This window comes from Tenrec ecaudatus, chromosome 7, assembly GCF_050624435.1.
Source record: "Tenrec ecaudatus isolate mTenEca1 chromosome 7, mTenEca1.hap1, whole genome shotgun sequence".
NCBI lineage: Eukaryota > Metazoa > Chordata > Mammalia > Afrosoricida > Tenrecidae > Tenrec > Tenrec ecaudatus.
This window is the reverse complement of record NC_134536.1, coordinates 18,475,913-18,620,091: the sequence shown is the minus strand read 5'-3', so window position 1 is coordinate 18,620,091 and position 144,179 is coordinate 18,475,913. Positions and strand designations below refer to the sequence as shown.

The window sequence follows — 144,179 nt, the reverse complement described above, 5'->3', positions numbered from 1 at the left end:
CTCCAAGCCAGGGGCCTGGACGGGGATGAGAGAAAAACTTTTGAATGAGATATGAGATTGTTTAAACCAGACCCACTACATAGAAAAATCTTCCAAATGTATTAAATTTTATTTTAAAAGTATAGAGTATTACATAAGTGATCTATGAGAGGGTACCCCCCAAAAATCCCAGAATTGTGCTGGGCAGCACGGGGCTTCCATAGCACACATTGTTCCTGCTAGGCAAGCATCACGCAACTCACTCTGAGTTAATGCACCTAGTGGTATTGCCTGGGAAAGTTCTCCCTGGTCACAGTGGATTTTTTCGTAAAAGCACTTTCACTAGAACTTCATTTTTGTGATGACTGATTTAAGGGAACAACGGTGCTGTGAAATTTTGTTTCCTGCTTGGGAAAAATGCCACAGAAACTGTTGTGATGTTGAACACAGCTTACAAGGACAGCACTGTGGGAAAAACTCAAGTTTATGAGTAGTTTTCTCGTTTCAAAAAGATGAAATGTAGATTGGTGATAAACCTTGTTCTGGACATCCATCAGCTTCACAAACAGATGATGTTAACTTGTAGTGCATTTGGAGTTCTTTCCACCAGGTCAGACTGTTAATCAAGCTTTCTGCTTACAGGTTCTGAAAAGATTGCATAATGGTCTGATTTGTGGCAGACAGGTGACTGGTTTTGCCACCACGACAATGTATCTGCTCACATAGCCATCTCAGTGTGCCAGTTTTGGGCAAAAAAATAGCATGCTTCTCTTGCCCCACACACCTGACTCACCTGACTTCGTTCCATGCGACTTCCTTTTGTTTTCAAGAATGCAGAGGGACATGAAAGGACAGCAATTTGATGACATAGAAGAGGAAGAAAAAATGAGGGAGGTGCTGTCAGCCATCCAAACAGATGAGTTTGAAAAATATTTCCAAGAATGGAATCACAGATTTGACAAATGTATTGTGTATAATGGAGAGTACTTTGAATGTGATAAGGCTGTTTTGTTAAAAAAAAATTCCAGGAGATATATACATATGGTTTTCTGATGGTCTAATGTCTTGGAAAAATAAACCAAATATTATTAACAGTAATTAGCATGTCGGGGGTTAGAGGTGGGAACCAGGGGGGTAGGACCTAGACAAACTAGTGTTTTTGATGTTAGAACCCCCTACTTGTTTATTAAATGATAGAAACTTTTAAAATTTTTCTTTGTAAGAAACAAGGTGGCTGACTGCTTCAGAAGTCTCCTTCGGGAGCAAAGTATAAATGCGCCTGCCACGTAGAACACAAGTGATGCTCTCTACTTGCTTTAAAGGAGACCAAAAAGAAAAGTAAAGGCACGATATGTGCGGTTTTAGGATTTGCATAATATTCCTTCGCGAATGCTCTAAAGGTAGTGTGAGAGGTGTGATTCCTGATGTAGTTAGTCAGAATCCAACACTCCTCCAATGTACTTTAGTAGGAGAGCTACTCTAACAATATGATTTGAATTTTTGAGAACCATTGTTTCTCCCTCTGAGTTCCCCTGGCATTGGGTCCAACTCACAGTGAGTGTTACGTACAACAGAATCAGCCCCTGCCACCTTAACGGTCGTAGGCATGCTTAAGGCCTTCCGTGAGGTTCTTGGGCAGAGCCCTCCAACCTAGAGGATTAGCTCGTTTTTAGAAATCGGGCACTGCGCCTTTCTTCCTAGTTTATCTTAGAATGGAAAAGCAGCAGCACCAACCACAACCAAACACGGCCATTTGGTCAATTCCTACTCATAGCAACTCCATAGGACACAGTAGAACTGCTCCTTTGGGATTCTGAAATGGCAAATCTTTGCGGAAGCAGAGAGCCTCATCTTGCTCCCATGGAGCTGCGGGTGAGTTAGAACTATCAACTTTGTTGTTTACAGCCCAACGCCTAGCCCACAGTGGCACCCACACCGAAAACTGTCCACCTTGTGTGCCCCTGTTGAAGTAGACTTTGAATCTTAAAAAACAGAAAGCCAAACTCACTGCTATCAACGCATAGCAACCCTATAGGACAGGGCAGAACCACCCCTGTGAGGTTCTGAGACTGGAACTCTTGACAGGAGCAGAAAGCTCTGACTTTTTCCTATGAGCCTTAAAGCAACCACTAAAATAACAAAGTCGGGTTATAGCTAATAAGCCTACAAAGGACATAAAATGGAATCATAAAAATGTGATAATAATCATAAAAATTTGATTAATCCAAAAAGAAGAGAAGGACATAAAAAGCAGGCAGCAGAAACCTGATGGGGCAAATAGCAAATAATACACTTAAGCCTAACCTTCTCAGTCAGCACACACCCAGTCAGGCTGACTGTATCCACACTGTCTTCAACAGGTCACTTCCACCACCAGCCCTGCTCTGTGTTACTCTTCAATTGAGTTGGTGCCATTCTTCTACTTTGCAAATCCCCACGAATATTTCCATCACTATCCTTAACATAGAGTTAGAGGACATCCTGTGTCTAGTGCCCCATCACATGGGACTCATAGGAGCAGCAGCATGCCTATCTAACTTCAGGAGGAGTGCTGCAAATCCAAGGTCTACAGCCCAGCGCTGACCCCTGTGAGGTGGAGGGAGGACCTATCTCCTCTCTCCCATCTTTTTTTTTTTAATCCATTCGGACACCAGCTGTCCTTCCCACAGAACTCTCTACTTCTCTCCTGGGTGTGGTCATTCCATTGCAATGCCGTGCCGAACTCACAGCTCTTTTTTTTTTTTAATTAAGTGGCTGATTACAGAAGTAACAGAGCACAACAGAGATCAACAGTCTACAACCCAGGATCAGGATCAGGAACCAACTAGGCAAAGTCTCTCTTTTTCATTTCAGGACAGCTTCTCAGCTCCTCACACCCACGTGGGACTCAGCCCAGTCCTCTGAAGACAGACTCTGTCACGGCCAGCTCTGTCCTCTGCCCCTTCCGGCCTCTTGCTGCCTTCCGGATTCTGGCCCTTGGCCCACATGGCAGCTCTTCTAGGAGTTCCTTCCCTCCTTCCTCTACGCTTCTCCGCTCTTCTCCTTTCCTGCTGCTATTCCTCATGGCTTCTCTTTCTGCTTCTTTCTCTCCGGACACCCCTGTGAGGTGGGCTACTTAGGTGCACAAACCCCTGTCAGTTGCTGAATCTGCCATCAAGCCAGCAGTGCACTCCAGGCCCCCCACCCCTAATCTTTGCAGATGTTCCTGTCATCAGCAACCTGACAGAAGCTTCCCAAATCCAGGAGTCCAGAAAGAAAAAGATGTTTGCAAATGGATTGTGCTAATGATTGTACAATATTGTTTGACGTGATTGAACTATGGAATAATATATGTACTAACTCCCAAGGAATAATCTTTTTAAAAAAAAAGAAATGTTAAATGGGTAGAAATGAAAAGCTTCACCTGAACATACAATAAAGAGGGAATGTAAGTATAACAGGCAAACTTTGTTTGAGGCTTTTTTTTTTAAGGGTAATAGGAAATTGTGAGTCTCCAAGTGGAAAATGAATTCTGCTTCTCAGAAGCTGTAATGGTCCTTTCTTTTGATACAAGCTGCTGATGCGTGTGGTGACGTCAGAGCCCGCAGACAAAGCCCAGGGCCCTTTCTGCCTTGTACTCAGCTCCTTTCATTGGGATCCTGTGGCTACATTCATTTTCCCACGTGTGAGAATGAAGGCATTGTATGCACAGCATTCTTTGCTGGAGAGTGAGGTTCCGGAAAAGGCAGGTTTGTACAAAACACCTTCTGAAGTGGATTAGCAAAATAAGACCTGCGAGCCTATGGATTTGGAGGGAAACGTAGAAGGAGGCCTTGCGCATTAATCTCGGGTGGAACAGAGTTCCACTAAGCAGTTCTTCACTCCACAGAACTTGAGACCCTCATAAAAATGTGGACCATGTTTAAATTGGACTGTGACGGGATTGTCAAGGCAAAGGAAAACATGGTGTTTCATTGAAAGTGATGCTTCGTTTGAGAAGTGGGTTTCCTAAGGAGCCTTGGAAACTGGAGTCCCCAGCTTGGGACCTGAGCTTGAATCCTTTGAAAACTCCGCCTGAGAGTGCGCAGGCATCCTGTGTGGAGAGCCAGTCATAGCCAGGCAGACTTCAGTTTCCACCCCCTCCAGCCTCAGCTTCGGCCAGGCAGACATACTCTTGCAGGTTCCTCTGCAGAGATTTGCCCTCGGCTTAGCCTCATGCCGCCCCTTCCCTGGCCACCCGTGTGCCCTTTGTGCTCAGACTCTCTCTCCTCCCTCTTTGCTTTATTTCTCTCCATAGCAAACACCGCCATTAGATACATTTATTAATTTTCTGTAGTGTTTCCTGCCCTACTTCATTACCATATAAATGTCTCTGGCTGTTTTGCTTTTTTTTTTTTTTTAGCGTTTTATTGGTGTATAATTCACATGCCGCACCATTTAGTCATATTAAGGAGAGTTGGGCAATCATCACCACAATCAATTTCAGAACGTTTTCTTCTCATACTTAGAGTTGTTAGCTCCCCACTTCCCTCCAACCTCCTCTGCCATGCCCCAAGGTACTCAAGAATCCAGTCGCTGCTCTATAGATTTACCTCTCCTGTATTTACCTATCCAGAAAATCTTACAAGCAGGAAGCAAACAAGCAAAAAAAAACAACAATGACAAAACAAAACAGAGAAAACCCTCAATTAAAAAGAAAGCAAAAAATATTAGAAACTGGAACAACTTTAAAATGAGTCACAAGAGAGATCAAATGATAAAATATTACATTTCCACCAAAATTAACTTTACCATGATTGCCGTCTGGTAAGTAGGCTAGTCACATGCCTGGACTGTGGTCAGAGGGTCTTCTCCAGAGGCTGAATCCATGTGGGGAACCTGAAAATAGATTTGGGGCTTCCACTGTCATCCATAGCCTGCTGCAAACCATGTGTGCAGAATTTAAGCTCTGAGACCATTCCCTCCTTCAGAATTGGATTTTAATCCTTGGATCACACCGACTGGTGTTCTTCCTCCAAGTGGACTTAGTTGACACATCACTTAGACTGTTTCTTTGAAGACAAGCCTTTATGGCAGGGTGGGGGTGGGGATGTATGGCCCAGAGAAGGTAATTACACTTCTGTTGGTAGGTAAACTGGGAGAAGCGACCTCCCATCTGGGGGGGAAAGCACAGGGGGCTTAACAATACTTGCATAGAGCCCAAGGAGAGAATATGCCCAGTACTATAATTGGACACTTTGGACCTAGTTTCTATCCAGTTCTTATGCTCTAGACTCTGGGGCCTTAGACTCTGTCTGTCCTTTTGAGGTGCACAACATCCTTCATAGGCCACACCAGAAGGATTCCCTGTGGAAACCCCACTAAGAGAACTCCCTTGGCCTTCAGGCTGAAACACCCAGTGTAAGAAAAAGCAGATGATTGCTATCCAAGGTAATGGACTTTATGATCTTAGACTTTGGTTGACATCTTTTGCTTTGAAATGGTGGCCCCAAACTACTATATAGTTACTATTTTAATGTTCTACTTGCTTTCTTATGACATGTATTAGTCTGACAGGCATGATTATGCCTCTGTAAATAAGTGTTATTGAAAGTTTTGCCCTATCACTAACCCATTAATTCATTTAATTAATGCCCAATCACTTAAGCATTTACTCTGTACAAGTCAACAATACATGTACTTCAGTCTGAAAATCTGGCCTACTCATGTATAATTTTCTTTTCTCAGCAGTGACTTAAAATCTGTGCCATTGACTAAATTAATGACACTATCAGGAGAATCACCTTATGCCCCAAGGGGCTGATTTATAATGTTCTCATAATATGATAATGATGTCTTTAAAATGAACCGGAGACAAATGTAACCCATAGATAAATGAATGGATTTGGGGTAACAATTCTATCCCCAATCCAAGAACAATTAGTTCTTAGGACTCAATACTTGCCCTCATGAAGAGATCACTGAAGGCATGGTAACTAGAGAAAAATGTGGTGAAAAAAGCAGATGGTGCCTGGCTATTAGGAAGAGTCGCATCTGTTTTGCTTTCTAGTCTATCTCAGGAGCCTAGAACTGCGTGTGACTCATTGCCACGGGTATCTGATACCATGACAGCCACATGCACAACACAGCAAATGTTTGCCCAGTCCTGTGCCATCCCCATGATCAGCCACAAGCCAGACCATTGTCATCCATAAAGTTCCATTGCCTGATCTGCGGAAGGAGATGGGTAATCCTTTCTTCCTAGTCTGTATTAGTCTGGAAGCTCCCCTGAAACCTGTTCAGCAAGCAACACCCACGCCTCCACTGGCAGTTGGAGGACGCCTGAACTTAGGGTGCCTGCCATTGACCTGGCATGGAACCTGAGTCTCCTGCATCTCAAAAATTCAGAACTCCCTAACATCGTGCTGACTCATAGAAACCCCTGCAGGTTTCCAAGACGGTAACTGTTTACCAGCGGAGAAACTCCAGTCTTTCTCCCATGGAGCTGCTGGAGATTTTGGATTTCAGGTTGCAGCTCAACACCTAACCACCTACCCACTACACCACCAGGGGTCTCCTGCATGCAAGGGGAGAATTCAATCATTGAGACAACACTGCTTCTCGTGGTATTCCGTAGGTACTAGGTAAGCAGCTGTCAAATGGATGAATGATTTAAATTTTCCACTCCTCTTTACAGATGTAATATATTGGGGTGGGGGAGAGAGACACACCTTTTCCTACCTCAAACAAAACAGCTTCAATTTGGCCCCGTTTGACAGTCTCCCACAAAGTAAAAAATGAAGGGCCTGTGTTTGAAAGATGTTCTTACTGCATTAGCCTCGGTTCTCCAGAGAAGCAAACCAGTGGTACTTGCATGTGTATGTACATAGAGATTTCTATCCAGAAAGGGCGCACTCAAAGTGGGTAAGTCAGTCCAGTTCAAGTCCACGGGTCAGATGTAATCTAGAGCAGTGGTTCTCAACCTGTGGGCAGTGACCTTTTGGGGATCAAATGACCCTTTCACATGGGTTACCTAAGACCATTGGAAAACACATATTTCCATTGGTCTTAGGAACCAAGACACCACTCCTCTATCAGTCTGCAAGTGGGTCTGCCCACATCCAGATACACCCACAGATGAGTATCAGGCATGAAGACCGTTACCCATGCTACACCATGCTTCAAGACAAAGTTTCATTTATTTGTAATTAGAAGTAAATATTTTACAATATATAATTACATATTGCTTTGTGATTAACCTCTATGCTTTATGTTCAATTTGTAACAATGAAAATACATCCTGCCTATCAGATATTTACATGATTCATAACAGTAGCAAAATCAAAGTTATGAATTAGCAATGAAAATAATTTTATGTTTGGGGGAGTCACCACACATGAGGAACTGTATTACAGAGTCGTGGCATTAGGAAGGTTGAGAACCGCTGATCTAGAGTCTTCTCCTGACTCCTGTAGCTACAGGGGCTGATGAAGACAAAGCAGGAAGATCACAGGTTGGTGGATCCTGAGATGAATGAATCTGAGATTGGCAGATGAATCCAAGGTCAGTGATTCACTGATAGCTCCAGGGACGGGCAAGTAATATTGCAGGAGGTTGGCAAACCAGATGCAAGATTCAAGTTCAGCAGAAGTCAGCTAGCTTCCACACACTGTCAGTATATACTAGAGGAGGCCACGCGGGCCCTGAATGCAATGAAACCTCCCTCAATGATACCAAGGCTTTGACCAGGCTAAGGAAGTCTGTTCTCCCCACAATGGCTTTACGGAAGATCCCGTCGTGGAGTTAAGCACACTGTGTTAGATCATATCATGGAGAAACCCTGGCCCACCCACGTTGACATCAACCTAACTGTTCCCATTATCTTCGGGGCTTTGCTTTGTTAAAAATCAAGCACAATCTGTACGTTTCTGTATGTGGAACACCACATAGCAGAGGTCTGTGAACTCAGTTATTGGGAATACCAGGCTCTAGGATCTGAAAGTGAACACATACATATGAGTCAGAATCAACTCGATACTGGTGAGTTTGGTTTTAAATTTATTTAGGGAATGCCAAATCTCCAAGCAAAACAATAGAGGAAGACATAAATCTCAATTTAGCCTTCTTTGATCATTCAAAAGTCACTTCAGAATTTTGATGTCACTTGATGCTATCATGAATTTTTTTTCCCATCAAGTCAACTCTGATTCCTAGTGACCCTGTAGCGCAGAGCAGAACTGCTCCTATGAATTTCTAAGACTTGACTCTATAGGGGTAGAAAGCCTCATCTTTCTCCAGAAATGCAGCCAGTGGGGTTGAACTGAGCTTGTGTTAGCAGCCGAACTCATAACCCACTATGCCAACAGGGCTCCTGGATGCCATCCTTAAGCTTATTACCTGAGATTTTAAGGTGAATGAGTGGTGTTGTCCACAAAAACAATAGAAGATGCCAAGCCTGCCCTCAAGGGTCTGCAATCTAAGGATGAAGACGGATCATAGGGATTGAGTAACTAGAAAATAAATTATGAAGAGGTACATCAGTGAACGTTCATTTATATAAATTAAACAAATCAAGAGCATACTTGAAAAATACAAATGTATCACCTTAGATGCCTCCCAGAGGGAAGAGTTTGCAAGATGTTGGAAGAGCACAGTTCAAAGTAAGCAGGGGAAGCAGGATGACTCCCTAGGTACGTACATGGGGCTTCCGATGAGAACAATGCTCAACTAAATGAAAAAATAGAGAAAGGTCCTACTAAAGCTTTTACAGCAAAGACTGATCAGCCTCTTTCCTGTGTGTCGGATGCCATCGATTGAACTCCTACCAACATTGGCATCAGGAAACTGTTTCTTAACCCATGAAGGCTGAACAAGTCAAGATGAAAAGTGCAATTTTAGAATAAACAGTTGATATAACTGAAGCTATTATGAGGAAGGACTTGGCTATAAGGCAGCAAGTTTAAACAATGACACCATGCCAGGAAGCATTTCTAGACTTCTTTGCTTACTTTGAGAAAGAGCATAAAATAGACTTAATTCTGAACATTTTCAAGTAGACGAAAAGCTGATTATCAAATTTATTTTTGAAATTTATTGGCAGTGCTTCAATTGGTTAATAAAAAGACACAAATTATATATTAACATATATATTAAGAAACTCAGTATATTTTTATTCGAAACAAAATGACCTACAAAGCTCTATAACTTAATTAAGTAGCCATGACGTTTATTCCAAAGTTAGAATTGCGGATAGATAATCTTATGTCCTATTGCCTTAATGTTCTGAATCTCAGTGAAGTATCGTTGGGCACGTCTGCTGCAAACGTATCACAAGTAAAGCGGACTCTAACCAACTGGAAAACCTGGAGGAAATGAACAACCTTCCAGAAACGCACATCTACCTACACTACACACAACAAACCGAGATAGAAAAACTGAGTAGACTCCGCAAACAGAGACTTAAGAGGTAATAAATAAATAACTATCCCAGCAACAATTTTTTTAAAAAATCCCTGGCCCAGACAACTTCACTGGAGAATTCTGCTGAACATTCAGAAAAAGTGCCACACCAATCCCACTCAAACCATTTCAGAGCTTAGAAAGAACAAAATGCTCTCAAATTCGTTCTATGAAGCCATCAAAACCCGATACAAAAGCCAAGCAAAGACACCACACAAAGAGAGAAATTATAAATATAACTGCAAAAACTCTGAGCGAAACTCTCGCCAACAGAATTCAACAGCACATGAAAATATGAATACATCAAGATCAAGGAAGATTATTATCAGGTGTGCAAAAACGGTTTAACATTAGAAAGGCAATCAACATAATCCACAGTGAACATAAAGCAAAATATCTCTTGATCATCTCAGCTGATACAGGGAAGACTATTTGATAAAGACTATTTGATAAAAAAAACTTTCAGCAAAATAGGAATTGAAGAGAAACTCTTCAACACAATAAAGGGTTTTACAAAACCATTAACAACAATAACCAATAAAAACACAAACCAGTTGCCACTGAGTCTACTCTGATTCATAGCAACCCCAATTGGGTTTCTACGGCTTTAACTTCATGGGATCAGGATAGCCCCTTCCTCCCACAGAGCAGTTGATGGATTGGATCTCCCAACCTTGTGGAGGGGAGTCAAGGTGTACTCGACAGTACCCCCTGGGCTCCTGTTACAAACCACCTGCCAGCCTTAGTCCCAGTGGAGAGACACTGAAAACACTCCCCTTGATAACAGGCACCAGGCAAGGATGCCCTTTATAACCACTTTTATTTAACATTGTGCTGGAAGTTCCTAGCTAGAGCAATAATGGGGGAACAAAGGGGAAAAAAACACTCAAATTGATAAGGAAGAAGTAAAATTATCCCAATTCATAGGTTATATTATCTTAAACTTAAAAGACTCCAAAGATTCCACAGGAAAGCTACTCTAACTAATATAGAAGCATTGACCCAAGTAGCAGAATACAAGACCAGCACACAGAAGTTGCTAGGATTCCTGTACACCAACAAATAAAACTTCAAAAACAAAATCAGGAGAAAAAATACATTTTGCAATAGCTTCTAAAAAGATAAACTACTTAGGAATAAATCTAACGAGACACATAAAAGGATAACACAAAATACTACTTCGAGAAAACAAAGTACTATGGAAAAACATATTATTCTCATGGATAGGAAAACATAATGTTGTGAAAATGTCAATACTATTCAAGGTAATCTAGATATATAATGTGATTCCAACCCAAATATCAACAGCATTCTTTAACAAGATGGAAAAACTGATCACCAAGTTCAGATGGAATGGAAAGAGGTCCCAGCTAAGTAAAGCATTATTGAACCAGAATAAAGTGGAAGATCTCATGCTACCTGATCTCAGAGCCAATGATACAGGTAGTCAAAACAGCCTGGAACTGGTACAATGACAGACATATAAACCAATGGAGAAGAATGGAGAATCCAGATGTAAATTCATATACCTAAGGGCCACTGATCTTTGACAAAGGGTCAATGTCCACTGAACGGGAGCATAACCATCTCTTTAATAAATAATGGCTATCTATGCAGAAATGAAACAGGCCCCATGACTCATATCATACACAAAATTAACTCAAAATGGATCAAATACCTAAAAATAAAACTTAAACGTCTGATAATCATGGAAGAAATATTATGGACCATGTCGGGGGTCCTAATATATGGTATAAACAGAAGACCCCACATAACTAAAAATATACAAATAACATAAGATAAACTAGATGACTGGCACTGACTATAAATTAATTTTGCATGCTCACCCACAGACTTGTCCAAAAGAGAAAATGAGAACCTACATCTTGTGGGAAATTTTTTCCCTACAATATATCTAGTAGAGTTCTAATCTCTAAAATGTATACAAAGCTTCAACACCTCAGCAACTAAAAGACAAGTAATTCAATTTAAAAGACACAAAAGAAGACATTCACATAGTGAACAAACAATTGAATGTTTACCCATAAATGCCACCAAGACTTATTATTATTATTCAAAACTGCTATGAGATATCATCTCACCTGACAATAATGGCACTTAAAAAAAGACAGAAGATAACAAGTGTTTGCTAGGTTGTATCGAGACTGGAACTCACATGCTGCTGGTGAGAATGTAAAAACTCACTATGGAAAATCTTATGGTACTTCCGTAAAAGGCTAGAAATAGAAATACTGCATGATCCAGAAACACCACTCCTACGCATTCGCCCTAAAGAAATGAGTCATAACATAAATAGACATTTTCATACCCCTGTTCACTGCAGCATTATTCACAATAACAAAAATATGCAAACAATCTAAATGTCTATATGAATAAACTATTAAATTGTATTTGTGAATTAAAGGTCAATTAAAAATAAATTTAAAGCAATAACCTCCATGGCAGAAAATATACTTTGGGGAATTTTTGCTATTAATATACTTGTGTATATAGTCTCTGGCCAATTTACTTCATTGTTTGCATAAACTCACACATAATATAAATATTATGCTATCAAAAAGGGACAAGGGGGTAAAGATGTTACTTTGATAACTATGATGCGCCTGACCCAAGCCATGATCTTTTTGTCTCATACACATATGAAAGTTGACAGTGAAAATGAAAAATCAAAGATGAAATGCTCCACCTTAGTTATGATGTTGGCACAGAAGAATGAGTGTCCCGTCAACTGCCAGAAGAATGAAAAATCAGTAATTCAAGAAATGTTGTTGTTGCTGTTGTTGTTGTTGCCAGGTGCCATCAAGTCAGCTCCAACCCATACCGACCCTGTGTACAACAGAACGAAACACCGTACAGCCCTGGGCCATCCTCACAATTGTTTGTATACCTGAGTACACCTGAGTTCATTGATGCAGCTACTGTGTCAATCCATCTCAATGGTCTTGCTCTTTTTCACCACCCCTCCACTTTACCAAACATGATGTCCTTCTCCAAGGACTGGTCTTTCCTGACAATATATCCAAAATATGTAAGACGAAGCCTTGCCATCCTTGCCTCTAAGAGCGCTGTGGCCTTACGTCTTCAAAGACAGATCTGTTTGACCTTTTAGCGGTTCATAGTATAGCAGAACCCCGGTACTCAGCCACATCAGTACCCAACATAATCAGATTTCGACACGAAATGTCGAGCACATTTTGCATGAAGCTCCAACAAAACATGGGCGTCTGACCTGATGCACATGATTTTTGTAAACAAAAGCAGGTCATGTTTCAGTCACTCAGCATTAGTTGGTGTTGTTAGTATGCATTGTTTAAACCTTTTGAGACTGTGTTCCAAGCATTTTGCTATAATTTTCTTAGTTTTGTGGATTTCTGTTTTTAAATAAAAACATGGGTCCTAAGAAATCTTTTTAAAAGAATCACCATGATAAGGAACCGGTTAACCATGTTATCGATATTGTTGATGATGAGCGCAGACAAGCTCATCTTTCTCCCAGGAAGCAGTTCGAACCACCATCCTTGAGTTTACCAGTCCAAAGTTTTACCTGACAGCACCACCATTTCTCCTTACTTGCCACCCAAGCATCTAAGAAAAGCATATGATCATAACTAATTACACAAGTTTTTATTCATTGACTCACTCACTATATGAGCAGTAAATTAAAATATTTGATCAAACAAATAGATTAATTTTTCCAGACACTTAATGGCTCTTGTTTCCCCAAGTGATATGCTGGCTGGTTGGAAGTTTGCAACTGAGCTGTGCTTCCCACTGCCCACAGCCCTGTGAGTGCCAGAAACTGCCTTCTTAGCTAGGCTTGGAGAGTGAGGGCGTCCCGTTCAAGACCTCAGTGATGACAGTACAGCATTAGAAACGTTTTGAATGAATTTTCCCCTCTTAGTTTAGAAGGAGGGAGAAAGAGGGAAAGAGAGAAAGAGATTTCAGGTTGACATTTAAATGGATTTATCTTCTGTAGAAATATCATTGCGTATAAAATGTCCTGACATCTTTTCCTGTATGGAATGTACTCTGACTTTGTTTTCTATAAATCCACTCTCTCATTCAGCACGTTGACTCACCCACCACTGCTAATCCTCGCGAGAAGGCTGGAAGGGGCCATTGAGATTTCTTTCATTTTGAGTCATCTCCAGGAATCTGTCGTTAATTCACTTCTTATGGGTGTTGCTGTTGTTTATTTGCATGAGCTTTCTGGATTCAAAACAAAACTAGTCTTAGATGCAGCTGTCTTGGCCTGTTGGAGTCTGTGCACATTCCAATCACATTTTCCCCAGAATGTTGAATTCCATGAATGAAAGACCAGATGTGCCAGGTAGTCTGAATGGAGAAAGACAGATATGACAGACCCCAATGCATTTTCAAACCATTAATAAATTAGTATGCATGTCAACTCCTCAGAATGATTTCCCCGCAAGTAGGAGCCTAGCATGTTTCTGTAAAGGAGAAATTTGCTGTCTCTTTCAAAATGGTGTTAAACTGCCTCACAGACAGCTTAAGTTTATTTATATCATCTGGTACATAAGGAAAGTCATCGATGCCCACTTCCGTTGAGTGGATTCTGACTCATAGTAGCCTTAGAAGACGAAGTAGAATTGCCCTGCTGGGTTTTCAAGGCTCTACTCTTTGAAGAAGCAGACTGCCAGAGGTTCTCAGAGTCGCTGGTGGGTCCAAACTTCCTGTCTTCCTTTTACAGCCCATGGCTTAACCATTGCATCTCCATAGGTTAATTTTGCCACTCTGTCACCTTCATCAATACAATGCAATGTTATAAAAACAATTGTCATGACTGTGAAAAGGGGCAGTTAGGGACTCCAAACGCAATTGGCTGCCGTGGAGTCCATTCTGATTCAAGGGGCCTCTATGCAGGGTCTCTGCGGCTATAGATAGATCCTTAATGGGCAGGATAGCCTCATCTTTCTCCAGAGGAGCAGCTGGCATGTTCGAACCACCAACCTGGTGGTTATCATCCCACTTGCTCCAAAGAACTAACAGGGCTCCAGGGAGGGAGTAGACAGTGTCAAAAATTCAACACGTGTTATCTTCCCTGGACGAATAGAAAATTAACAGAAAGGATTTTTTTTAAGTTGTATTAGCATATAATTAATTCACTCCCCATACACGTCAATGGTCTAAATATATTAAAAATGAGTTGTGCAATCATCACCACGACCAATTTTAGAATATTTTCTTTATTCTTATACCCACTCATATGAGCTCCCCGTTTTCCTAATCGCTCCAGTTGCAAAGGTAAGGAACTATTAATCGAGTTACTGTCTCTGTGGAGATTACCTATCCGGGATTTCCTATTAAAAAATCATACCAAACAACAATAGTAAAATAAAACACAGAGAAACCTCCATCCAAAAGAAAGAAGAGACTGAAAGAAATGAAATTTTTTTTCAAAAGGGAAAACAAATGACACACAGGTTGCATTTTAACCTAACCAGATCTGCAGGAGTCCACTTTCCAATGCACCCTGTCTGAGAGCACGACTATGCACACCCCTAGTCAGTGGGCCGCAGGAAGTCCGTGAAGGGTTCATCCCAGTGGGGACTCTGCAAATGGATTCGGGGCTTTCCCTGTCAGCCACAGCCTAACAGAAAGGATTTGTACAACTGCAAGTGAAGGGCTATAGAACCCAAGCACCGCGGTCCGAATCCAGCATCTGGTCGCATCTGGCTTTTACTCAAAACTCATGGCCTTTATTTTCTTTTCGTCAGTCACACTACCAATGGTTTCTAACATATTCTGCGCACCTGCTATTTTGATAAGGCACGCTGGTGAAACAGCTGCATTGGTCACTTTATAGCTTTTCCTCCTACCTAATTCCAAGCTCGTGGGTGGTTGGGTATCGCTTTATAACCAACAGCACACCACAGAGGGTAAAGAAGGTTCCTGAATAAATGGACGGCTTTCTAAACAAATGTCACTGAAGTTTATGCCGCCGTAGAAATAGCTACAAACTGGCGAGGCTCTGGAAAAGCCTCTCACCAGGCTTGTGATTCGGCCTTTCTGGACCTTCGCTTCCTCGCAGGATTGTGATCATCAAATAAGATTACTGATGAGAGAGAGCATTGAAAACCCAGCAAGTGCTACCTACAAGGTGTTGTTAGATTCCTTCCAGTCGTTTCTGCCTCATAGAGACGCATGTGCAAGAGAGCGAAACGTTGCCTAGCCCTTTGTCATTCTCGCGCTTGCTTTTATGTCTGAGCCCAGTGTGGCTGCCACTGTGTCCATCTATCTTGTCCAAGGTCTTCCTCTTTTTCCCTGCCCCTCTGCATCGACCAAGCATGGGATCCTTAATAACTCAAGAGCAATTGGATGTTGTTTTTTAATTTTGGCACACGGTGGTGGTGCCGCTGACTTGAATCTGACCTATAGCGACCATAACAAAACACACCATCCTCAGAATTGTTCCTATGTTTGAGTCCTTTTTTTTTTTTAAGCAAAGGGGAAGAAATTTATTGGAGCCCATAGAGGAAACCCTAGAGGGGCCCAGCATACCCTACTGTGTAGGCATGCCCAGCAAAGGGTCACACCATTCACTGTACCCCCATATCCCAGAGGGACTCCCCTGGAGCCAAGCCCCAAAGCCCCGGGACTGGCCGGGGGTGGGGGCGTTGAATCCATTCTTTATGGCCATTGTGTCCATCCTTCTTGTCAAGGGTCTTCCTCTTTTTCATTGCCCCTCTCCCTTTCCAAGCATGCTGTCCATTTCCAGGGACTGGCGTCCTCTGATAGCATGTCCAAAGTGCATGACATGAAGTCTCGCCATCCTGGCTTCCAAAGCGCATCCTGGCTGGTACTTCTTCCAAGACAGATGTATTTGTCCTTTTTTCAATCCACAGTGTAATACCACTATAATTCTATTGCAGCAATTCTTCTTCAGTCTTGCTTATTTGTTCAACATTGAGCTTTCACATATATCTGAGGCGACTGAAAATACCCTGGCTGGGGACAGGTGCACCTTAGTCCTCAGTGTAACATCCTTCTTTTAACACTTTAAAGAGGTCTTTACAGCAGATTTACCCAATGCAATGCATTTTCTCTCGACTGCTGCTTCCATGGCCATTGGATTGTGGGTGCAATTTTTCAAACAGAACAAGGTCATACTGAATGGTTTTAAATCAGGAAAAGTGTGTATCGGGGTTGTATCCTCTCTCCATATTTATTCAATCTGTATGCTGAGCAAATAATCAGAGAAGCTGGATTGTATGAAGAAGAATTCAGCATAAGGATCGGAGGAAGGCTTATTAGCAATCTGCAATATGCATATTTTCTGACCTCGTTTGCTTGCTGAAACCTTGCTTCCCAAATGTGAGGAGGACCTGAGACACTTGCTGATGAAGATCAAGGATTGCAGCCTTCGGTGTGGATGACAACTCAATGGAAAGAAAACTGGAATCTTCACGGATGGACCAGTAGGTAAGTAACATCAGCTGTACAATTAGAAAGCATTTTTCGGACTTTTAGTGTGAATTCTTACACATATACAGAAAAGTGCACGATCATATCATCTACAATTGAGTTGTCTTTCTCTCTTTTTTCTAGTCATTACTTGTTGTTGTTTTTTCTTCTCGTCTTATTGTACTGCCAAACCTCTGGTGCAATGTTTAATAGACTTTTCATTGTAGGTGGGTGTTATGGTAGACTCTTAAAATAGACTGAACTCTCAATACGCGTTTGTGAAAATAGGATTGACTTCTCCTGTAAATGAAGGAGCCCTGGTGCCCTGTCAGATAACGGTTGGACTGCTCCTGGGAAAGCTAGTCAATCCAATTTGCCAGTTGTTCCTAGATAAACAATGAGGCCAGCTGCTTCCATGATGATACACTGTCTCAGACACTCCACGGAGGGGGGTTAAGAATTGGAATTGCATTGGGTCTATAAGTGTTTGGTAGAGTAAACAATGAATTCATCTGGGCCTTCAGATCGTCCCAATGTCTTTCCTTGGATGATTAAAAATTAAAGAGAGAATTCACTGCCATTAAGTTGAGTCCACCTCATAGCAAACCCTATAGTACAGGGCAGATCTGTGCCTGTGGGTTTATGAACTGTAACTGTCTACAGGAGTAAAACATCTTTCTTCCACGGAGTGGCTGATGGTTTTGAACTGCTGACCTTTAAGTTAGCAGCCAAAAGTGTAACCCACTACACTCCCAGGGCTCTGTCCTTGAAAGATAGTCTGTCTTTTTTTACCCCCTCTGCCTTTGAAACTTGTGTGTGTCTATGTAAATCAAGCACAACTAGTTTTCTATTGAGTCACGATAATGAGTGTGAGAGACCTTTGTTGTTTGCTTTGTTTTGTTTGTTGTTAAGCCTGGCTTGGAATTCATGGGGAACCTATATTCTGTGAATTAGTAGCTGTCACCAGTTGGAGGAATTCAGAGTCATTATCGCTTTGAATGCTGCTTTTCCACTTTTAACGCCCTCTCCTTCTGGAACTCCAATTAATCATCTTTCAGCTCTTCTCACGTGGTCCTCTACGTCTCAAATCCTCCTCCTTCTTTCTCTCTGGTGTCCTGGGGATCATTTCTTCTGACCTGTTACATAGTTCAGCAATTCTCTCCTCAGCTGCCTCTAATCTACCTTCAAAAGGAGCCACTACATATCACTGGTTTCAGTTATGTGTGTATTTATGTGTGTTGTTTCAAATCGTGTATGATTGCTCTTCACTGGTCTTTTTCCCTGGTTGGCTTTGACCATGTGCAGCACGCTGCATTTGCGAAAGTGTTTATAGAGATCGTTTGAAACGTACAATGAAGGCATTTCCGCCCATAGAACATTTATGCCTGCTTTTGCAAAGTGTGTCATATTCAAGCTTTGTTTCCTGAACATCTAAGAGAATGCAGGCTCTAGGAGATTGGAACAAAGGTAGTTGTTCTTTTTGCCGTTCACTTTACAGCTGTCACCCTTTGGGGTCTCGTCTTACTGTGGAAAGAGTCACCCACTCAATTGGCCAGTTTGAGTGACCCTGTCCTCCAGGTTTTCTAGCTTGTCACCAAGAAGGTTCTGGTTTCCAGGATCACACATCATGCCATAGAGCAAAAATGACTTCTTTTCTTGCTTTCCCTTCTGGCTCTTCACATTCCTTCACATTTGGCCTGAATTTTTTCCATTGTCTTATTTCTTTGACCTACTTGCTTTATCTCTCCCAAACAAACTGAAGTACATACATACATATATACTCCCCCAGTAGGAGAAATTAGGTCTTGAATGGGCTAGAATATAGAAAAAATCTAAAAGTATTATGCTGAGCAAAATAAGCATGTCACAAAAGGACAATTATTGTATGCCCAGGCTTTTTTTTTTTTTAAGTCAAGAACAGGGAAATAGATCAAATTTTATTAGTGGCTACCAGGGGCATGGCGTTGCATTCATCTTCTGAGAGGACCTTTCGAGATCGATCTTGAAGTACAATACTGTCTGTGATTGGATAATGTCTCTCGACACAGAAAGAAATCCAGTCAGTACACCGATTATTCACATTTACACACCAGCCATTAAAGCTAGTGATGAAGAAACTGAAGAATTCTACCAATGTCTTCAGTCTGATATTGATCAAAGGTGCAATGAAAATGCATTGATAGCAATTGGTGGTTGGAATGCAAAAGTTGGAAACAAAGAGGAAGGAAGAGTGGTCGGGAAATATGGACTAGGTGATGGAAAAGCAGCAGGAACTAGCATGATGGAATTTTGCAAGAACAATGACTTTTTCATTGCAGTTAGCTTTTCTCAACAACACAAATGGTTACTATACAAATAGACTTCTACAATGGAATATGCTAAAATCAAATTAACTACATCTATTAGAAGAGATGAGGGAGAAGCTAAAGCTCAGCTGCTAAATCCAGGCCTGGGGCCAACTCTGGAACAGACCATCAACTGTTCAGGTTGAAGCTGAAGAAAATAAAAACAAATCCACAGAAGTCAAATTTTGACCTTGAGTCTACCCCACCTGAAAAGAACATCTTGAGAAGCAATGTGATACATTGAACATGAATGACAGAAGACCTGATGAGCTGTGAGAGGACATCAAGAACATCATTCATGAAGAAAGCAAAAGGTCATTTAAAAAAACAGGAAAGAAAGAAAAGATGAAAGCGAATATCAGCAGAGACTCTGAAACTTACTCTTAATTTTAGAGTAGCTACTGCAAGTGGAAGAAATGATGAAAACACGGTATTAGAACATTTCAAAGGGCAGATCAAGAAGATAAACTAAAATATTTTAATGAAATGTGAAAAGATCGAGAGTTAGAAAACCAAAATGGAAGAACACACTCAGCATACCTTAAACTGAAAGATATCACGAAAAAAGTCAAGCCTCAAGTTGCAATATTAAAAGATTCTATAGGCAAAAATAATAATTATAATAAATAAAAATTTAAAAGATTCTATAGGCAAAATATTGAATGATGCAGGAAGCAGAAAAAATGGAAAGAATACACAGAATCATTGTACCAAAAAAAAAAAACAAACCACAAAAACATTCAACCACTACAAGAGGTAGTATATGAGGAAGAACCAATGTTGCTGAAGGGAGAAGTTCAAGCTTCAGTGAAAGCATTAGCCAAGACAAAACTCCGGGAATTGATGGAACACCAATTGAAATGCTCTGTCAAGCTGATGAAGCACTCACTCATCTAGGTGAAATTTGGAAGACAGTTGCTTGACCAACTGACTAGAAAGATACCTATTTGTACCTATTCCAAAGAAACGTGGCCCAATAGGATAATGTCACTAATACTGCATGCAAGTAAAATCCTCCAACACTGATTGCAGCAGTACATTGGCGGGGAGCCACCAGGGAGTCAGGCGGAATTCAGAAGTGGACATGGAACAAGGGATATCACTGCTGATGTCGGATGGAGCTTAGCTAACAGCAAGGGAGAGCAGAAAGATGTCTACCTGTGTTTTATTTACTATTCTAAGGCATTTGACTATGAGAATCATAACAAACTATAGAGAGTCTTAAGAATAGGAATCTCAGAGCACTACCTTGTGCTCATGTGTAACCAGTACATGGACCAGTAGGCAGCTGTACAAAGATAACAAGGGAATCTTGCATGGTGTCAAGTCAGGAAAGTTGTGTGTCACCACTAGACCAATAGGTAAAATCATGATAAATGGAGAAAAGATTAAAGTTGTCGAGAATCTTGTCTCGCATGCATCCACAATCAATGCTCATGGAAACCGAAGTCAAGGAATTTTTTTTAAAAAAGGAGTTGCATCGGATAAATCTGCTGCACAAGACCTCTTTAGAGTGTCGAAAAGCAAGGATGTTTCTGTGAGGACTAAGTTGTGGTATTTTCAATCATTTCATGTGCATGGGAAAGTTGGACATCGACAAGGTGCTATGTAGCACTGATGAAGAATACAGCTTTTCTCTGGTTCCTAAATGCTTCCTTCCCCCCGCCCAGCCCCCCGCCCCATTATCATGATCCGAATTCTACCTTGCAAGTCTGGCTAGACCAGAGGATGTACACTGGTGCAGATAGGAGCTGGAGGCACAGGGAATCCAGGGTGGATGATACCTTCAGGACCAGGGGTGTGAGTGACAATACTGGGAGGGTAGAGGGAGAGTGGGTTGGAAAGAGGGAACCGATTACAAGGATCTACATGTGACCTCCTCCCTGGGAGACGGATAATAGAAAAGTGGGTGAAGGGAGACATCGAACAGGGAAAGATATGACAAAATAATAATTTATAAATTATCTAGGGCTCATGAGGGAGGGGGTGCAGGGAGGGAGGGGAAAAAGAGGACCTGATGCCAAGGGCTTAAGTAGAGAGTAAATGCTTTGAAAATGATGAGGACAATGAATGTATAGATGTGCTTTGCACAATTGATATATGTATGGATTGTGATAAGAATTGTATGAGCCCCTAATAAAACGTTAAAAAAAATTTTAAAGAATGTTGGACATCGAATAAAGAAGACTTTGTTCGATGAATCAATGCATTTGAATTGTGATGCTGGCAAAGAATATTGGAAGTACCATGGGCTGCCAAAAGGACAAACAAGTCTATCTTAGAAAAAGTATGGCCAGAATGCTTCTTAGAAGCAAGGATGGCAAGACTTCATCTTACATACTTTGGACATGTTGCCAGGAGACACCAGTCCCTGGGGAAACCTCATGCTTGCTAAAGTTGAGGTGCAGCCAAGAAGAGGAAGGCCCTCAATGAGATGGATTGACACAGTGGCTGCAACAGTGGGCCAGGCATACGGGCAATGTCAGGATGATCCCGGAGCAGACTATGCTTCGGTCCCTTGTGCATAAGGTCACTGTAAGTCAGAGCCAACTCAATGGCATAAGAATGTGTCAGGCTTCTAGTCTCTTACTGTACTTATCCAATCAGTATTGTGAGCAAATACTCAGAAACACTGAATGATATGAAAGAGAATGGGGTATCAGGATTGAAGAAAAGCTTACTAACTAACAGCCTGTAGCAAGCAGATCCCACAGCCTTGCTGGCTGAAAGTGAGCAGCACTTGAAGCACTTGCTGATGAAGATCAAGGATGACAACTCAATGGAAGGAAGACCAACATCCTCAAAAACTGGACAAATAGTTGACATCGTGAAAACCAGAAAAGATTGAAGTTGTCAAGGACTTTGACCTGCTGGGATCCACAATCACTGCTCATGGAAGCAGTAGTCAAGAGATCAAAGACACATTGTCTTGGGTAAATCTGCTGCACAAGACCTCTTTCAAGTGTTTAAAAGCAAAAATGTGACTCTGAGGACTAAGGTGTGCCTGACTCAAGGCGTGGTATTTTCAATTGCCTCATATGCCTTTGAAAGTAGGACACTGAATAAGAGAGACAAAGAATCTATGCACTTGAATGACGGTGCTGGTGAAGACTTTTGAAAGTAACACAGACTTCCAAAAGAACCGACACATCTGTCTCGGAGGAAGTACAGCTGGAACACTCCTTAGAGGTAATGACAGCAAGACTTTGTCTAATGTACTTTGGACATGCTATCAGGAAAGACCAGTCCCTGGAGAAGAACCTCATGCTTGGTTAAAAAAAAAAAAAAAAGGTCATGAAAAAGAGGAAGACCTTCGACAAGATGGATTGACACAGTGGCTGTAACAATGGGCGCAAACATAAGAGCAGTTGAGAGGCTGGCACAGGACCAGGCAGTGTGTCATTCTGCTGTCCATAAACAGGGTCACTATGAGTTAGAACTAACTCAACAGCAACAACCAGGCACAAAGGCAAGGGGGAAGAGGGGTTATTGGTGATAGCAAAACCATATTAAGGGCAGAATTATAGAGCCAATTAATACAATTGTTGTCAATAAGTTGTAAAAAGTTGAATTGGCAAAAGTTGTGTAATAGGTGAACTTTCCTAAAAAGAAAGAGTGGACTGCTGGGGTTGCTTATGCATAACCAAACACTTCACAGGATGTGTTCCCTGAGTTTGGAAATTAGGTTCATGGGACAGCAGGTGCAGTAGTCGGATGATTTTATGTCAACTAGACAACTGGAGGTGGGGTCAAACTTATCAGTAGTAACTAGATAATGCCTTCGTGGGGCTGTGGACATTGGGAACTGCCTGCTTCTCTCTCTCTCTCTCTCTCTCTCTCTCTCTCTCTCTCTCTCTCTCTCTCTCTCTCTCTCTCTCTCTCCTTTTCTCCCTCTCTCCCTCTCTCCCTCTCTCTCTTCACCTTCCTCCTCACTGGGACTTCAGGGAGACTCTGTGGGCCTCTTGACCCTGAGATCTATAAGTGCCCCGCCATGCTTCCCCCAACCTTGGATCCAGGTGATTCTGCCCTCACTGGCTTGTGATCTCCCTGCTTCCAGCATCACCATTTGACATCACCTGGCCTGAGACTAGGTGAGTCTAAAGACTCTGAAGTCCACTGGCATTGGCCCTGTGGACTTGAGTTGGACTGTACTAGATTGCCTTCTTGATGTAAAATTGCTTCTTGATACAAAACTCTTTCTTGTACATACAGGAGTGTCACTGGTTTGTTTCTCCAGGCAACCAGCCTAAGACACTGTGGTAAAATGGACACATAACATGTAAAGCACTTCTGTTCTGCCTCTTGGATTGTTTGGATCATGATGAGGTCTGGTCTTAAAAGCTTGCAAATGTATATATAGATTGTGATGAGAGTTGTACGAGCCCCCAATAAAATGATTGAAAAAAATTTAAAAGCTTGCAAGACACAACAATTGGCTTCTACTCATTAGGAGCAACAGAGAAACAAGGAGAGTCATGAGTGTTGATGTTTGTCATAGTCTGGTGGCTGTGTGTTGCTCTGATGCTGAAAGCTATGTCACTGGTAATTCAAATGCCAGCAGGGTCACCCAAAGTGAACAGGTTCCCACGGAGCTGCCACACTAAGAGTGGACTGCAAAGAAGGAAGCAGTTGCCCACTCCAAAGGAAGAAACTGCTGGAAATATGCTTTGAAACATTGTCAGATACTGAAGAGTCAGGAATGGAAGGTGGATAAGCAATGTGTAGCTAATTGCCTCCATCAACAACTGCCCCCTTCCCCATGAGATCACAATAACTAGATGGGGCCTGCCTACCATCATGGAACAATTTGATAAAAGATCCCATGGAAGAGTCCTGATCAAAAGCGGGAAAATGCAGAATAGCATTTCAAATTATCATGGACCCTAGACTTTTTGGAACCCTGGAGGTTGGGGGTACCCCTGAAATTATTGCCCTGAGATCATCTTTAACCTTTAAATCAAAAACATCCCCTGAAGTTGTCATAAAACCGAATGATTGCTTAGCTTACCTAGGGAGAAAGATTTAACTTGAGCATTATGCTCTTTTGAGAGCTATCTACATACATGCCAGCAAATTGATACGCAATAGCATGAAGATTGGAAGGGTTTTCAGGAAAAAGACGAAGCTTCCTATTTCTGTAATAATTTCCAGTCTCAGAAACCCAGAGTGGAACTTTCACTTTGTCCTGTTGGGTCGCTATGAATCAGAGTGGACGCAATGATGGTGAGTTTGGTTTTGAGTCAGGGACTGTGCACTTCTGTTCATGAGGGAGGAGCAACTCAGAGATGGCGCGTGAGGATGACTCTGAGGTCCACACGTGCTCTGCCAGGCTGGCGCCAACCTTGGATCCATGTCCTTCTCGCTGATCATAAGGACGATCAGTCCCCAGAGAAGGACCTTATGCTTGGGAAGTGATTTAAATGGTATTTAAGTAATTTAAATGGTATACTCAGTTGTTTCATATGCATGTGAAAGTTGGCCATGGAATAAGGAAAACTGAAGAAGGATCAATGCGCTTGAATTGTGGTGCTAAAGAAGAATATTGAAATGCCCTGAAATGCTATAAGGACAAACCGATTTGTTTTGGATGCCATGTGGTCAGAATGCTCCTCAGAGGCAAGGATGGCAAGACTTCGTCTCACAGACTTTGGACATGTTGTCAGGAGAGACCAGTCCCAGGAGGAGGACACCATGCTTGGTAAAGTGAAGAGGCATGGAAAAAGAGGAAGGCCCTCTAGGAGATGGATGGACACAGTGGCTGCTACAATGGGCTCACCTTTGACATCACCTGGCCTGAGACGAGGTGAGTCTAAAAAGGGCCCAGTTGGCACTGGTCCTACGGAACAATTGGTCCTATGGAAAGGACTGGTACAGAACCAGGCAGCGTTTCGCTCTGTTGTGCATTGGATCGCCATGAATAAGAAACAAATCGGTGACACCTAACAGCCACAAATTACATATGCAGAAACTGTTGAATTTTTATATGCTTTGTTATATGTGTGCTCGGCAAAAGCAAAGTAAATAAAATTTAGGAAAAAGGTAATTAAATGTTGGCTACTCTTATAAAGGGGTAAACTTCGAGGGGGTTGGTATATAATATTGGCATCATCCATTGTCAAATTCTGCCCCATGAGTCCATAATGTTCCTTGGCTCACCACAAGCTTAAAATCCAACTACTGCAAAAACTTGTCCCTTTGAATCCATTTCCTTCTGCTAAGGGCCCTATCCCACTCCTGCAGGGCTGTTTAGACTCAGGAACCATTAAACCATAAAAGCCCCTCCCAACCGTTTCCTTATCTCAAACGCCCTGTCTGTTCTTTGCCATTAATAGATGGGGCTGTTAGAAACTAAGAAGTTCTGACACTAGCCTGTGGAAAGGAACATGGCACAAAGAAAAAAACAATGGAACACGAAGTTCCCCAGTGAAAGGTTGACTTCCAGTGCAGCGAGGACAAAGCGGTTGCTCATAAATCTGAGGTAACATTCTTTTACATTTTATTTAAAGAAATGCTATGGTAGCTGAAACTGGAGTCTGCAAGTTTTTCCTTAACATGTCATTTTTCCCCCCAATTCAGAGACTTAGACTTATTATTATAAAGTTCTTCAGAATTCATAAGGTTTTCCATTTTACAATAGCAAATGTCTCAACGTTTATTTTGGAGGGGGAAAATGTTCAGAAGATTCTGTGAATTTTTCTGCTAAGTAAACCAATAATTAGGCCTAGGAACATGAAGATTGACTTCCCTTACCCCTGCCCCCAAACACCACAACAGACAAAATTTGTTTTTCTTTTTCAATCCATAAGGGAATTTTGTGCTAAGATATAGGAGGCAGGCAGAGAAGCAGAGAGACGATTGTATTGAATTATAAAATGGAAAAGGAGCTCTGGTTCAGCGTTTGATGGCTAAGCATTGAAACCCACTCCGTGGCCCCTGGGGAAAGCAGCCAGGCAATCTGGTCCCGTACAAAGAGCCTCCGAGGAAACCCGCAGGGAAGGTCTACTCTGTGACCTAGGCTGAGATGAATCCGTATCCGCTGGCTGGCATCCAACAGCAGCATGCAATCTGGACTCAGGGGGCTTGAAAGAGCCTGTGGCAGTGTGGAGAGGTCGGCTGATAACAGGGACTGTGCTAGTCTGCTCAGTAAATATTCCAAAGCCAAGCCCTGCCCACTGCTTGGGAGTCAACTCTCTCTGATAAGCCCCCTGAGATGGCAAATCTTTCCAGGAGTGAACCGCCTCTTCTTCTGTGGAGTAACTGGTGGGGTGGAAACGCTCAACCTCATGGCCCAGTGGTCCTGGAAATCCAACGGGAGTGATTCTACTTTGTCCTACCGGGTCGCTAGGAATATGAATGGACGCGATGGTACCTAATAACAACACCTACTACTATTCAACAGCCATGGCACGTTTGTCTACGTAGCCTTCAGACCAGGCTTGGGACCTATAGGAAAAACAGTCACAGACTCCTTACTCAATGGCCCGGAGTCTCCAGAGCCTGCCCGCTCCCCAGGCCCTAGATCTGAGACTGGCGCCCTTCTCTTAAGTTCACAGGTGAGACCTCTTGCGCGTTACAGAGCAATACAGTTGCACACATGACAAGCATGAGACCCTGAGTCCCACAGGACAGCTTAGTGTGGGCAACTTTCAGTCACCCTTAGAACAATGGCTACAGAGCTGTTGTCGATGGGTGCCATCAAGTCCATTTCCATCCTCAGTGACACCATGGGACAGAAGAGATTGGCCCCTAGTTTGCTAGGCTGTGATGTTTCCAGGAGCAGGTGCATCAGGCCACTCTGTTAACAGTCAAGCGCTTAACCACTGGGCCACCAAGACTCCTGGAGTGCAGAACCAAGAGGACTGGACGTCCACAAAACACCGCAAATAAGATTTCACGAAGATGGAAGAAGAGCGACAGGGACAAGAGGGACAGCTCTCAAGCCCACTAAGCCTGGCAGGTTTGGAAACTTAATAACTTTTTTTTTCAATCATTTTACTGGGGGCTTGCATAGCTCTCACCACAAACCGCATCCACATCCACTGTGTCCAGCACATCTGTACAGATGCTGCCATCATCATCTTCAAGACAATTCTTTCTACCTGAGCCCTTGGCGTCAGTCCATCTCTCCCCCTTCCCTCCCCCCCCTCCCTGAACAGAACAGAAATTTCACAGGGGAAGAAATCTGAATGGCCAATAAACATATGAGAAAATGTTCCCTATCATTAGCGATAAGAGAAATGTAAATTAAAACAACTATGAGGTACCACCTAACACCCTCAAAGATAGCCCAACTCAAAAACTCAGAAAGCAACAAGTGTTGGAGGAGCTGTGGGGAGATAGGAACTCTCATCCACTGCTGGTGGACCTGTAGGTATGCGCAACCATTATGGAAATCAATCTAGTGATATCAGATGGAAATTGAGCTACCATACGACCCAGCAATCCCCCTACTGGGCACATACCCAAAAGAGGCAAGAAACAAACCACGACCAGACATCCGTGCTCCAATGTTCATTGTGGCACAGTTCACAATCACAAGGAGTTGGAAATAACCCAAATTTCCATCGACGGACCAGTGGATAAAAACTGTGGTACATACATACGATGGGGTACTGCACATCTCTAAAAAGCAGCGATGAATGCATGAAGCACATCACCACATGGGAAGAACTGGAGAAAGTTATGCTAAGCGAAATAAACCAAGCACAAAAGGACAAGTATGACCTGAGTCTGCTGAGGTGAGCTTAAAAATACAAAAGGGGCAGAGGGAAAAGCTACTTTATACATACATTCCTGGGGTGAGGTCTAGGTACTATGGCATTTAGGAACTTTAAGGAAGAAGACAGGATCTCTGACGTCACGGTGGGTTAGGCACTGAACTGCTAAGTACATGGTGGGTGGTTCAGACCCATAGTTGCCCCTCGAAGAGAAAGGTGATCTTGGAAGCCCCATGGAGGGTCACTTTGACAGAATCAATACAATGGCAATGGTTTCGGGGAGAGGAAGGCAGACTGACCAACTGAAGAAGAGTCAGACTCCGTGTGTCTCCTCCATCCCATCACGCCCAGCCTGTCACAGAACTCCCTACCTCAAAACACTACTCAGAGGGTCTGCTGTCCTGTCAAAGTTTCTTTCTCTTCCACTCTTTTAACTGTCATGGAAATGAGGTCAGTGCTTTGTGGTTGTCATTTTGTTCCAAATGGTTTCCCTACCAACTGAGAACCGAAAACTAAATCATGAGTTTACAAAACCTAAGAGTCCTGGTAATAAAAAAAATTCAATCATCTTGACGGTAGCTAAGTGAAGGCATTCCTAAAGAATTTTTCAAGAAAATATTTAAGCAAACAGGTTTTGAGTAGTTGTATGTGTTAATTTAATGAATAATAATAAAGTGTTTCTGGTGAAATATTCAACTCATGACAAGCTTCTATGTTACAGAGCGGAACAGCAGCATCGGATTCTGTTGGCTGTCATCATTATGGAAGCAGATCACCAGACCTTTAGTCCACGTGGCTGGTGCACGAGTTCGAACCACCAGTCTTGAGATAACGGAAGATGATAATAGTCTTTGGTAGATGAACACAAATGGATTGTGCAACGCAGGGAGCTTGTTGATGGAAGTAGAAGTAACGTGTGGTGGTGGTGGTTAGGTGTGAGGAATTGGGCTGCTAACTGCAAGGTCAGCTGTTCCACTGGACCAGTCTCTCCTCAGGAGAAAGGTGAGGTTTTCATTCCCACAAAACGTTTTAGTCTCATCAACCCGCAGGGACAATTCTTCCTTGTCCTATAGGGTTGCTATGAGTCAGAACTGACTCAATGGCAGTGAGTTTAGTTTGTCCCAATAATCAATTTTGTTGTTGTTAGGTGCCATCAAGTCAGCTTTGACCCACAGTGACCCTATGCACAAGTGAACAAAACACTGTACAGTCCTGTGCCAGCGTCACATTTTCCCCTATGATTGAGCCCAATGATACAATTATTGTGTCAACTCATCTTTTTCACCACCCCTCCACTTTAGCAAACATGACGTCCTTTTCCAGGGACTGGTCTCGCCTGAGTATGTGCATTGGAGGAGGCGCTGATAGTTCTGTTGGTGAGTGTGGTGGAGATCAGGTAGGGATGCTAAACAATGATTGTGAGGAATATGGGGGGACAGTGGGTCAGATTTTATGTTCCTGGGCAGAAACTACGAAAATGTTTCTCCACAACCATGGATGATCATGGAAACTGACCTTGCAGCTGGCATGGCATCACATAGGGGCTACATCGGAAAGAATTAATATAGAGGACCTGATGAATAAACTAAGTCCGGCACCCTTGGACTGAGGGCTAGGGTACTTGGATGGGAGAGGAAGCAGAGAGTGGCCGACTGGAACTGTGGAAGTGTCGGTCATTGGACTTTGGGGAGGACTCTCAACCCGGTGGGTGTTCCAAGAAAAGAGACCCAGAATCACCATATATTTAGTACCCCAATGCCCACCTCGCAGTGACATGACAGGTTTTGATCTGCTAGGCAGGGATCTGCACTTGGAAGAATTGATCCAGGAAGATTACTCCCTGTCACCAATCCCCATACTAGAGTCAACAGAGCACAATCAAGTGGAAGGACGATTCTGAGCTTCAGCTCAAGCTGGAAATGTACTTGCATAGACGCCTCACACCGACAGTGTCGGCAGGGCTGTGTCATTGGGAAAAGTGACAGTTACCGTGCAACCGCCTTATGCCCCAGGGAGATGATTGACAATGGCCTACTATTTTTGTTTGTGTGGGATTTTGTTTTCCTGCACTTAACGTGGGTGTTTTTTTGTTGTTGGTGTTGTTGTTGTTTTCTATTTGTTTGCTGGTTGGTTTGTTGCTGTTATTTGGTGTAGTTGGTCTTATGGGGTTTTGATTTTGTCATATTACAGCTGCCAAAGTAAACCTGAGTCGTGCATCTCCCATGGACAAGCAGATGGATTCTGGGATCCTACTTAACTCTCGCCCTAGTCTAAGAACAGTTAGTTCTGATAACACTGCCCTGCTCGATACTCACCTTCATGAAACGATTGCTGCAGGTAAGGATGCTACATCAAAGTATGGTAAAGAAAGCAGATGGTGCCCAGCTATCAATCATAACAGTGTCTGGGGTCTTAAGGAGTCAACTAAGTCCACATGGAAGAAGCACACCAGCTTGTGTGAACCAAAGATAACAACAACAAAATTCAAATATGGCAAAGGGAAAAAGAGCAGAGCTAAAATTTTGAACACCCAATTGGCAGAAAGTAATGGAGGACAATGGGAGCCCCAAACCCATCTTCAGAGTAACCAGTTAGATGAAGCCGCTGGTAGACCCCACTAGCCACAGTCAAGGGTCTCGAACAGCCTTACTATCAGACAGAGATCACTGTAATCTTGATTATGCTGGATCGAACTTGATACTTGGTCAACTGACCTCCCTATTGACCCAACCTGAATTTTTTTCTAGGTGCAAATACCTCTAGGGTGTTCCATGACAAATTTTCCCCCTGGCTTTTTCAATATTGATGATGATCTTTTTTCTTTCTTACTCAATGTTTGTATTTTTATCTTTATATTATTATTATTTTATCATTACCACTTTATTTCAAATTTGTCTTTTATTGTTTCTATTGGGTTTCCCAGTTTGTGATGCACAGAAGGAGTGGGTACATAAAGATAATAACTGATGCAAGGGTTTATAGAGGATGTAGGGGTGCGGGGTGGGAGATTGGGAGCATGGAGGGATTTCAGGAGTAAACAATGAAGGCAGGCGTAAGGAGGGAGTACTAGAACTGATTGTGATCACACAACTAGTTTTAAAGGCGATTTAACCATGGGTTGGGGGGGATGTTATAAAATTGATTATGGTAATGATTGTACAATTATTCTCGATATGATTGAACAATCTAACTATTTATTTGTATGATGTGTGGATTAGGTGCCCATAAAAACATTTTTTTAAGTATGTATGAGAAGTCTTGCCTTCTTCCAATACATACCTGGTTGTCCTTTCAGCAGTCCATGGGACTTTCAATATTCTTCTCTAGCACCACAATTCAAATGCCTTGATTTTTCAATGATCTTCCTTGATCAATATCCCACTTTCACATGCATATGATGCAATGGAGAATACCATGGCTTGGGTCAGGTACACCTTAGTAACAACAAGTAACATACTTGTTCTTTAATACTCTAAAGAGGTCTGATGCAGCAGATTTACCCAATACAATAAATCTTTTGATCTCTTGACTGCTGCTTCCAGAGTATTGATTATGGATCCAAATAACACAAAATCTTTGACCACTTCAACCTTTTCTCTATTTATCATGATATTACATATTGGCCCAGTTATGAGGATTTTGGTGTTCCTTCCATTGAGTTGTAATCCACACTGAAGGCTACTTCCTTCATCGTCGAGTGCCTCAATTCCTCCTCAATTTCAGCAATCAAGCTTATGTTATATGCATGCTGTAGGTTGTTAACAAGCTTTCCTCCAATCCTAAAGCTGCGCTCTGCATAAAATCGAGTTTCTCTGATGACTTGCTCAGCATAAAGATGGAACAAGCATGGTGAGAAGATACAGCCTTGACACACACTTTTCCTGATTTTAAAACCATGCAGTACTCCCTTGTTCCGTTTGTACAGCTGCCTCTGGATCCATGTACAAGTTCCCAATGAGCACAACGAAGTGTTCTGGAATTCTCTTTCTTCACAAAGTTATCCAGAGTTTATTATGGTCCACACAGTCGAAGGCCTTTACATAGTCAATGAAACACAAGTAAACATCTTTGTGGTATTCTCTGCTTTGAGCCAAGATTCATATGACATAAGCAAGGATACTCTTTGATCCATGTCTTCTTCTGAATCAGGCCTGAACTCTGGAAATTCCCTGTCAAGGTGCTGTTGCAATGACTGTCAAATGATCTTAAGTAAAATTTTACTTGTGTGCAATATCAGTGACATCGTTCTATAGTTTGAGCATTCTGTTGGGTCAACTTTCTTTGGAATGGGTACAAATATGGATTGCTTCCAGTCAATTAGCCAGGTAACTGTCTTCCAAATTTCCTGGCATAGCAAGTGAATCATTCTAGTACTTCAGCTAATCAGTTTTGATTTCTATATATTTGCCTGTTCTTGTATTTTTATATAAATGAGGTAAAAATATTTGTACTTTTGTGATAGGTTTATTCCATTTGGCATAACATCTTCAAGTTCCATCTGTCCTGTAGCATGTATCAAAACTTCATTGCTCTTACTGGCTGAGTAGTATCCCATTGCAGGTCTCTACAATTTGTTTATCTATTCATCTGTTGCTAGGCACTTAGACTGTTTCCACATCTGGGCTGTTGGGAAGAGTGTCAAAATGAACATTGGAGTACAAGTTTCTGCTTTCAGGTCTGTTGGATCCGTACCTATGCAGGGGATTGTGGAGTCACATGGTAGTTCTATCTTTGGACTTCTGAGGAACCGCTACAGTGGTTCCATAATGTTTGTTCCATTTGGCATCCATTCCAGCAGTGGATACAGCTTCCAAGGTCCCTACATCCTTGCCAACATTTGCTATTTTCCTTCTTTTGTTGTGCTTTTGCTTTAGCCACATTGTTAAGAGTGAAATAGTGCTTTTGATTTGAATCTCTGGTGGATAATGACATTGAGCATCCTCGTGTGAACTATACTAGGCATTGCACTAGAAACTATATGGCGATGAACAAGATGAACCCCAGCCTTATGGAGCTTATAGAAATTTAGGGTCAATATCCCTAAAATGCATTGAGTTTTTGAAAATGATAAGGAACAAAACCTCAGGGCCCTAGGGGGTGGGCAAAGTTTCAACAATTATTTTTAACGTATTGTAATCATCAACAAACGTAGCAAAATTAATTCGATTTCTGTAGTCAATTTTATGAAAATAGTTGAGTGGCTTCTTCGTGGTATTTGTGGAGATTTGAATGCCTTTGTTGATTAAATATGTTTCCAAGTGCTGTGTCCATTTTCATTAATTTTTGTCTTTTTGCTGTTAAGTCACCTCACATTTTTAATGACCATATCATATTCAACTATATAACTATATAGTTCATTACTCTATTAACAAGTATCAGAATTATTATATATATATTTTTAACAATTATAAAAAAATTAAGGAAAACAACCTTCTTGAGCATGCATCTTACTATATATGTCCAATTATTTCTCCAAAGGTAAATTCATACAAGTGGAATTGCAAAGTCAAACAATTTACATACTTAAAATTCTAATAAATGTAATTAAGCGGACATACAGAAAGTGTTTACTAATTATACTCCCACTCCCAACATATAAAAATGCCTCCATCTCCATCACGCCAACACTGGGGGTTGGCTTTTTGACTTTTTAAAATGTTTATAATTAATAAACAAAAAACTTAAAGCTCACTATTTTCGTTAGAGTAAATTTGACTCCTGACATTGAATTTATTTTCCTATCCTTGCTGTCTATTAGCAATAGTTTCCAAATAACTTTTAGGTAATCTTTGCCCATCCCCTATGGTCCTGTGTACTTGTTCCTTGTGATTTTTAACAACCTTTTGAATATTGGAGTCTTTAATCTTAATTTCTATAAACTTCACGAGGTTTATTTATTTTGTTTTTAAATATACAGGTTTTGAACTATTGACCTTGCAGCTATCAGCCCAATGCCACTACTCCACCAGGGTTCCTTAAAATATAATATAAAGGCGACACAGCTCTTACACATGTACTCACAGAATTTACCTTTCCTAAACCCAAATCCTATTCCTGCAGTCAACTCATTTTGTTTCACTTAATATATCTAGGTGCTCTTTAAAATCATTGTATACTTCTTACTGTGACTGATTAAACTTGGGGACAATTTTCATCTTCAATCTATTAGATCTATACTGGCAAAAATGGCACAACATTGTGATATGATTCAAATCACTGACTTGGACACTTAAAATGACGATATTTTACCATAATACAATTAAAATTTTTGTTTGTTTAAATCGTCCCACTCAAGAATTTATTTTTTAGGGTTTTTTCTAGTATTCATTATAGTTTTTCAGTAAAGTTTTTTGGGTTTCCCATCACAAGTCCTATATATTTAAGTATATTTGTAAATCACTTATGTCTTTTCAATCTTTCTCTAGCTAATAAACTGAAAAACATCTCCTTTGTTGTTTTAACTTGCATACACATTATTACCAATGAAGTTGAAGTCTTTCATTCACTTATCAGTTATTTGTATCATCTATAAATACAAATTAATAGCATATACATGAATAATGGAGAAGTTCCCCAGGATAATTAAAATCCTTGGGAAGACCTTCTTCAACATCCTAAAACTCGAATCCATCATTCCCTGTAGTGATGTAAAAACACCTGGAATGCCCCCTCTATCCATGGTCTTTATAAGGCTCATGCACTCACTGGGTGGGATCATGAAAATAAAGTGTGCAGGACTATAAATTGGGACTGGTCAGTTTTGCCATTCCACTGGGTATAAAAGTGAGCCGTCTCAGAAGCAAGAATGAAAAATTTCATGGCCATCAAAAAAGAGCTGTTCTTTAATGCTTCCTCCTCCCCACTATCATGACCCCAATTCTACCTTACAAATCCAGCTAGATCAGAGGATGTACACTGGTACAGATAAGAGCTCACAACACAGGGAATCCAGGACAAATAAACCCCTAAGGACCAGTAATGAGAGTAGCGATACCAGGAGGGTAGGGGAAGGAGGCAGGAGAAAGGGGAAACTGACCACAATGATCGACATATAACCCCCAGGGAAATAAACAACAGAAAAGTGGGTGAAGGGAGACAGCAGTCAAGAAAAAATAAAAATTTATAAATTATCAAGGGTTCATGAAGGAGGGAGGGTAAAAATGAGGAGCTAATACCAGGGCTCAAGTAGAAAGAACATGTTTTGAAAGGGATAATGGCAACATATGTACAAATGTGCTCGACACAAAGGATAGATGTATGGATTGTGATATGAGCTGTACGAGCCCCCAGTAAAATGTTTTGTTTGTTTTTAAGAAGAGCCAGGAAAGACCCTTGTCTGAAGGGGTGGAGGCAGCAGAGGATCCAGAGAAGAGCCACACAGAGACAAGGAGGCAGAGCAGAAGCGTGGGCCTTCTGCAGAGCGTGAGGCAGAGCGGTGGGATTCCCAGCCCATGCAACGTGTAAGCCCAAGTTCCTGTGGGCAGAAGGCTGGCTTGCAGTACGGGATACCCTTTGGGTATTTACCAGTGCTAAAGGGGATTTGTGACACTTGTCTGAGTCGGCCAGAGGCCAAGAGGTAGCATGGACTGAGACTAAGCAGAGACATAGCTGCTGGCATGACTGAGGAGAGGCACTACTTCGGACAAAAGGACTATTTCCCTCCTGTTTTCTGATCCTGGTTTGTGGCAGCTTATTCACGTCCCTCATCAACCCACATGATTGTGAGTACCGTCTGTGAGTTCTATTTGGCCATTGCAATGATTTATCAAACTCGGCAGAGAAACAGAGTGCCGTGGGAGAGATGATGTGTCAGACTAAGATACAGAAGGAGGCTGGGTGGAAGCACGTATGTCGGATTTGCGGCTTTATAGGAATCACCCTTGGGCAAATGTGGAGTTGGTCTCTCTTTTCAATGTGTGTAGCTAGAGGAGGTTAGACATAACTTACCGTTTCCTCCCTCTCACCAAAAGAGATTTTCCCACCTTATCTGTCTCTGTTAGCGGACTGACCGCTCCTTAAACTAACTCAAAAGGGTAGAGACTTCTTTGATCATTGTTTTCTTTCTCCTTCATCCTCTCCTTTCAACCACTTGCCTAAAGGGATCAAAGATCTACCATCCCAATGATGAATGTAATTCATGTCACTGAACTTATATGTGGCGATTGTTGAGATGACAAGTGTTTTCTCGCATATATATTTACCTTCATTTAAGAAGAATATCTTCCGTCAATTTTTGCCTGCTCTTATCTCTTCCTTTTCACTGCCATACGTTTTTTGAATTCTCCATCACTACTACCTTCTTATAGCACATGTTAAGGACTGCCATAATAAACTAGCACCTCGGCGATTTTGAAGGACGGACTATATTGTCATAGTTCTGAAGGTAGAAGTTCAAGTCAGGGCCAGCTTGATTTCTTCTGAGGAATGAGAAAGGATCTGTCCCATGCCTCTCTTCACACTTCCAGGTGCTCCAGGTGGTCCCGGGCTTTCAGCTGCAGCACCGCAGACTGTCCGTCTTGGTATGCCTTGATATGAGGGCACCAGTCCCATGGGATTAGGATCCACCCTCCTCCAGCATGGCTTCCTGTCAATCTAACTGATGTTGTTAGTGTTGGTAGATGTCTTAGAGTGGGTTCCTTTGTACAACACAACAAAGCATACCAGGTCCTGGGCCATCCTCACAGTTGTTCTTACATTTGCACCCATTGTTGACCGAGACACTGTGTCAATACGTCTCACTGAGAACCTCCCTCTTTTTCAGGGCCCCACCACCTCACCAAACATGAAATCCTTCTCCAGGGACTTGTCTCACCAGATACTCTAACTAAGAATGGCTTCAAAAGAATGGCCATTCTAGTTCCACGCAGGATCACAGTCCCACATTTTTTGGACTTCAACACCTTTGGGGGGAAAATATAATTCATCACATAACACTCCTATACCAAAATAGATAGCAGATGAATTACAGATACAATTATATTTTACTGCTCATAAGTTTTTAATGCCATGTAACTGCTTACCTAATGTAGTTTAGATTACTACCTTTTTCTGTCTTCTGTTTCACCAATGCCCTTTCTCTTCCCTGTAGCTCAGGAAAGCCAATCTGCCTAATGTTCCCAAAACATTCTCTATGCTTTTCTAACTCTATGCCTTTGCTACCACTAGTAATGTGTGTGCCTGAAATGCTCTCCCATTTTTCCCATCTTTTGCAATCCTATTCATGCGTCTTAAAGAAAAAACAAAAGCCTCACAACTGGGCCAATAAGCAACATCATGGTATGAAGAGAATGTTGAAGTCGGCAAGGATTTCGTTTTACTTGGATCCCCTGTCAACATTCAAAGCAGCAGTCAAGTAATCGATGGATGCATTGCATTGGGCAAATCTGCTCCAAAAGAACTCTTCAAAGTGTCACAAACAAATAAACAAATAAAAGCAAAGCTGTCCCTTTGAGGATTAGGGTGTGCCTGACACAAGCCAGGATCTTTTCACAGGTGTGAGAAAGCTAGACAATGAAAAGAGAAGGACACAGAAGTCTAAGTGCATTTGGATTATGTTTTAGGCAACGAATATCGAAAGGACCATAGACTTTTAGAAGAACTAATAAAACCAGCTTGTTCAAAGTACAGTCAGCATGTACCTTAGAAGAGAGGATGGTGAGACTTTCTTTGCATGCCTTGAACACGCTGCCAGGAGGGCCACGTCGCTGGAGAAGCATGTCAGACTTTGGAAAGAGGAGGGTCAGTAAAAAAGAGGATGATAAACAGGATGGATTGATACTATAACTGCAGCAATGGATTCGAGTCCAGCCGCATTTATGGGCTAGTGGGGATTAAACAACGTTTCAGTCTTACATTCCTAGGGCTGCTATGTGTGAGACCCAACGTGACAGCACTTCAAAACAACATCCCTTCCCCCAGGTTCCTGTGGAAACGTCGTCCTCAGTGTCTCCTGTGGTCTCCTTGTCTTACATCCCAGACAGAGTTTGTTTTTCTCCAATTGCCCACCATCTTCCTGCAGCCCACGCACTGGGTTAAAATGAGCAAAGGTGTACGTCCGGAGTATATCCTTGTCCTGCACTTGCTTGTTTTGTACTGAGCAATATTATGGGAAGATGGACTTTACGAAGGAGAACAGAGCACCGGGATGGGAGGAAGGCTTACGAGCAATCTGCAATGTGCAGCTAACACAGCCTTGCTTGGTGAAGCAAGAAGCATTTGAAGCACCTGCTGATGAAAACGAAAGACTACTGTCTTCACTATGGAATGCACCTCAGGGTAAAGAAAACAAAAATCATCATCAAGCTAGACCAATAGACAACATCATAATAAACAGAGAAAAAATTGAAATTGCTAAGGATTTCATCTTGCTTGGATCCACAATGAATGCTCGTGGACCATCCATCAAGAGACCAAAAGATGTGTTGCATTGGACAATCTGCTACACAAAACCTCTTCCAAGTGTTAAAAAGCAGGAATGTTGCTTTGAAGAATAAAGGGTGCCAGGCCCAAGCCTTGGTATTTTCAATCATTTCATCTGCATGTAGAAACTGAAGAAGGAATCAGGAAAACTGGAGAAGAATTGATGCATCTGAATGACGGTGTTGACAAAGAACATTGACAAGCATACCTGTCTTGGAAGAAGTACAGCCAGCATGCCCCTTCGAGGTGAGAATTGCAAGACTTCACCTCCTGTACTTTGGACATGTTATCAGAATAGGCCAGTCCCTGGAAAAGGACATTATGCTGGTAAAGCCGAGGATCAGGAGAAAAGGAGACCCGTTCAATGAGATGGATTCACCCAGTGGCTGCAACAATGGGCTCAAACCTATCCATTTTGAGGACGTGAAGGACCAGGCAGTGTTTTGTTCTGCTGCCCATAGGGTTGCTATGGGGGAAGCCATGTCCTGGCATCTCACAAAACCAACACCACCATTATACCATGAATGCTCATGGGTACCGTTTTAAAGCACAGAAATGCATATGTCTTGCATGGCAGTATAAGGAAAAGACCTGAGAGATGTAATCGGAGGATCTTATGGAACGAAGCTCCATAGTTGTAGATGTTTAAGTCATTTAACCTCTTGAACTTTAAGAACTTTAATAGGGAATTGATAGTGTAGTGATAATCGTGGTCATTGCAATAATGTATGCAGCAAAAGAACCTATGAAGACAGACAAAATACGTGAAAAAGTAGGTAAAGGGTAAAGTACTTAGAATAAAATTGTCAGCCTTTTTAATGTCCCAGTTGAACCATATCAGTATGCCAATATGCCACATTCCAGCATCAAAATGTAGCAGTGTTCTCAGATATATTCGTGTATCATAATCTAATCTCAATTACACCATTATGACTCAAAGATTCTACTATACTTTCAGCTATAAGAAAGGCGCCCTAGGGGCACTGTCTGGTAAGCGCTGGAGAGTTACCTTCCAGGAGAAGGATGAGGCTGTCCGTTCTCATAACGAAACCCTCTCTAGGGCACCATCCATTGGGACTGACTCAATGGTTTGGTGTTTTGTTTTGTTTTAAACTGAAATACATTTTAACAAACTGCGTTAGAGTTAAAAATTTTGAGCAACCAAGTCCTGCTTACAGCTAGATGACATCGTTGTAGGCTATAAGCAGTTGTTAAATGTTGTTAAATATACTGATGGAAACTGGACAGAGCAAAACTTATCTTTATCAAACAAGCTGAAACTGCGTGGCGAAAAGAAGAGACAACGTTGAAAAGATTCAGATTCCTTTCAGGTTCAAGTCTAGTACTGGGACAAAGAAGATGAAGCAGGCGGTTGATTTTTCATGGACCTCACTGTTGTTATTTTCTCCAGAAATAAAGTTTTTAATTATTCATAACAACGTCAACTTCTGGCTCACTTTCCCAGAATGGCACTGTGAAATATATATATATATATATATATATAATTTTGTACACATAGCATGTTAATTTAAATCACTTTATCCTGGAAAGAAATTAGACAAGAGCACATAAGTGTTCCAAGTATTCTGGAAAGGATCACCTTAAAAGATCCTAGATAAGAGTTGGAGAAAAAAGTTAAACAAAACTCAAAATAATTTTTTAAAAAGAAAGAAAGAACAGGTGTATTGGTGATATAGAGCCTGGTGAAACCCAGAGACACTGGCCCATAGTCAGCCGTCAAGCCTCAACCTGAACTTCCTGCTGTGGCTCAATTTTCAAATTAATAACAATAGATAGCTCTAAAAGGGGAGCAATACTATACTAGAGAGGTACACACACCCTAGAAAAATAAACCCTTTGAGATCAATACAGCAACCTTACCCAAGGGTAAATAATATTTAAAAGAGTGAGGCAAGACAGAGGAATGGAAACAGGAAACAAAACACGGAGAGTAAGAGGGTTAAGTGATGCTGCAAGGTGGAGACTTCCACCAATGACTTGAAACAAAATGTGGGTGACTGTTGGATGAAAAAGGATGATCTGCTCGGTAAACCTTCTCCCAGCTCACAATAAAAAGTTTCTAGAAGAGAAGAATGAGTGAGTATATCTTCCTTTGCTTCACAACCACCTCCCACGAGTCTTTAACCAGCGCCCAACACTCTGAGCAAAGACCTTGCTTTCCACTTATCTCAGAGGGTGAACGCTACCAAACTCCCCAATGATGCTTCTTTTTTTAACTTAAATTTTTCTAGATTGTAATCCACCCTTTCGCCTTTTTCTCTGTTTTATTTAAGCCTAAATTGCTCTTAAGTGAAAGCTCAGTGAATTTGTATGTATTAATCTGAATTACTACCACCCAGATCAAGATGTAGAACTCTTCAATTTCCCTCATGACCCCTCCCAATCAGTCTTCCCCTACTCCTGCTTTCAAAGAGGTTATCACCATGCTAGCTTTCAATGCCATCAGTTGATTTCACCTGATCTTGTACTTCATATAAATGGAATCATACATTACATATTCTTGTGTGTCTGGCTTTTTCAATTTCCCTGAGTGCTTATGGATTTGTCTATTTTAAGAGGATCCAGAACTCAATCTTGTTTGCACGTGTATAAAAAATTGTTATAAAAACTCACTGCCATCAAGTTGGTGCCAATTTGTGGCGACCCTATAGGACCAAGTAGAACTGCCGCTGTGAGTGGGAGTAGAAAACCCATCTTATCTCCCCTGGAGCAGCTGGTGGTTTCAAACTGCTGACCTTGAAGATCAGAGCCTAATGTATCACCACTTACCCTACTAGGGCTCCTGTTCATGTATGTATAACCACTTTGTTATGATATCATTCACATACCATTAAATTCAGTCCTTTTTAAGTGTGCAGTTCAGTAATTTCTAGTAGACTCAATAGAATTGTGTAACCAACACCACCCTAGAACTTGGTGTTTCATCACCTCCAAAGGAAACCAGTTACCAATCACTCCACAGTCTTTCCTCCCTCCGCCGTGCAATCGCCAATCTACTGCATGTCTTTATGGACTTCCTATTCTGAACATTTCAGTATGTGGTCTTTGGGACTTCCTTCTTTCACTTTGCATGTTTTCGGGTTCATCCTGATTGTCGCATGCATTGGCACTTCATTACTTTTTTTTTTTTTACAAATAATTTCCCATTGCCACCACTCCTCTATCAGGTTGGAGAGATGTCATCTCACATATTTTGGACATATTGCCAGGAGACCAGTCCCTGGAGGAGGACATCGTGTTTGATAAAGTACAGAAGTGGTGGAAAAGAGGAAAACCCTCAACAAGATGGATTGAGTGACTGCCACAACATACTCTGACATAGGTACACTTGTGAGGATGGCGCAGGACCGGGCAGTGTTCCCTTCAGTTGAGCATAAAGTCACTAAAGGTCAGAACCAACCCAATGGCACCTAACAACCACAATATTCCATTGTACAAATACACCACTTCTTTACATTCATTCATCACTTGATGGGACTTTAGGTTGGTTCTACTCTTTGGCTAATATGAACAATACAGCTATAAACATTTGTGTGCAAGTTGTTCTGGGAACTTACATTCCCATTTCTCTGAGACATATACCTTGCAGGATCATTCAGTAACTCTATGTTTAACCCCTTGAGGACCTTCCAGACCACTTTTCAAACTGACTATCCTTTTTATAATCCTACCAGCAACATATGACGGTTCAATTTCTCCACATTCCCTCCAACACTTTGTGGCAGTTACATAATCTGTTAACTTGTGAAGGGGTCGAGTCTAGCCTGTGAATCATGTCACTGCTTGATGACCTCATTTGGAGGAGCAAAGGAGATAAATAGCTCAGTGAAGGCCAGATACACTTTCTGCTTATCTCCCTGTGAGACATTCCTTTGGCCAAGCCACATGGAGCTACGCTAATGAAGCCAGAGCTCTGGAGCTGGAGGAGCCACTTGGAAACCCACGCCAGTGCCGGGATGCTTCCATTGCCACTGGATCCACAGACTTTCCACACACTAGCTTGCAATCTTCCTGCATTCAGAGTCATTGCATGTGTTGCATGAGTCTGAAGAGGAATTTATAGACTGGTATGGGACATATGGACTAATTTCAGATTTATGGACTTGATCCAGACTGGGCTGGGATGTTTTCTCAATCTACAATGGCTCTTTTATATAAAGCTCTGTCTTATACAGTCTACCTGGATTAACACTCTTATTATTGTCTATGTTTGCTTTCGAGATTGCTAGTGAAAGTGAAGTGGTAATGAATTGTAATCTTGACTTACATTCCTTTAGTGACTAATAATGTTGAACGTCTTTTTGTTTATTGGTCATTTGCATATCTTTTGGCAACAACTGTATATTTGAATCCTTTACCTACTATCTAATTCTATTATGCCTTTTTATTATGGAGTGATATTATTTGTATATTCTGATATGAATCCTGTGTCAGATTTATTTCTCTCTTTCTGTGGGTTGTCTATTCACTTTCTTAGTGAATATCAAAAATAGAAAATGTTTAAATTTTATGAAACTCAAATTTCCTTTCTTTCATTACTTATTCTTTATTGTCATTTTAAACCATTGTCTAACCAAAAGGCATACAAATGTACTTCTATATTTTCTTCTAAAGGTTTTTCTGTTTTACCTCTTCTATATAGCTCTATGATTTAATCTTGTTGATAGTATGAAGTAAGGAGCCCTGAGATAAGCATGGGCCTGGTGGGATAAGCATGGGCCAATAACCACAAGGTGGACAGTTCAAACTCACCTTCTACTCCACAGGAGAAAGATAGAGTATGTGTTCCCATAAAGATTTACAATATTCGAACCCCTGTAAAGAATCACTATGAGTCAGAATGGACTCAGTGGTAGCGAGTTTGGATTACATTTGGTTATATTGTCCGGTCCAAGGTTTTATTCCCTGAATATAAATATACATTTGTTGAAAAAAAAAGTACCACTATTTCCCTCTTGAATTCTTGGTACCCTCATCAAAAATCAACTGCCCAGTGTCCTTTTAAGAAACTTTTGCGTACCTCAAGATCATGAAGATATTCTCCTATGCCTTTTCCTAGAAGCATGTTATCTTGAATATCCCATTTAAGTCTCTGATCCATCTGGAACCTATTTAATGTTTGGTGTGAGGTAGGAGTCACACATTTTTTTCTCCAAATCACACACCAAATTTCAGTGATGCCTTTGTTGTAAATCCGATTCTATTTCTGGATTCCCTATTCTGTTCCTCGGGTGTATTTATCTATCCTGGGCCAATACCGCACTGTTGTAGTTACTGAGTCATATAGTAAATCTGGAAATTTCAAAGTTTTTCTTCCAATTTTCTTTTGTTTTTGTTTTTATTTTAAAAATGGTTGGCTATTATAGGTTCTAATATTTCCATAAAATTATAGAATCAGCTTGCAAATTGAACACAAATATACATAGAAATCTTTTAGAATTTTCTTTATTAGTTTTTCCTTCAGAAAATAGGTGCCCTTTCTTAAATAAAATTAAATTCCCTTTTGTGCCTTCAGTATTACTCTCTTCTAATTCTCTAGGATCCTTGCTCAGTAAATTCATCATCCCCTCATTCTTACACTTTCAGTCTTTCTCTCTCCTTTGCATTTGCCCCTCATTCTAACATGGCCAAGTGGCCCTAGTTCCCTGCTGAAGCAAAGCAAACAAATAAAAACATCAAGTATATAATTGTCAACATTTGATTTCCATCAAGTTGTTACCTTTTATTTTTGTTGTCCAGTGTTTCAAAACCTATCCATATACATTTTAATTATAAAAGTTCTCTTACAGCTGGAAACACAGGGAATACAGGAAAGATAAAGCCCTCAGGACCAGTAATGAGAGTAGAGATACCAGGAGGGGAAGGGGAAGTTGGGGGAGAAAGGGAGAACCGATCACAATGATCTACACATAACCCCCTTCCTGGGGGACAGACAACAGAAAAGTGGATGAAGGGCGACATAGGACAGTATAAGATATGAAAAAATAATAACAATTTATAAGTTATCAAGGGTTCATGAGGGAGGGAGGGGAAAAATAGAGGAGCTTATATGAAGGGCTCAAGTAGAAAGCAAATGTTTTGAGAATGATGATGGCTACAAATGTGCTTGACACAACGGATGTATGTATGGGTTGTGATGAGTTGTACGAGCCCCCAATAAAATGATTTTTTTAAATTCTATTACATTCTTAAGTCTTGATTTAAGAATTATGTAATTACATTACGTCTTACGAGCCAACATGGTGAAGTCGGAGGAAAACCACATTCAGGATGGTGGAGAAACTGAGAGAGGAATAATCAATCCACACATTTTTAAGCTTACTATCTTCCTCTTCAATATTATAGAGTATTTTTTTCATAAGCTGTATATTTTTCCTAATTTTTAAATGACTAAATCACATTCTTGACAACTTCAGGATTTTCTCCGTTTTTCAAAATGTTGCTTACTGGCTCTAGTTGTGAAAATTTGTTTTCTCTATGTTGAGTAGACAGTTCTCACCAAAAGATATACAAATGACCAATTTTTAAAAGAAAGATGTTCAATGTTACTAGTCATTAGAGGAATGCAAGTCAAATTTACAGTTCATTACCACTTCACATTCTCTAGACTATCTCAAAAGCAAAAATAGACAATAACAAGCGTTGGAGGGAATGTGGAGAAATTGATCCGTCACCTGGTGCTGGCAGGGTTATAAAATGATAGTCACTTTGAAAAGCAGTCTGGGAGGTCCTCAAGGGGTTAAACATGGAGTTACTGAACGATCCTGCAATGTATATAGATGACCAAGAGATATGGGAATGTAAGTGCACAGAACAACTTGCACACAAATGGTTATAGCTGTATTGTTCATAATAGGCAAAGAGTAGAACCAACCTAAAGTCCCATCAAGTGATGAATGAATGTAAAGAAGTGGTGTATTTGTACAATGGAACACTGTGGTTGTTAGGTGCCATTTATGCTCAACCGAAGGGGACACTGCCTGGTCCTGTGCCATCCTCACAATTGTGCCCATGCCTGAGCCCATTGTTGCAGCCACTCAATCCATCTCATGGAGGGTTTCCTTAATGATTTCATTTGTTTGGAAAATATATGTTTATGGCTCTTAACATTCTTTTACATTGTTGTGGGGGACAGGATTAGCTCTCCTATCTCAAAAGTTATCCAGTCCCAGTTCTAGAACAAGTTTCAGAATGTCTCTGACATCCATTTTTCTCTATTGTTTCTGTTCTCTCTTAAATGAGCTTTTGCTTTCTTATTTTGTGATCCTTGATGTCTTCCCACAACTCATCTGGTCTTCAGTCATTAGTATTCAATGTGCCAAATCTGTTCTTCAGATGGTCTCTAAATTAAGGTGGGATGCATTCAAGGTGTACTTTGGCACTTGTATTAGTTTTCCTCAGCTCTGACTTGAACTTGAATATGAGCAATGGATGGTTTGCTCTACAGTCTGATCTTCCTTTGACTGGTGATACTGACCTTCTCCATAATCTTTTCCCACAGGCATAGTCAATTTGATTTCTGTGTACTCCAGCTGGTGAGATCCACATCTATAGTCATTATCTGTACTGTTGAAAAGGGATTTACAATGAATGAGTCACTCGTTTTGCGAAATTTTATCGTTCAATTTTTACTTGGATCATCATTTAATTTGATTCCACAACCAATGTCCTTGAGAGCAGCAGTCCAGAAATTGAACAACATATTGCAGTGGAAAAAATCTATTTTCCAAACAACTCTTGAAAGTGTTTAAAAATTTGAAAAAGGATAGCACTTTGAGGACGAAGGTCCACCTGACGAAAGCCATGGTGTTTTCAATCACCTCGTATGTATGTAAAGGCTGGATATAACGAATAAACCTAAAATGTATGCAGTTAGATTATGTTTTGGCAAAGAATATTGATTATACCATGGAAGAATGAACAAGTCTATGTTGGGACAAGTATAGTCCGAATGCATCTTAGAAGTGAGAATGGTGAGACTTAGTCTTACTCGGGGCATGTTACCAGACAGGACCAGTACTTGAAGAAAGACTTTGTGCTCTTTCAAGTAGAGGGACAGCAAAGAAGAAGAAGGTCCTCAATGAGATAGACTGACACAGTGACTGCACCAGTGGGCTCAAGCTTAGGAATGGTTATGGGGATGATACAGGACTAAGCAGTGTTTCATTCTGTTATGCATAAGGTGCTTATGAGTTAGAACTGATTCAATAGCACATAGTAACAACAAAGATTGAAAGCGACTGAAATTCCTGAGTCTATTAAAGTTTTTAAAATTAGGGTTCATATTTAGAGGACATTATTTTGAGAAAAGTTAGTTAACCACAAAGGACAAATATTATGTGAGGTCACTGTTGTAAAATAAAAAAATCAAGATAAAGGTTTTCATACCCAAAGAGACTAAATTTGATGAGTACAAAAGGTGGGAAGAAGTGTGGCCAGAGTGCTCCTTAGAGACAAGGATAACAAGACTTCATCCTACATTCTTTAGACATATTGTTAGGAGAGATCAGAGCCTGGAGAAGGACCTCATGCTTGGTAAAATAGAGAAACAGTGAAAAAGAGGAAGGCTCTCAAAGAGGTGGATTGACACAGGGGCTATAACAATGGACTCAGGCATAGGAACAAGTGTGAGGGTGGTGTAGAACTGGGCAGTGTTCTGCTCTGTTGTGCATAGGGTCCCTGTGAGTCAGAACTGATTTGATGGCACTTAACAAGAAAAAAAATGAAATTATACACTACAGATAGTAAGCAAGCCTGGGCTTACCTTGCTGATTGAGTAATTCAACACTAGCCTTCCAATCCTGATGCTATGTTCATCTTTATACAGCCCAGTTTCTCAGACTACTTGTTCAATATATAGATTCAATAATGTTCACAGATACAGCCCTTACCTTTAGTCTTATAAATAATATTGCTTTAAGTATTCTCATTCATATAGATTATCTTTCATTAATTCCAATTTTTAAAATCATTTTATTGGGAGTTCTTATAACATTCCATACATCAATTGTTTTTAGCCTATTTATAAATATGTTATCATCATTTTCTACACATTTACTTTCTATATGCATCAGCTCCTGTTTTTTCCCTCCCTCCCACACTCATAACCCCTTGATAACTTATAAATTATTATTGTTTTCATGTCTTACACCAGGCGTCCTCTAACTACGGGCCACGAGCCACATGTGGCCCGCCGAGGACATTTATCTGGCCTACCGGATGTTTTGCCCTGTTTTGTTTTTTACATAAAAATAACATATGTGCAGTGTGCATAGGAATTTGCTCATAGTTTAAAAAGAAAAAAAACAAACTATAGTCTGGCCCTCCAATGGGTCTGAGGGACTGTGAACTGGCCCCCTGTTTAAAAAGTTTCAGGATCCCTGTATTACACTAACCACCGTCTCCCTTCACCCATATTTCCGTTGCTAATCTCTCTTGGGTGTGGGAGTGGGAATTATATAGTCTATGCACTCAAAGAAAAATACAAGAACTAATGGATGAGGTTACAGATGCAAAACACAAGATAACAGACCCCACCAATAGACTAGAAGAGGCAAAGAATCGTACCAGCGATCTCAAGAACAATCAAGCGGACTTCAAAAAAATGGGAAAGACAAAAATAATCAGAGGTGAAAGAAAACCTGAGATCGATGACAGATGCTATGAAAAGAAACAATATTCGAAATATTGGTCTTCCAGAACAAGACACGATGGAGAAGTCTACAGCTAAATTAGTGTGGGAATTCCTGGAAGCAAACTTCCCCACCTTAATGAATGAGAATCAGACATTCATACATGAAGCACAGAAGACACCAATTAGAATAACCCCCAGGAAGAACTCACCAAGGCACATGTGTTAGTCTGGTTACATTTGAGAAACAAATCCACAGAAACTCATGTATAAGAGAGATTTTTATATGAAGGGTAAGTGCACATCAAGAAACCATCCCAACCCAGTGCTGCCCAAGCCCACAAGTCCAACATTAATCCATATGTCTGACACCAATCCACAAAGCCCTCCTCCATCTCACAAAACACACACTAAGACACCGACTGCAGGAGGAAAGCCGAATCAGTAAATGTGTAAGCATCCCAGCGCTGGCAGGGGTCTCCACATGGGTGCTCCAGCACCCAAGGCTGCACTGGGGTAGGTGCATGTGGCTTCTCCTTGGGGATGTTTTGCAGGAAGTGAGCCTTGCCAACAGAAGTAGGAACTGGCTAAGGCAGCTACACCCTGGTCTGACCATCAGAAAGCAAGAGATCCGAGAACTCAAAAGGCAAGGCTCACCAAGCCATTTATCTCTCCACCCTTCAATTAACCCCACATGTGTTTATTGACCAGGTTGGCACAATAATCTTTAACTATCTCAATATTACAGTTAATTTATCCAACTTTGAGAATAAAGAGAAAATTTCAAGACAGCAAGAGGAAAAGAAGGCGGTCACATACAATGGTAATCAAGTAAGATACCATGCAGATACCATGAAAAGGAGATATTAGCAGATACCATGAAAAGGAGGAGAGAGTGGAGTCACATCTTCTAAAAGCTGGAAGAAGAAAAAACCTGCCAACCAGAGGGTCCTCTACCCTGCCAAAATATCTACTAAGATAGAGAGTGAGGTAAGTCTTCCCAGACAAGGAAAAATTCAAAGAATATGCCAGAAGACACCCAACCCTATGGAAAAATCCTTGCCAACTCACTGTGGTCAGAAGACCAACTACTAAAAGGCACAAGCAGGATACCACCATATAGCACAACTCCATTCAAAAATCAATGTGCTGAAAACAATTACCAAGATAATATTGCCTCAGAGAGAAAAGAAGGCAAGAATGAAGCCTCACCCCACCCGGCCCCTAAACACAGCACACTTAAATGAAGGAAAATTGGAAAACGCCCAACACAAAAGGTATGAGATGATAGCAATGAATCCAGAGATGGAGTTAATAATGAATGTCAACAGACTGAATTCACCCATTAAAAGACAAAGATTAGCCGTCTGGCTTAGAAAACAACCCATCAATCTGTTGCCTGCAAGAGACACATTAAGCTCACAGACAAAAGTAGACTAAGAATAAAAGACTGGCAGAAAATATACCAGGCACACAGCAACTTAAAAAAACAGGGTCTGCAATCCTAATCTCCAACAAAATTGACCTCAAGGTGAAAACCATAACAAGAGGCACTATATAGTGCTCAAAGATCAGTAGACCAGAAACCAGCAAGCATAAGAAATATACGTGCGCCTAACAAGATATGCACGAAATTTGTCAAACCATTCAAAGGGTGAAAAAAGAAATCACAGACTCAACAATCTGTGACTTTAATACAGAGAGTAGGTGACTTTAATACACCACTCTCAGAGACAGATAAATCAATGAGAAAGAAGCTCAGCAAGGAAGCTGAATAACAGAACTAAACACCAAAATGAGGCAACTGGACCTGAAAGGCATTTATAGAGTTCTCCATCCAAATGCAAAAAAAAAAATTTCATATTCTTTTCAAGTGCATATGGCTCGTTTTAAAAAATAGACCACATGCTGGACACAAGTCAAGCCTGAGTAAATTCAAACACTTAGAGATCACTCGGACATCTCTCTCAGTCCACCATGCTACAGAGCTGGAGATCAACAAAGGCAACACCAGAAAAGCCAGGGCAAGCAATTGGAAGGTGAATAATGATCCTCTGTGACAGGAATGGGTACTTGCCCAGATTAGAGAGGAAATTAGGAAGTTTCTAGAAACTAATGAAAGTGAAAATACAACGTACCTAAACCTATAAGTTTTAGAGGAATCTTGATAGTGATTAATGCATATATGAAAAAGGAAGAGAGACTTATGACTGATAAGCCGTCACAAAACCTCCAGCAAGTACAACAGAGTCAACAGAACAACCCCTCCAATGGCAAAAGAAAATACCAATTTTTAATAGAACAGTCTCTATTTCATGTCTACTTTCCTATCGGATCACCCTTTTACCCAAAATGTACTTGTTCCTATTTTGCTACTAAAACCACACTTTTCAATATCATAACGACCTAGTTTCTAGGTCCATATCATCCTCAATAGCTACATGATCTCAAAAATTTGTCTGTCCCTAAAATTTACATACATTCTATGCCCAGGGGTACCTGCTTCTTGGACTTCCCTGTTTCCACCAATTCCTCTGGGCTTGTGTTGTAGATACTTTTCATTCTCTTTTGTCTTGATAATCTCATGGCTTCAAACAGTATCCCTCTGTAGATCATTTCCAATTTATATCTCCAACTTTGTCCTTCATTCTGAACTCTAGGAATACTGTCTACCCGCTGCTTATCTCCATCTGGACATCCCTTAGCATCTCAAACTCAGAAAGATTCGTTTAAAAAATCATCATCTTTCCTTCCACAACTTCTCCTCTCTTTGAGGTATTCTTGTCCTTTAGGCTCAAACCTTCAGAATCTTTGACTCCTACTTCCCTGTCTTTTTAACTTTTCAATATTTGTCTACTATATAAGCCAGAGACTGGTTCCGGAAGGAGTGTGTTATCTAACTACGGTCTGATAGATATAGAAGTCTGCCAGGGGTATTTTAGGAAACATTTTACTTCTCTTAAGATCTCATTTCTTTAATTTATCGAGGGTTCATGAGGGTGGGAGGTGTGGGGAAGGAAGGAAAAAATGAGGAACTGATACCAAGGGCTCAAGTTGAAAGAAAATGTTTTGAAAAGGATAATGGCAACATAAGTACAAATGTGCCTGACATAAGGAATGTGTGAGTTGTTATAAGAGTTGTAAGAGCCCCCAATAAAATGATTTTATATTTAAAAAAATCTCATTTCTTGCAGAACAAAACTCAAAATCATAGACGAGACCAGGCTTACTGTTCAGCTAGAGACTGGTGTGACATCTGGGATTATGGTCCTTACCCTTGAGGTTTGGGACTCAACTCACCCTTGTGGAAGAATAATCAGCTGTTTAAGAGCAAAAGGGTAGCATTTACTCAAGAGCAAAGTCCAGACAGCAACAAAAGAAGGAGGAGATTGCAGTGGGTGGATTGACATAGAAAGCGTATGAATTGTTGAATGTAAGACTGGCGTTGTATTTTGTAACCCTTCACTTAATTCACAATGAAAAATTTTAAAATAAAATCAAAATCTCTCATTTTCCTCTAGTTTCAGAATATGATTTCAGAATATGTTAAGTGGGACAACCACCACCCTCCTATTAGTCTGGGGAATGATGCCAACCCTGAAGGAGGAGAGTTGAGATGGAAGCTGGTCCATGGTGGTATCATTAAGCTTTGGAGTTCTTCAAATCTGGAGTCTAGTCTACTTTCAAATTTAGAGGTATGCTAAATCATCGATTTTATTGTTCGTTGGTAAGCCCAATATCATTGAGTCAACTCTGACTCTTAAGAAATCCTTTAGGACAACGTAGAACTACTCCATAGGGTTTCCAAGACTGTACATCTTTACAGAAGCAGTCAGCCTCATCCTCATCGTTCACCCTAGGAGGGAGCAGCTCATAGGTTTAACCACTGTCCCAACCCTTAACTCACTCCTTTCTTATTGCTTAAACAATTTTAAATTAGGTTTCGTTACATCCTGTTGAAGTATCCTTACCAATAAATCAAACTAAGTCCATTGCTATGGAATTGATTCCAACTTTTTATGGAAGCAACCATATAGGACAGAGTAGAATTCCTCTATAGGGTTTCAAAGCTGTACATTGCTAATGAAAGTAGCCTGTTACATCTTTGTCCCACAGGTGCTTAGGGGTTCAAACCACTCACTTCTAGCAGCTGAGTGCTTAACCTCTGTACCAATAGGGCACCTTCCTAATGTTGTTATGTTCTCTCAGCTCAGTTGTGAATCATAGAAATTCCATATACAACAGAATGAAACACTGCACGGTCCTGTGCCATGGTCACAACGGTTGCTATGGTTAAGCCTATTATTGCAGCCACTATGTCAGTCCATCTTGTTGAAGGTCTTCCGGTATTTAAAAAAAAATTTTTTTTTTTGCTTACCCTCTACTTTACCAAGCGTGCTGTCCTTTTCCAAGGATTGGTCCCTCCTCAGAACACAGTTAAAGTACATGAGACGTCTCACCATCTTCATTTTAAGAGCATCCTAGCTGTATTTCTCCCAATTACAGATTTGTTTTTCTGACAGTCCGTGGTACTTTCAATAATCTTTAAAACCATAATTCAAATTCATTATTTTTTTCTTGATTTAATCTTGCACGGTTCCACAAGCAATGATCAAAGAAGCAGCAATCAAGAAATCAAATGATGTATTGCATTGGGAAAATAATCTGCACAGGACCTTGCTAAAGTATTGAAAAGAGCAAAGGCTTCACTTTGAGGACTAAGGTGCATCTGACCCAAGCCATGGTATTTTCAATGGCCTCATATGTATGTAAAAATTGGAAATTGAATACAGTAGACTGCAGAATAATTGATACATTTGAATTAGGGTATTGGTAAAAAAATATTTAAAATACCATGGACTTCCAGAAGATCAAACAAATCTCTCTTGGAAGAAGTAGAGCTAGAATGCTCCTTTGAAGCAAGAATGGTGAGACTTTATCTCATGTTCTTTGAACATGTTATCAGGACAAGAGTCTCTGGAAAAAGACATCATGTTGGGTAGAAGAGGGTCAGCGAAAAGAGAAAGATCATCAAGGAGATGGATTGACAGTGGCTGTAAGAATGGGTTAAAAAGAAAAAGAATGGGTTCAAACTTAACAATTGTGAGAATGGAGCAGGATCAGGCCATATTTCATTACATACATAGGGTCACTACGGATTAGAAATAAATCGCCAAAATCTAACCATTCTTCTTTGGTCTTCTTATCCATTGTCCAACTTTCACATGTATATGAAGTCACTGAAAACACTATGGCTCGGGTTAAGTACACCTTAGTTCTCAAAGTGACATCTTTGCTCTTCAAAACCTTAAAGAGGTCTTTTGCAGCAAATCCTATGCCCAGTGCAGTATGTCGCTTGATTTCTTACTTTGTTTCCATGAGCATTGGTTGAAGATTCAAGTAAAATGAGTCCCTTGACAACTTACATATTTTCTCCATTTATTGATCCAGTTGTATGAATTTTTTGTTTTCTTTACATTTCTTTACGTTCTTTACAGTAGTCCATACTGAAGGCTGCAGTCTTTGATCTTCAAGCCCTCTTGGCTCTCAGCAAGCAAGCTGTGTTATCTGTGAACTGTAGGCTATTGATAAGCCTTCCTCCAGTCCTGATGCTGTGCTCTCCATAGAACCAGTTTCTCAGATTATTAACTCAATTTAGTGATTGAATTGTATGGTGAAATAATATAATCCTGACACACACCTTTCCTGATTCAAAACCATGCAGTATCCCCCTGTTCTGTTTAAACAACTGCCTTGATCTACTAAGTACATGGTCTGTATGAACACAATGAAATGTTCAGGAATTCCCATTCTTCAAAATGTTAGCCATAGTGTTTCATGGTCCATGCAGTGGAATGCCTTTGTATAGTCAAGAAAACACAAGTAAATGTCATTCTGGTATTCGGCTTTCAGCCACGATCCATTTGACACCAGCATTGATATCACTTGTGCTCTGTCATCTGAATCTGGCTTGAATTCTGGCAGCACTCTGACAATATACTATTGCATCTGTTTTTCCATTATTTTCAGCAAAGTGCTACTTTCATGGACTGGTAATGATGTTGTTTGATAATTTCCACTTTCTCTTCGGTCACTTTTCTTTGAAATAGAAAGATATGTGATCTCTTGCAGTCAGTTGGCCAGGTTAACTGTCTTCCAAATTTCTTGGCAGAGACTAGTGAGTGTACTTCTAGCACAGCATCGGGTTATTGAAACATTTCAACTGGTATTATGTCAATTCCGGGAGCCTGGTTTTTCACTAAAGCCATCTGAGCAGCTTGGATGTCTTCTTTCAATACCATCAGTCCTTAAGCATATGCTACGTAGGGAAATGGGAGGATTCTTTTTGGTATTGTGGACTTTTTGCATTCCTTTCATGTTCTTGTGACGCTTCTTGCTATTGTTCAATATTTGGCCAATGGAATCCTTTAATATTGCAGCTGAAGGTTTAAAGTGTCTTTCTTTCCATTCTTTCAGGTCAATAAATGGTATGTGTATTCTTCCTTTTGGGCTTTTAAAACTCCAGGTGTTTGCACATTACATTACTTTGTCTTCCTGGGCTGCCTTTTGAAATGTTCGGTTCTATTCTTTTACTGCATCCTTTCTCCCACTAGCTTTAGCTGCTCTAAGTTCAAGAGAGTTTCAGAGTCTCTTCTGACATTTACTTTGCTCTTTTCTTTCCTGTCCTTTAAATGACCTTTTGCTTTCTTCAGGTCTGATGTTCTTGATGTCATCCCAGAACTCATCAGCTCTTTGGTCATTAGCATTCAGTCTATCAAATCTGTTCTTGAGATAGTCTATAAATTTAGGTGGGTTATATTCAAAGTCGTACTTTGGCTCTCATGGTTTATTTTTTCTTCAGTTTCAGCCTGAATTTATGTATGAGCACTTGAAGGCCTATCTCAAAGTCAAGCCCTAACCTTGTTTGGACGGATACTGCACTTCTCCAGCCTCTCTCCTTGTATGGTGGATGCAGTCAATGTGGTTCCTGTAGATCTCATCCAGGAAGGTCCATGTGTATGGTCAGAGTATGTTACTAATGGACTATTCTTTAGGAACATCTCATTATCTCGTATTTGAGCTATTAAAGTCCCATTTGTTTTTTCTGCCTTCACACACATTTTCCTAAAGAACTATTTGATCATTTCTTTGTCTCGTTCAGACTATTCATGATTTATTGCCCAAAGCAGTGATCCTGAAACTTTTTAAACAGGGGGCCAGTTCACTGTTACTCAGACACGTTGGAGGGCCAGACTATAGTTTAAAAAAAAGTATGAACAAATTCCTATGCACACTGCACGTATCTTATTTTTAAGTAAAAAACAAAACGGGGCAAAAACACCCAGCAGGCTGGATAAATGTCCTCGGCGGGCCCCATGTGGCCCGCGGGCCGTAGTTTGAGGATGGCTGGCTCAGGGGATCCCAGCAGCTCAGAATCTGTGGTTTTATAGAGCCCTGTCCCGATGGGTTTCTGAGACTGGAACTCTTAAGGGGATTGGAAAGCCACATCTTTCTCCTGCAGAGGAGCTGTGGTTGCCCAATGTGTAACCACTACCCCACCAGAGCTCCTTAGCTTCTGGTAGGCCCAGGCATGAGTTGGCACCTTCACTATCTTCTTCTGTGTCTCCTATCTTTAATAAGGAATATCTTCAATCAAATTAGAACCCATTTAGGACCTCGTGTGAATAGGTAACATCTTCAAAGCCCTTATTTCCAAACAAGGTCACATTTAGAAGTTTAGGGCTTAATCAGATTTTTTTTAAATACAGTATTTTATTTTTTGATATAACACATACAAATCAATAGTTCAATAATATTAAGGCTCATGCATTCATTATCACAATCAACTTTGGGACATTTTCTTCCTTCTTGTGCCCATTGCTGTAGGTGCCCCATCCCCTCTCCTCCCGCCTCTTCCCCAGGTAATTATTAATCTAGTTGCTGTCTTCATATAACCACCCACCCTGACTTTCCCTATTCAGAAAAACATACAACACCAAAACAAACAAACAAACAAAGGGGCCCAGCAGCAATGACCATATAAAACAGAGAAAAAAATCTCAATCCAAAAGGAAGCAGAAAATATTTTTTTTAATCCCAAAATGGATCAAAAGGGAGATCTGTCGGCAAGATGTTACATTGCAGCCTTAGTAACGCTGCTGAAGCCCGCTTTGTGATGTTTTTTGTCTGGTCAGATCTTTTTGATGAACAAAATTCAATCCATAACACCTACCCAGAAATCAACCTCACATCCATCAATTTTGGCCAAAATGCCCTCCATAGCATTTTCCCTTCATTAAAAAATCCTGTTCAAGGTCACATATTTCACTTGTCATATCGCATGCGTTTTGATGGCCAATCGTTGTCTTTTGCAACTTTGAGAGTTGTTTTTGTTTTAAATAATACAGGCCATTATTCTGCAGAATTTTCCTTTCTTTGGGTTTGTCTGATACTTCCTCACAATTAGCTCCAAGTTCAAGTTCCTCAATATTGATGCAAGGAAGAATGGTTATATATACATATTTTCCCACCACCCCCATGACACCCTATGTCTCACACTTGCTCTTTCCCACTTATATTCACATACTAAAGAATAATCTGTGCACATCTCATAAATTCCTAAAAGACAGTATTTTGTATAAATAATTGTACTACTTCCAAAGCAACGATTGGTTCTGTGATTAAGGGATGTTTTGAAGACAAGTGCAATTTACTTACTGGATGGCATTTGTTATCTAAAATCGTTTTATTGAAAACCATTATAGAAAGAATTCCTCCACTAGGACTGCTGAAAAGCCTTCAGGTCCAGCGATCTTAGTACCCATGAATAAATTACAACTGTCAGGTCTTTACATTTTTAATATCCAAATTCACTTTTTAAAGAGCCCAGGTGGAGTTACCAGTAAGGTCCTTGGTAAGTTACTGGGTTACCAGTAAGGTCCGCAGGTTCACAGGGAGCAATTCGGGGACCTCTACTCACCTAGAGGTGACCTAGCGACTGTGCGTCAAGGCTCCTAACCATAAGGTCAGCAGTTCAAAAACCCCAGCTGTTCTGCTGGAGTGAACTGTGACTGTCTCTGAAATGCACAGGGCCAGCTCTACTCTGTCATAGGGAGTCAATACGAATCAGATGGCCGTGAGAGCTTTTAATTTACTGTTACTTTTCTTAATGATCAAAGTGATGGGAGAAAAAATATTTAAATTACGAAAGGAAAGGAGAAGCGCTTGTGGAAGTGATACAAAGCTTGAATGACACTTCCCCAAGATTTCCAGTATTTTTAAAGTTTGAGGGGGAAAAAAGTGGGAAAAGTGCCCTAACCCAAGGGGTTGGGCAGAGCTCCCACTGTAGCTCAAGCGCTCAACCTGCAAATGAAAGAATAAAGAACGGTCCTTTAGGATTTTCTGGGGAGTAAGAAAGAATTGTTTCAAGGAAGAAGTTGGCAGAGATGTGGCTATTTTGGACAGGGATCGAAGAGTGCCGTAGTGTTTTGGATACCACGAAAGCGCTAGTTTTTAAATAAATATTTTACATCGTGAGAAACGTCTGGATGTTAAACCCCCCCCCCGGGGTTGGGGGAGGGGGCGATTAAACAAGTATTTCTGCAAGGAGATAGAAACGTAACATCTCCGCCTCTCCCCCTGCAAAGTTAAAGTGCTTTTGGCTCGGCTTCCCGGACTTCTAGGAACGTGCAACGAAAATGGAAACCAAACCCTCGGAGCCTTTCGACCACTTTCCCCCACTGCGCCCCCGAAAACGCAACGCTCCGCACGCTGCTCGAGCCCAGAGGCTGCGGGAGCCAGGTTCCGGGGCGGCTCACGCGCACCCCCCGGGCGGTTCCGGCGGCCGGGCCGGGTCACCCGGTTCGCGGGCGGCCCGGCTCCAGGGGGGTGTGTCCCCGCCGCCACCCGGCCCCGCCGCGGGCCCACCTGCTCCCCTCCGGGGAGGTCCCGGCGCGGCGGCCGCAGCGCCCCGCGGTCCCGCCGGTCCCCGCCCCGAGCGCGCAGCGAGCCGCAGGGCCCCCTGGGCGCCGCGTGCAGGGCCCCGAGCCGCGGCGCTTTTCGCGGTCACGCACGCACGCACGCCCGCACGGCGGTCCCGCGGGGCGAAGCCGCGGCGCCCGGCGCGGCTGGGCGAGCTGTCCCCGCAGGCGCGCGGCCCCTCGGCGTGGGCCCGGCGGCGGCCCGCCGCGTCCCCCCTGCAGCCCGGCCAGCGGGCGTGGAGCCTGGGCGAGCGCCGGGGGAGGGGTGCGGGGCGGAGAGAGCGCATCCCCGCGCCCCGCCGCCGGCTTGGGGGGAGGCCTCGTCACGGCCGCCGCCTCAGCCGCGGCCGCAGATCTCGCGGTGTTTGCCGGCTGCCGCGCCGCCATATTGTGTGACAGTATTTTGATTCGGACTGGGCTGGCGGAGCCGCGGCGCGAGCGAGCGAGAGCTGGGGGGGTGGGGGGAGGGCAGGCGAGCGCGAGGGGGGTGGGGGCAGAGGCCGGGCGCCGAGGATCGGGGAGCGGCGACGCCACCCGGCCGTCGTGTTTGATCTGCTGCAGCCGCCGGCGGGGCGCCCCAGCCCGGCCCCCTCCCCTCCCCCTCAGCCACGAGCGGCGGCGGCGGCGGCCGGAGAGAGTTGGCGGCGGCGGCCGATCGGAGGGGGCTGAGCGGGGAGGGAGGGACGGCTGAGGTGTCCCCCCTGCCGGGTGGAATCGGAGGCGGCGGCGGCGCTGGCGGCGGCCGTGGTGGCGGAGGCGGCAGCGGCGACGGTGGAGACGGCTGCCCTAGAGGGAGAGGCGGCGGCGGCGGCGGCCGAGGAGGAGGAGGAGGAGGAGGGGGAAGCGGCGGCGAAGGGTAAGCGGACAGCGCTGCCGGGCCTCGGCGGGCTCCCCAGACTCGGATCTCCCCTCGGCTCCCCGCACCCGCCCTGCGTCAGGAAGGGACGCCGCCGACTCGCGAGGCCCTTGCGGGGCGCCCGCGCCCGTCTCGCTCTCACTCCAGCGCCCTCCACCTCTTTCCTTCCCCCTGCGGCGAGGCAGAGAGGGGGCGCCCCGGGTCCTCAAAACCGGGTGGGGGTGGGGAGCACCGGGCCGGGCCTGGGCTCCGGGGAGCGAGTGTGGAGGGGGAGGGGGAGGTCCATTGGAGGCGAGCGCCGGGAGGGCCCCGCGTGGGGGAGGGTGCCCGGGGTGGAGTGGGCCCCCGCCGGCACCCATGCCCCTGACCCGCCCCTTAGGCATGTGTGAGCTGGCGGTGGGCGCAGGAAAACCGCGCCGGGGTGCCGAGGTCCGCACTCCGAGGCGGCCTCGGAGGCGGGAGTGCTTGGTGGGGCGACACCGAAGGAGGTTACGTGGTGGGTGCGGTGGGAGGGCACCAGTCCCTTTCCAGTCTCGTTCTGCAGCTTACTTTGAAGTGGGGAGCAAACCCCTCCCCCCCCCCCGCTGACCGTGGCCCCTAGATTTCTCCGGGTGATTCTAGTTTTCCGGTCTGAGCAGCTTCCAACCGGATTGCGGTCCGGCCGGGAGGCCGAAGGGCGTGCTGGCGGTGCTGAGCAGGTGACAGGTGGATGGATCTTCCTGTTGCTGATGCTGTGGGATTGTGCGGGCAGGGCTGGATGCCAGGGCGCCCGTGACCAGGCGAGTTCGTGTTTATGTGCTTGGTCCCCTTTCATTCAGGCCATATATAGTCTATTTGAGATGTTAGGTCTCCATTCTCGAAGTCAACTTAATTGTTGCGTAGAAATTCTTCAAATGTTTCTGATAAGAGGGGTTTCCAGGAGAGTGGAGGGAATTTGCAGCTTGGAGGTTTGCGTTTTTCTTTTATTTTTAAAAGTAGTTCATGAAATTCAGTGCCCCCAGTGCATAGCTTCTTTCCAGTGTCTTTTTATTCATTGGAAAGTTCCTGAACATTAAGGTCGTGTTCAAGGTAACAGGAAGGCAGTGTCGCTTTGGATCCATTTTGTCTGTTTTAGGTAAATTTGGGAAGTGTCAGGGTTAGGGCGAAAGATTGACATTTTATAAGAGGCGTTCCTCTCTGCTCCAGCTCATGCCAAAGAATATGTTGCTCATTATGCAGTTTCAGATTTGGCTGGGCACTTTGGTGGGCATAGAATAAAATTTTTCAGTTTTTACACTATTCACTCCTCTCTTCTCACAGTAGCAGAGCATTAACACTTAAGAACGGAAAATACCTTTATGTCGTTTGTAGCTGTGCAATCGTGATTTTAATCCTGGGTGGCTGGAAGCCTCATTTTGAGACCATTGCATTTTCTATGAAAGAGAAACTTACTTTTCCCTCCAAAAATCTCGTTGCATGATATTTAAAAGTGCTTGAGGTTGAGCATTTTTAACCAGAAACTCTTGGAAGAACCTTCAAGTACATTAGGACCAAGTTACTGTCAAAAGGCTCCTGCATCCTCTACAAAGTACCCGTGCACTGAGTATGAAGAATGAGATGAGCAGTGTGCTAACAGGAAGTAGAATAAAAATGCCAGTGATTCAGAACGACTTTTTCATGCGTGTGCACGCGACACACCCACCTTACATCTAATCAGTGTCTAGTACAGGGTGCTTGAATTTTAAATCTTTAAAAGTAACAAACTGCAAGTTGACTGTGCTAGTTAGATTAGTAAGTCACCCAAAGAATAAGACACCGTTAGGTCCTTTTTCTTCAGGATGCAGGGGTAACTTTCCTGAGTGTAAAAAGCACCCATGCACTTGGTAACTCATTACAAAGTAGGTCAATTATCAGCTTGTCAGCTGAGAAAGAAATCTCCCCATAAATCCATCCCATTTGACTGAGAGAGCACCTATGTTGGAAAGAAAGGCTCCTGTCAGCTGTGGGTTACTATAATAAGGTCTCTGTGCCAGGCTGACAGCCAATGAAACGAGTGGGTTTGAAACCTGCTTGGGAGGCGTCGGTACCACTCATCCCGGACTGGTCAGGGTTGAGTGTGTGGTCTCAGTGTTAGGACTGCGTTACACCCTGGTAAACTTCTTCCTTAGCCTGAGACTTGATAGGAGTAAAACTTCCTTCTGTGGCCCTGCCATAATCTGAACTCTGTATGAACACAGTTCATACTCATGAACACATCACATTTGTAGTATTAGAGGTGTGTTACTCCAAGAGTTATATGCCCCTAAAGCCCTTCAGGAATGGCGAAAATGTTCTACAGCAGCATATAGTTATATAAACAAATCAAGACGAAGTGGGTTCTTCCCACCCCCCCTTTTTTTTAACGATCATTAATGTGCTTTAGCAGGGAATTTTTTGCCTGGTTATTATAGATGCTTTGAGAAAAGGCTCTTGATGATTCTCTATAATCTATAGAGTTCGTAAACTCTAACTCCTCCACCTGGCCTGTTTCCCATGACCCACTTAAGTCATTTTTATTTGATCATGTAAGATTGGGACTCTCCAAAGGAGAAGGGTTGTGAGGTAGTTGTGAAGATTGGGCACAATACTGGAAGGAGAAATGGTGATGGGGGTGAGGTTAGGGCTGTGGAGATGGAGGAGGCGGGGCTATCTCTGCAGGAAGGAATCACTGGAAGCTTGACAGGAATCTTGATAGGTGCTGGCAGTCTTCCCTATGTCAGTTTGCTTACAACGCTCTGCCTAGGGAGCTCGGGTGGTGTAGTGGTTATGCCCTGGCCTGCTAACCCAAGGTCAGCAGCTCAAAGCCACCAGCATGCTCCTCCTCAGGAGAACGAGGAGGCCTTCTACTCCGGTGCAGAGTTACAGTCATGGAAACCCATGGGGGCAGTTCTCCCCTGTCCTGAAGGCTTGCTATGAGTCAGGATCCACTCTGATGGCAGTGAGGGGTTTTTTTCCTCGTGGTTTTGTCGAATGGTAAGGATTTAGAGTTGGCGAAATTATATGGAATTCAAATTTCCAGTGTGTTCAGATTTACTTGCTTCTGGCTGTTAATTCACACATTTTTGACATTTCTTTTGTTATCGTTCTGAAAGCCGAAATGCAGAGTATGCACTTGAAGGGGTTTCCAGGTGCCGAACTCTTCCAGTTCTCGGTAGCTCCTCTCCAGCATTGACTGTGATGGCAGGGATGGAAGCATTGGAGATTAAGAATGTTTTTCTGTTGCTTTGTTTTTGTTTTTAAGTATCCCAGCCCCACCATACAGTAGTGTGTGCAGTAAGTCCCACTGTGTAAACTGTCCACCTTTTTTAGCCAATGGGGGCGGGACACAAAGCGCCCGCTCTGAAGGTACACACACGCTTTACCTATTAGATTTTTCACTGGGCATTTTGTGGAGTGCTTTAAAAACAATGGTTTCACAGACTGCCTTGTTTCTCCTGTTCTTATCAGTAGAGGAAGAAAGGAGGGCTAGTGTTAAAGGAAGCACATGAGAAGTGTCAGCTCCCCCGCTGATGGTTCAAAAAGACACCCCAGCCTGAATCGCCTCAATGCAGGCTCCTGGCTCGTAATCCCAGATCTCTGTGAGGCTTGACCTAGGTTTTGTCATTAGCAGTGCATTTGTCCAAGGTTTCATTTATGTAGCCTCCTCGCCCCCCAATGCTGCTGGACAAATGTGGCCTGGCAGAATGGCGGCTAGTTTTAATGTAAAACTTTCATAGGGAATTCTACGGAGGCTCTAATCACGTGTCTAGTACAGTTCCGTGTTTGGTATTGGGAGGGTAGGGGAGAGTGTGCTGCTGCCCACTGGAAGAAGAGAGTGACTGCTCTATCCAGGCTTCCATTCGTGTCACCAGTAGTGAGTGCCAGGTGTTCCTTGAGACCCTGGTGATACAGCAGTGACTGTTACAGACTGAAGTGACCCTCCTCGAGCTGTTGATAGTGTAGTGCGGGGGTGGGCTGGTACGGCATACTCACAGAGTAAAACACAGTTGGGTTGGGGGGGAAGAAGAAGGCTGGGATGGGGCCGGGACCTTGCACATTGGTCTTTTAAAACCTGCAAAATGGATATCACCTTTGGTTTCAGAAAAGCAGAAACTGTCCCATACACAAAACTTGGAGGACCAGTAGACTTCATCATTCTGGGGAACTCGTTTATGTTTGTTCCTCCCACCCAGCGCTGCCAAGGCGTCCCATTCATAATAACTCCAAAGGACAGAGGAGAACTGCCCCATAGGGATGTGAGCTGAACAGATCCGACTGCCATGTCTTTCTCCTGCGGAGCAGCCTGGGCTTCCAGCCGCGGGCCTTCCTTAGCAGCCAAGCCCTTCACCGCTGTGCCGCCAGGGCTCCTTCTGGGCGGAGGGGGTGGCATTTCTGCACAGAGAAAGCTCAGTGTTAGAAAGCTGCTTTGTCGCTCAGGAGATTTTGGAGGCTGTGGTGCTGGTTTTGAATCCTGATTGGCTAATTAATAGCTTTGTGATTTGGGGCCAATGATTGTGCTTTTGTGAGGTTTCTTATTTTGCCCTGTAAAATGAGGATTACTGTTTGTAAGGTTGTTGTGTTGAAATGATACACATTATGCAAATGTATCTGATACGTAGTAGGGGCCAGTACATTGTGACCTTTTTGTTTGTTTATCGCCTCTCTGGAGTTCTGTAAAATAAACACAGCTGAAGTTGTTGACTCCCAAGAAGCTATTGTAGCACTGTGTGGGCCCTTATTGAATGTCCATTTCACTTGGACATCCATAGTTGTCCAATATGATTAATGAAAACATAGCTCCTAGATACTGTTAGTATCGTCTCCAAGGTTTATATGTGTTATTTAGCTAGTCAGTGCACTATCAGTCAACTTTTCCTGGAGAGAGGGCATGTGAGCTAGCTTGTCAGATGAGCCGGGTCTCAGATGTCTGTTGTTAAGTTCTATCTAGTCAGTGGGACTCACTGTAAACCCCTGGTGCTGGAGGCAGGTTGCCCAGTAGGGTGTTCTAAGCTGTGATCGTCCCTGGAGCAGATCACCAGGTCTTTCGTCCTCATAGCCACTGGATGGATCTGTGCCACCAACTTTTCAGCTAGCAGCCAGGCGCTCGGTCATGGTGCCAACACGACCCCAAGAGCTTGTCTTTTATAGCCAATATTGTGTCAGTTTCCAGTCTGTGGAAATACATGTTAAAGCATTTACAACAGTGTCTGGCACGTAGTAAGTATTCAATAAATGATCACTTTGGCCATTATGTATTAGTCCGTTATTGTGAAGGGGATGTGGGTTAGGCGATGGGCAGCGTAATTGCAAGGTCAAGGGTTCAAACCTACCATCTGCTCCTGAGAGAGAAAGTTGCTCTCATAAGGATTTGTAATCTTGGAAATCCTATCTAGGGTTGAGGTGAGTCAGAATCAACTCAGTGGCAGTAGGTTCTTTGGTTTATGCTGTGTTGAGAGAGAGAATTCAAAGAATTAACAAAGATTACAGAAAGCTACTACAAAGATAAAAGAAAAGGGGGATTTTCGCCCCCTGAAAGTAGAATGCTGTTCAAGTTGCAGTGCTTGGTTTTCCTTAGTAGCCTGGGAGATCACTGCCCTGGGGGCTTAAGAACAGACCTTATCGGTCATTTCCAGTACGTTCAGTCGCCTCTATATGTTACCTGGCTTGAAGGCAGCAGCTCAAAAAATCATTCATGCTCACTGTTGACAGTGTCTCTCTGTGTGACAAATCTTTCTGATAGTACGCATCTTCTGAGTCTGAGAGGAGGCTGCACTGGACAGCTCTTTGCTTCTCTAACTGTAAGCAGTTTAGGGTGTCATGCACAGTCTGTGTGCCATTTTTGAAATTAGCTAGACATTTGAAGAGCATCCTAGGGATGGAAGCCAGTTAACTGCTGCCAAATTAGTGCTCTTTATTAGCCTGTTCTAGTACTGAGTTAACAACACAGTGAAAAAGTGATAAGCAGAAAAAAAGTATGGCGTATAGAATTATAGGCTCTTCACTGTTAAAGGACAAGTTTATCTTGCCTCTTGAAGACACCATCAGTTGACTTGTGCTGGTTCTGTAAGTGAAATGGCTCTATAGTTTACATTTCTATCGTGGGAGGAGGAGCAGGACCCTCGCCAACATGATGACCACCATCACGCAGTTTGAAGTGAGACAGTTCTTCAGCTGTTTAAATCTTAGCACAAGTCAGCCTTTTCCTGTTCGTGGCAAGTTATGATCTGCCAAAGATGAATAATTCTAGGTTTCCTGGAGTCGATAAGTCTTCTACCCGCTTCTAAGGCCTTTCGTCATTTACCCAAAGTATTTCTTAGATTTAGAAACAAAAAAAGACCAAAAATAGATGCCAAGATGTATAGGAACAAGTTTCTTTGCTTTCCATTCAGATTTTGGTGTGGCACAATGCTAATTTGGAAATTAGATGGAAATATGGGCCATTGAATATTTTGATGGTCCTGTGAGTGTTCTTGTTTGCTTGCTTGTTCTGAACCATAACAAAAACCTACCACCGACAAGGATGGTGTAACTGCAAGGCGGCGGCCTGAGTGGCCACAGAAGGGAGTCAGATTGACCCTCCAAACAGGTACCCCCTGTGAAGGCAGTGTAAGAATTTGTAGTCTTTTCCTTGCCTCGTTAAAAGAGAATGAGCGTTCTTGTTTTCACTTAAGAAAAACAAAAGACAGGCCTAGTCTCCATAGATACTCCAGCGACAAGTCACAGCCCAGACAGGAGAGGAGAAGACGGACAAGGCTCTGCAGAGCTGGGGCTGCAGGAGAGGCAACAGCGAAGAACTGAGGCTTAGCTGAGCTCTTGATGGAAGTACACACATGCTGATTGTTAAGAAAAGAATTATTCACATGAATTAATACAGTAAAGACGGTGGTATGGAAAGAGTGCTCGTTGATCAAAAATTATATGGGCTTCTTGCTGTGTTAATATATTCATCTGAATTATTAAATAATAACAACTGTTGCTTTTGAGTCGACATAGTTTTACTCTGGCGTTTGTAGTTAGGGAAAGTTCTCTTACTCTCTGATGCCAGCAAGATGGCACTTTGGTGGGTATCTCGAGCCAGACAGGCCACAGATAGGGCTGGCTTCAGTCAGACCGAGCCTTGCCAGCGTAGTGGAATGACTTTCCAATCGCCATCAGCAGGAGACAAGTACGTGTCCATGCAAATGAAAATGTGGAATCAGCAACTTGATTGTGTGAAACATTTCTCAGGCCTGGCAAGTTTTGCTTCTCAGAAAAGTCAACAAAAGTACTAATTCTGAGACTCTAGGAGATTGACCTCAAGGGGAGTTTACTTGTTTTTCAATTCTCTCAAGTCACTTTTGATTTTGTGTGGGCCTTGTTGTTAACTTACTCCACCCCTCCCTACTTTAAATATCTTGGTTTGCCACGCTGGGACTCCTGGAGGGGTAATTAGAAATAGTGCGAGTTTTAAAATCAGACGAGTCAAAACTTAAGGTCTTTTGCTAACTAGCTACTTAGTACTGGGCTAATCACTTAAATTCTTTAAGCCTAGAACTTTTCTTAAGGGAAAAAGATAGTAATATCTACCTTGAAGGAACTCTAGTAGTGTAGTGGTTTAAGCATTGGGCTGTTAATTACAAGATTAGTGGTTCAAATCCATCAGTTGCTCCATAGGAGAAAGATGAGACTGCATTCCCGTATAACGGTTTAAGCGATGGAAACCTAAAGGAGCCATTCTCCTGTGCACTAGAGAGCTGCTCTAAGTGGAAACGTGCTTGACGGCAGTGGGCTGGCTGGTTTTGGTGATGCCTGCGTCCACGGTACGCATTCAGCCTGCGTGCGGAACACAATCCGAGCAGTGGACTGTATGAAAAGCACCGATATCAGGCTGCAATATGCAGGTGACACAACCTTGCTTACCAAAAATGAAGATGATTTCAAGCGTTCAAATACAGGCCAAAATTACAGCGTTCAGTATGAATTTAACCAGAACGTGAAGAAAACAAAGATCCTCAGCATTGGGCCAATAAGCATCATCATAAACCAAAATAACCCAAAATCACTGCCATCAAGTCCATGTGAATTTGTTGAGACCCTATTCGACAGCTTAAAACCGCCTCTGTGAATTTTAGAGACAAACTTTCCAGGAATGGAAAGCCCTGTCTTTCTCACACAGGGCAGCTGGTGGTTTTGAACCGCAGTTATGCAGTTATCAGCCCAAGTTATAACCTTATGCCACAAGGGCTCCTGTGGCATCATAAGTGGAGACAAAAATCAAAGTCAACAATTTCCTTCTTCTGGATTAACAGTGTCTGTGAAAACAGGAGCCAGGAAATCAAATGACATACTACATTTGGGCACCTCTGCTGCATAAGACCTTGTTCAAGTGTGAAAAAGTAAAGTTGGGACTTTGATGATTGAGGTGTTTGTGATTCAAGCAACAGTCACTTTAGTTCCCTCATACACTTGCAGAAGCCGGAAAGCCTGAGAGCCGATACATTTCAATAACGGTGTTGGTGAAGAATATTACGGTAAATACACTGGATTACCGGAAGACCAAGGAGCTCAGGTGTGCCACGGATTAGGTGTGACCTGCTTACTTAAGTAGCAGTGGGTTTTAAAAGTTCACGAGCAGCCTTCTAAGGGGCATCTGTTGGTCTCTCCCCATGTGGAGCAAAGAAGTGTGAAAGAAATTCAAAGGGGAGTCGAAACAGCTAGTTCATTGTACTAATGGAGCACACAAAATGAGTCTCCATGACCCTGAGAGCAGAAGAATTATGTGTTGCCCCGCAGCCATTACCAGCTGCTCTATGAAGGATCACATTAGAGTCCTGGATAGTGTGGGAGAAAAAAACTGAGTCATAAAAGAGACAAGGCTTACTGATCAGATCGAGACAGGTGGGACCCCTGAGACTATGCCTTAGTCACCTTTCAGGTCTGGAACTGCACCCACTCCAGTGGTAGACGAATCAGCCACTTGCGATCCAGAGGACAGTATTTACCCAAGGACCAGGTTCAGAGGGCTAAGAGAGGAGGAGGCCTGGAAACTCTGGATAAGAGATGGGGCATTACGGGGACTGCAGTGTATGCGTTGAAACAAATGTGTGTGAGTTGTTGAATGTAAATCTAGAATCTGCTCCGTAAAGCTTCATGTCATTCACAATGAGAAGTTTTTAAAAGTAAATAGGTTTGGTCATTGCCTCCATAAGGATGACAAGCAAGAAACCCTAGTGGATCAGGATTTCCTGCGTTACAGCACTGCATGGGGGCGTCATGAGTCAGGCTGGCTTCAGGGCAGCCAACAGCACAGCGATTAGCATTAAAAGCTACTTGCTTAAATGACTATATTTTAATGCATTTATAATGCAATTTAATATCGGTCACACCATAAACACGAGAGCTCTTCCTGGTATTATAATAATACAAATAATTTATGGTATTACTGAAATACAGAGGCACCTTGTATAGTTGAAAACAGTAAAAGAGGGAGAGGAAAATTTCCATCTCAGTGTGTTTTTAGACTATTGTGTGGTATGTATGTGAAATTTCCTACCATAGAGATCGTAAATACCCCATGGGCAGCTTCTTGTAGTCTGGAAAGTAAACCAGAAACCCCAGTAGTGATGGGGACCTGGCCATTAGTCATCCGCTAGATGACATAAGATTACGAAAGAATGGTGAGGTACATTGGGGGCTTTCGATCTTGTTATGATAGCTGAGTGGCTTCTGTGGGAGCAAAGTCAACAGGTATTGTGAAGGATTGTTTGCATGAATGTATACTGGCATTGTGTTTTTGTTTTGCTCAAATACTGTCACTCTGAAAACCTAATTAACAGTTTTTCAAATCCTATTAGATGGCTCACTGAATGCCAAGAGTAATGAGGTAGACAGATGAACTTTTTTGCAATTTGACATAGTTCACGTGCAGCAAAGCCAATAATAAGTTGCATAAAAATTTGAATGGAGGTAGTGGCCTTGTTCTCTGCCTGTCTCTGCGCTAGCCACCGACGCCTCCCGCTGCTCGCCAGCCTTGGGCCCGCCGCCTCCCGAAGAGCGATCACCATGCCTTCAATTAAGTTGCAGAGTTCTGATGGAGAGATATTTGAAGTCGATGTGGAAATTGCCAAGCAATCTGTGACCATCAAGACCATGTTGGAAGATTTGGGAATGGATGATGAAGGAGATGATGATCCAGTTCCATTACCAAATGTTAATGCAGCAATATTAAAAAAGGTCATTCAGTGGTGCACCCACCACAAGGATGACCCTCCTCCTCCTGAGGATGATGAGAACAAAGAGAAAAGAACAGATGATATCCCAGTTTGGGACCAAGAGTTCCTGAAAGTTGACCAGGGAACACTTTTTGAACTTATTCTGGCTGCAAACTACTTAGACATTAAAGGTTTGCTTGACGTTACATGCAAGACCGTTGCCAATATGATCAAGGGGAAAACTCCTGAGGAGATTCGCAAGACCTTCAATATCAAAAACGACTTTACTGAAGAGGAGGAAGCCCAGGTGCGCAAAGAGAACCAGTGGTGTGAAGAGAAGTGAGATGCCCTGCCCGACACTGTAACACTACTTCTTACAGTGCTACAGTAGAAGATGTGATCTTTGGACTCTTGAGAAGCCAATGGCTAAAGTGGGAACTGAAAGCTTTTCTTGAAGGGTGTGTGTTGGGGAACATGGACAGCCCTTTTTCTTTGAATTCAGGCTATGTACAGTGAAGAGGTTAAAAAAAACAATAAAATTAAATAAAAAATTGAAAAAAGTAAAAAAATTTGAATGGAGCAAACAAACCTCCCTTTAAAAATGGGTAATGAATCTGTAAAGTGAAACCTATTACTTAGAGACTTGCTTCCATGTTCTCAACACCCTCGATCTATTCTGTCCTTTACACAGTTCTGCATATGTGCAGGAACATATTATTTACATGGGTACATTATTAGCCTGATTGTAGGTTTTTGTTGGTGGCTAAGCCATCACTGGAACATAATTCTGGAGAACATAGCAGTATAGGCAAGGAAATTGCTTGTGAAAACAGGAGAATGTGTTCCATTTTAATCCATCGAGCACTGGTTGTGCTGTGGTTGCTTAGTTAACCTCTAACAGGCAATTTTGTACCTGGTCATTACTGTTCGGCATGTACACTTTCGCACTTTTAAGCAGGTGTGTTGAAGCATTGAGTCCTGGTGGCGTAGTGGTTACGGTCTGGGCTACTCACACCAAGGTCAGCAGCTCAAAACCACCAGCCCCTCCGTGAGAGAAAGATGGGGCTTTCTACCCCTGTAAAGAGCACCAGTCTTGGAACCCCAAAGGGGCAGCTCTCCCCTGACCTCTAGAGTTGCTATGAACCGGAATGGACCTGATGGAGAGTGAGTATGGTTAGAGAGTTAGTAAAACTGAAGTGAGCTGGTCTGCAGGGAACTAGCCCGGATCACTGTCAAATAAATGTTGCTGATAAACAGATAGTGTATATTCGCTTGGAGAGTTGCTGTCTGATTAGTATCTTAGTTCTTAGATGTACTGGACTGAGATACTGTTGATTAGAGGAAATAATTTTTCAAAGGAATGGAAAATGTAGGAATGGCTTCAAAAGGATATTCCCATTTCCACTTAAGGCAATTCAGGTTTTTACATCTAAAAATGTGTGAACACTTTATCAGTAGGGCGGTCGTGCCCTTTGAGTTGCTTCTGTGGGGCGATTGGTTGGCCTGAGGGAGACATCCTCATTTTTCGCTTTTGGTCAGGAGGTTTCCCCTCATTAGCAGTGACATCTCGACTGCAGAGAGTACTCTTGAACTTTTGAAGGTTTCTGAAGAGTAACAAGAAGTACTCTTGGGGGAAGGTCGCTGGCTCATGGGAAAAGTGAACTGCTGATCTCAGTCAAGCTAAGCTCAAGGGCCAGCCCTTCCATTTTTATACGCTGTCACATGGTGGAGAGAAGTCCTAGAGCTTCTGTCATGTGACCTGTGGAGAGTGCTGGCTAACCCAGGAAGTCTTAGGTGAAGGAGGTGGGAAGATGAGTTCTTGTCCACCTGAGACATGTATACAAACATGTGTGATACATCGTGACAAATGCTGCGTGGCAGGGTTTCAGAAAGCACTTTAGGAATCTATGGGAGGGAGTGTCTGGCACAGTGAGGGAAGAAGGGATTATTGGCACGGAAATTGTAGGAAAGGCAACACCTAACCTGAGTGAGAGTTGGATAGGCGAGGACAAGAGGTACAGGTTGGGGCCACTTGAAGCAGAGAGAACATGCATTAAGGACAGCATTAGAGAGCACACGTGCGAGCAACGCATTTGCCTCCAGTGGTGAATGAATAGGAAATGCAGTGGAAATCAGAAGATGGAGCATGAAGAGATTTGACTTCATCTTCTAGGTGGTGGGAAAGCAGTGCTTAATGACCTCAGCTCTCTCAGGCTGCAGTGTAAAGAACACTTCAGGAAAGAGCCAGACTTGGGAGGAAGGGGCAAGCCTCATAATCATCTCTGCAAGTTGATCAGACCAGAATGAAGACCATTACAAGCAGGTGATAGATTTGAAAAGCGAATTTTGAAAGTGGACTGAAGAAAGCTCAGGCAAACTCATGCCCCGGCTTGTTCTTGCCATTCTCCCGTAATGGAGACGGCAGGTGGAAATAATAACCGCTCTGGGAGTTGTTTTTCGGTTTCAACGCTCTGGCGGTGCTGTGGGTTATGGGTTGGGCTGCAACTGCAAGGTCAGCAGTTTGAAACCAGCAGCAGCTCAGTAGGAGAAAGAGGAGGCTATGGGCTCCAGTAAATAGTTAAAACAGTCTCAGAAGCCCACGGGGACAGTTGCACCCTGTCCTATAGGTTCTTGGTGAGTTGGAATTGACTCGGTGGCAGTAAGTTCTTTTTCTTTATTTCCAGTTTTATGGAGGGAATGAAAGTCACTGGGTACTGCAAATGTTTAAGGACTCAACTACCACTCTTTTATTTTGCAAATAGGCAACGGCATAAATAACATCCATACATAATGTGCAAAAAAGATGAAGTTAAGTCATAACAGATTTGGCAGGGTGGGCACATTCCTGGGACGTTTCCAGAAATGGATTTCTAGCTCCTTCACCTGCCCCACCACATTGCGGGTGAATTACGTAGTTCCGTCCGTTTTCTTTAGCAGCCCTGATGGTGTTGTGGGTTACAAGCTCAGCAGTTCGAAACCGTTGTTGCTCCACCATTGCTCAATGGCAGTGAATTTGCTTTGGTTTGTTCGATTTTCTTTAATCTGCTTAAGTGTATAAAACTGGTTTGAAAATGTTGCTTTTGATCACAATTATAATAAAGGTACAAGCCATGGTCAAGATGTCATGTCATAGATCAAGTTTGGTAGTCCCCTGGTAGTTGAAAATAAACCATCAAAACTACATTAGTTTCAGTTAACTTAGGTTGATTATTACACCAGATTAGCTCAACAGTTGACTGATAGGTTGTCTTCAGTGAAAACATCAGGTTGTGTTAGGTATGCTTATTTCATAGTTCTCTCTTGGTATCTTAGTGCCAAGAAGTCAGCAACATGTTAAAAAAATAGTGCAATGTGCTTTTGAAAACAGTGCAGTTTTTAATGCCAATATTATTTGTGTAAAGATACACTACTAGCCCAAAAGTTGGCAGTTCAAACCTACCCAGAAGCACCTCTGAGGAGCAGGCCTGGTGATCTCCTTTTGCAAGGTCCTGGCCTTAAAAACACCATGGAGGGGTTTTGCTCTGTGCACACAGCCACCATGAGTCAGGACTCTCTTGAGGATAGCTGACAACAACAACATGGAAGGAGAGAAATCCCTAAGCTGTGTAGATGCATACCATGCTGCTCTGCTAACCTGAGAAGGTTAGGGGTTCGAATCCACCCAGGCACCTCAAGAGAAAGAGTTGGCGAGCTACTTCCCAAAAATCAACTGTGGAAAGCAGTTCTGTTCTGACACAAAGTCACCCTGAGCTGGAATTGATCAGTGGTTACTGGTGTGGAAGGAGACAGAGGGAAAGGACTTGGATTTTTTTTTAAAAACGTTTTATTAAGGACTCATACAACTCTTATCACAATCAGTACATACATCAATTGTGTAAAGCACATCTGTACATTCATTGCCCTCATCATTTTCAAAGCATTTGCTCTCCACTCAAGCCCCTGGCATCAGGACTTTGATTTTTAGAGGGAAAACAAAGAAACAGACCTGAATGAAGAAGGAAAAGAGCTTAGCATGCAGAGAGGGTAACAGACACAGGCCTGGTGGGAGCATCTGTGTCTGCTTCCAACAGCTAAGCCAGTGTCGTTGGAGCTGAGTGAGATATGGTGATAGGGAGAGGAAATGTGTGTGGGTGTGTGTACATGCTTTCTCCATGTAGAGTCATGTGTAGCCTATGGTGAAGACCAGACTTTGTGCAGGGTGACATAGTCACTGAAGGGTTTTCAGATAGCTCATTTATCCTTTGTTTCTTATTTCTTATACCATAATACATTGATATTTGTTGTGTCTATGTTTTACGTGTGTATCGGTTCATGAGGCCATTAGTCAGTTTAGAGAACTAATTTCACCACCACAGAGGGACTCTTGTGTTACCTTTGCAGTCACATTCGCCTTCCTCCCATCCCTAACCCCTGGCCACTGATTGGTTCTCTATTACTCTCATGTTGTCACTTTGAGAATGCTTTGTAAATGGAACATGCAGAACGTTTTCTTTGAAGTTTTGCTTTTTTCCTCAAAATTATCTCCCTGAAGTCCATCAAAGTTGTTGTATGTAAAGAATATTTTTTAATGCTGAAAAATAAAGCATACGGATACCATAGTTTGTTTAATCTTTCACTCCTTAAAAGACTTTTGGGTTTTCAGTTCAGGGTTGTCAAAAGAAAGTTGTGCTGAATATTTGTGTACAGTGTTTCATCCAGAAATGTGTTTACTGGGATACATGGGAAATGTATGTTTCGTTTTACAAGAAACTGCCAAACTTCGTCCAAAGTATCTGTACCATTCTGTATTCCTACCAGTAATTATTGAGAAATCTAGTTTTTCTTCACCTGTAATTGATATTGTCAGTATTTTTTTTAACCAATATAATAGCCGGGTGTTGGAATCTCATCCAAGCCTCTTCAAACCTTCCCCATATTCTAATTGGATTTTTAATTTTCTTACCATTGAGTTCAGAGAGTTCTTCGTATGTTTGGATCCTTTGTTGAGTATATAATTGCACATATTTTCTCCTACCTTGTCTTTTCATCTTATCAGTGGGGTTGTTTGTGAAGCAAAACATTTTCATTTTAATGAAGACCAGTTTGTGCATCTCTTTCTTTTGTGCATTGTGCCTTTGGTGCTACGTCTTCAGGTCTCTTCACCTAGCCTTAGGGCCCAAAGATTTTTCTTACTTTCCTCTAAAGAGCATTTAGCTTTGGACCTTACTTATATATCTGTGGTCCACTTTGAGTTGATTTTCATGCAAGTGAGAGGATTAAGTTGAAGTTTGTTTTGGCTATGGATAGCCACTTCTTTCAACCCCACCTGTTAAGAAGACTACCTTCTTCCATTTAATTGCTTTTTCACTTTTGTCAGAAAATCATATGGCTGTACTTGTGAGGAGTTTCTTTTCTGGAGCCTCTCTTCCATTGAGTGTCTGTCTTTCCTTCCAGTACCGCACTGTCTGGATTACTGAGCCGTCTGTTGATAGGTGCCATCGGGTCAGTTCCAACCCTTAAGCACAACAGAAAGAGACATTGCGCAGACCTCACAGTATACCCATGCTTGAGCCCATCGCTGCAGTCACAGTGTCAACTCATCTCCTTGAAGACCGTCCTCTTTTTCACTGACCCTCCACTAAGCAAACACCACGTCTGTCTCCAGGGACTGAAGCCATGTAGTAAGTCTTAAAAACAGGTAGGGAAATCCTTCTAACTTTATTCTTCAGTATTGCTTTAGCTGTTCTAATTCCTTCCTATTTAAAACTTAGCACCTGTGAAGAATCCTACTGGGATTTTTGATAGGAATTGCATTAAACCGATAGATGAGTGTAGGGGAAATGGATACTCGTTATTGAGTCAGTTTATGACCAGGATATATGTCTCCATTTACTAGGCCATCCTGGACATCTTTCGTCAGCATTTTGTAGCCTCCAATATACTAAGCATTTATGTGTCTTGTTAGATCTGTAGTTATATTTTCTTTTTGAGCAATTGTGAATGGTATTGTACTTTTAATTTTGGCGTCCAATTACTTATTGTTAATATATAGCAATATAGTTGATTTGTGTGGATTAACAATACTAAACTAACATCAATTCTGGAGGGTTTGGGGGTTGTTGGTTTTTTCCCATAGATTCTTGGGTTTTCTAGCGTGTCTGTGAGTAGAGGTAATACTGTTTCTCCCTTTCTAGTCTGTATTCTTCTATTTTCTTGTCGTACTGTCCTGACTAGTATTTTCAGTATGGTATTACATGGGAGTGGTGATCGCAGGCATGTTTGTCTTGCTCCTGATCTTAATGGAAAGCAGTTAGTCTTCCACAATCAATTGCTAGCTGTAGATTTTCTTGTTAATGCTGTTCATTGGGTGAAGAAATCCCTTTCTCTAACCTGAGTTTTATTTTATCATTAATGTCTGTTGGATCTTAATACTGATTTTTCTACCTCAATTAATATGATCTTGTGGCTTTTCTTCTTTAGACTGATGGCTGGTGGTAACTCTGCTTTGTACAGAATGTTCAACTCGAACCATTCCATGTGGCATAGGCTGTGGGGGTGGGGCAAAGGTGGAAGGAAGGAGACCAGCTGGGCAATTGCTACAGTGATCCAGATCAGACTTTACGGTGGTTTGGACTAAGCTGTCCAAGGGATAAGAAGAACTCAGATTTTGGATATGTTTTAAACCCTGTGTGGGCAAGAATTGCTGATGAATTGGGTCTAAGGCTTGAAAGTAAAGTCAGTGTTAATTCTGAGGTTTTTGGTCCAAGCAGTTGAGAGAATAGAGCTACTGTTGACTTGAGTTAGACAAGAGTGATAGAGCAGAAAGACGTACTGGGCGGAGCACTCCGGAGTTTGTTTTGAATAAGTTAGCATTACAAAGAGTATACCTGGTGCATACGAATATTAGACTTACACCTGGACATTCCTAGTAGGTGCCTTGACATCCAAAATGGAATTGAGTTAAAGGATACATGCTAGAAATAGAAATTTGGGGAATTGTGTGAGTGTGGGTAGACTAGAGAAACATTCAGAGACACTCATATACATATATAAGAAAGAGCTTTATATCAAAGAGTGATTGTATATTAAGAAAACATCCCAGACCAGTCCAGATCAAGTCCGTAAGTCCGATATTAGCCCCTATGTCCGATACTAGTACGTATGTTCCTCTTTAGACTCACAGCACATTCAAGGATGCTGAATGCAGGAAGATCACAGGCCAGTGGGTAGAAGGTCATGTGGATCCAGTGGCGATGGAAGCATCCCAACACTGGCACGGGTCTCCACATAGCTCCTCCAGCTTCTGAGTGTCTGAACAGCATGAGAGGGAAGGCAGAGAGAGTGTGTGTCCCACCTCCCACGAGGAAAACAGGAGTTCCCAGATTCCTCAGGAGAAGGACACACTCCTGCAGAGGCATTATTGGGTATGACCTGATTTATAGGTTAGACTCCACCCCTTAGCTCACGTTGACACCAGATTATGTAACTGCCACAGGAGTCATCCGTTGAGCTGATACATAAGAAATTCTAATGATATTTGTGAAAACTGCATGTAATTTGGTTCTGTTCACTGTACCCTAAGGTTTATTCGCAAAACGTCATATTCCTCTAGCATGCATAGAACTTAATGAAAATGTGGATGGATTCAGTTTATCAGCAGGCTATTGCGTATCTTAACTTTTGATACATACACCAGAAATCTTATGAGTGGGAGACAACTGGGGATAAAGTTTTAGTATGTTTAATACTTACTTGATAGGCAGATGACTATAAAAATGATATTAAACACTTGCGACTTAGCTATTTTGCTTTAAATTTTATAAAATAGGACAGTTTTATAAGTATTGAGAGGAAAGCATCCATACTATCATGAAATACCTAAATGGCCTTCTGTGTCAGCATTTTTCTCATAATCCAGCCAGCCGGCTAGAGGCTGTCAGAAATTAACCAGTGATAGCATGCTTCATAGTTAGGTAGTCTGCAAATATGTTTTAAACACCACTATTCTATGGCATCAACTCTATTCACATTTGCATGTGGATGACATTGATAAGTACCTCGGAATCTGCTCTGACTACAACAGAATGCAATACCGCCTGTTCCTCCGCCGTACTCACAGGCCTCACGGGTGAGCTCATTGTCAATCCATCTCCTTGAGGATGTTCCTTTTTCACTGCCATGCTGTACCAAGAACCCAACTCTCCGGATAACTTGTCCAAAGTTATGTGAGATGTTCTCACCATCCTCGCTGCTGGGAAGCAGTGTAGCTGTACTTCTTCCAAGTTCCATGATTTTTTATTCTGGCAGTTCATGCTACTTTAAATATTGACGTTATCAAAGGATGAGTACTACTTAGAAGACATCAATTAAGTATTTACATTCCTAACACTTGGGCTTATTTTCCCCTATTGCAGGATTCAGGGCCGCGGAGTTCAGTGGTGAAATTCTTGTGAGACCCAGGCTCTATTCCCGGCCAGTGTACCCATGTATGACCATCAGCCTGGCCTGTTACTGTTACAGTGAACAGGTTTTAGGAGAGCTTCCAGACTGAGAGGGCATAGATAAAAATGGCCTGGCAGTCTACTCCCTGAAAAAGCATTCAATGAAAGCCCGTGAATCACCAGTTTCTGATTAAGAGACTGCCCAGGGCCAGGTAGCCTTTCCTTCTGTTGGACACAGGATCACAGTGATCTCACACCTACTGTATGCAGCAGTTGACAACTACAAGAGTGACCGCATTTTAATCTTAGCTGTTTGCTCTTTAGGCTAGCATTAATACAGTCCTTTGGTACTTGATCCCTCAGTAAATGTTGGTGGGCAGACAGACAGAACTAAGGGACATACATTTTACTAAAAGTCTACTAACGTTGGTAGACTTGTTTGCTTTTGAAAGTAAATGAGTTTTGAGGTTACAAAGTATTGGTTATGATCCGATGTCATCTAAGTAGTACTGGTACCCTGTTATTTCCAGATAAGCAGTCCACTTCTAGAGAGCATGCCCATACATAGCAGTAAGACTAACTCGGGGACAGGGAAGCATGCACTTGGCTTTTTGTTATTTGTTCCTTTTCTTCTAATGGTGATGAAGTTACACAATTTGCATAAATTTTTACCCAGATTTCTCACATCCAATGGAGCACAAAATTCAAACAGTAGAGGCGTAGAGTATTTTCAGCATAGTACCATGTACCATCTCCGACCTATGGCCATCAAGTTGGGTCCCCATTGTCGACACCATGTAGGGTGGGCAAAGTAGACAGCTGCGTATTGAGAGCAGTGGATTGCCACGGCTCTCTCCAGCAGAGTGGCGGCAAGGATCAAGGTGCTGACCTATTGGTTCGCAGCCAAACACTTTCCCACTGCACTACCAGGGCCCCTTAGCATGTAGGAAATTATTTGTCCACTTTTTAAAAGAAAACAATATTCAAATTTTCTACCTAGTCCTCATCATTTTCAAGTAGACAGTAAGGAGATAGGCCATGTTTCTTAGTGTTACAGTCAGCCCTCGTATTACGAGCTAATTCCATTTCTAAGTCTGTCGAATTAGTCTTGTTGAATTAATTCCATTTTGAGTCGAATTTGTGTGTAGTTCATGTCCAGGGTTAGTCAAATGTCTGTCTTAGTATACAGTATGCCTTTCTGTGCATAGAACCATTACAGACTCACCAGATACACTTTATGTAGTAAGATTTTGATAAGTTTTTCCTACAAGCTATTGTACTTTTGAATTTTTGATAGGCTTTATGAGTTTGGTTCAAAACTCCAAGTTGTACATAAGTCAGACTGTAGATAAGTAGTATATTCTGCCTAGAATTCCACATACAAAAGCTTTCTGTTCCACAAGGAGTTACAGTCTTGGAAACTCAAAGCAGCCATCCTACCCGGTCTTCAGAGTCACTCTGACTGAGAATCAACTCTGTAGTAGTGAGTTTGGTCTGAAGTTTGAAGCTGCTTTAAAAAAAAAAGTTGGAAGCCGCTCTGAGGGAGAAAGGTGAGGGTTTCTACTCCCTGTGCAGAATGACAGCCTTAGAAACCTGATGGCGCAGTCTGTGCTGGAACTAGTTCGATGACGGCGAGTCCGTTTGTTTTGTTTTCTTTCAGCTTTACAAGATGAACCTTCCGGTACATAACATAGTGTAATGTCAAGAGACTGTTCCCAAATCCAGAGAGAGAGAGAGAGAGAGAGAGAGAGAGAGTGTGTGTGTGTGTGTGTTTTGAGTTGGTTGCAGTTGATAAATTCATCAGATTTATAGCAAGGACAGAGGGCCCTGGGAGTTCCAAGATTGAATTTTTTCACCCACAGGTTAAGCAGCTAGCAACAACGGAAGACAAATGGCTTTGTCTGGGATTGTTTGACAGCAGCATAAGAATATACATTGTTTTCAGAATCCTGGGGAGTAAAGAAGGAGCTTTTTAAAACAATCCTTAGTCTTACTTTTCCTGAAATGGGTGGAGTTTATAGACTAATCACTGGAACTGAGAGAGCCATCAAGAGCAGATGGGGGCCTGATCCAGCCACACTAGCAACTGAACACCATCAACTTGTCGAATAATGCTCGGCTCACTGCCCTGAATCTCTTAACAATGTGTTCATTATTACCAGCAAGACTCTGAAGCCCCAAACCAGTCTAACGTTCTTGCTTTCTTCTCCACATACACTCAGTGTCAAAGTGCCGTTGATCACACCCACCACAAGTGTCTTACCATTCCCTCAAGTGTGTCTTTGTTCAGATAGTTGTTACCTGATGGTTTGTTCCAGCCTTAAGTCTTTCTAAGCTGCATTTCATAATGCTAGCAAACTGAAACGTGGCAATCAGTTTCTGTGAAGACTCACACAGCCTTGGAAACCTTCTGGGGCAGTGGTACTGGACCTGTAGTCTGTACGTTGGCTTCACTAATCGAGGGCATCCGGTAACCTGGGAGGTAGGTGCCTCTGTCTCAGGCTCAGTGTGTCCATATTGTTTCCTTTCCACAGTCCCATTGTCTCCCGCTTTTGGCCCCTCCCCTCAGTGAAAAGGGTTACTTGGAATGACCATCATTTACCACCATCCGGTCACTGTGACAGCTGGGGTTTGACTTGTACACGGATCAGTAGCCTGAATGGATGCCATCTGGTCACAAAAGGAAATCTCTTGAAGCCTGGCATAGAGTTAATAGCAAAGTGGGTTCGAGATGCATGGGTAGACATTCCAGAAGACATGGTGCAACGTGCCTTCCAGAAATGTAGTATTAACAGTGCTATGGATGGCAGTGAAGACTGCGCTTTGTGTGAAAATGACAGCAGTGATGGTGATGATGGCGATCTCAGTGAGGACAGCGTCTATGATGACCTCACACCAGCTGAAGCTCTGCATTGGGATACGGATGATAATGAGGAATCCAGTTTTGAAGGATTTTAACTCTTTCCATTTTAGCTTGGTTGCTGATCAAGAGTACTCAGGGAATAGTACTCGTAAGGTATCATTGCTGATACCTTACTGTTTTTGTTGAACCTATTTTCCACTTACTGTGCTGGTTTACTAATGTTAAATGACTTGTCCTTTTCTTTATGTTTTTTATTTAAAATAAATATTTAAATACATCACTGATGTCTCAATTTTTTAGTAATTTTATTTTCATTTGTTTTGATTATTGAAACTCACCAATAGCTTCTGCATTTTCCACCCTAGGCTTATACTTGAGTCGATCAGTTTTTCTGGTTTCCCAGGTAATAATTAGGTGCCTCGGCTTATACTCGGTTCAGCTTATATTTAAGTATATATGGTAGTTATGTAGGAGCACGTCCAATAATCTGTTCTGTATTTGATCGCATGGATTGGTAGCAGTGAGTCAAAGTACTGAGTCTGGTCATTTCTATGTTGGGTCATCAGGGATATAGTGTGGAGCCACAGGAGAGATGGGAGTTGGTGTTACTTGCCATTGGGTCATTTCCTATTCATGATGGTCCCCTGTGTACAGAGTAGAATTGTTCCATGGGGTTTCTGAGACCCTGAGCATCCAGAAACATCTCCAGGCTGACTTCCAAGACACCTTTGGTAGATCTGAACCACCAGCCTTTCAGCCGATGTAGAGCATGCAACCATCTACATGGCCCAGGGGGGGTCCATGAGGTGACGCATAATAGGTAATTCCAAGAGGGATTTGGAAAAAAGAAATCCTAAGATTTGGTAGTGTGTGTGTATGTGTGGTGACCTAATGCTTTTGTGTGTGGTAAGGGAAAGAATCAGAAAGCAAGTTACAATACGAATAGAGTTCTTGACTTGGAAATCTTGTATAATATTGTACAGGCTCAGATACTTTATCTGAAACCTTGGGGTCTCATGTGTTTTGAAATGCAAAATATTTAAATTATAGATAGGTAATATGAATATAGCTATTCCAGAAAAGTCTGAGGATTACTCTGTAATCAAATATGAATATTTCCTTAGTGAAATGTGGAATTGACCCCACAGTAAGTGAGCTAAATAACACTCATAAAAAGCCTCACCAGTTGAAGTCAGCTTTTGTGATACTAGATGAGTCTCGACATGAAATGTCATAAAAACTCTTCTTTTGAGACCTCTGTTGCCTTCAGGTTGGGCTGCTAATCACAGTGTCAGCAGTTCTAAAACACCAGCTGCTCTTTGGGAGAAAAGATGAGGCCTTCTCCTCCCATAAAGAGTTACAGTCTTGGAAACCCGTAGGGGCAGTTCTACCTTGGCCTATTGGTTTGTTAGGACTCAGAATCAACCTAATGGCAGGGAGTTTTGTTCTGTTTGTAAACTTCAGAACTTTGGAACATGGGGCATGCAGTGTGTGCCTGGACGATTCAGTGAGGAGAGTCAGAGGAAAATAGATGAGATTGAAGGAGTGGAGCAAGGTAAACACAAGAAAAGAATTAAGGTAATTGAAGTTTCCAGGTGGAAGAAAGTGTTGCTATTGGAGACTTTGAGGAAATTAGGGTAAGAAGTTTAATTTTAATCATAAAGACTTTTGAGAGAATAAAAATAAAACCCTCTCTTCACATGAAGAATCCTTATTTTTACGTATTCTCTTTAAGTCAACTTAAAAATTCCAATAGCTTGGAAGTATTAAAATAAAAATTTTCTTTTAAAAATGAGCTTAGTTTTCATCAATTAGTAAAAATCCCACAGACTCCGCTGTTTGCCTCGTCGAGCATGTGTTGGTTGGATCTTCCAGTATGGAGGGAGTTGGGGGCTAACATGTTCACAGCCGTGCCTTCCATGGTGTGCATCCTCACCAGGTGCTTTTCCTGACCCAGCCCTGCGGGAAGCATTAGTGTTAACATTGACAATTTGAACCCCCACTCACTTTCATAATTTGGACTATAAATCATTAATACATAATTATATAGAACTGAGGAGGTTTTAATTTTATTGCCATGTTGTGATTTTTTTCTTAATTTTGATAAAGGGACTCAATGATACTGTCATGTAAGTAAAATCCCTTGGAAATAGTGGCAAATTAACAAATATGAAGCAAGGCTAACTGCTGTATATAAATATACATTTATTAGCTTATGAGTCATAAGTAATATAGAATCAAGTTTTGTCTTAATTAAACTTTTACTCAACATTTATCCATTGACTTCTATGATTTAACATTTAGATTTTTCTTTTGCTAAATAAGTGTTGGATGGGCTCCTTTCAGCATCAAATGCTATGATTGAGTGTATGTAAATTTCATCAAATAGAATAAAAAGTTTAAGCTGCAGTTGAGAGGCAGAGCCCTGGTGATGTAGTGGTTATACATGGGGCTGCTAACCATAGGGTCTGCAGTTCGAAACCACCAGCCTGCTCCTTGCAGAAAGATGGAGCTTTCTACGCTTGTGAAGAGTTGTAGTCTCAGAAACCCACAGGGGTCATTCTGCCCTGACTTAGAGGGTCCCTATGAGTCGGAATCAAATTGATGGCAGTGAGTAACTTTCTCCTCAGATTCGGTTGTCAAGGTGGATGAGATGCCAGAGAAATATGATAGAGGATGAACTCCCTGAGTTTGTGCCTGCAATATTGGGCAGACATTACTAAGAATAAACTTAGAAATGAGAGTTGTAGGATCCTTGGTGGTGTAGTGGTTACACCTTGGGCTGCTAATGGCAAGTTCAAAACCACCTGCCTCTCTGAGGGAGAAAGATGTAGTTTTCTACTCTCATAAGAAGTTACTTTCAAAAAAAAAAAAAGAAGTTACTGTCTTAGAAGCCAACAGGGGCAGTTCTAACCCTCTCTTGTGGGATTTTGACTATGAATCAGAAATTACTTAATAGCAATGAGTTTGATTTTGATTGGAAGAACCAGAAAAATGCAGTGTGACCAGAAAAGGAGTTTTGGAGAGGGATCTGCAGTGTCAGGTTATTTCTTTATAGAAGAAGGAATTGTGATCCAGGGATTAGAAAGCCATGAATACATTTCCAAGCCCTCACCCTAGCTTATTTGAGTTTGAATAATCAATCAATGGCTCAATTATCTGAGCCTTACAATATAGTAGTAGTAACTACCCTACCTTTAAAAAAAAATTTTTTTTGCTTGTTTTGATTGTTAAGAGCCAAATGAGGTGGGATGAGTTAGAAAATACCTAGTAAAACTTAGACAATTTTATGACCTTACGGTACTACAAAGAAGTGGATGAGGATTTAGAGAGGTTTTTGGATTTAGTGATTGAAATAAAACTGTTATCAAAGGAAGTGCCTTGAAAAAAATGAAACAGCTAGTGGAAGAGCATAATAACGCCTTCGTTGGGGTCGGCAGAGTGAGTGGTTAGAGCAATGGACAGCAGGAGAGATCCGCAAATCATATTCATGATACGGCCATTGCCTTCCTTCCTTGTGTTTCCTACTAGACTAGGAGTAGGTAAGGGGACGGCCTCTATAATTTACACTCTTTGCTCAGTGCCTAGGGGAAAGTAACAATTTGTAGTACATAATGAGATGCGTGAATGATCAAAGTAGATGTCAGAAGAGACTCTAAGACTTGCTGTGAATCATCAAGTAGCTAAAACAAATCGAAGAAAGGTTGGAGCCAACAAGCTGAATAGGACATTTCAAAGGGCAGCTTGAGAAGACAAAGCCCAATAGTATAACAAAATGTGCAAGGACCTATAATTCCCCAAAGGGAATAATATGCTCAGCATATCTGAAACTGGGAGAACTCAAGAAAACAATTCAAGCCTCATATTGCAATTTTGAAAGATTCTATAAGCAAAATATTGAATGATAGAGGAAACCTCAAGCAAAGATGGAAAGAATACACAGTCTTTGTACCAGAAAGAACTAGTCGATGGTTCACCATTTCAGGAGGTAGCATATGAACAAGAACCAATGGAGCTGGAGGATGAAGTTCAAGCTGCACTGAATGCATTTGTCAAAAACAAGGCTCCAGGGATTGATGGAATACCTATTGAAATGTTTTGCAAGCTGAGAAGCACTGGAAGCGCTCACTCATCTGTGCCAGGGAGTTTGAAAGACAGCTACCTGGCCAACTGACTGGAAGAGCTCCATATTTGTTCCCATTCCTAAGGAAGGTGGCTCAATAGAATGCTCAACCTGTAGAGCAATATCATTGAGAGCGCACTCAAGTAAAGTTTTGCTTACGATCAGCCAGCAACAGTTACAGCAACACATCGACAGGGTACTGCCCGATGTTCCGGCTGGATTCAAAAGAGAACGTGGAACAGGGGATCTCAGTGCTGATATCGGATGGATCTTGGCTCAAAGTAGAGAATACCAGAAAGATGTTTACTTGTGTTTCATTGAATGCAAAGGCATTCGACTATGTGGACCATAATAAATTGTGGATAACCTTGAGAAGAAAGGCAATTCTGTAATGCTTCATTGTGCTCATTCAGAACTTGTATATGGACCAAGAGGCAGCTGTGCAAACAGAGCAAGGGAATACTGCATAGTTTAAAATCAGGAAAGATGTGTGCCGGGATTATATCCTCACTATACATGAAACTGAGCAAATCATTAAAGAAGCTGGATTATATGAAGAAGAGTATATCCTCAGGATTAAAGAAAGGCTTATTAATAAGCTGCAGTATCCAGATGACCCAACCTTGCTTGTAGTTAGTGGAGAGGCCTTGAAGGACTTGCTGATGAAGATCAAGGATTGTAGCCTACAGTATAGATTAGAACTCAACATACAGAAGACCAAAACCCTCACAACTGGACCCATAAGTAGCATCATGATAAATGCAGAAAAGATTGAAGTTGTCAAGGATTTTGTCTTATTTGGGTCTACAATCAGTGCTCATGGAAGCAGCAAGTGGATATCAAAAGACAATGCATTAGGCAAATCCTCTGCACAAGACTGCTTTTAGAGTATTGAAAAGCAAGGATGTTTCTTTGAGGATTAAGGTGCACCTGACCCAAGTCATCGTATTCTCTATTGTATCATATGCGTGTGAACGGTGGACATTGAATTGTCGTGCTGGAAAAAGAATACTGAAAGAACCATGGACTAGTAAAAGGATAAACTGATGTGTATTGGAAGATGTACAGCTAGAGTGTCCTTAGAGGCAAAAGTGGCATGACTTCATCTAACATACTTTGGAAATGTCAGGGGAGAGATTTCCTGTCTCTGGAGAAGGACATGTTTGTTAAAGTAGAGTGGTGGCGAAACAGGAAGGCCCTCCATGACATGAATTGACACAGAGGTGGCTTCCATGGGCTCAGGCATAGAAACAGTTGTGAGGATGGCACATGACTGTGCAGTGTTTTGTTCTGTGGTGCACAGGTTACTATGGGTTGGAGCTGACTCAATGGCACCTAACAGCAAGAACTTTGTAAGCAAATGCTTGCTGGATAATTATGACTTAATTGGAAAAGAAATAAGTTGGAGGAACATATTTTCACTTGGATATATGTTTAAGGTGAGTAAGAAGACTTGGGCCTGTTTATAAGTTAGACTGAGAAGAAAGGAAGGTGCTTTCTCAAGAAGCCAGAAAGGAGACTGGGAAGATAGGACCTAGAACTCAGAGGACATGACAGAGGACATCCTAGTGAGAGTCTGATTCCCCCGCCCCCCCAGGCCCACTCCACATAAAGCACCAGACCCAGAAGCTTGTTTCGATGATTTTTTAAATTTTTTGAAGCACCAGGTAAACAATTTCAGTCCATTGGAGGAAAATGACGAACTGCTGCTCAGTTGTTTTTACAAAGAGCCACCAACGTTTATTTCTAAGAAAAAATTCTTAGTAAGACAAAAGCAAATTATATACATAAGTTTTAGTATATATAGATATAACTGGGAAACCAACATTGAGTTACTAGAAATTACCAAACACTAGAATTCCTTTTTTCATTGTTTAGCAAAATACTGAACTTCTACTTAAGCATCATGGATCTGTAAAGATCTGACCAAGCATTATTATTAAATAATATTGTTTGGGAATGTTGGCCAATGCAATTAGACCAATAAAACGCACACAAACTGAATAAACCAAATAACAAGGTATAATTATTAAAAAGGGAGGGGATCATTTCATAATAGATTTGGACATCATATTGTTAAACCTGGATAAAACCAAGAATCAACTGAAAAGTTACTATGATTAATGAGCTTTCCATATGGTAACTAGAAGATTAAAAAATGAATGGCTTACAGAAAGTGTTTTTACTGCTATTCTTTATACTGAAAAGGTCTACTAACCATATGGGTAGTGAAATAGGAGCTGTTTTTGCTTTCTGGGCACTACTCTGACTTGATTGAACCTTTTCATCTATAAATCCATTGCAATCTCCTTTGAATGAAACACTTTCCAGGTTAAGTTTTAAAACTATCTTGAAATGAAGTTAGGGCACTGAATACATTTGGAATGACTATAAGGAAATATTTTTTCCTAGTTCTTTGTGGCTTGTGATTCTTCTACTCAGTTGTGTTAGGGGAAGGTGTAATCTGATCCTTTTAGCCATATTTGGTAAATAATCTTGTGTGGAAACCATGAGAAATCAGTAGAAGGAAAATTATTGCTTCAAAGATATTTCTGACTTCAAGACCAAATTATATCTTGTATTGATTGCTCTTATGTTTTTAATAAAGCCCTGGCGTCCAAGTTTGTAACTTTTTAACAACAGCTGTATTACAGCATTTTGTACTTGGGTTGAGGGGAAAGAATTCCGTATTTTGCTCACCACTAATTTTCTTATACTTTAAATGTAAGTTGATTATATTTTTATCTCTTCCACTCTCATAATTGAGCACTCTCTTTACAAGCCTTTCGTGCTTATAAAATCAAATGTTGAGGAAACTTTTGCCCAAATCAAAATGACAAGTTGTTTTTTTTAAGATTTTAGAGAAATAAACCAATGTTGATCAATTTATTACATCTCTTAATGCAATTAGCTCGTGACCTAACTGTTGGCTTTTGCTTATGTGAAAATCAGTATCGGATTGTGGTGGCAATTGTACAATACTGCTTGATGTGATTGAACTCTTGAATGATATATTTATCAACTCCCAGTTAATAATAACTTTATTAATGATGGGAGGAAGTTAAAAAAAGAAGAGAATCAGCCTCAGCTTAAGTACACCTGCATGTGTATAAAAGCGCAGTAGGTTTCATTTGTTAGTATTAAAGGAAATGCAGATACCTACTGTGTGCCAGGCTGCTCAGTGCTATCTATGCACAAGCTAATTCAGGTAATGGTGGATGAATAGTGAAATCCTGTTTCATAGCTGGGAACGTCTGTGGAGTGTCCATCCAGGATATGCTGACATTGGATTTGAACCCTTGTCTGTCTCTCTCAGGGATCTCTCCTCTTATCACAAATAGTGGAAATAAGATTTTCCCCTAAGAACACTTCTATTACATTTTTTTGGTTTTGTTTGTTTGTTTTGTCTTATTCTAATTTCTTGTTACCTTCCCTCATTCGATAGTATGGATCATTCTCTCAGGTTTTTATTTGTTTGTTGGGGGTTTTTTTTTGTAAGGAAAAAAAAGTTTTTCTTAGAACTTGTAAAAGCACATGATGTTCAGGTCTAGGTCCTATTATTTTTTAAAGAGTTGTGTGTGTGTGTGTGTATGTGTGTGTGTGTAATACCAACCTTTTTTTTTTTTTTTAAATCATTGACTCTATTTTAGTCATGGAAAAAAGAATTTCCAGTGTGGTTAAGAACCACAACTTATGAGTGTTCTCTGCCTCCCTTTTTCAGAATTACCAAGAATTTTTTAAAAATTGGAACTTGAAATTCAATTCACCACTTGATGTCTTTTAAAGCATTTCTTCAGAGACCCCTCTCTGGGTACTGAATGTAGGAATGAGGGGACACAGGAGAGGGCTGGAAATGAAAGGGCAAGAGGGAAACCGGAGCAGGCGAGTACAAGTTTACTAAGGAAGGTGGAGTCTGATGTTTTTCTGTAAAGAGTTATTTTATAGTTGTTGCTAGAGTTACTTTGTTTCCATATTGGATAGTTGAGGCTAATAGCCATTAAAACTTCATAAAACTTACTGTTTCAATCTCTAGAAGTGGAGTCTAGGGTATAGTTTGGTTGAGTAAGAGAATGACTGAGTAACTAATGGGAATCAAAACATCTAATAATGGGAGAGAGACCCTTTCCCCACTCCCAAATTTTTGATGCGAGACTTGGGACAACCGCCCTGCTGTTATATCTCATAATGCTATCTAGTCAAGTTTCTTGAACGTTCTGCCTACCTCTAGTTTACTCTAGTTTCTCTTCTGCTTTCAAGGCTCCAGACCCAGTCCCTGGACCTGCCCTGGAAAAGAAGTATCCAGTAGAGATGAGCTCACAGCAGTTACTTAATTAAAAATTTGTAAGCTACAGAAATGGCAGTGGGCCAACCGAGAACAGCTACAATTTGAATTTTTCTATTTCCAGGTATGCTAAAGTCCATGGCATCAGTCAAGCTTAGTGTATGTACCTACCTCCCTGTGAAATTCACAACCCCAACTTCATTCTCAAATCTCTCGTCATCTTGCTTTATAATATAACAACAACCCTAACATCTAGGTAATATGCAGCTGGTGTTGAATTTAACATATTTTTTGCCTGAATATTTCTATTTTAACTTGTTTGCCAGAAATAGCAAACTAATGTAGAACAATTGAAGGAAAATACATTGAAATTGCTGCTGAATTAAGCCCTGAAAATGGTATTAAAAAATACTCTAGTCTTCACTGAAAAGTTAGTAGAATGACAGAACTCTTCAAGAGCTGTAGAAAATTGGATGATGGAAGTTAGTTATCCTTCCTCAGGGTCCTTAACTGTTAGTAGACTACTGACACTGTCACATAACCGCAGTATTTTTACCTGAATTTAGCCACGTCCTAACATTTAAGTTTAGTATATAGCTGCTTACTACTGTTCATTTGATACTTACTGTTCCAAACAAGTCAGACAAGAAAGTCTTACAGAGTTAGAATTGCCCTGGAATGTTCCAGCAAAAACTAAAACCAGAGCTTCCAATGTCTTAGATCTTAAGGAAAAGCAAAGTTCTCATGACTGTTCAGAGGGCGGAGGTCACCTAGCTCTTAAGGACTTTAAAACTTTATATGTATGTATGTATGTATGTATGTATGTAACTATGTACTAGATGAGCACGTAATCATACCTGTCTTTCAATTTAAAAGTTCCATTTAGGTAAATTAGAAATTATCCAAGATTAAGGAGAGGGATTTTAAACCTCATTTGTGAATTTAACAGATGCTTCTATTATTTTAGTGTGTACCTACTTCCTTCTAGTCCCTTCTCCAGGGTTAATTTCCTTCCCGCATAGTTTAGTGTGGAAGGATTCTTTCTTGTTGAGTGTTGAGTTAGGCTGGCAAGGGGAACTGCGAGTGCGGTTTCTATAGAATCATTACACACTTAGATGAAGTAAATGTAAATTAAAGATGAATTGCATATTGATTTCAAATCTTATTGTTTCCAGTGGCACTATTAGTAAAGGTAATATTTTCCTACATTATTTAGTGTAAGCTAAATGCAAAACATTGTGCTAGCCACAGTAGAGATGCAGAAATGATGGAAACCTGGCTTTCAGTTAAAGGTTGGGCAAATAACATGGAAGACAGGTGTCCACCTAGCTGAGCAAACACTGGACCTGAGAGTTCCGCAGAGGCAACTTGGTGGAGAAGATGTATTTCTTGAGTCTTCAAGCAAGGGTGGGGAGAATTGCAATTGAAGCAGTATTTCTGAGTTATAGGAATGAAAGTAGGTGATTTAAGAATTGCAAGCAGACCAGCGTGCCTTGAGAGTAGAATGCAGAGGGATAGGATGGGAGATGGACTACATGCTTCTGAGTGTCAAGTGAAGGGGTTTAAGCTTAATTTTATGGAAAATGGGAATGCATAGAAGATTGTTCCATTGGCACAGGGAAGTCAGTGAGTTCTCTGAAAAAGTCACTATGACAGAGTGAGATTGAATTGAGAGTGGGAATAGGGCAGTGATAATACCTAATAAACACAATGTTTATAGTTCTCTGTCAGGAACTGAGTAAAGCGTTTCTCATGCAGCCCTTGGTCTAGGAGTATGGTGCAAGACAGGTGAGGTTGTCAGCTGAAAAGACTCACTGCCTCGGAAACCCTGTGGGGGGTCACTATGAGTTCAAGCCGCTGCTTGTCAGTTTGTCTTGCTGTGGTGGCTGGATGCTGGAAGCTATGCCACCAGTATTTCAGAGAGCAGCAGCCGAACAGGTTTCAGCAGAGCTTCCAGACAGAACAGACTACAAAGACGGAATAGGCTATCCACTTCGGAGGAATTAGCCACTGAAAGCCTTAGGAAAAGCATTGCCACTGAGCAAATAAGCCAAGAAGCTGGTCTGTGAAGAATGAGGCACTGATTGGAGGAAGGATTAACAACAACCTTCAATATGCAGATGGCACCACTTGCTGAGCAAGGAGGACTTGAAGCACTCTTCAGTATGGATTACAACTCAGTATACACAAAACCAAAGTCCTCACAGCCGACCAATAGTCAATGTCATGATAGACAAGGCAGAATTAAAGTTGTCATTTTTGCCTGGATTCGCAGCTAATTCTCATGGCACCAGATCTGCTGTACAAGACTTCTTTAAAGTGTGAAGAGCAGGTCTATCACTGTGAGGACTAAGGTGTGCGTGGCCCAAGCCATGGCATTTTCAGTTGTCTCATATACACATGAAAGTTGGACAATAATTAAGGAAGACCAATGAAGAAGTAATGGATTTAATTATGTGGTTGGTAAAGAGCGTTGAAAGTACTATGGACTACCAGATGAACTGGGGGGATGGTGGGGGACACCATTCTCACAATTGTGAGAATGGCACGGGCTGGGCAGTGTTTCATTCTGCTGTACATCGGGTCACAGTGGCTTGGCAGTGGGGTTTTGGCTTATGGGAATGCTGTGAGAAGCAGTGGGAACATTGCATGTTAAGCATTTAGCACAGGAGCTAGCACCTGGCAAGTGCCAAACCTGAGAATTTAGTATGTCCTGGCTGGCATACCTTTGGATAGCATAAGTCTCTATAAGGACACTGTGCTTAGAGGGACTCTTAAACCAAAGTTAGTAATAATACACTTGCTTCTTGTCTCTTTTAAACAAACTGCTTTATTGGCGGATACGTACCGTTTACTTAGGGATTCACCCTGAGTTAGCTTAGGGGTAAGAAAGTGAACTGGTTCTTTTTGTTTTTGATACAGGGTTATATGCATACTTATGGGAAATTTAAAATGTAACTAAAAATCACAACTTTTTAAGTATTCTAATAATTATTACTGCAGCTGTGAACTGTCCCTTAATTCCTGTTTGAAGTAGGTAAGTTGGACTTTGAGTTATTTGAACGTTTATCTGTAGTCAAGTAATTGTAATTTCCTATCCACATATCAGGATGCAAGTAATAGTAATAAAGAAATATACAGGAACAATTTTATAAGGAAAACCTAACTTCTGCCTAAATTACCTTTCAATGGTTTATGCTTTAATTATTCAAGTAGAACCATATCCAATCATATCCATTTCGAGTCATATCCAAAAAAATGAAAACATAACAGAGATAGCTAACTCTCCTTTGACCACTCTCCATTTACATGCGCCTCTGCTCTGCCCCCACCCCAAGTAGGCAACAAGTGTGGACGCTTTCAGAAATGTCCTTCTGAGCGCATCTCTAAATACACTGTGCTGCGACTCTACACCAGGGTTTGCATGCTCTTCATGGAGTGTGCAGCTTGTTTTGCTTAGTTTTTCCCAGGCTGTGGTGTTTGTTCGGTCTTTCCATTTGGATAGCTGTTCTACTCTAAAGAAAGACTCTGGTCATTCTCTTCACGTTGCTCTATGAGAACTTACGTAGTCCTTTGGCACGGACACGGGGTGAGTTTTGTAGTGCGCCCTCAGAGAGGGACCCTCAGTGGATGCTCTGTGACCACGGGTGCTGGTCTTTAAATGGGGTGCTTGAATTACTCTGTGTTGATATAGGCGGGTAGCCCTCTGCTGGTGTATTCGTAGTGGCAAAATACACCCAACCCACATCACAACTGATGGCAGTCGTTGAGAATGGCGGGTTCAGAACATTGACTTACAGATGTGGCTGGAACTGTAAAATAGTTCTCAATATGTCAGTATGAGTCCTTCAGGTGAAAGTTAGTATGACGGTTGTCCTTCCAGCTTCATCTGAGGTGAGGGCATGGGGGTGGAGTAGAAGGTCATAGTTACACATCCTAAGGAAGTCTAATTTAAATCGGAATCCTCCATTTCTACTCGATTATAATCTGTTTCTTCAGCAGAGACTGTTTTACGTATCACTGCAGATTTAAATGCCTGGTACGTCGTGGGCATCATGTGGAAGGCAGCTAGAAGGGAGGGTGCAATCCAAAACTGAGATCGCGTCATTGAGACACTGAGGAAGAAAGCCCCAGCTCAGCAGAATCTTCCCACGTGTGTCCCTCGGAACCTGCTCTGGGATCTGTACACTTAGCTGCTGCACTGGAAAATGTCCGCATGTGCAACTTTATCATCTGTCACTTCCCTGCTGCACTGTGTCTGTCATTCTTAAGAAATCTTTGTGTCCTTTATGGCCTGGCTTTTCTCCACCATAGAAACACTTGTCCGCGACCTCCAGACTTTACTTTTTCATCTTCAGCAGCTGAGCTCAAGCACCACGGGCATCCCTGTGAAGTTTCACCAGCCTGTCCTCACGTCCTGCATATTCGGTGCTCCTCTCTCTTGGCTCTGTAGTAGCCTACACAAATGAATACAAAGCCACATCGAGGCAGTTTTGACTCCTGGTGACCCCACAGGTTTGAGCAGAAATGGGCTTGCTGTGGCTGCTTTCTTCAGTCATAGCTCAACGTGGACTCAATGTCCCGCTTTTTTGTTTGGGCCAGTAGGAGCCAAGCTCGCTGCCTTCCTGTCACTTCTAACCTATGGATATCCCATGTTCCAGAGTGGACATACTCTGTAGGATTTTCGTGGGTACAATTTTTATAGAAGTAAATTTCCAGGTCTTTTCCCTAACATCCCTGGGTAAGCTTGAACTACCAACCTTAAGATTAGCACACATGCCATGCTTCACAACCCCATGGCAGCATGAGTACAGGTCAAAATGGTACAGAATGTGTCTTGTTGAAACCATGAGTGCCCATCTCTGAGATGTGGTAGAATGTCATGGAACCGTTTTTGGCCATTGTTTCATTTATATAATGTGCATGACTGGATTTCTCAGCCAAATTTTCTCTCTATTCTAAATAATAACCATGACTTGGGGGTTATGGTCCAGGTATTGTGTCTCTTGTTTGTGTTACTAAGATCCTCTTCAAAGGAATACATCCAACTTTGAGAAAATTAACAAATTCCTTGAAAGATATAATTGAGCAAAGTTCATCTGAAAATAAATCCATAGCCTATATCAATGATTGAAATGAAATTTTTGGTTATATATCATTCCATACAGACAACTCGAGGCCCAGATGGCTTCAGAGGTTACTTATTCCAAATATTGAAGGAAGAAATAGTAGCAATTCTATGGAAAGTCCTCCATTCTGAAATTGAATGTTTTCTTTAGCAATGATGTCTTTTTTAAAAAGCAAGAAAAGGCAGTTTGTATTTTAAGATAAAGAAAAAACTAGGAATTAAAAAAAAGATCTTTTTTGTTCATCACAACAGATGAGCTTAAGCTTGCTTTTTTGTGCATTTCTTTCTCTCATTTGATAGGTTTTCTTTTTTTCTGAGATTTAATTGCCTCTTCCTTGTCTGGCTTATTGTAAGTCAAACTGCTATAAGTAGTTTAAACTCGTATGACACCCTGATTTTTCTCGTAGCAATGTAGGTGTAACAGAATATAAAAGAAGTTGGAAAAAATTAGCCGCTAAGTGCCCACACCAAGCCAGCTGATAACCAAGCTAGTCATCATTTCCAGTCTCCCTCTTTAAATACATTTTTAGTTTTCTTACTGCTTAAGATTAGAAACCTTATAGCTCTCATTCATCTGGGCCTTCAGTAACACAGCACTATGGGTAATTAATAGTAAATGAGACTCCTATTAGCAAGCCACTCTTCTGTTGTAGCCAGTATGGAAATTGTAACAGGGCTAGCCTTACCTAGTCTAGACTTCATAATGAATATAATGAATATCTGATCCCCGCTATCATTCAGGAATAATGTTGATGAACGGACACTTGCCTGGCAGAGACCTGGACCACAGAGGGAAATGGTCTGCTGGTTTTGCTGACTTGTAGCTGTAGCATGTGGGTATAGGATCTCGCCTGGCAGGCCCTTCCTTACTCACCCCACTCCTCATCACTCTTCTCCTCCCTGCCCATCTCTCTTCCTGCGCTTCAGCATTGACCAGCTACTGTGGGCTCCCATTTGTACGCCGCCATTTTATTCTTTGAAGTCTTTGCCCAGGCAGTGAATACCTGCTTCTCTAGCCTACCCACTTAGTGAACACATTCTTATCTTCTTAGAATAGTTTGTCACTGTCTTCAATGAATCCTCACCATAAGTTTTCCCTTTCCCTCAGAATCGATTGTTCCTTCCTTTCCCCTTTGCCGCAAACATGCCTTCTGTGGCACAATTCAGTTACGTGTATATGTCACCATGTTTGGCATCTCCTACTAAAATGTAAGCTTCTTGGGCATATTAATATTTCAGCATCTGTAATAGTGTATGGCAAGTAGTAGGCAATCAACACATGTTTATTGAGTAAACAAAACATAGTAGCAGGAAAACATTTAGTAATATGCTAAAACCAATCAAATGAATGCAGATAATTTTTAAATTGCTGATAGCCATTAAGGGGTTTAAGAGTACAATAAATAGTACCCAATTATACTATATCAAAATTATTGAACAATATCATTAATATCAGGCAAAGAAAATTTTGCTAAAGATAATTCAAAAATGACTGCACTAGTACTGCCAGAAATCCACTGGATTCACAGGAGAATGTAGAACAAAGGATTGGGATGTCAGTGGGATCTTGAAAGCAGAGGCTACCAGGAAGATAGTAGCTTGTGTTTTATTGACTGTGCAAAGGCATTTGACTGTGCACATCATAATGAATTGTGGGTAACAATTTGAAGAATGAATAGCTTGAAAAACTTGTACATAGACCAGGAGGCAGTTGTTTAAACACAACAAGGGGCTGCTTGTGTTTAAATGCAAAAGTGTGTTTCGGGATTGTATCCTTTGCCAGTACTTGTGCTGAGTAATTGGATCAGAGAAGCTGGTTATGTGAAGAAAACATGTAGATGACACAACTTTGCTGGTCTTTAAGCAGTTACTGATGAGGAACAAAGACTAAATTCTTCAGGATGGATTACGGCTCAACATATAAAGCAAAAATCCTCATAAGCAACATCATGATAAGCAGACAACAGGTTGAAGGTGTCAAGGATTTCACTGTGCTTGGATCCAAAGTCAGTGTCCACAAAAGCATCAGTCGAGAAATCACTAAGATGCGCTTGACTCCAAGCTGTGGTGTTTTCAGTCACCCCGCGTCCACGTGAAAACTAGACAGTGAATAAAGAAGACCCAAGAAAATTGACGTATTTGAGTTGTGCTGATGGAGAATATTGACTATTCCGTGGACTAGCAAAAGAACAAATAAACCTCTGATGGCAGAAGTACAGCCATTCAGAATGTCCTTAGAGGCAAAGGTGGTGAGTTCATCTCACATACTTTGGACGTGTTATCAGGTGAGACACATCCCTGGAAAAGACAGCATGCTTGTCGAATAGAAGGCCCTCAAGGTGATGGCACAGTGGCCATAGCAGTGTGTTCAAGCATAACAATGAGGAGGCTGGCACAGGACCGGGCAGTCTGTCCTTCTCTTTTGCATAGGATCACTATGAATCAGAACTGACTCGGCAGCCCTAAACAGCAGTGCATGGCACACCCCAATGGCAACAAGCACACACGTTACCACAGGTGGCCATCCACTGTGGAGGATCGTCAGCTGAGGAACTTGACGTTAGAGAGAAGGTGGGCAGAGCTATAAGATGAACAAAAAAACAGTGAGAAATTGAAACTACCTGGAGAGTAGTTGGTGACTCTTCTCGCAACGTTTTCTCAACTCCTATATCAAGATGCCATTTTAAATTCATGGATTATCCAAATTATTTTTATACTTTGTTGAGTGTGTTGGTTAATTATAAATCTTTATAACTGATGTAGATGAAAACGTTCTTTGAAGCACTTTCGTCGTCTTTTCCTTTCTCTTTTACCCATAAATGGGAACTGAATATATTACTTGGCTCCTGTTTTCTCTTAAAGATATTTATACACAGAATGGATTAATCAAAATTAAGTGAAAAGAGTGCTGAAAGTAACTCCCCCCACCCCCTCCATGTTAACACCTTAATGTGTTAGAAAATAAGGATGAGGGAATACCAAAAATAGACTTTGGGGCCAGGGCTTGGCACCCCATCTGACTCGACCGAAAAACACTCCTAAAGGCCTGCAAAGAGTCCTTGAACTATACAAGCTTTTCTTTTTTGTTGTTATTGTGTTGTGGGTTTTTGTTTCATATTGTCATTAGCTTGTTGTTGTTTTATTTTCTTGTGTGATTTTGCTCTGTGTTGTTTTTGTGCATGTTGTTATCTCTACAGGTTTGTCTAAATAAGATAGGCTAGATGAACAATCTGGAGGAGAAAACGAGACCGACAGTTCCAGGGGGACATGGGAGAGGGGGAGGTGAGGGGAAAGGTAGTGGTGTTAACAAACCCAGGGACAAGGGAACAACAAATGATCCAAATTGGTGGTGAGGAGGGTATAGGAGGCCTGGTAGGGCGTGATCAAGGGTAATGTAACCAAGAGGAATTACTGAAACCCAAATGAAGACTGAGCATGATAGGGGGACAAGAGGAAAGTCGAAGGAAATAGAGGAAAGAACTGGGAGACAAAGGGCATTTATAGAGGTCTAATTAAAGGCATGCACATATATTTATATATGAGGATGGGGAAATAGATATATTTATAGGTTTAGTATTAAGGTAGCAGAAGGATATTGGGTCTCCACTCAAGTACTCCCTCAATACAAGAATACTTTCTTCTCTATTAAATTGGCATTCTATGATGCTCACCTCCCCAACACGACCACTGAAGACAAAGCGGGTGAATAAGCAAATGTGGTGAAGAAAGCTGATGGTGCCCAGCTATCAAAAAAGAAATAAAACAACGTTTAGGGTCTTAAAAGCTTGAAGGTAAACAAGTGGCCATCTAGCTCAAAAGCAACAAAGCCCACATGGAAGAAGCACACCAGTAGCCTGTATGATCACGAGGTGTTAAAGGGATCAGGTAGCAGGCATCATCAGAACAAAAAATAGTGAATGAGGGAAGCAGTGCGGAGTGGAGACCCAAAGCCCATTTGTAGGCCACTGGACATCCCCTTACAGAAGGGTCAAGGGGAGAAGACGAGCCAGTCAGGGTGCAGTGTAGCAAAGATGAAACATACAACTTTAGTTCCTAAATGCTTCCTCCCCACCCACTATCATGATTCCAACTCTACCTTACAAGTCTGGCTAGACCAGAGGATGTACACTGGTACAGATAGGAACTGGAAACACAAGGAATCCAGGATGGATGATTCCTTCAGGACCAGTGGTAAGAGTGGCGATACCCGGAGTGTGAGAGGGAAAGGGGGAACCTATTACAAGGATCTATATATAACCTCCCTGGGGGACAGGCAGCAGAAAAGTGGGTGAAAGGAGATGTCGGACAGTGTAAGATATGACAAAATAATTATAAATTATCAAGGGTTCATAAAGCCTCGGGGGAGTGGGGAAAATGAGCTGATGCCAGGGGCTTATGTGGAGAGCTTATGTTTTGAGAATGATAAGGGTAACAAATGTACAAATATGCTTTATACAATTGATATATGCATGGATTGTGATAAGAGTTGTATGAGCCTCCAATAAAATGATTTTTAAAAAGAAAAATATTAGGGGGGAAAAAGGATGAGGTAGGAATTGGAAAATACAAGTCCTTCTTTTTACTGTTGTTGTTTGTTGTCCAGTTAGCTCTGACTCCCACAAGATAGCCAATTATATGTTTTGATGAAGTCTAAACACTTAGATTTATTGCACTTTCTTAATCTTCAGAAAATGGTAGCACTCACTACAAAATGGCAGTACATAAATTGCCAAGTGTGGCTGACGTGCACATTCCTTTCAAGAACTTAAAGTAGTAAGCCTTGAACCATAAGAAATGGTAAGCAGTCATGGGCTAGAGGCAATGAATGCATTATGAGAGAAAATTGGGGCATTTTCTCTTTCTCTAAGAGATAAGCATGGATCTTTATGCTTACCGTTTTTCTTTAGAAAGCAAATTACTATAAACTTTCAAAGTTGGGAAATCCATTTTCTTATAGCATAATTTGTGTTCCCATTAAGCTTTTAAAATAACAGTGAATCTGAACATAATAAAAGTAAGTTGCATTTGGATGACCGAGATGGTATGCTTCTGGCATGTGTACAAATCACTTGTATCATATTAAATGATTACTCAGAACTATTTTCACTAACACTTATAAGATTATTATCTTTCATACTTGTTTTTACCTTAGGGGGTAGCATTTGGATTTTAGATTCTTATATGTAGTTATAATTTATACACACTTATTTAAAAGAAAATAATATTATAGTTTTTGTTTGTTTGTTTTTAAGTTTGCTTTACCTTAAGAGGAGCTGTGGTGCAGTAGTGGTTACAAGTTGGGCTGCTAACCACAAGGGTAGTAGTTCAAAGCCATCAGCCACTGCTCTACAGGAGAAAGACGGAGCTTTGTAAGCCCATGAAGAATTATCGTCTGGAAACCCACAGGGGCAGTTCTACCTTGTGCTTATCGGGTCGTCCTGAGTCAGCCTTGACTCGATGGCAATGAGTTTGTTTTGGTTTTTGCCTTGTAGGGTTACAGCATCATGCTCTAAGACAAGTGATCATTTACTGTAAAGATTATTTTTAAATTGTTTATATTTAATGACCTATAAAATGTTTTGAAAGTTATCAAATGTGAAATATATTAAGGCATTATATAACTGGTATGATGCATTTCTTGATACCTAATTTGTGAATGTAAAAGCTATTTAAAATAGTGAAGTAAATACCATTTTCTTTTTGCTTTATAGGTTTAACTTTGAAATTTTCATTAAGACCAAAAGGTTTCAAAAGTTTTTTAACTTTATTTATTTGTTAAAACTTAGTTTAACTTTAATTTTTAAAATTATAAAATCATCTACCTGTTCTAATTGCATACCAGTCCTTTCTTTGATGATAATGTTATTTAAAAATAACTTACTGCAAATAGTCTGAAACACAAATTATGATTGGTGTTAGAGCATTAGTTTTAACGATTGTTGAAATCACAGTGGTTTTGAAGTACGGTCAGTTCAGTGAAAGTTTGGCATCCGTGTTCCACAGACTTGGCCACACTCCTCAGCGTTATGATGAAACCCTGTGGGCTTAAGGAGAGAAACCCGGTCAGGTGCACCCCTCCAACATTTCATCACTGAGTATTCAAAAACAATAGGAGCCTTCAGAAAAAGGGTAGCCCAGTTTTACATGTTAAATGGTTAAGAACTAGTACAATAAGTACTGCATTCCTTTGAAGAAGACCTGAGGTTGGTTTGTGCAGGTGAACATAGAAAGGGTTACAGCCTTTGAGTGAAGTGATATCTAAAATCTGAAGTGAAACAAACTCAAGCTGAGGATGGATGTTGGCTGGTGGCCAACAGACAAGATGAGCTGAGGTAGCTGCTATGTGTGTTGAGGTGTGTGCTTGTTCTGTTTTGTGTATTCGTGAGCAGCTTGTTTCAACTGGGTATGAATTTCAGCGTTCACCTAGTATCTCTCACAGGTGAAGTCACAGCAAAATTCACTTCTTGCTCAAATCCTTTCCTAATATGTCAGTTGCATTGTAACCGATTTACATTTTCGAAACAAGTGTCTGAGCAAAGCAGTAAGAGCAGAGGGTCGCTGAGAGGGTCAAGGAAGCACTTTAGTGTAGGGCCTTGATCATTGCCCTGGAACTGTCTCTGGTTCTCACAGTCTCATGTAAAGCAGGATGAAGCTGCTCGCTGCCCACTCCTGCTCCATCTTCATGGTTCCTGCTGTTTGAGTCCCATGTTGGGGCTGCTGGGTCAGTCCCATCTCAGTGAAGAGTTTCGGCATTTTCCATCCCTCCCGATACCACTTCCAAACCAACTGCTGTCAAGTGGATTCCACCTCATAGGAACCCCACCTAGGCTTTCCGAGGCCGTAAACCTTTAGAGGAACAGACAGTCTCATCTTTCCTTCGAAGAGTGGCAAGTGAGTTTGGACTGCCGACCTTTCGGTTTGCAATCCGGTACCTACCATGTAGTGCCAACAGGGCTCTTTCACTTTATGTAGGTGTCTTTAAGGGCTAGATGCAGTCTGATCTTTAGTTAGAAATCCATTACAACAGAGATTTAGTGATATTTCATTGTGCGCTTTTTAAGTATGCAGGATACAACAGATAAGTCTCCACTTTGAAGCTACCATTAGTTATGTGAGGAATTTTGTTTGTGATCAGGGATTAGTTTTAAGAGCTAAAATAGGATAGATGGGTGGGAGAGGAAGTCCAACAGATAAGATGGCCTTTTCTACCCTCATAAATTAAATATTTTTACAAGATAATTTCCTAGGATCTTATCCAATTCTTAAGATCTTAAGGTTTACAGAAAGAAGTATCTCATCTCTGCTAATTTATAGAGAAACCAGAATTGAGCTGTGGGTTGGCCTAGATCAGGAGGCTTCAAAGACTTCATAGAAAAATAGACTTAAAAGGTTAATGGAATTTTCCCATGAACTGTTTTGAAAGCCCCCTCATATACTAGAATTTTTAAAAGACCATCTGCTTCCCTTGTCTGTAAACTGAGGAAGAATTCAGATACACTGGGAAAGTGAATTTTAGTTTCATACTTCAACCTGTTCCTCTGTGATAGCATGAAATGTATTGGTCTTTGTTAACAGCTAATGGGGCTCAGTGAAACTGAGAGTCAGCTGTAAGAGGGGCAAAGATGAGACAATGTGCTGGCTCATAGTGACCCTACAGGACAAGATAGGACAGTCCCTGTGGGTTTCTGAGACTGTCACTCTGTCTGGGAGGAGAAAGCCCTGTCTTTCTCCCAGGGAGCAGCTGGTGGTTTCTAAATGCCACCTTGCAGTTCTCTGCCAAACTTGTAACCATTACACCACCAGGGCTCCTGCTTCATTCTGTAACCTTATTTAAATACCTCTGCTTCAGAAAGGACCCTTGGTGACATGGTAGGTAAATGCTGGTCTGCTATCTGAATGGTTGGTGGTTTGAACTCACTAGTCACTCCACAGCAGAAAGATGTGGCAATCCGCTTCAGCAGAGATTTTACAACCTTTGAACCCTGTGGGTCAGACCATAGTGTCACTAAATCAAAATGGATTCAATGACCATGGATTTGGTTTGGCTTCTGAATCAATCAATCTCTCTCTCTCTCTCTCTCTCTCTCTCTCTCTCTCTCTCTCTCTCTCTCTCTCTCTCTCTCTCTCTCTCTCTCTCTCTCTCTTCCTCTCCTCTCCTCTGTTCTCTCTTCTCCTCTCTTCTCTCTCTCTCTCCCCTCAAGGAGATCCCTTTAAACATCAGGCTGAGTAATCTGCACCACTAATCTGGCACTTATGTACAACCAGTATTGCTTGGTGTTTAGGGTACCTCTGTCGGAGCTAACCAGTTCCCCCAATTGTCACAGACATTCAAAGGGGTCAGTCAGTTCACTCTTTTTGTGTTCAGGAGCCAGGCTAGTGGGCATCCCTATTTGCCAAGGTTTTGTTCCATTGTAGAAATTCAAGAACCGACTAAGAAAACTGCAGTAGCGAAACTCGGGCATTAACTGTGGAGTGATTGTGAGTTGTGTAAATCTTAAGTTATGTATAGGGGGCGGTGGAAGACCAATTATTAGTTTTACTTTAGAGGTTGGGTCTCTGGGGGTTATCTCCGCCCCACCACTTGCTTTGTTTGGTAGGTACCTCCTGGACAATAAACCGAGGTTTCTCACAGACTGGCCTAGCCAAAAGCAAATTGCATTTTATAATGTTCCTCGTCATTGGATCCACATGTATCAGTTATACAAATGTTTGTGCCAACCTCCTAAATACATAGTTGAAGAAGCCTAGTCCCATTCTTCTCAAGGCTACCCATCGTTTTTATGGTCCATACAGTTGAATGTCTTTGCATAGTCAATGAAACACATCATTAGTGTTCAGTGAGTCGAGTCTGCCCGTGAGCTAATCTCAGAATTCAAGTAGGGCATTCACAAGGTCATATTTTGAGTCTGGGCTTATTTTCATTTTCTTTAGCTTCAACCTGAACTTACTTATGAGCTTTAGTTGGCTCCTTGTCTCATTTTGACTACTAATAGTGAGCTTTTCCATCATCTCTTCCCACAGAGGTAGTCAATTTGATTCCTGTGTGTTCTGTCTAGGGAGGTCCACGTGTATAGTCACTGTTAATGTTGTTTGTTTTAAAACGGTACTTGCAACAAAGAAGTAGTTAATATTACAAAATTCTGTCATGCAATTTCCACCTTCATTTCTATCACCAAGACCATATTTTCCAGCTACTGTGTTTCCTCTTTGTTCCCAGTTTTAGCTTTCCAGGGGCCATAAAATTTTAATGCATCTTGATTACATGTTTGATCCATTGCATACTGAAGAAGAAGAAGTAAGAATTCTTGCATTTCTTTAACGCGTGCCTTAGTGATTGGCACATACATTTGGATGATAGTTGTGTGAACTGGACTTCTTTGTATGCATGTAGATATTATCCTATCACAGATGATTTTGTACTTTAAAGATTTTGTGTGTGTGTGTGTGAGAGAGAGAGAGAGAGAGAGAGAGAGATTAATTAATGGAATGCCATTCCTCTTGAATTTGCCAGTCCCAGCACAGTAACCCAGTGATTGTCTCATTCAAAATGTCCAATACCACTCTATTTCAGCTCACTAATGCCTGGGATACTGATCTTTATTCATTCCACATCATTTTTTACAATTTCCTGTTTTCTGGAGTCATACTTAAGGACAGTCCATGTTCCTATTTGTTAGTGGATGTTTGTAGCTGTTTCTTCTCAATTTGAGTCATGCCTCATCAGCCAAGGAAGGTCCTGAAAGCTGTACTCCACCCCCATCAGGATGGCCGCTTCCATTTGAGCAGGCACAGCTCTTCCCCACTCCCATGTTGAGTGCCTTCCAACCTCAGGGGCTCATCTTCTGGCACTAGATCCGACAATATTTTGCTGATATTCCTAAATTTTTCCGTGACCAATCCTGTTCCATCATTTGGCCTACATATGATCATTTCCTGCTACTGTTGACAAAGGTTCCTTGGCTACTGCCTCCGAGGTGGATAGTCTATTCCTTCTGTGTACTCTTAGTCTGGAAGCTCTACTGAAACTTGGTCACCTTTGGGTGACCCTCTGAGTATTTAAAATACTGGTAACATAGCTTTCAGCATCACAACAACATATAAGGTGCCGCAGTGCAAGAAACTGGCAGACAAGTGGTGGCCGTTGAGTGTATTATCAACCTCACTGAACCTAGAGCAGGCCTCATTAGAGATGGCCTGTGTGCATGCAGAACCCTAGCAATCAAGTAGGAAAGAAAGGCATCCTGCAAGTATAGACAGAGCTGGGGAAGGGGAGGGAGGAGGGAAATGAGCAGCAGATATTAAGGGCTCAAGTAGAAGGCAGATGTTTTGAGAATGATGATGGCAACAAATATACATATGTGCTTGACACAATGGATGTATGTTGGGATTGTGATAAGAATTGTACGATTCCCCTAATAAAATGATGTTTTTTAAAAACAACCACCAAAATTTTTTTTTAATGTATAGACAGAGTTGGGGGAACAGCCTCACAGACTTAAAGTGAGAATGAAATGGAACATTTAGCACATGCCATGTTTTCTCTGCAACACTGACAGTGTTTCACAGCAAGGACATATGCTGAGGAAATACCGGAATACGGAAGTGTTCTGTGTAGTGTAAATTTAATGTCGCATTTTAGAAAGGGGTTGGTAGCCAGCCACCTGATCTGTTTAAGAATGGCTAAACTATGGAATATATATGTTCTTGATGGATTTTTGGTAGTCATTTTAAAGAACTCTGATTTTTGAATATTACATAAAAGTGTGTGTACACGTATATATTTTAGGACGTCTGTTTGCTCTCTGTTTGCTTTCTCTAGTATGTTTTTCACTGAATATTGATTTGTTACTGTTGTTAATGGCCTTCCAGTGAGTTCAGACTCATGGTGGCTTCCCCATGTGTGCGTAGCCCAGATACTCTGTAAAAAGTATATCTCCAGGCTTGTCTGCAAGGTGACTCTGGATGGGTTAAACCGCCAACCTTTCAGCTGGTAGTTAAGCACTTAACCAAGACTCCCAGTGATACTCAGCAGTGTAAGTGTAGTCTCAACTCTTGCTCTCCAGATGAGAGCAGATCCATCTGTGTTCTCAGCTGTTCCCACGGCAGTTTCTTTAATTTTAAAATAGAAAAATATGTAAAGGAGCAATCTACAGGATTTCGTTTTGCATTGTGCACATATCAAAAATTTAAATGAAGTGCTTAACATTTTTGGACGTTTGACCAGATCATAAAATTTAATCTTGATTATAGAGTAACTTTGGACCACATAACACTATTAAGCACCACCCCCAACAAACCCCAAGAAAGTGTAACTGTAATTTTGAATACTGGATAGAAAGCACATCATTGCCCCCTTTCATTGAATATTTCTCTTTAATAGAGAATGTAGTACCAATAGACTATAGATTACTTTTTATTAAAAATATTTGTAACTTTTTAGTAGTTCCACTGATGAAAAGGAAGTCTCGTTTGGCTGCCCTTCCAGAGGCAGCCAGTGTGGCCAGTGCATGTGTGTCCTTTTGGAGACATTGCGCATCCCTTCACCACCAGGTGCTGCCGAATCCGCTCCAACTTGAGGCCTCATGTGACACTAGAGTAGTGTGGTGCTCCCTAGGGTTTCTAATGGCTGATCTTCTACAAGTAGACCGTCACCGGGCCTTTCTTCCAAGTGCCTTTGGGTGGCCTTGCCGCCTGGGCTACCCTCCAAATCCTTTCAGTCAGTAGCTGGACACATTAAACCTTTTACATTTGTATTTTGTATCCAGGGCCTTACTAGAAACATAAATGAGAGGCATTGCAACACCCATTGTTTGGTTTGTGTTAACTGAATGGTATCCGAATCAACTGGCAGTGAGTTTGGTTGCTGTTTGGTACTATATGATCACCTAATCCTTTTTAATGGCTGGGCAGTGCTCTTGTTATATGAATAAACACAATTTACATGTTAACTGATAAATTGGGCACTTGGTGGTTTGTAATTACAGCTCTATTGTACATCCGCCTGCTTTTCTGGGTGTGAATGACTAAACCTACCAAAGTAGACACTCCCACTCCAAGGATGGGTGTGGTTTCACTTTTGATCGATGTTGCCAAGTGGATGAGCCCAAGAGATTGCACTGTCAGCGGCTCTGAGTGCTGTTCGCCTTTACGTTCGCCGGATGATATATTAACAGACCTGATGTTACGGAGCCTTGGTTTTTAATGACACACATTCCCCCTACCCACCCAGAAGGACATCTTTTGGTTTAATTGCTGCTTATTTTATTTTCTTTTTTTTTTATAAATTTTTTTATTTTAACAATTTATTGGGGCTGATACAATTCTTTTCACAGTTCATACATATACATACATCAATTGTATAAAGCACATCTGTACAGTCTTTGCCCTAATCATTTTTTCTCTTTTCTTCTTTTACATTTTATTAGGGACTCAAACAACTCTTACCACAATCCATACATATACATACATCAATTGTATAAAGCACATCCATACATTCCCTGCCCCAATCATTCTCAAGGCATTTGCTCTCCACTTAAGCCCCTTGCATCAGGTCCTCTTTTTTCCCCCCTTATTTTCTACTGACTAAAAATGATAAAGCCCTTCCTTTGTGTATGCCCAATTTTTCCAAGCTTTAAAATCTGCATAGCATTCACAGGTGACTGGATTAGTGTGCAAAGAAGCCTGCCCAGAGCAGGGCTTGAGAGTTGTTTCTGGGTTTTTGCTATTTAAAAAAATGAGTATTGAACTTTCTCATGTGTCTATTTTAAACATATATTGAATTATTTTCTCAAGATAAATCCCTGTGCTCTTAGAGTAGTGGTTCTCAACCTCCCTCATGCCACAACTTTAATACAGTTCCTCATGGGTGGTGACCCCCCAACTATAAAATTATTTTTGTTGCTACTTCATAACTGTAATTTTGCTACTGTTATGAACCGGGCGACCCTTGTGAAAGGGTCATGCGACCCCAAAGGGATCTCGACCCCCAGGTTGAGAACCACTGATTTAGAGGAAGGGAAATCTTCTGATCTTCTCACACGTGACAATATCCCCGCAGGTTTCCGCTCTCACAGTTCTAGGGCTTGAAAGGGCTCGTGCCCATGTAGGTTTGGGAAGCATTAATCTGCCACCCAACCCAAGATGCCCAGGAAGGACCCTCTTGAACTTCAAGTACAGTGTTCCTGAAATGTTGCACCACCGAAAGCTTGTTTGTACTTGTAATATTTGATAACAGTCCTTGAAATGCACTTGAAAAGTGAGATCCGACAAGATAAAGTGAGATGTTGAGTTTTTAAGTAAATTTTCTTAAGATTAGAATTATTGAATGTTTTTACACCTCTTCATTGACTCCTAATGTTTTCTGACACACTAGAGAATTCCAAATGCTATTGCCCCCCACCTTGTCAGGAAGAAATATAGAAGACTACTGTGTGTTCAATAGGCATTTATTTTAAAACTTCATGAACCCTTGTTAAAAATTGGCCGAGTTCCACAGTGACGCAAATATTGGGTAGTCCTAAACGATGATGTAATTTCTTCTCTGTGTTAATAAGTCTGAGCTGTGAAACTGTTAAGGCAGACTACAGAAATCAGATCCTGCTGGAACGTAAGTGTGCACACACTCCCCACCCCCACCCCCCAAAACAAAAAAAGCCACCCTTTTCAAACTTCATCTTAAAGGCCAAAAGTAAGTAACCTTTAAAAGAAAACCTTGACATCAAATGTTAAATAGACTATTCACTATTGTCCTATGGGGTTTAGTTTTTGTTTTGAAGGGGAAACAGCCGAAGTGAATCAATTCAATATTGAAACTATCTTGTATAATTAAATTAACAGACTTTTATTTTTCTATAAAAGTGTTTATTAACAGTAACCAAAATATACCTGTCATTTCAAAAAACCATATACATTTTTTCTTTTAATTTGTTTTTTTTCCCATTTGTTTCAGAGATTATTCCAATATGATTCCATTTGCTACAGGAAATTTGTAGCAATCTACACAGGCTATTTGGAGATAGACAACTCTTTGCTTTTGGGGGGTTTTAGTTAAAAGGACGACGACTTTATTGTAAGCATGTTTTCCATGTAAGAAACTCAAGCAATACTTACAGGTATCGAGTAAAATAAAATATTTTCTACCAGTCTAAAATTGGGGTTTCATTTATGTAGTATTTCCCTACCACCACCAAACAATATTAATGGTCCCTGTCAGTACATTTAGATGAACATCATCCTTTGCAACATTTTTAACCGTTCCATTGTGTGGCCTGTGTACTACTTTGCATGATTGTCTGTGTCGAGTGGAATAGCTAAGTCAGAGGGTCCACATGTTACACTGAGATCTCTTCAGACAGAGGGTAGGTGAGGATGTTCAGTTAGACAAGGATCATCTCATCGAGTGAGCTAGTTGTGTAACATTAGATTCTATCCTGTAAGATTCTGGAAGGACTTCCTTGCCAGGGGAAAGGCAACTAACCTCAGAGTGGGCATCTGGTATTATTCCCCAGTGTTCTAGCATCTGTTGTTACTGGTTAGCTTTCCTCGGGCTGCATGGTCCTCTTTTGTAGGATCTTTGCTTTGGCTGTTTTTTGAAGAAAGAATCTTTGTCCTTGGCCTTCTGTGGTTTCACCACAATTAGGTGCAAATATGTTTTTGTTTATTCCGTTTAGAACTTACTGTGTTTTTTCCAATGTGAGAACATGTCTTCCAAGCTAACAAATTCTTGGCCATTATTGCTTTGCATGCCTTTCTCACATTCTCTTGCTCGGTCCATTTGGAAATCCTCTCAGATTGCCCCCTTCGTTGCTCTAGCACTCCACTGTCTTCTGCTTGCTATTCTGATTGCTCGCTTCCGGGCCACTGTTTCACGTATTCACGCTTGAATATTGGTTTCAGCAAAAACTTGTGAAGTAGGTGAAGCAATGTGGGGCTGGGACTAGTTAGGAATCTAAATGTTCATTCCCTTCCACAGCGTTTAACGCTGCTATGAAGGATGAGCAGGGTTTTCGCAGTGTGGTACCCCAGGGACAAGAGCATGGCATTATTTGTGGTAGATTGGCTAAGCTAGTCATCTCGGTGGCAATGCCATTTGTTCAGAAATACCGATAAAGTAAGAGAGGGTGCAACACACGTTTCTGAGAGAATCCATTCCAGAAAGAGGAACCAGCAAGACCAACGCCGTGGTGGAAGGAAGCCCATGAGCAGCTTCGAGGGGAAAGGAAGGAGGGCTCTGGGACTTCCAGAACGAGGAGGAGCCGGGGCAGGTAGAGTGAGGGCTGTGCTAGTTAGCCAGGGGGCGGGTGGGGGCAAACTTTGAGCAGGAGTGTTGATGGGGTTTCCCTTGTACACAGGTCATTCTGCTAGGTAGAGAAAAGATTATATACAGCGTGCGTGGCGCAGGCAGCACGGAATGAATCCGGGAAGGCCAATCTGCAGTGTTGTTGGCTGCTATCAAGTCTGCCCCGACCGATGGCCAACGCCGTGTGCAACACAACAAAACATTGCCACCACCTCCTGCACCATCTTGCCATGTTGGGCTGCAATTAGACTGTTATGATCTTAGGGTTTTCATTGGCTGGTTTCTGAAAAGAAGTCACCAAGCCATTCTTTCTCGTTTCTGTTCGTCTCGAAGCTCTGCTGAAATCTGGTCAGCATCATAGCACGCACCTCCACTGACAGGTGCTAACTGCACATGACACATACAGACTTAAACCCTGGGATCTTGCATGAAATGTGAGCACTACCTCTGTACCTTCACTTAGCGCTCTTTGCAGGAGTAGCCTAGATGAGTTGTGGTGGTGGCTTAGACCAGGGCACTGACAAAGGTGGAGAAAAGTGATCAGCTTCAGAACTATTTTGCAGAAAGGACCAATGAGACTTGCTGGGGGGTGTGAGAGAAGGACCACCTGGATCATGGTGGGGCCACTGACCAGGAGGGAAAGGGTTAGGTTGGCTGGGGTGGAGGTATTCAAGTTCTATTTGGGACATATTAAATTTGGAATGACTTTCAGATACCTAAAAGGGCGGTGTTAGGTAGGTAGCTGGGTAGATTATTCTAGAGTTTAAGGGAAAGATTGGGGATATAAATGTGCCAAGTCTCCGTGTAGATGCTATCGAAAGCACTGTGATGGAGAGACATTACCTAGAAGGCCTGGGTGTGTACATGGAGGCACACTCCAGGTGTCCAGGTGAGAAGAAGGATCCAAACAAAAAAGAATAGCTTTGAAGGGGGGTTAGAAAAGGATACATCTCTGAAATTGTTTAAAGAGATGTGCTGATAAGCTGCCGAGAGGTCTAATAACAAATAGATTGAGAACTGATCATTGGATTGGACAGCCTAGAGGATTTGGGCAGCTTCGATAAGTGCAATGTGAGTGGCAAAGTTTGTGAAAGAAAGCCAGATTGGATTAGGATTAAAAGAGGTGACGAGGAAGGGAGTGAAGACACGTGTAAACAATTCTTCGTAGCTGATTTAGAGACTAGTTTAGGGATGTGGGCAGAGGACTGGGCTGATAGCTGTAGCAGGTTGTGGAATGGGGGGGTGGGGGGGTGCTGTTAGATGAGCAATATTGTATCTTGGTTTTCTTCCCTTAAATTATTATTTAGTATTACTTACTAATTTCAAGTCCTGAAGCTCTTTTCTCCTGTAGCCTATGTATAGCTACTTTGAGTGCTAAAATTTGAGTTAAAAAGTGTGTGTGTGTGTGTGTGTGTGTGTGTGTGTGTGAGAGAGAGAGAGAGAGAGAGAGATGTGAAAGAGACAGACACATAGAAGAAGAGCAGTTTTGGAAATTTATAATGCAGATAGAGACCTTGGTGGTACCTGTGAGGGATAACTAACGAAGCTGAAGTCATTTCCTCACTCCTGCTCAGTAGCCCCCAATAGGACAGGCAGAGGGGAGCTGCTCCATAGGATTCCCAAAGTTGTACATCTCTATGGAAGCAAACAACCTCCTCTTTCTGTCCAAGAACCACTGGTGAGTTTGAACCGTGGACCTTTCAGTTAGCAGCCAGATACTTAACCTGCTGTGGCCACCTGGGTTCCTTGAAGTCACACATGTAGTTCATTGAAAATAAAAAGCGATAGAGGTGATCTCTACATTTTATTATTTATACTCTAAGAAAGCTTTTATTCTATTGAAGACTCACAGAGTTGTATCATAACCGAGTCTACTGAATATATGTATGTGGATATATTAAAATATCGGCTTTTATGCTGAAGATCCTCTACAAAGTGCCAAGTCTACAGAACTGAGCAAGAAAGGCTACTCTATGCATTCGTGGAACTTAGATGACCGTCTATAGTTTTTCTAAGGCTCAAAGAGAAGCAAGAAATGTTAGAAATTAGATAATATATTACTTAAGTCAAAAGTACATATATCTTGTTTACAAAGGGCCTTTCAAGATGAAATGTGATTTACCTTTGGATTGTAGAAATAAAAATAGCACAGTAAGTCTCAACTTGGGCCACACACAGGAAATACCTAGGGAGTGTTGCAAAACCACATACCCAGGCCAGTGACTTCTCGAGGGCGGGGACGCATTCATTCGTGTATTAAATGCTGATTTAATAGAAGCAGAGGGAGTAAAATGCTACTGAGCTGCTGAGAATGAATCGTTATTCTGTTAGGATTAAAAATATCTGAAAGTTAAGATAAAATACCAGTGATTAGGTTGTAGATCATTACATTTTAGACAAAGTATGCAAAATAATTTGTAGAGGGACACATTTTCGGGATCCAAATGAAGAATTTTAAGTAAAGCAAATAGAAGTACTCGCTTCAAACTGCTCACTAATCTGTTTTTCCCCCAAAGGAGTTTTCACTCTCCCTTTAAAAGAAGGCAGGCAGCCCACCTGGGCAATAACTGTGGTGTCGGGTTGCCTTCTGGCAGAGCCATTGGGGAACTTTCAGGCATCTAAGAATTAAAATAAAATATTGCAGTCATGAAGGACAAACTGGACATTGGAAAGAATTAAGAGACCTAAATAATATATTTTTAATTTATATTATATAATAGGTGTTCAGCCACCTACCCTTTTATATTGAAATTTTTGATACCCAACAATATTTATGCTATAATCAATTCTTTTTTTTTTCCTTTTACAGAAAATGCTTGGACAGAAGAGATGAGTCCTATATCCTCCCAGGCCTAGAATTGCCTACTGTACAATAGTCCTGATCAGGCAATACACGAATGGCCCAAGGAAGCCACCAAATTGATTTTCAGGTTTTACATGACCTGCGGCAAAAATTCCCTGAAGTACCTGAAGTTGTTGTATCCAGGTGCATGTTACAGGTCAGTGCTTAATGATTTCTGGCTTTATTAATATGAACCCAGCATGTGTCTTACACACTGGAAGAAACCTTTTCTGTGTTACCTTTTTGTAGGAATTAAATGTGCTATAATGAGGCTGGCTTGCGTGCCCTACAGCCAAGGGGCTCTGGCAGGTTTGTTGAGGGGCCTGTACTTTGTCTTCATGACTCACACCTCCTCAGAGAGGACACCTGAGGCTTAAATGAGATCCAAGTGCAAGGTGTTGATGTCCCTACTAGCTATGCGCTCATTTAACTTACTTCTCAAAACCTCCTATTTTGCTGGGAGAACTTGTTAACATTTTTAACTCTTTATAAGAAAGTGAGAAAGATGTTAAATAGTAAGTCAGGAAACTTGTTTTTGACTCCTAAAACAAATACTCCAAGTATGTTCAGCCAGTCTTAGACTCTCTTGGTCCTTTAATCTTAAGTATAAAAGTAAAGGAGTTTGACTAGACAGTCTGTTCTTATCTTGTGTGTTGAATTTGTAACTTTTCTCATAAATACCAGTAAGCTTTTGATCATTGTTAATAGTGTTCGGAGATACAGCATTTTAGAAGCCCCACTGAAATCTAACGACTTGGTGGGTGATTAGTTGTGTCTTCTCATCTCATTAATCTCAAAATTTTTCTAACAAAAAATTATTTTCTAGCTCATTAAAATAGAGTTATAAAAATATTTGGACTCAGCCCAACGTTTTTACTCTTGACAGATGAGTTTTGAGTTTACAGTTGTCTGATTTCCAAGCAGTCCAATTGCAACATTGCTACCAAGTGACTACATTTTATTCACACTCTTATTACCCTTATCTGGCCTTTTAATTGATCTGACTCACCCAGTTATGCTTGCTTGGATTTATCTACCTCCCTTCTGCCCAAGTGTCTCTCTAAATGCAAATGTTCTTAATACTCCCTGTCCCTCAGGACTGGGGAGTGAGTGAGTGTGGTGTGAGTTGTACTTTTGTATATAGGGTTGGCATGTTTCAGACCGACTAGATGGCACCTAGCAGCAGCAACATACCCTTCAGACGACAGTCCATATGGTTTGGCAAGGGCCGTGACCTGGAATCTGGTCACGTTCTACAGCCCGAGCTCTTGCCCAGTCCCCTCTGCACATGGTCAGCCTGAACTACTTGGCATCCTACAAGCATGCCTGGCTCTTTGTAGTCCTGTGATCAAGAGTAGATGTTTTGTTAACAAAAATTGACGATTATCAGCAAAGTTTTTCTGACCCTGAATTTCTTCAACTGTTAAACGCGAACAAAAAAATTCACAGACCATTCAATATGCTTTTGCCTGCAAAGCCATCAGTCGAGGACCTGATTCATGAGAAGTGCTCTGGGACCATCAGCAGCCAGGACTAAGAGCAGTAGGGTAACACAGAAAGGTCCATGTAAGTACCCGGGGGATGCATCAGCAGCCAGAGTGGTCAGGATAGGATGTGAGAGGGGAGGAGGGAAAGGTTAACAACAGTGCAGTCAGAGGTTAAAGTATGGGGAAGGTGCAGATATAGTAGGGCAAAGATCACCTCCCCTAAAGCCTGATTTTTCAAATCAAGTCTAATTCTGTGGTAAAATAAAGCTGGGCTAAGAGTTTAGTGAATCATGGGAAAACCAGTAAAAAATGCAATCGATTCGTGAGTAAAATTTCTAAGATTGGACAGTGGAAAAACTGCCCAGAAGATTGTCCTTACAACTGTGCTACAGAGATTGAGTCTTTTCTAGAATTACTGAAAATATTTTAAGAACAGAACAAGCTCTATCTGAACTCACAGAGTACATATTCTACAGGACTTGCTAAAGAGATAGGATATAGGCAGCTTATAGAGAAAAGCGGGAGGGGGGAATAAATACAACCACATGTATTTCCACCTTTTGCATGATAGAATGGTAGAAAGATTAAACATACATTTAATGAAGGTGGCTACTGATAGTAGGCAAGAGGGACCCAGCCTGATGGGAACTCAAACCTAAACCCACTGCCATCCTGTTGATTGCAACTCATTTGACCCTCTACAGGGATTCCAGGGCTGTACATCTTGATGGGAGCAAATAGCCTCATCTTTCTCTCCAAGAGTGACTATTAGATTTGAACCACTGACTTTGTAGTCAGCACAGTATAAAAAATAAAATTATATTCTACTGTTTAAGAAATAAACATGCTTTTAACTTTACACTACCACAATCCCACCAAAAACAATTTAAAGAGAAAATTGATCATTTTAAATTTCCTTTGAGCCCCTTAAGGAGCCCTGATGACCCTGGGCTAGGCAGTGGGCTGCTAACCACAGGATCACTAGTTCAAATCCACCTGCCACTCACTTTGTGGGAAAAAGATATCTGCTCTTGGAAACCCTGAATAGGGTTGTTGTGGATTGGAATGGAATCGAGGTTCGTGGTTTTGGTTTTGGGGGCACCTAGTAGTAGTCCTACCTTTGCTATATTAATCTGACTTTCCCCGCACAAGCCCCCTGTGATATACATGACAAAATGATGATGATTTGTTTGCAAATGGCCCTTGAGAGCCTACAGTCTTTTCATTTGAGTTCATAATCATCTGGCTTTCTAGTAATGTGCTTTTCAGCTGATAGAACAAGATGTAAGTCAGATAAATACAACTCAGGTGGATCTCCAAGTTGGGATAATGTTTTCTAATTTCCATATGCATATAGATCACACAGTCTTTACCAGTTCATTCTTTCCTGTGTATAATTCAGCAACCCTACATCAGTCACACTGTGTGGCCATCTCCAGTCACCACTATATCGAGTGCCAGCTGCTCCATCACCATGTTCAGCTCGCTATTCCCTATAAAGGTGTACGAAGCTTCTCTGTTGCAGTTTAAGCATGTTTCCATGGTAACAGCCTTGCTCTGGGGAACCTGCTCTCCTTTCTCAGTTGGGTGGGCTTCTGTCCTTTCTCTTGAGATCCTCCCTGTAGTGTTCTGGTCCAGAACTACTGCTAGCTGCAGTACAAAGAATGAGAGTTCCATAGGCATGCCACATCTCCTTCCAAGATAGCTTGCTTTGCAGAGAACTGCAGTGCCGTCCTCTCCTGTTCCCTTCCTGACTACTCCCTTCATAAGACCCGCATTCTGGAAGTGCTTACTACTCGTATTTCCTGGGGTTTAGATGTATTTATATAATTGATCATTAAATCTCAACGACAACCAAAAATATTCCAAACTCACTGCCATCAAGGTGATTCCGACTCACAGTTTGCCCTATGGAACAGTGTAGAACTGCCCCAGTGGGTTTCTGAGACTGTAAATATTTTATAGAAGTAGAAAGCCTCATCTTTATTCCACAGAGCTGCTGGTGGTTTCAAACTGCTGGCTGTGGGGTTAGCAGCCCGACATGTAACCACTACACCATCAGAGCCCCAATTTTAACTTAGGACAGGGGGAATACTGCTTAGCGGTCATTTTGATTTTTTTTTTTCATTAAAGATAATTTTGCCACTTTTCAGTTTTTAAATTTATCATTTAGCCTGTTAAGTTTAAATTTTACTCTTTATATATCTTTTCAGGATAATGTGTTAGGCAGTTGGTACTTGTGAAGCTTGGTATTTAAATAACTGCACTGTAGTTGACGCTAATAGGACCTTCATCCAAATCCTTTTGTTTCTGTGCTGACACTTAGGAGTCCCTGAGTGGCACAGATACTTAGTGATGAACTAATGCAAAAAGGTTGGCAGTTCAGCTCCACCTTGAACCTCAGATGGGCCTGTGCCTTACTTCCCAAAGATCCTGACTGTGGAAGCTCTCTGGGGCAGCCTTGCATCAGAATCAGCATGACAGCCACAGCCCGGCCCTGCCGTTCTGTTCTACTTTACTCGTGTGCAAGTGTCTCTCCTGGTGACTCAGCAGGGAATGTCTTGCTTTTCTCCTTGTCTCGGGCTCCTCTGTTGGTGGGAGGAGTAGATGAACAGGGCTGGAGTAGGCTAATCTCTGTGGCCGTGCAAAGAGCTTGGGGGCTGGGCCTACGAGGAGGAACTGCAATGATGCTGCCACAGTGTTGCTGCTCCGGAGAGAAGGCAGCTTTGTGATGATGCTCCAGGAAGAAGAAAAAAGAACTTCACCACCTTTTCCAAACAGCATATCCACCTCCCTCTGATTCACTTAAAGCGGCATCTCAAAGTACAGTTTTTACGACAAGTAAGCAGGGCTCATTGGAGAAGTGGCTGGCATCGGGTCTAAGGTAGGAAATGGACAAGATGAGCTTGGGCAGATTTGTCAAGATTAGAAAGCAAGGAAGCTGTGGGAGACTGGTCAACTCTGGTTCTCTGTACACAGAACCTGCCCAGAGTAGTGCGGTGGCAATGAAAATCTTCACATGGGCGAAGCCACCAGCAGCTGCACCCACCAATGAGCCATAATTAAGATACCTCCGTGGGCAGTACCCGCAGGCTTAAAGTTGCCTTGTAACTTAGGAGCCCAGTCCTTTTAAAAGGAGAGTGTGGGACTGCATCTGAGGGGGAAATCTTTTTCATTTGCCTGTGTTGACAGCGAGACTAGAGGCAGACCAGGTTTCTGTGAGCTGTGACTAGGAAAAGAATTTACTAAGATCGCCAGTGAAGTGAGCCTGAAGCGGAGCAGTGATTCCTCAAGTCGGAATTGGCTAACGGGGAGGTCTGCCTCCACTGGGCAGTTGAAAAGGATTGTGGTCAGTTTTTAATTTCCACACCAAAGCTAGGATGTGTCCAGGCAGACTTGTTAGCAGATAGAGGGAATAGACTCAATAGCATTGGATTGTGTTTGGGTTTTGATAGGAGGAATTTTACAGCATGAAATAATTAAATTGTTGGCTACTCATAGTCAAGCTGGACTCACTAATGCTTTCTCTGGTGGTACCTGTCCGAAGATGCCATTTTGTCACAATTGTTTCTAATAAGATTTGATCTCCTAGCATTCTGACGTACTGGCTTGGTTATTGGTTTCAGATGTTTAATACTGGCCTCTTTCGGCCAAGCTCTTAATCTCCAGGTCCTCTCTGAATTCCTCCCTTGTGACCAGATTGGGCGGATACGTCTAATCTGTGTCCTCTGTTGAACACTCGTTTTGTGTCTTTCCCACTGGGCCTTCTTGCCAAAAAAGGGTTTTCCTTTCCCTAGTCAACTGACACCCCCCTCCTCAAACAAAAACAAAAACCCTTTATGTCTCTCATCTAGGGGCGCTCCCCACTGCCTGGAATACAGTCTAACTCTGTTGTGACCCAGGTTTCAGACTTCCCCATTAGTTAATCTCAGTCTGTTTTCCACCCGAATTTTCAAGGTGAACCTTTAACTTCAGCCCTGTTTGCTCCATTCACCTTGTTTGAAACATGCCATTTCCTTCACCAGCAGTTCTTATTTTCCCTTTATGAGCACAAATCATGCGGGTCATACCTCCCTCGCTACCCAGGCCTTTCCACAGGGGCCTAAAGTATTGGCGTTCTTGCTATACTCCTATCTTGATATGTTCCTTTCTCACGAATGCATGGCTTGTCTTCCCGCTTGAACTTCACACTTTTCTAAAGGGAAATTAGACCTTGTCTGTCACCAAGTTTTCTGTGCCTCAAGCAAGGTACTGCCCATAGTCTAAGGGCCCAAGAAATGATTGTGTTGGATGACCTACAGTCTCTTTGGACAGCTCTTTAAAGGCAGGCTGGTGTTTCTTTTCTTCCGAGTAGATTTGAATGGCATGATCTAAAAGCAGGGATGAGAACTAAATGACTGGACTTCCAGTATTACAGTACTAAATATTACAAAGGTAACTTTTGAAGCGATCACAACTTTAAAAGAATTCGTATAGCACTTGACTTTGCAAGCATTGATAAGACTGTTTTCTTGCAGATACTTTTACAACGGTGGTTCTCAGCCTTCCTAATGCCATGACCCTTTCACACAGCTCCTCATGTTGTGGTGACCCCCCAACCATAACATTATTTCCATTGCCAATTCATAACTGTCATTTTGCTACTGTTATGAATCGGGCAACCCCTGTAAAAGGGCCATTTGCCGCCCCCCCCCAAGGGGCCTCAACCCACAAGTTGAGAACCACTGTTCTAAACCTTTAAAAACCTATCACTAACTTAAAAAAAAAAGTTTGATCTTAGTGGATGCTTAAACGTAGATAGTTATCCTTTTACTTAAAAATGGTCCCTAGCAAGACTGTTTGTTTCACTCCTCAATATCTCTAGCAGAGAGCTCTACCGTTGCTAGTGAAAATTTCTGATTCAACTATTTGCATAAAGATCGTTCTTTTCAAATAAAAAGGTTCAAATACATCTCTTATAATTATAATAATCCATCCCTTGTTTAATTGCTTACTGCTTTGATGGTGGTCACAAGGTGAGCATTGTCTCCTGACTAACCTCATGCTGCTTTGGTTTTGTCTTCCAGAATAACAACAACTTGGATGCCTGCTGTGCAGTTCTCTCTCAGGAGAGTACAAGGTATCTTTACGGTGAAGGAGACTTGACTTTTTCGGATGATTCTGGAATTTCTGGTCTACGCAATCACATGACTTCTCTCAACTTGGACCTGCAGTCCCAGAATGTGTACCACCATGGGAGAGAAGGAAATCGAATGAATGGAAGTCGGACTCTGACACACAGCATCAGTGATGGACAACTTCAAGGTGGTCAGTCCCATAATGAACTGTTTCAACAGGAGCCACAGACAGCCCCAGCTCATGTTCCTCAAGGCTTCAATGTCTTCGGAATGTCCAACACATCTGGGGCTTCCAATTCGGCACCACATCTTGGATTTCACTTAGGCAGCAAAGGAACATCTAACCTTTCCCAGCAAACTCCCAGATTTAATCCCATTATGGTAACGTTAGCCCCTAATATCCAGACTGGTCGTAATACTCCTACATCTTTGCACATCCATGGCGTACCTCCACCTGTCCTTAACAGTCCACAGGGAAATTCAATCTACATTAGGCCTTACATTACAACTCCTAGTGGTACCGCTCGACAGACCCAACAGCATTCTGGCTGGGTTTCTCAGTTTAACCCCATGAACCCTCAACAAGTCTATCAACCTTCACAGCCTGGTCCCTGGACTACGTACCCTACATCCAGTCCTCTGTCACATACCTCAGCCCAACAGCCCAATCAGCAAGGCCACCAGACCTCTCACGTCTACATGCCCATCAGCTCACCGACTACACCACAGCCACCAACAATTCATTCATCTGGTAGCTCACAGCCTTCTGCCCACAGCCAATACAACATTCAGAATATTTCAACAGGACCTCGGAAAAACCAGATTGAAATCAAACTTGAACCCCCGCAAAGAAACAATTCTTCAAAATTGCGTTCCTCTGGACCTCGAACCTCCAGCAGTTCCTCTTCGGTGAACAGCCAGACCCTAAACAGAGCCCAGCCCACTGTTTACATAGCTGCCAGCCCCCCAAATACTGATGAGGTGATGTCCCGTAGCCAGCCCAAGGTCTACATTTCAGCCAATGCCTCCGCAGGAGATGAACAGATCATACGGAACCAGCCCACGCTCTTCATATCCACAAGCCCCGGCGCGCCTGCCTCCAGGACCATGTCTGGGCAAGTGAGCATGGGCCCTGCCTTCATTCATCACCACCCACCCAAGAGTCGAGCTATTGGCAACAACTCTGCAACTTCTCCTCGTGTGGTGGTCACTCAGCCCAACACAAAGTACACTTTCAAAATCACCGTTTCGCCCAATAAGCCCCCTGCCGTTTCCCCAGGGGTGGTGTCCCCTACCTTTGAACTAACAAACCTTCTGAACCATCCTGATCATTATGTAGAGCCAGAAAATATTCAGCACCTCACGGACACTACTTTAGCACATGTGGATAGAATAAGCGAAGCTCGGAAATTGAGCATGGGATCTGACGATGCTGCCTACACACAAGGTAATGCTATGACTAAAATGGGGGGCTGAGGGGCGGTGCTTTTCCAGGCTGGGATTATTTTCATGAACGTCTTGATTTCATGGCAGAAATTGGCATCAACCATGCTTTTCGGTTCATCTTTTAGTGATGCTTCAAAAAATACATAATAAGTAATGTTAATCTTTAGAGCACTGGAGAGTATCCACAGAAATGTTTTATTAGCATTTTATTAGCATGTAACTTGAATAATCAGAGTAATCAGCTCTTCGTAGCGCTCATCCCTGGATTGAGGGGAGGCAGAATGTGTACAGCCTTTCTTGTCTTTCAGCTGTAGTGCTGCTGACTTCTTTAAAGTTGCTGCAAATAAAAGGCCATCAAAGCACACGGTGTAATAGAGCTTGGTGGACTGTCAACTGATGTGTAAATTGACCTGCTTTGATCATCTTTAAAGAATTAGCAATGAATTCTTTTTTTCATTTTAATAATAATAAAGTCCCGAATTAAGATCTAACATTGCTGAGTCCTAGAATGACTTAAGCCACAGAGAACCGTGAGTCCTCGTCCTTCTGCTTGAACTTTTTCTTGTCCGTGCACCAGCAGGCGATGTCACATTTCTTTTCCATTGTAATTATTGATAAGAAAGTTGGTTTTAATCTGTCTCCATGGATTCTCATGGTCTGAAATAAACAAATTGATATTAGCACAATGATACATTCTGTCTGCTCATTCTAGTAGAAGTAGTTTGTGTGCTGTCTTTTATCTAACTCCTTAAATAAGAGACTTTTCAGCTGGAAGCTGTTCAATTCCTTGGGCTCAGAATATGGCAGATGTGTTTTTCTTGAATGCTGATGGGAGTTTGTAATTGAGCCATGAGTCTTTTCAAATGAGGGTATCCCTTTGTCATGTTTGAGTCCCTAATAAACTATTCCAAGTCATAGTAGCTTGGAAAGTATTGTAGGTCACCCCTATTTGGCATACCCTTCTTTCTCATCTTCTTCCCCCCTCCACCCCACCAACTAACTCCAGTACCACCTGTCCTTTAAACAAGGTGGAATGCAGAGACTTCTCTACTGAGTTTGTTAGATGGGTCTGACTGTTGTGGCTTTTCTGTATGTTTTAAACAGTTATATTCTGGTGAGGCTCAGCCCAGGCTGGGCTCTGGTGTGCTCGAACTTCATAATCACCTATCATATAATTCCCACTCAGAGTCTCTGAACGATGAGGTGTGTAGACTTGTTCCCCTGCGGGCATGTATGTTACAAGAGTCTGGGGATCCCTGTGCACTAGACCTGTTAGCTTCTGTTGTCCCTGTACCTGCAGCAAACTGGGGTCATCTCTGTTAGTTTCAACAGTGCATGCATTTTACTGAGTGATTATTTATTACACTGCTTGTTTAAAAATTCCTTTTCTTCCAAGTCCTCTTCTCGCCGTCCCTCAAAATAGCACATGTTATATATTTAAATCGTTACTAATTCTTAACTAGAGAGTACTTTTGTATGAAGATTATTTGATAAGGAATTTGTTCAAGTGTGAGGCTGGCACAGATGCTCACACTGGAATATGAGAATAAAATGTTGCCGTCCCATTTCTTCCCATTCCTTCTTGAGTCTGAACCTGCCAGACCATACCCCTCCAGCAGACAGCCCTCGATGCTCTGACCAAAATCATCAGTGATGGAGTTGGTCCCAGATGCAGTAGGCATTCTTCAGCCTCTTCTGCCCTGCTCTCAAGTAGCAGCATCTGACACAGTCGCTCGCCTTCTTGACTGTGAAACATTTTTTTTTCACCTAGCTTCTGGAACACACAGGATTTCCACTGCTCTTTATTTGTCTGTGGGCTTTGTTTAGAAATGCCCCATGTGAATTGGGTAGAGATTTATAGGGCAGATCATCAGTTCAACATCAACAATTCATACGTGTTTTCTTTCAGCTCCTTTCTTGCAACCCCTCCATGTAGCCCCCCCCCCCCCCCCGAGTCCTCCTGTGTTTCCTGTCTGCGTTTCTCTTTGGTCCCTGTCCTTTCTGAACTTGATCCTTGGCGAGATGCTGCCCTTTCGATCTTAATGGGCGATTTACTCTGAAGGTGTACAGACCTCTCTGGCGTTACTGTTCGTCCTGCAGACCTGTTTATCACGCCGCAGGGGTGACTTCAGTTCCAAATCTGAAGGGTGACTCAGGCCCATAGCCTTGGGGTCCCACCGATCTCTATTCGACCACTAAACCTTATCTCTTCTGATTGTGAGTTCTGTTCCACAGTTTCCTACCACTCGATCCCGGCCGGACCCTCTAATGTTAGCCTTACATAGTAGTTGGACACCAGTAGTTCTTAAGGTCTCGGCGGGATCATGGAGACGGATATTCCTTGCTTCCATCTGTTGGACTCATTGTTTTCATGTATCTTTTGATTGTCATCATACTTCTTTCCTCTAGATGAGGAGAGACCAGTATTTGCACCTTAGGTGGCCACTCGTGAACTTTGCAGACCTCAATTGCTGCTCACCAAAGTAGGTTGTAGACCATTGTTTTTGTGGACCGTGGTGTCCCCTGAGACTGGTGCCCTCGGGCCCATTCCCTCATAACTGCCTAGTATAGGCTCCACACCCCCCGTTCATGGATGTATTTGCAACACAGGTAAAGGCCCCTTTGTGAAATTTCCTCTGTCAGGCCTAGCATATGTTCCAGCACTACCATTCCCTAAATCATCTCCTTGTAAGCCCTGGCGCTCAGTGGTCGTTCACTTACAGGAGGGAGAGAAGACTGTCTACTCGCATGAAGAGTGACAGCCTTGCAAACCTACAGGGCACTTCTGCCCTGTCCTGTAAGGGTGCTAGGAATTGACGTGGACTCAGTGGCAGTGAGAGGTATTTTTGGTTTGCTGCCTCTTCAGACCATGGAGCCAGTGGCATCGCTTTAAGTAGGACTTTGGCCTCTCGTGGTTACTGCGCACTCAAGCTGTACCGGTGATGCTGGATGCTGGCTGTGGAGCTGGTATTGTCCCAGCTACCCTGTCAGCCAGTGACCATCTCACATCTTAACTTAGTATGCTTGGCTTGGGTTTTCTTCTTTTTTCCCTGGAAAGTGCATCTTTGGGTCATTTAACTCTCATATCCATGGATGCTGTCACTTACCTAACACTCACAGACCATTTTAAATGGGGACACCCAAGTAATTCTGGGCTTTAAACAGGGGTCTTTTCTGAACTCTTTATTTGTGTGGTGTGGATAATAAAGAGAAAAGAAATCTCCCTCTATGTCTTGCAATGAAAGAGCCTGACCCGAGCGAGCTCCTGGGACATGCAGGCACTGAAATCACTGGAAAGTACTCGCCCTGCTGAAAGAGAAGCATGCATCAGCACAGTGCTTTTCATGTCACTTTTCAGTTTTACACGAAAAAATTGTAAAGATGGAAGTTTGATAAAGCCTTTGCTAAATGAAGGTCAAGGAGCTATAGTGTCGCTGGTTATGCATTGGGCTGCTGAGTGTAGGGTCAGCATTTCAAACCACCGGCCTATCTGTGGGAACAAGATAAGGCAATCCACTCCCGGGAAGGTGCAGTCTCAAAAGGCCGAAGAGCAGTTCTTTGTGTTCTGTAGAGTTGCTCTCAGTTGGAGTCCGCTTGTTAGCAATGAGTTTGATTTGTGATATTTCTTTAATACAGTTCTTGGGGTGGGGAGAATTTGGGAGTAAAAATTAATGAGACTCATATTAGCACTGAGTTCAACACTCCCCTTTTTCCAGTAAAAGAGAAGTAAACTCAAATCATGAATGTACTAGAGGAACACGAGACAAACATGAGTGCCAAATAGGGAGGGGAAATTTAAATTAGAGATTTCCATTTAAAGTCTTGAGATAAAAAGACTCCTATTTTATCTAAAAGGAAAAAAACATGCTTGTCATTTGAGCCCTGCCACCTGACTGCCTAACTTCTAAAGAGTTCCAGGCCTTCCGAAGGATGGCCATACTGTGGTGCGCCTCCCCCTCAAAGAGGCTGCGTTTCAAATACCACTGGTCACGCCTGTAGAAACCTTTCACTCCGTTTCCAAGGTGAGGAAATAGTAAAACCGGATCCCCATATGTTGTTAGACTCTTGCCAAACCAAGAAGGCTGTGCGTGTGTTTTCAAAATGTATTGGTGCTGCAACATAGCTGAGAACTTCTTTCCTGGGGCTGGATAATTACATTGTGTAATTCCACCACAGTTTGTTCCTTATCGATTGAAGGACATATCTCTTAGCTACTATGAATTGTGCTCCCACACCATTTGTGTACAAACATTTGGACTTTCTTGTGTCTTGGATATTGGAGTGGAATTACTGGGTCGTATGGGAACTCCCTGTTTAACCATTTGAGGTGTGGCCACAAAGTGCTGCACCATTGCCCATTCCCACCACCAGTGAGAAGAAAGGTTCCCTTTTCCCCACAGCCTCACCAACATGTCTCCTTTCTGATTCACATGCTAGACATCCTAGTGGGTGTCAAGTGGGATCTCACTGGGGTTTCAATTTGCATCTCCCTGATAGCTAAAGATGGCTAACATCTTTTCATCGATTTATTGTCCATTTGCAGATTTTCTGTGGTGAAATGCCTATTCATATCCTTTGCCCGTTATTTAGTTGAGTTATTTATCTTTTTGTTATTGTTGCATTCATTCTTAGTATATCTAGACAGGAGTCTCTTAACAGACATATGATCTACAATTATTGTCTTTCATTCTGTTGGTTGTCTTCCTTTTCTTGATTGTATCTTGTGAAGCACAACCAGTTTTTAGCTTTGATGAAGTCCAGTATGTCTTTTTTCTCTTGCTCGTATACTTTTTTGTATCATATCTAAGAATCATCAAATCTGAGATCATGAGGATTTATTTCTGTGTTTTCTTCAAAGAGCTTTAGCCTATACTTTAGATCTTGGCTCCATACTCTTTATTTTTTTATATGGTGTGAGGGTAGGGGTCTAACTTGCCCCTACCCCAGTGTATGGTCTTGACACTCTATAGAAAATCCGTTCACCATGGACACATGGGTTATTTCGGGACTGTCAGTTCTCTCTGTGGATCTTCCTATCTGTCTTCAGGTTAGATCCTCACTGTCTTTTTTTAAATTATTATTAGGAGCTCTTATAACAGTCCATATGTCCATTGTGTCAAGCACATTTGTACATATGTTGCCAGTCATCATTTTCTTTCTACATGAGCCCTTGGTATTAGCTCATTTTTTTCCTCCTTCAAGAACCCTTGATAATTTATAAATTATTTTTATCTCTTACACTGACCTCTGTCTCCCTTCACCTATGTTTCTGCTGTTTGTCCCCCTGGGGATGGGGGTGACCCTTATACGTCAATCATTGTGATCAGTTCTCCCTTTCTCCCCCCACCACTCCCCTACCCTCATGGTAGTGCTACTACCATTATTGTTCCTGGGGGAGTTATCTGCCCTGGATTTCCTCTGTCAAGAGCTCTTATCTGTACCAGTGTACATGTTCTGGTCTAGCAGGATTCATAAGGTAGAATTGGGGTCATGATAGTGGGTAGCAGGAAGCATTAAAGAACTAGAGAGGAATGTTGTATGTTTTGTTGGTGCTATACTACACTCTGACTGGCTCATCTCTTCCTTGTGACCTTCTGCCTCACTATCTTATTACTGTTGCTTTGTAGTGAGTTTTGAAATGCGCCTGAGTCCTCCTACTTTGTTCTTTTTCAAAATTATCTTGCTATTTTAGGTCTTTTGAAATTCCATATAAGTTTTAGAATCGGCCTGTCCTTTTTTTTTTTTTCTGGTAGGAACATTGTATTAGAATATAGTTGTTCTACATATACTTGATTTCTTTTTTTTAATCATTTTATTGGGGATTCGCACAACTTTTACCACAATCCGTACATACACCCATTGTGTCAAGCACATTTGTACATTTGTTGCCATCATCATTCTCAAAACATTTACTTTCTGCTTGAGCCCTTGGTATCAGTTTCTCATTTTTGCCCTCCCTCACCAGAGACAACTAGTAAATATTCCCAAATATTCTTCTAGAAATTCAAAGTATATATCAAGCATCGCTAAGCATCTTTTTATGCAAATGAGAATGCTATTTTGCCATTTTTCTTTATCACATATTCTTTTGAGATTATTCTGTCAGTAAATGCAGATCTACTGCTTTTATGAAAATGGCTACATAGTATTGCCTTTTTTAATCATAGCCCTGTAACAACAGTCTTTTCTCTGATGGACTCTAAGGAAGTCGTTAAGCTTGCTTTTCAGACAGTGCAGCAGGAGAAAGCCTTTTGAGTACTTGTTTGCACCCGAGTCCAACTCTGTTGACCAGAGAGATGAGGAGTGGAACTGCTGTGTCAGACGATCGGGGAGTGTTTCATTGTGATCACTGTGTTCAAACTGAGTTGTTAGGCTGCAGAAACAAGCTGTGACTTAACAGAACAAAGGTTGGTGTATAGCTCTAGTTTCCTGTCCATCACAGATGAGCTTTAGATCAGTCTTACTCAGGGACCAGCACTGGGAAAGTGCCCGTCACCGTGCTTCCATGGTGGTTCTGCCACTTCAGCCAGACACGTGTTACTAGTCCCATGGACACTCTTGTCTTCAGAGGGAACCGCCAAGTGCATTTCTACTTCCTGCTTGGATGGTAAGGGCCAGAAGTATTTGATGACCAACTTTAATGGCCACCACGGTAGACGTTGTCACTTCGACTGTGCGCCCTCAGCCTTAACCAGGCAGTCCTTTTTAAGCATCATTTAAAAGAATGTCCCTTTACATCACCTTTCATTATGTGGGTGAAATTTTCTTCTTTGGTAGGTGAAAATGTAATACTTTCATTTGCATTTTCAAAATACAAGGGAGGTTGAACCTCTTTCCCTGTATTCGTGCTTCAAGCCACTTGTGTGTCTTTGTACATGTGAACTTGCCTGTTGTTACCAGCTGCCTATTCTAGTTTTTTCTGGTTTGTTATGTTCACTTGTTCAGTAAAACATTGTTGTTTCATGTTTTACTTTTAAATTTTCACATTTATCTTCTTTCCTTATGACTTATGGGTTTGTTTGTGTCTTATTTAGAAAGCTCGTCCCCATTCCAAGATTTTGAGAAAAGAAAAATCCGGTGCTATATGATCCATCTTGGGGACCACGTTAAACTGGGCTGATTTCTCTTCCATATGGCAACCTTTTGGAAACTCGAAAAGAGTTACCATGGCCCCTTGTAAAATCTAAACCTTCAGTAGCAGTAAGCATCCCCAATTCCTATAAGGGCTTGTCCACTTGTATTTCTTCAAGGCCTTTTTATGCTTCCCCCTTTGTGTTTTCTTTATCTAAAACGTGTTTCAGACAGCATCTTCTCCCGAGTACTATAGCCTTGTGTGTGCGGCCTGCCTCAAACCCCAGTGAGGGCCGTAGTCACCACCTCGCAGAAGCCTCCTGCTCAGCCGCAGTGCCTTAGCACTCAGCCAGGATCCCATTCAAATGTATAATTTCGTCTTTCTGATAGGGAATTTAAAAGGAACCAATGCTACCTTTAAGTCCTTCTTTTTTGTCTGTTTAGCAGGGCTTGGTAGACAACTAACTTAGAAAACTCCAAAAGTATATGTGGTTGAGATGCGAACCCACCCCCTGCAGTGTCAGCAGCCTCACAATCTTGCGATATTGGATTTAAAGTGATCATTTTACTTACTATCCATTAAAAATTGAGAATCAAATCATTGTTCGTATTTGATATGTAATAAATATTTTTTAAGCTGTGGTAACTTCGAAGGTTTATAATAGTTCCCCGCAGATGCCAAATTACACCAAGCAAAAAAATGAGTGTAGGTGGTCATCTCCAATGTCTTGTCACGGTTATATCCCCTATCAGAGGCGAAGTAAATGGCTCGCCTGACCCAACAAGTGCAGCCCACATTTTGTAAGCCGCCTTTGCTCCTTTTCCTAAGTTCTCTCCTTCTTTTGGACCTTGGAGACATGATTGTCACATCTCCTTCTCCTGAGTAAACACCCAGCCCTTCTACTTACTGGACGCTGCCCTACTATCCTCGTTTCTGAGTTTAATCATGCAGTTTCTTGACTGCGCGTTCTATTGTGTAATATCTTGCACCACACTCAACTGCCATTAGGTCGATCCCAACTCAGAACAGAGTTGAACTGTCCCCAGTGCATTTCCAAGGCTATAACTCTACACCGGAGTATTTCTGGCCAGAGAGCAACTGGTGGGTCCAAACCACCAACCTTGTGGTTAGCAGTTCTCTGTGTAACCCACACCATCTTGCACAGCGAAGGTTATAATAGAGCAGGCAGAAACCATAGCTGGACAAGAAAATGTTTAGCTTCCATTGAATTTTCATAGTGATTTTTAGGAATGCTTCTTGAATCCTCATTATTTCTTTGTAATCTATCTTTTGAGCTTTCAATGTAAAAATCCCAGTGACAGAAAAAGTAAACTGGCCACATAGTATCCAGAAGCTTGAGAGAAAGAATGCTAAGGAAGAGAGATCACAGCTCAGACTGGCTGTGGCTTGCCTGCAGTGTAGTCATGTCAACTGGACTCTAGCATCGTGTTTTAACTGGCAAGAAATCGTCTGTTGAATAAGTTTAAGGACAATGAACATAATGATGTTTTCCTTCTGAGCTTCAGTCTAAGCAAAGGCATTCTGGCCTTCACTCCCAAAGGCAACCTGCATTTTTCAGCTGTAGCAAAAAACACTTGCTTCCTGAAAGAGTGTAATATTTCTTCTGTTTCAGAAATATCATAAAGAATGTTATTCATTAACTTTTAAACACAGTTCCTCACTAGCATCTTCAGTAACCGTAGCTCCTTCTTTTCTCCTAAATTATCTTGGTACCAGATTTCAGCCTGATGCTTAGGCCATTTCCTACTGATAGTGACCTTCTAGGTAGTTCTCACCACCATGTGTCAGTTTGTCCTACTGTGGTGGCTTGTGTGATGCTGGAAGCTATGTCAATGGTATTTCTAAAGCCAGCAAGGTCAGTCAAAGTGAACAGGTTTCAGCATAGCTTCCAAACTAGGAACAGACAACGAAGGAGGATTCAGTTCCCCACTTTGGAGAAAAGAAGCCCTAGAAGCCTTATGCATAGCTTCAAAACATTACCAGGTACCAAAGGCCTCATGAGTGAATATGAGAGGATGTCCCCCTCCAAGGGCACTCAAGACGTGACTGAAGAGGAACTGATATCTCAGAGTGGAGTCAACCGTATGACATGAAACATGCAAAGCCTAAGGGAGTAGAGCAGCGATTCTCAACCTGCGGGTCATGACCCCTTTGGGGGTTTATGACACTTTCACAGGGGTCGCCTAAGACCATCAGAAAACACATTTCCAATGGTCTTAGGAACCAAGACACTGCTCCTCTATCCGTCTCCAGGCAGGTGTACCCACCTTCAGATAAACCCACACATTAGTACCCGGCATGAACACTGTTACCCATGCTACACCATTCATTTATTTGCAATTAGAAATAAATATTTCACAATATATAATTACATATTATTTTTGTGATTAGTCACTATGCTTTAATTATGTTCAATTTGTAACAATAAAAATATATCCTGCATATCAGGTATTTACATGATGATTCATAACAGTAGCAAAATTACAGTGATGAAGTAGCAAAATTACAGTGATGGTTAGGGTCACCACAACATGAGGAACTGTATTAAAGTGTCCTGGCATTGGGAAGGTTGAGAACCACTGGAGTAGAGTCTTCAGGAACTTCATTTGCTGACAGGGCATGACTCATCTGCTAAGGATTGGAACTTGAAATGAGCCAAGTACGAATCTAGGAAAATTGGAAGTGGTCAAAAACTAAATAGAGCACATAAAGATCAATATCCTAGATATTAGTCTAAATGGACTGGTACTGGCCATTCTGAATCAGAAAATCATAAGATTTACTGTGCTGGGAATAACACCACCAAGAGGAATGGCATGACATTCATTGTCACAAAGAACATTGAAAAATCAATCATGAAGTACAATACTGTCTGTGATAGGACTATAGCCATCTTCAAGGAAATCTAATCAGCACAACTCTTATGTATACACCAACCTGAAATGCTAGTCATGAAGAAATCGAAGTATACCAACATCTTCAGTTGGAAACTGATCAAATATACAATAAGAAGTATCGGTAATTATTGGCAATTGGAATGCAAAAGTTGGAAACAAAGAAGCAGGAACAGGAGCTCACGTGTTAGAATTTGGCAAAACCAACTACTTGTTCATAGCAAATACTGACGATACACATGGTCTTCTCCAGATAGAATGCACAGAAATCAAATTGACTACGTTTGTGGGAAGAGACACTGAAGCAGCTCATTATCAACAGCTAAAATAAGGCCAGGGACAATTGCTTATATATAAGCTTAGGAAGAAAATAAAAACAAATCCACAGAAACTAAAATAAAACCTTGAGTCCAGCTCACCTGAATTTCGAGAACATCTCAAGAACAGATTGGACGCATTGAGCACTAATGACAAAAGACCAGGTAAACTGGGAGGACAGAAAGAAGGAAGATCATTCATGAAGAAAGTAATGGTCATTATAAAGATAGGAAAGAAAGAAAAAATCAGAGTAGATGTCAGAGACTCTGAAACTTGGATCTTAATTATAGAGTAGCTAAGGCAAATGGAAGAAATGATGGAGTCGGAGAGCTGAATAGAACATTTCAAAGGGCAGCTCCAGAATATAAAGCTAAATAAAACAAAATGTACAAAGACCTGGAATTGGAAAAACAAGGGAAGAACACTCAACATATCTTAACCTGAAAGAACTCAAGAAAAAACCTCAAGCCTCGGATTGCAATGTTGAAAGAGTCTGTGGATAAAATACTGACTGATAGGGAACTTCAAAAGAAGATGGATAGAATACAGAGGCTCACTGTACCAAAAGGAATCAGTTGACATTTATTTCAGGAGATAGCATGTGAGCAAGAACCAACTGCTGAAGCGAGAAGTTCAAGCCAAGCACTGGAAGCACTCACTCATCTATGCCGAAATTTGGAAGACAGCTGCTTGGCCAACTGAAGAAAGCCATATTTTGGACACATTCCAAAGACAGGTTACCCAACAGAATACTCAAATTATAGAATGGTATCGTTGATTTCAACATGCAAATAAAAGATCATCCAACACAAGTTGCAGCAGTACATTGACAGGTTGCTGCCAGAGATTCATCCTGGATTCAGAAGAGAGCATGGATCAAGGGATATTGCGGATGGCAGGTGTATCTTAGCTTAAGGCAGAGAATACAGGAAGACGTTCACTGCTGTGTAGACATAACAAACTCTGGATAACCTTGAGAAGAATGATAATTACAGAGCACTTCCTTGTGCTCATTCAGAACTTGTACATGGATCAAGAGGCAGGTGTGTAAGCAGAACAAGTGAATCCTGCATGGTTCCAAATCAGGAGAGGTGTGCAGGGTTATATCCTCTCACCATACTTACTCATTCTGGGTGCTGAGCATATAATCAGAGTAGCTGGCAGAGCTCTGAAGATGAGCTCTCAGGATTAGAGGAAAACTTATTAACAACCTATAATGTGCAGATAACACAACCTCGCTTGCTGACAGGAAGACTGGAAGCACTTGCTAATGAAGATCGTGATTGCAGCTTTCAATATGGATTACAACTCTGTAAAGATCAAAATCTCCACGACTGGACCAATAGGTAACATCATGGTAAAAACCTCAAAAAAGGGCCAAAGTTGTCAAAGATTTTGTGTTGCTTGGATCCACAAACTACTCATGGAAGCAGCTGTCAAGCGATCAAAAGACGAGTTAACAGTAGATAAATCTACTTTCGGAATATTGAAAAACAAGGATGTTGAAGACTAAGGTGCACCTGTCCCAACCCGTGGTCTTCTCCATTGCCTCACAATTCGTGTGAAAGCTGGACATTCATGGAATAAGGAGGACTGTAGACAAATAGAAGGCATTTGAATTGTGGTTCTGGGAAGAATATTGAAAGTTCCATGGACTGCTAAAAGGACAAACCAATCTGTCTTGGAAGAAGTACAGCAGAGTGCCCCTTAGAGGAAAGGATAGCAAGACTTTGTCTTCCATACTTTGGACATATTGGCAGAAGAGACCAGTCCGTGGAGGACATCGTGTTTGGTAAAGTAGAGAGGCAGCGAAAAGAGGAAGGCCTTCAAGAGATGGGTTGCCACTGTGGTTTGTAATAACGGGCTTAAGAATAGGACCAGTCGTGAGGATGACCCAGGACTGGACAAGGCCACTGGGTTGAAACAGACTCGATGGCACCTAACAACAACATGTTTTCAGGGAGTCCCGGTGGTGTAATGGTTACACACTGAGTGCTAACCACAAGGGCTACAGCTTGAAACCATCAGTTGCCCCTGAGAGAGACTTTTCTATTCCCATAAAATGATACCGTCTTAGAAACCCACAAGGGCAGTTCTACCCTGTCCGATAGGGTTCCTGTGAGTCGGAGTCAGCTCAACTCAGTGGCGGTGAGGTGTAGTTCCCAAGAAACCCCAGTGGCAGTGACTAAGTAACGTGCTGCTAACCAGAAGGCTGGTAATTCAAAAGTCACTTGACAGAGGAAGAAAGATGGGGCAGTCCACTCCTGTAAAAATTACAGCCCTGAAAACCCAAGGAGGCTGTGTTACATCTGAGCCCATTGATGTATCCGCTGTATCACTCCATCTTCTTGAAGGTCTTCAGACCTCTTTATTTGCTGATCCTCTTTTTACCCAGCTTCCAGGGACTGCTCCCTTTTAATGCTCTAAGTACTTGCCATTTTCAGTTGTAAAGGTGTGTTGTTTGTCCTGCTGGCCAGCCTCGTCTCATGGCTCTTCTCTGCGCCATAATTTAAAGACAGGCTTTCTTTTGCACTCCTGACCATTGTTCACGTGCATGTGCAGCAATTGAAATGTGCTTATAGCAGGCATACCTTAGTCCACAGAGGGATATGTTTGGTTTTTAACCCTTTAAGAGTTAAATAGATAATAAAAAATTTTCCCCATTTTATTAGAAAGTAAAGAACCTTTTTATCCCATAATACCTTTTTCCTGAAAATCAATTTGATTCTGATGTATTTGCAGTTAAATGACAGCAAGTTGGGCTGCTAACCAAAAGGTAGTGGTGTGAAACCACCAGTGACTGACTTGAAGGGAGAAAGATGAGGCTTGTGACTCCCATAAAGGAGGGGGGAAATGAGCTGATACCAAGGGCTCAAGTAGAGAGAAAATGTTTTAAAAATGATGATGGCAACATATGTACAAATGTGCTTGGCACAATAGATGTATGGATTGTGATAAGCTGTATGAGCCCTCAATAAAATGATAAAAACAACAAACAAACAAAGAATTACCTTCCTGGAACATGGACACTACTGGTACAGATAAGAGCTCTCGACACAGATAAACTCCCTCAGGAATAATAATGGGAGTAACATACTTTGAGGGCGGGGGGGGGGGGGGGCGGGGAGCCAATCACAAGGACCAGTGTATCACACATACACACCAGGTGGGCGAACAACAGAAATGTGGGTGAAGGGACACAGCAGACAGTAAGATATGAAAATAATAATTTATCAAGGGTTCCCAAGGTGGGGAGGTGGCAGGCGAGGAGCTGATACCAAGGGCTCAAGTAGAAAGAAAATGTTTTGAAAATGATGGTAACATAGGTACAATGGGCTTGATACAGTTGATTTATGGATTGTTATAGTAGCTATAAGAGCATCCAATAAAATGACTTACTTTTTAAAAATAAGTTACTGTTTAGGAATCCCACAGGGCAGTTCTATCCTCCCCTGTGGGGTTTCTGTGGATGAGAACTGACTTGATAACCGTGAGTGGTTTTGTTTGTTATTTATTGGTTAGGTGCCATTGAGTTGGACCTATCGTTACTAGAGTAGAGCTGCCCCTCAGGGTTTTCCTTGGCTATTGGCTATAATCCTTAGGGAAGCAAATCCCCAGATCTTGCTCCCGCTGAGCCTCTGGATGGATTTGAACTGCAGTCTTCGTTGAACTGTTGGTTGCTTATCCAGTATACCACCAGCACCCTGGTGATGGGTCTACTTGTTACCTTTGGTTTTGACATTTTATGAACTTAGTGAAAATTGGGGGCTTCTTGGATCTATGGTTTGTTGACTTTCACTAGTTTTAGAAACATTTTGACCCAGGTACATGTGTGTCCCTTATGTTGTTAAAGGAGTCCTTTTATTCTGATACAAGATCATTTCTAACATTTGATTCGTTTTTATAATTTTTATCTTTCAAAGTCTCCAACTTTTCCTGTATATTGTCCACTGTTTTAACTGGATCCATTTTAAATCCTCAGTGTGTGGGCCTTCTGAGTTGGGTCCTGGGGCCCAGGCTTCTGTGTATTTTTGATGGGTTGAGTTTTTCTCTTTGCTTCCTGTGTGTTTTTTCAGTTTGTAATCAAGTACTAGACGTTGTTGGGAGAAAAATGGAAAGGATGGGCACAGCTCATCTTCTGTCCCCGAGGTGGGAGGGGCTGAGTAGTGCAGTGACAGAGGAGCTGGTTCGCCTTTGGCGGATGCCCTCAGCCCCGCAACAGGCTGCGGTAGCTTTGTGCCGTGTGGCAGGATTCCTGCTGACCCTTCTGGGCTAGTGCTGCGCTCCGACATGACTCAGATCCCTTTTGATGCTGATTAATTACGGTTGGCATTGATCTGGTAAAGAGCCACATAGTCTTTTTTTTTTTTTTTCGAAGATGTCAAAGACCACGTGATCTCTGTTGCAACTCTTCAACTCTGCTGTTACAGCATAAAAACAGCCATCGATAGCACGTGAGCATGGCTGTGCTCCAATAAAACTTTATTTACAAAACAGGCAACGGGCCGAAGTTGAGCCCCAGATTTGGCTATAGCTTGTGTGCCCCTTGTTTATGGTCTCATTCTTCACCTTTCCCCCCTCTCAGCTCCCTCCTACCACTATTATGTAAGCGCACTAAGGCTGGTTTTGCCTGTTTTGTTCGTTAATTTCCCAAATGTCTAGAATAGCACTCTACACATAGAAACCCCCCCTTAGTTCACTGAATGAATAGAGTGTGGATTATGTTTGAAGTATGTTTTGGATGAATAGTACCTTGGTATATTTATTGTATCTCACCTGGTAAATTTAATTAGGTTACATTTATTATTATTTAGAATTATTTCTTTTTTCCCCTCACTCCTGATTTTTTTAAATCGTTTTATTAGGGGCTCATACAACTCTTATCACAATCCATACGTACATCAGTTGTGTAAAGCACATTTGTACATTCATTGCCCTCGCCATTCTCAAAACACATTTGCTTTCCACAAGAGCCCCTGCATCAGCTCCTCATATTTCCCCTCCTTCCCCCCTCTCCCCTCCCTCATGAACCCTTGATTATGTATAAATTATTATTTTGTCATATCTTTCCCTGTCCAACGTCTCCCTTCACCCACTTTTCTGTTGTCCATCCCCCAGGGAGGAGGTCACATGTAGATCCTTGTAATCCCACCCTCCCTCTACGTTCCCAATAGCACGACTTACACCACTGGTCCTGAAGGGATCATCCACTCTGGATTCCCTGTGTTTCTGGTCCCTATCTGTACCAGTGTCCATCCTCTGGTCTAGCCAGACTTGCAAGGTAGAATTGGGATCATGATGGGGGGTGGGGAGGAAGCATTTAGGAACTAGAGGAAAGTTGTATTTTTCATCGTAGCTACATCGCACCCTGTCTGGCTCGTCTCCTCCCCGAGACCCCTCTGCAAGGGGATCTCCGGTAGCCTACAAATGGGCTTTGGGTCTCCACTCCACACTCCCCCCTCATTCACTATGGTAAGATTTTTTGTTCTGATGATGCCTGATACCTGATCCCTTCAACACCTTGTGATCACACAGGCTGCTGTGCTTCTTCAGAATTATTTCTATCTCTTTTAGTTATCTATTTCTTTTTTTTGCCCTACTACCCTCAAGATGTACTCAAATTTTCTTATTTTCCCTTCTGTTCTACCTTTTGTTACCCACTGCCTTTAAGTCAGCCTAAAAGTGATCCTCTAGGGCAGAGGAGGGCTTCTCCCTGGGGTTTCTGAAACTGTGAATCTCTACGAGAGCAGACTGCCACAGCTTGCCCTGTGGGGTAGCTGGTAGGTTTGACCCTGCAACCTTTAGGTTAGCCAGCCCAGTGCTTAGCCACCCGGACGGCTCCATGTTTGACTTAGTGATGTTTGAGGCTGATCTTACTAAATGCTTTCAAAACTTAGAATTGCTCAGCTCAAATGATTGCCAGGTCTGGGGGCTCAGAACCATAATCTAGGAGGCTATCGAGGTCAGTTGGCAGAATCCAGTCTACAAAGACAATGTTCTGCAATCTGTTTTGGTGAGTGACTGGGAGCTTAAGACCTTGTGAGTGGCTATCTAAGGTGCAGCTGTTGGCCTCTCCCTTTTGTGGAGCAAAGAAGAGTTGAAGGAAATTAAGACACAGGAAATAGCCCAAGGGACTAATGGACCATGGGAATCTCAGCCCTAGGCCCTGAAACCAGACGAACTAGATAGTGCCCAACTCCTGCTCTGAAAGGGAGGGAGCACAATATGTGGTTCTGGTTAGAGTGGGAGAAAAATAATAACACCAATCTCAAAATAATTTAAAGGACCAGGTTTACTGGTCTGATGGATATTGATGGAACTCCCAAGGCTATAGCCCTTAAATGTCATCAGGCCTGAAAGTGAACTGATGCTCAACTTTCAACCAAGGGATTAGAGAGGCTTTTACAGGTGAACAATAACTCCAGGGAGAAACTCACTGCTCAGAACAATCAACAGCCTGAGACCAAAAGGACAGACAGCATTTGCTCAGAGATAGCTCATAAAAGCAGGAAAAGATAGGAAAGAAGGACAGTAATAAACATTGGGTGGAGGCGGGAACAATGTCTACATTGTGGGGGCACGCACAATCAATGTCACAAAATGAGAATAGGAATTGCTGAATGGAAAACCAGTTTGCTCTGTAAATTTCCATCCAGATCATAATAGGAATGGGTGAGTGAAATTGGGGGGGGGGGGCGAGGAGGGGCAGGGGGATGACTCACCTTTCTGAACTTCACACTTCTAATTCCTTGTCATTCTTTTCAACTATATATTAGATTCACTTGATTTTAAACAACCCCTTTCCCTGCCATAGTCTTTTTTAATCGCCAGAGCCTTTTAAAAAAATTGTTAACCCTCCTACTTTTGTATTTAAATTCCTTATTGTCTTTTGCCCACTTTTTAATTGGATATTTTTTTCCTTATTGAGATCTTACTTATTCCATAGATTTTGTGGACTCGTCTCTTGTTCGTTGTGTCGATTGTTACTATTGGTCTGTACCATTAAGTTGATGCCAACTCAGCCACCCCATGATTCCAACAAAAGGAAACCCCGCCCAGCCCTGCATCGTCCTTCCTGTGTCAAAGGAGCATTCTGGTTGTACTTCTTCCAAGACAGATTTGTGTTTTCCTTTTGGCAGTTATATATTCGTCACCAGCATCATAATTCAAACACACCACTTCTTCAGTCGTCCTTAATCAGTGCCCAACTTTCGCGGGCATATGAGGCAATCGAAAATACCGTGACTTAGGTTAAGCATATCTGAGTCTTCAAAGTAGCATCCTTGCAGTTCAATGTTTGAAAGAGGTCTTTGGCAGCAGATTTACCCAATGCAATGAATGCATTGTTTGGTCTCTTGACTGCTCTTTTTATGAATGGTGATTATTTATACAAGCAAGACAAAATCATCCTTGACCACTTCAAACTTTTTTTTTCCCGCTTATCATGGTGTTACGTATTGGTCCAGTTGTGGGGATTGGGGTCTTCTTCACATTGAGCTGTGATTCATTCTGAAGGCTGTAGTCCTTGCTATTTATCCACTTGTAGAGGATCGAATTTATTTTGGGGTTTTCTATTCCGTTCCATGGTTCTGTGTACCTATCATTGTACCAGTAGCAGTCTGTTGGGAGTCCTGTGCCCGTGTAATAGGTTTAAATTCCCCGTATCAAAAAACTTCTTTTTAGCAATTGCTTTATAGTTGGTAAACTCCCCCAAACTTAGTCTGAAAATGTCTTTATGCATTTATCCTTTTTGATAATTTAGTTTGGTTGAATTATTTTCACTTATTGTTTCTGAAATTTACTGGGGTTTTTTTCCTTCAATTTTGAGAAATTATCAGTATGTCTTCAAATTTTACTTCCCCGTTCTCTCCGTTGTCTCCTTCTGGGTGTATATGTTTTAGATCTGTCAGGAGCCCTACTGGTATAGAGCAGTACATGTAGGGCAGCTAACCACATGACCAGCAGTTCAGACCCACCTCCTCCAGCTTCTTTTCGCAGCATAAATAAACCTTGAGAGAGCGCTGTGAGTTGGAATCGACTCCATGGTGGCGGGTTGAGTGCAGAGTCACATATTCTGGGAAGAGAGTTCTAAAACTTGCAGTTCAAATAAACGGTGTTAATAAAAGCCTGATGAAAGCGTCATGGTTGGTAGGAGTGGACAAAGGCACACACTGAAGAGCCCAGCAGGTACATGTGTTACCTCCATAACACACCGCCCTCCCTTCACAGACTGTGTTAAGATGGAGAAAGGGCAGCTGGATTTTCAGGCTTATCAGAGTGGGCCATGGTTTCTAAAATTTGCAAAATAATACCCTAGTATTTCTTCTTTCTTCCAATAGGTCTTAAAAGGAAAATTACAGAGGTGCACATCTGTGGATGATATTAGCATCAGGCCTTTTATTGAGAAAGATTGTCGACTTTTTGAAGTCGATTTTGAACTACTTGAGCCTAATAACCTCCCCACTTGATTCCAGTTTCTAGAAGAACTTCCTCATTTTTCAGTGTGCTGCCAAAGCAAGGCCTTTGTCATTTTTTTAGATTCCTAGTGATTTCAGTCAGTGTAGTGGAAGATGACCGTTCAGCTACTGTATCTTTGATTTAGTGACTTTGTCTCCTTTTACAGGTTACTTGTACTTCCCAGACCTGCCTGTGTTCTCCAGGGTAGATCATCCCGAGCTGTCATTCTTAGAGATGTTTTTGTTTTTCTTTTATTGGGGTCGCTTTACATCCAGTATCCAAAAAAATAAGACTCGCGCTGCCCAATAATGGATCACAAAAACACAAGCCCATCTGGTTCCTATGGTTTCAACCAAGTACAGTAGTTCCCCACTCAAGCTTCATATTCAGTTGCCGACTGGTCTCCTTAAAACTCACCACATGCAATCTAAGTACAAGAAAATACAGGTGCTCGGTTTTTCTAAATAGTGGCATCATTTTTACTTTGCAGTTGAGAACCATTCAACATTATTATTATTATTATTTATATGGGTTGAATTAGTCTTCCAGGTTTATTAGTTCCAAACATCAAAATTGATTTGACCTGCTCCATGCTCCTTCTAACGTGCAGTGGTTACAAGTTGAGCTAAGAACCAACGAGTCACCGTTCAAAACCACCAGCCGCTCCAAAGGGGAAAGATGGGCCTTTCTACACCTCTGAAGAGTTGCAGTTTCAGAAACTCACAGGGGCAGTTGTACCCTGTCCTATAGAGTCCCTGTGAGTAGCTATCAACTCAAGGGCAGTGCATTTGGTTTGTTTTTTGTATCCCTTCTCCAATATCTATAAAATTAAGAAATATTCCTAATAAACTACATGCCTAAAGCAAGCACCTCCGACGACTCCTAGGGATCTAAGGATTGCCCTTTCAGAGCTTCGGATGGGAGGGAGTTGGTGCTCAGGGAGCAACTCGGAGGGCATGGTGAAAGCTGTGAGAAGGAGGTATGTGGAAGATGCCATTGTCTGTCAGGTCAGTTGACGCTCTTCAACCAGAAAGTGGATTCATCCAAACCCTTACGTTGCTTTGTTTTTTTTCTTTTTTAATGAGAGAGTGACATTTTGCCTGTTCAGGTAATTAAGTTGAAATTTTGAATGTTCAAATTGATGGTATTTGCTGCAATGTGGCCTTGGTATTCTTCAATAACTCTGGTTTGTCATAGAACTATTCATTTGTTAGTTTAGTTTTGCCAAAATGCTTTGAAAGGTCAAGGGCTACACTGGGCGGGTCCTCACGTTTCTTAATGTGTATTACAGCTTTATTGGTACACCAGAAGGCTCGGATGGAACGGCTTCAAAGAGAGCTGGAGATCCAAAAGAAAAAGCTGGATAAATTAAAATCCGAGGTCAATGAAATGGAAAATAATCTAACTCGAAGGCGCCTGAAAAGATCGAATTCCATATCCCAAATACCTTCCGTGAGTCCCCCTCTGGGTCCTGTGTGCCTGAGCTGAGGTCTGTCTGATGGTGGGGCAGAAAGGCTGCTCGGTTCCTGAGACTGCGCTTCCTCACACGCTGGTGGTGGTCTGCCCTACCCTTTTCCTGCCCACCCCACACCACCACCACCTTTCCGAATGCAGCCCTTGCTAACACGGACTTTCATTTGCAGCTCGATGAAATGCAGCAGTTGAGAAGCTGTAACCGGCAGCTGCAGATTGACATTGACTGCCTGACCAAAGAAATCGATCTTTTCCAAGCCCGAGGTAAGCCAAGCATGGCCCACGGGCCACACAGCCAGAAATCACTCCTGGAGCCAAAAACAGACTTGTCATTTGAAGTCTTGCGACCTCGCAGTGCTTGACTTTGGAACCAGATAGTGCTAACGACCTCTTGGGGCTTTATTTTCTTTCCCCAAAGAGAATTGGGTCTTCAGTTAAGAGCAGCTTGATTAATTTTCTGTCATTCAGGTACTGGTGTCAGTCATGTAGTCTTCCTGGCTGTAGTGTCCACAGTATTGCTTTTCTGTACTAGACTTGTCAGGAGAGTGAGGCTCCCTGGTGGTGCAGAGTGGTAAAGCACTCAGCTGCTGACCCAAAGACAGCGCTTCAAACCCACCAGCTGCGCCCATGAACACGTGGCCGCCAGCTTCCAGAAAGACGGACAGACTTGGAAAGCCTGTGAAAGCAGTTCTCATGTGCCTATGAGTCGGAATCCACTGAGAGAATACTTTTTTAAGATTAAAGAACATATATTTTATACCTTTTTGCTTTTCTCTCTTTTTTTGGCCTTTCGGGAAACGTGCTGCTCTACAAGGAAGAGGCGTTCAAAGGCGCCTCCCCCTCCATGGCCCTGTCTCTATACGTACGGAAGGAAGTGACTATATCCACGGCAGCCATGCTTTCAGGGCACTGGCAATTTCTGACCCTTGAGACACTAGTGATAGGCCATAATTCCTTAACTATAGTAAAAAATACAGAATTCAACTCAATAGTATAGACTTGCTCTGAGGAAGTTGTATAATTTGAACATAAGGAAGTTGGGGGAAATACTAGGGGTCTATAAAATGGGAGGGGCAGGAAAAAAGGAAACCAGCCAAAAAGAAGTCCTTGGTCACAGATTTGAGTGTTTTATAGAATTCACTAAATTCAAAGATGAATGACTTTATCTCCTTCTAAATGTTGGTAAACTCTATCTTGAAGAATTGATTTTTTTAAATGCCCCTAATTAATAAGTCTCTGTTTGACAATTAAAGTATGTTTTCAGTTGTTCAGTTGTAAGTTACCTTGCCCCATAGAGCAGGGCTCAAGTTTCACTCCTGTCTTCTCCCAGCCAATGGACTCGCTTCTCAATGTACTGCTTACCTCTGTTATGAGTAATCTACCTACCGTAACTGCTTTGAAAGCCTTACATGTGATCAATTTTAGGAGGAAATACTTGCTGTTTAAAAAACAACTTTCTGAGCAGTAACCATTGATGTGTTATTTCTGTATGTATTTCAGGACCACATTTTAATCCCAGCGCCATTCATAACTTTTATGACAACATTGGATTTGTTGGTCCTGTGCCACCAAAACCCAAAGGTAGTGTGCCCATTAAATGTCCAAGCTGACCTCTTTACATGGGGGTTAGAAATGTTTCTATAGAGCCACTTTTGACTGTGGAAGAGCTTCCCTCTGCTACGACCTGGGGGGAGTTCTGTGTGTCCCTCGGTGTCGTGCCCAGTGCCCCAACGCAGCAAATCTTGGTCAAAGATTATCAAGGGCTAAATAATGTCTTGAAAATGTTTAAGCAAATGATGATGATGACGACACTTTGGGGGGAGGCTAATTTTCAATGAATAATTAGTTATATTTAAGTAATAGTACAAAGGGGGAAAGCGGTCTTAGCTGCTTTTTCACAGGAGATGTGTGTGTGCTGTATGTTTTGGTAAATAAGAAATCACTTGTTTTGCCGTGAGGCTGAGATACAGAGACCTTCCATCCATTTCCAGGGTGTTATTCAATTAGCTCTTGAAATCACTTCTGCTCCCTGCCTCTTTCTCTCCTCCCCCCCCCCCCGCTAAAATGGCACATGAAAATCACCTGGCAGCCAGCCTCCTTCCCTCAGTACTGGTTGGTATTTAATCCTCCAAATACTTCCAATAAAAATGTCATAAGTATGAAATGAGACACTAGAAAACCATTTCCTTTAAATTAAAAAAAAAATTGGTCCTCCTTGGTTACTCTGTCCCCGGGTAGTGCCCGCATTTAGCTGTGTTCCAGGGTGGCGACCCGCTGCTCTAGAGGGTGCCGGTGATTCTGGGTGGGTAGGTAGCCCCAGAAGAAAGGTGCCACCAGCTTCGCAGAGGCTAGCGACAGGCATGCGTGTGTCCCTGTCGGCTCAGGCCTCCCTTTGGTCAATAATAAGCTGCCTTGGCCTGTGGGTCCCACGAGAGTAGAAAGCACCGTCAGACTGTTGTCCCAGGACACTTGGTCCTTTGGGTTTCTGAAGTCCTCTTGTTTTTCGCTGTTGACAGATCAGCGGTCCACCATCAAAGCACCAAAGAGCGCAGACACCGAAGAGGATGAGGGCGCGCAGTGGAACTGCACTGCCTGCACCTTTTTGAACCATCCAGCCTTAATCCGCTGTGAACAGTGTGAGATGCCCCGGCATTTCTGAGCCACATGCCCTCTGTCTCCTCTCGATCCACAGCTGGACTTAGAGAATCTGGTCTTGCCCCAGGGGCAGGTTTCACTGCTCCCGAGGATTGTGTCAGAGCTGAGGTGTGACGGGGGGTGGTGTGCTCAGCGTCAGTGTGCAAGCTGATGATACCTCAGCAGAAGGTCATGGGCAGTGAGTGAGCTCCACCGCGGGACAGGTGACCCGCCGGAGGACGGCCCGCCGGAGGACGAGGCTGCCCACCGCCCGCCCGGTACAGTGTTAGCAGTGTCCCACCGCGGAGAATCCTCGGTGTGCCCACTACCTTGCCCCCTCACTTCTCTACTGAATCCTGACAGGAGGAAGCTAATAGAACGGTCGCTTTTTTATTGTTAAAATTATTTTCTAAAGCTTTCAGTGAAACACTACATGCACGAGGCAAAGGGACAAGGCTTACCTATTTAAACTGTCTGCCGCCACCTAGTGCCAACCAGTGGACAGGGGACGAAGGTCCCAGCCCTGTGGTGCTCTGGGCCTTGTCCTCGTCGCCCCTGGCAGCGTCTTCACCCTGGGAACCAGCATGAGAGGCCGCAGGAGAGGGGAGCAGCACGCACGGCCGGCAGCAGCGTGCAGTGAAACGTCTGAGCTTTCCTGACGGGACAGATCGCTCAAGTCTGCTTTCAGTGATTTCTTGGCTCCTTTATTGTTTTCTTATATTTCTATATGTATAGCCTAATAGTCTTTTGTTAACTAATGTTCTTTTTCCCTTTTAGTTGATTAAGCACGATCATGTCCCCTTTTACGCCTTACCTGAGAGAAGCAGTGCCTTAAAACAAAGAAGCATTAATGAGATGAAACCCTGCACGCCCGCCCGCCCTCCCTCCCTCCCTCCCTCCCCCCATCCTTGCCCTGCGAGGGGCCGGGTCCATGAGAACGAGCAGAGGCTTCGCAGCAGGTGCCTGACGCTCACCCACGCCGCCTCTCGGCCGGTGATGCAGTGTGCGGCTTCCGTAGGAAGCTCAGACCCACGGTCTCCTAGCCTCTGACAGCGCCAGGCTGGGCTGGCTTCATCTGCCCACTGCCCCACAACTTTCACACAAGATGAAGATGATGGTGGGGCAGGACAGCTTCCGAACCAGCACGGCACCGCCTTCCAGCCCTCGCTGTGGGTGCCCGAGCCACACGCAGTGTGTCTGTAAACAAGGCTGGTCATGTTGAGGACAATGGAAGAAAAGCTGGAAAAAAGAAAATCGCGCAAACTTGAACACTGAAGCAACCTCAAGCATCTCTCTATTTTGATGA

At 42.1% G+C, this 144,179-nt stretch overlaps 2 protein-coding genes across 5 annotated transcripts; both read left to right on the top strand.

The window, feature by feature from the left end:
• The first annotated feature begins 58,451 nt into the window (after positions 1 to 58,451).
• Positions 58,452 to 143,300, top strand: TAB2 (TGF-beta activated kinase 1 (MAP3K7) binding protein 2). Of its 4 annotated transcripts, XM_075554404.1 has the most exons (8): positions 74,488 to 74,675; positions 88,662 to 88,810; positions 111,922 to 112,111; positions 118,508 to 120,005; positions 140,058 to 140,218; positions 140,410 to 140,503; positions 141,740 to 141,820; positions 142,756 to 143,300. In XM_075554404.1, the coding sequence occupies exons 3-8, from the start codon at positions 112,010 to 112,012 to the stop codon at positions 142,896 to 142,898; spliced, it is 2,079 nt and encodes a 692-aa protein (XP_075410519.1). In that variant the 5' UTR covers positions 74,488 to 74,675; positions 88,662 to 88,810; positions 111,922 to 112,009; the 3' UTR covers positions 142,899 to 143,300. The 4 variants fall into 4 exon arrangements, with proteins under 4 accessions (XP_075410521.1, XP_075410520.1, XP_075410519.1 ...); XM_075554406.1 differs by lacking the exons at positions 74,488 to 74,675; positions 88,662 to 88,810 and adding an exon at positions 58,452 to 58,811; XM_075554405.1 differs by lacking the exons at positions 74,488 to 74,675; positions 88,662 to 88,810 and adding an exon at positions 59,461 to 59,590.
• On the top strand, positions 68,759 to 69,502 carry LOC142453264 (S-phase kinase-associated protein 1). The gene has a single exon (XM_075554402.1). It carries the CDS (start codon positions 68,850 to 68,852, stop codon positions 69,339 to 69,341), a length of 492 nt encoding a protein of 163 aa, XP_075410517.1. The 5' UTR covers positions 68,759 to 68,849; the 3' UTR covers positions 69,342 to 69,502.
• Positions 143,301 to 144,179: the final 879 nt, after the last annotated feature.

Coding starts and splice junctions, on each gene's coding strand:
- LOC142453264 (XM_075554402.1), top strand. CDS start 68,850: ATGCCTTCAATTAAGTTGCAGAGTTCTGATGGAGAGATATTTGAAGTC.
- TAB2 (XM_075554406.1), top strand. CDS start 112,010: ATGGCCCAAGGAAGCCACCAAATTGATTTTCAGGTTTTACATGACCTG. Junction 112,112..118,507: donor TATCCAGGTGCATGTTACAG/GTCAGTGCTTAA, acceptor TTTGTCTTCCAG/AATAACAACAACTTGGATGC. Junction 141,821..142,755: donor TGTGCCACCAAAACCCAAAG/GTAGTGTGCCCA, acceptor CGCTGTTGACAG/ATCAGCGGTCCACCATCAAA.